Source organism: Dasypus novemcinctus, chromosome 1 (assembly GCF_030445035.2).
Source record: "Dasypus novemcinctus isolate mDasNov1 chromosome 1, mDasNov1.1.hap2, whole genome shotgun sequence".
NCBI classification, from domain to species: Eukaryota; Metazoa; Chordata; class Mammalia; order Cingulata; family Dasypodidae; genus Dasypus; species Dasypus novemcinctus.
Window position 1 is genome coordinate 37,290,851 of NC_080673.1, and position 144,179 is coordinate 37,435,029.

The 144,179-nt window shown below is 36.6% G+C and overlaps 1 protein-coding gene and 1 pseudogene across 4 annotated transcripts; both read left to right on the forward strand.

Moving 5' to 3' along the window:
* Positions 1-21,310: 21,310 nt before the first annotated feature.
* Positions 21,311-74,474, forward strand: MAP9 (microtubule associated protein 9). Of its 4 annotated transcripts, none has more exons than XM_012529160.4 (14): positions 21,311-21,540; positions 22,839-22,982; positions 23,693-23,777; positions 26,667-26,987; positions 32,408-32,637; positions 52,298-52,391; positions 54,129-54,370; positions 56,707-56,777; positions 58,238-58,406; positions 59,117-59,206; positions 61,506-61,667; positions 61,824-61,969; positions 62,147-62,279; positions 69,820-74,474. In XM_012529160.4, the coding sequence occupies exons 2-14, from the start codon at positions 22,908-22,910 to the stop codon at positions 69,940-69,942; spliced, it is 1,941 nt and encodes a 646-aa protein (XP_012384614.1). In that variant the 5' UTR covers positions 21,311-21,540; positions 22,839-22,907; the 3' UTR covers positions 69,943-74,474. The 4 variants fall into 4 exon arrangements, with proteins under 4 accessions (XP_012384614.1, XP_058135081.1, XP_058134986.1 ...); XM_058279098.1 differs by having other exon boundaries at positions 21,341-21,540; positions 32,411-32,637; XM_058279003.2 differs by having other exon boundaries at positions 21,367-21,495.
* Positions 74,475-86,942: 12,468 nt separating this feature from the next.
* On the forward strand, positions 86,943-87,615 carry LOC101415923 (NADH dehydrogenase [ubiquinone] flavoprotein 2, mitochondrial pseudogene; annotated as a pseudogene).
* Positions 87,616-144,179: the final 56,564 nt, after the last annotated feature.

The window sequence follows — 144,179 nt, forward strand, 5'->3', positions numbered from 1 at the left end:
TAGAGAAGCTCAACAGCACATTTTGAGACATAGAATGCAGGATTTGTCAAAAGTCCAGACAAGCATAGAGAAAGCAGTATCACTAAAATTCATCTACATTGGTAAGAGACAATGTAGAACCGTAGTTAAGGGAGCAGACTCTGGAGCCAGAATGCTTTTCACTAGGCTATCCGCATTGGTAAAGTATCTTCTAAAGATGGCCATAAAATACCTTCTCTTCTAGTATCTTGCCCTTGAATCTTGGCAGGCTTGTAACTTGTTTGGAACTTATGGAATGAGACAGAAGTGATAATGCATGACTTCCAGGAGAAGGTCACAAAAGGCAGCTCAGCTCCATCTTATTAGATCAGGTAGCCTAAAGCCACATGTAAAAAATTTACCACTCCAAGGCTGCATGCTCTGAGGAAACTCAGGTCACATAGAGAGAACATTTATACATGTTCCAGATGAGTCCAGTCCTAAAATGAGTCCAGGAAGAAGTTTCAAATATCATGTAGCAGATACAAGCTATCTCTGCTGAGCCCTGTCCAAATTTTTGATTCATAGAATCTATGAGCATAATTGACGGTTGTTTCTCATCACTAAGTGTTGGTGTGTCTTAATGGTAACCTGAAGAGGGAAATTAAAGAATCTCTCTGTGCTTCTAATTACTTCTTTATAAAACTGGCATATTAGCATTTACCTCCAGGAATGTGGAGAGAATTCTCATTAAAGGGTTCTCATTAAATAAAGTAAAATGACTGTTCCTGGAAAAGATGAATTGCTAACTATAAAAGAACATGAATATCCAGGAATCATATTCATGCTCAAGTAATATAATAGATATAATAGTATAAAAATTTCAGAACTATTTTCATTTAAAGTCCCTTCGATGTCCATACTTAGGGTATGAGTATAAGCCTATATTAAAGGAACAGCCGCCATAATCGTTCCTCCTGTAAGCAAGTAGTTTTGGAATAGCTGTAAAATCTTTATTGATGTTTAAATCTTTACAAACTCAGCTATCTTCCAGGAAACACGAATGGGTTTTAAACAAAAGATAATAAAATCTACTTAATTAGGCAAATTTTCTGAAAAGAACAACTATGAAACATCCAAAAATATGTATGTCATTCTTAAACTTTTTAAGAAAGCTAGAGAAAGCAATGGAAAGAAAATTAAATTGAGTGTGTGGGATTCAAACATGGGAATGCAAATTGGACATACTTGAATGACTCTAACAGGCTAATTTGATAATCCTTACATAAGTAAGTTCAAACAAACTGCAGAGCTAGAAAATGAATTCAGGCTTCACAGATGCAAACTCTCCCATCAAAAAGCACAAACATTTAAAATGGATGTTTGCAACAACTAATAGTATGCAAGTAGATAAAACATTTACTGTGTAAGTATTCAGAAGCTGTGCAATATAAGGAATTGCTTGCCAATTGAAGTTCCAGAAATCACATGCTTTGGAAGTCACTTGCTCAGGAGTCATCTCCCAGCCCTCACCTACTCTCCATCCCCCACCACCTCTTTTATTGTGTGACCTTGTTTCAGCCTGTTTCCATTCCACAAGCTGGGGGAAATGTTAAGTCTAAAGAAAAGGCCCAACTGACTCTAAACCTGGATTCCAGGATAAAGCAGTCCCAGATGCTAATCAAGGAATTCTCAGTGGCATGGTCCCTTACCCTCAAGTGGATAAATACTATGTCAAACAGTATAGATTTGTCCCTCTGCTCTGAAGTTAAGTGACCGCGCAGAGGCACCAACAACTGACCCCAACTTGAGCAGTTTGGGCCACCCTGGGAGACCAGCCATGATGGGATCTCATCCCCTGCTCTTTCGGATGCTTCGTCTGTGTAAGAAGCAAAGTGGTCATTTGCTGAAAGCTTCTGTTGTACCCCGAGCCTGTGTTCTTGTGACATGCAATGCAGCAACTTGCTCTACCATGAGTTCATGAAAGAAATGCTATTAGAAAATTTTACTACTTCTAACTTCTCCTTACTCTCTTATGGAAAGTAAGACAAAGGATTTTCAAAACTTTTACCCTATGTCACTACTTCTTACCTTGACTTGTAGTTTATTTCTTCTACGGTTGATTTTATATAAAAAGCCTCTTGGATCACACCACGTAAGACTCCTGAATTTGTAAGATAGTCAGCATTTAGTAAAATAAAGGTTTTTTTCCTTTGGTAGGAGCTATTTTGTGATAATAAACTTATGCCTATGTGGCCACGTGCAGTAGCTCCCTTCTGAAGAGATTGTTATGCTGATAGCTAGGTTTGGGACCGACGCGCTGGCCAGAACTGACTTAACCAGGCCTGAGTATCTGACCTATGAGTTGATAATCTACATGTTCATCAGCTGCCTTTTAATCAGACAGATTTAGGGGGGGAAATTTTTTACACAAAATCTGTAAGGAGACATATACAAGAATGCTATCATGTGGATATTTGTGATTGCGGGGAATTGGATATAGTTTAAATTCATCATGAGGTGAATAGATAAGTAAAATATGGGGGACACATATTATGGCCTATCATATACTCAAGAATAGGAATTGATCTACAAAATGTTGCATTGCATTAAAAAAGTAAGATAACATCCCACTTTACAACATAAGAATGTTTTTGTAAATTAAAAATACATACAAGAACATCATATATAACACAATGCCACATATTTTAAAGGACAAATTTCAAATAAATCAGGGCTCATACCTCATGGAAAAAGAAGATGAGAGTGGGTAAAGGAATTAAAATAAACCAAAACAGGGATTCAATTATTATATGTGATGGGCAGAAAATTGCGATGTGCTCACTACATACCACTAAGAAAAAAACACTAAGATAAATTATGTGAATCAGTCTACATTTTCAATTATTTTGAAATTATGAAAAATAAACATACAGACTAAATTGCAAGAAAGATTGCATTAAAACACCCAGAAGTAGTTGAGAAATTAGAACAAGGAAAAAGATTACAATATTTTATATTTTTCCACTGCTTTCTTCTTTTTAAGTCACATTTATTACATAGCTATGATACCAGCTTCTGGTGTGCTTGATTAGAACATATGCATATTTATAACTTTTCTAAATCCACCAAATTTCTTGAATATTGGCTATCTGATTTCTACTATCTCAACATTCATACATGTTAATAAAATTTATGTTATATATATAATTTCTACATATAGAATTTTATCATTTCTATTGGTCAGTTGTCCTTATATGAGATATGTTAGCAAGTGTAACTAAGTATTTTGTAGATTTACAGAATTATGAAAGGTTTTGGCTTCATAGATCACAGTAAAAAATAATTTCTTCCAGACTTGGTTTATTTTAAAATAAAAAAGAATTTTAAAATTAAATTTTTATTAATAACTATACTTAAATAAATTTAAAAGTAAAATCATAATGATATTGATTTTATTTAGCATACTGCTTTTATTAGTTTTCTTTAGAAATCATAAAAGTTTTTATTATAGCTTTCTTCAGGTCAGTCATAACCCATTCCTTGACCTGATTTCCCCTCACAAATCTTTCACTATGACTTCTCCTAACATATATTTTAAAACATAACTTCAAAAATGAGAATACTGAACTCCCTTTCGGTAACAGGTACAGCAGTGGTTCATCTCTAAAAATGATTTGCCCGTTTGCACATTATATTCAAGATCTATTTATCAATATCTATTTGATTCAACCTATAGCTCTTGAAAATTATATGCCAGGTGCTATGCTAAGACCTGGGAACACAAAGATGAGATCAATGCCTTCAACTAGTTCACAATCTACAACAGGGGTTCTTAACAAGAGGTCTGAGAGCTTGAATTGAAATCCAGAAAAACATTATTCTTGTGGGGGCGTGTGGTGTGCTTGTGATATATTTATTAAATAAGACACAGTACAGTGTGGACTTAGTAAGGGGCCCATGGTTTTCACCTGCCTACAAAGGGGTCTGTGGAACAAAAAAGGTTAAGAACCCCTGATGTAGGAGGTGAAATAACTGAGTATTTCAGTAAGGCAGTTCTCAAAAAGAGCCACTCTTTCGTAGAGATTTAGACTTAGGCAGGAAGACCCAAGGACTCCGTGCAGGACGTGAAAGGATAAACCAGATGTCATTTGCCCAGGTTTTTCAACTTGTTTAGCAGTAGTGTGGATCTATTTTGTAACATTGAAATTAAGCAGGGTCCAATATCCATCTCATCTGCTGTTGGAAAACCTATCCCCCAATATTTTCAGGGAAGCTTGCAGTGGCTGTACTTATGTTTCATCCAGTCTCCTCTATTCTTTCCAGCCTCACATAATTCTTAATTTTCACTCTCCATGTTGCTCCATAAATACAATGACACTTTCCCATGTCAGATCAGGAATACTGGGTACTACCTCAATTTTTTCATTCCATATAGTGGTGATAATGCAATATTATGAGTATAGCCAACTTTACTTATGGTTTGAAGTCTCAAAACACACAAATATCACTTCAAGTTAGACATCCTGATTTTAAAGTTTGTAAATCATTCCTTCTACTGAGATAATTTCAGCAACATTTCAATGGGCTCTCTGTCATCTTTCCCATCTTCTCCTCCCTCAACCTAAATTTGGACTCTCAAAATGTCTCACAATGTCAGAAGTGAACTTGGCCCAATGGCTAGGGCATCCACCTACCACATGGAGGTCCGCGGTTCAAATCCCGGGCCTCCTTGACCCATGTGGAGCTGGCCCATGCACAGTGGTGGTGTGCGCAAGGAGTACTGTGCCACGGTTGGGGTGTCCCCCACGTAGGGGAGCCACACATGCAAGGAGTGCTTCCCATAAGGAGAGCTGCCCAGCATGAAAGAAAGTGCAGCCTGCCCAAGAATGGTGTCGCACACATGGAGAGCTGACACAACAAGATGACGAAACAAAAAGAAACACAGATTCCTGGTGCTGCTGATAAGGATAGAAGCAGTCACAGAAGAACACACAGCGAATAACAGAGAGAGCAGACAACTGGTGGGGGGGGGGGGGGGGAAGGGGAGAGAAATAAATAAAAAATAAATCTTTAAAAAAAATGTCTGACAAAATGTATTAGGCAGGGTAATTTGGGGTTTTGCTCCTACAATAAATTAGTTTAATGAAAGAAACATCCACCCCAGAACCCCATCATGTGGGCAACAAATGCATTCAGACTTTGAAATCACAGTCATTTCTTTAGCAAACTCCAATTTTTATACACTGAATTCTATCCCACCAATTTCTGTAGGGGAAATTGGCAGTGTAGAGGCTTCTTATATATTAAAATGAATATACCACCACTCTCTCCTATTAGACTAAAAAACAAACAAATAAACAAGCTAAAATCAGGTTATTTATCTCAAACAGCATTTTCCTGTTCTTTCCTTATAGAGACATATAAACTATCTGGAGGAGGAAAGATGAACTCTGCCTAATACCAGGAAAAGTTTTACCAAGCAGACAGCAGCCCAACTGAGTCTTCAAGGATAAGTAGGACTCATTCTAAGTAAGAGTAGAAAGTTTATTCTAAGTGGAGAACAGAGGTGACATAATGGTATAAAGATTTCAATGAAAATTCTTAATGGCCTGATCAGCAGCCGTAGTACTTAATTATCCAACACACCTTCAAATGATGCTCCATATGTGTTTATTAGACATTTATTTGGTGAGAAGAAGCTGTTTTTCTACTATAGAAATGGAAAATACATTATTTGTGTTAAAATAATGAATTTTCTACAAGAGTTTTACTCAAACACCAATTACTTGGGGAATGTTAAACTAAGTTTTAAGTAATAAAATAAGTCACTTGTTAAAAGTAAATCACATTATTATTTATTGAGTTATTTATTGAGCATTTCCCCTGAAGGTTAGTTCATTTGAAGCAACTGAATGGTCAGTCCCAGCATTACAGTTTTGACAGTATTTGCTACATATAAAAACTCGACAGAAGCATTGGGCAGAGTATCTTTCATTTCATTTGAATTTAAGGACATTGTCTGCCTTGAGTACAAAAGGAGTGTTGTGTGAAAGTTGAGTTAATTCACACAGTATTTATAAATGCACTGGTATTTTAGTGCCTCTTATTGTTTGGCACTTTTTCTTATGGCCCCACTTCTTAATCAGTCAACATCACAAATATTTTGGTTTGTTATTAAGGGTAAAAGGGCAAAGAAGAGAATGAAAAGGCACACTAGGGCTAGATCAGAAAAGACCATAAAAACAAAGGGCCTTAAACTTGATGTTCTAACTTTTGGGGCAAAGAAATTTAATCACTATATTTGTGTTTTGAAACAAAACGATCCAGTATGGAGTAAATAGAGCAAGGAAAATTTGAAAGCAAAGGAACTAGTCAAAAGGTCATTTTGAGGACTTATTGGGGTACATCTATTACGTCTTTTGTTCCGATTCCCTGTATACAAACTTCATACACACTTAAAAATTAGTAAGATTAATTTCTTTCTCTAAGACCAATAAATAGCCTGCTGGTCAAATATTAAGACTGAGGACTTGTTTCTCCTTTTGTTAAAAGATTTTTAAAAAATTATTCATTAATCCACATATTGGCTGAGTCTGTAAAATATTTACAGGAAGGCTTTACTGAAGAGAAAGTGGCAACTTGTTCTTTTTTTTTTTTTTCTCAAGATTTATTTATTTCTCTCCCCTCCCCGGTTGTCTGTTCACTGTGTCTATTTGCTGCATCTTCTTTGTCCGCTTCTGTTGTTGTCAGCGGCCTGGGAATCTATGTTTCTTTTTGTTGCATCATCTTGCTTCGTCAATTCTCTGTGTGTGGTGCCATTCCTGGGCAGGCTGCACTTTCTTTCGCGCTGGGCGGCTCTCCTTACGGGGCTCACTCCTTGCATGTGGGGCTCCCCTACGCGGGGGACACCCCTGCATGGCAGGGCACTTTTGCGTGCATCAGCACTGGGCATGGGCCAGCTGCACACGGGTCAAGGAGGCCCGGGGTTTGAACCGTGGACCTTCCATGTGGTGGATGGATGCCCTAACCACTGGGCCAAGTCCGCTTCCCGGCAACTTGTTTTTAAGATTGGTATTGACTGAAAATTTAGATTTCTCCTGATACATTAAGGACTAAAGATATATTGAATATGACACTAGGTCCCGAGCTCTGAAAGGAATTTTGTAAAAACAAAAGACATTTAAAAAATATAATTGCATTTCACACTGTTCTATAGATTGTGTAATACTTTTAGAGGTCATTTTACTTGCTAATATTAATTAAAGAAGTTTGATTAGAGGTAGGAGGGGCAGAGCGGAGCTACTAGTTCAATAAGTTTGAATTATTTATGTAAGAGACCAGACTCAAGAACTAAAACACTGGAAATGAATTTCTACTGTCCCTTACTAGCTGCATAATCTTAGGCAATTTACTCAAACTTACTTTCTCATCTAAAGAACGGGAACGATAATTATAGTACTTATCCCTGGGATTGAATGAGGTAATACTTGTAAAGTCCTTTAGAGCAGTGACTTCACAAAGTAAATGATATATGTTCTGCTAAACAACATTCTAACTCTATGTAAAAATGGCATATAATGCTTGTGAACATTTATTTCAACTCATTATATATGTATATATATATCATGCTATGCAAATCTTCTCTGTAAAGCAATTGCTTATCTTTGATATTGTTTTCTTTTATTTCTTCCTCTTGCTTCTAATATTAAGATTTTATATGTTGAAAAGATCAAGAAATGCAGAAAAACTTTCTTAATATGTAATTTTTCTCTCCTTTTCCAAGTCCCATTAAAATCAAGTAAATGGATTCTTTCACAAAGGTAAAGCCATTATAAAAAATATATAGTAGGTGGGTTTTATTAGCAGGTTAAAGATTTCAATAACTTTCTGGAAGACAGAAAGTGGATGAATGCATGTTATTGGGAATCAACTAATCAGAATCTGTACAGATTCCATCTTCTCAATACTCACCCATAACCATTTCTTTGCAGCACTTTAAACAGCCCAGTTCTTTACTGTACCAGGCAATAAAGAAACAAAGATACATACACCCACAGATTATTGTAATTAAGTTGACTATACTACAAATATTTTTCATTTATTATTTCATTTTAATTAATTAAGGGAACATTTTATATGTTCACAAAAGAACAGAAAATAACAATACTATACCCCTGCTCATTAGATGTCACTTATTTATTTTCTAGGCTAAATTTATTTCTTCATGAGGATTAGCCTTCAGTTGTATTTTTGTCAAGTCTATAGTGATTTCATTTCATTTTTTACTTCCTCTGAAAATAAAATCTTTATTTCATCTTTTTTTTTTTAATATTTATTTTATTTCTCCTAACCCCCTCATTGTTCACACTTGCTCTGTTTGTCTTCCTTTTTTCTTTTGGAGGCACCAGGAACCAAACCCAGGATGTTGGATGTGGGAGGGAGGCACTTAATCACTTGAGCCACTCTGTTCCCTGCTTTTTTGTCTCATTATATTTTTCTTCTTGTGTCTATTGTTGTGTCATCATATTGCATCAGCTTGCTGCACCTGCCCATCATGCCAGCTTGCTGTTTTCTTTAGGAGGTACTGAAACCAAGTCAGGGACCTCCCTTGTGGTACACAGGAACTAAATCGCTTGAGCCACATCCACTTCCTTCATCTTTACTATTTGAATGGTATCTTAAATTAGTACAGGACTTTATAGATATTTATATTCTCACACTTTTTCTGCTGGCCCCTGTTTTCTTCCTAAGAAATACATGTCAGGTAATTATTGTTGTTTGTAAATAATACATCTTTTTTCTCTGGCTGCTTTTAATATCTTCTTTTTGCCTTTGGTGTTCTACATTAGCATGGTTAGTGCTAATGTGGAATGTTATATGGTTGATTCCGTTCATGACTGGTAGTGCTTCTGGAATCTGTGCTTTCAAGTATTTCATCAGTTTGGAAAAACCTTAGTCATGATCTTATTGGATGTTATTTTAGCCATAATCTCTTCACTTCTCTCTTTGTACAAATCTATCTCATGTAGTATGCTGGACTTCCTTAGTCCATCCTCCTTCTCTCAATCTCTTTCTAATATTTTTCATCTCTATCCATATGCTGTGTTCTGAGTAATCACAAATTATTTGCCAGATTTCTAAATCTGTCTTCTTTTATGCTAATTTGCTATATACCCACCAATTCAGTATTAAGTTCAAAGATAATATGTTTTACTTTCAGAAAATCTATTTTCTTTATACTCTTTGATTACTGTTTTTCTTAATGTACAATTCTGTTCTCATGGTTTCAATCCCTTATTTTCAATCTCATTCATCATCTTAAAAACACTTATTTTAACTTTCCTTTAGAATGCTGTTTAACATTCTCAATTTATAGTTTGAGGATTCTAATCCTGCTACTTTTTGTCTGCTGAATTACTCATGGTAAGTTATTTCTGCATTTTTCAAAAGAATTATTGATTGTGAACCCATATTTAATGTTTTCCCCATGTGTGATTCCCTTGAATCTTACAGTATAGGAGCCACGCTTAGAAACATTTGGAATTTGCGTCTTCCAGGAGATCCAGTTATATCACTAACTTAGTGTCACATTTTATGTAAGTTCCTTGGCTCTACTGAAAGATTCAGATCTGTGGCATTCAATTCCCAGGGCAGAACTTCTCATTTTAATTTGGAGCACAGAAAGAAAAAGAAAAATTTATTACTTGTATGTTTTTTAAATCATCTCTCTAAACTCATAAGCATATATATTTTTTTCTATTATATCTTTTATTGAAATATAGGATTTCAAGATACCCAGGCTTCTGAGGGAAGGGCTTTCCTCTAATTACTAGCATGGGTGCAAATTCTTGTCTACTGTCTCTTCATTGAATTAATAACTTAAATCCCTAAGATTCCACTAGCTACTTCTAGTGAAATGCTGGGGTCATTCACATTGGCTCACGGGAGCCAGCTGTTATCTCGTCAGGAAATTCACCAGCTGGATTAGTAGCTGGAAATTATTTACAATAATTTTGTTATAATTTAACCAGCATCTTAAGTGTTTGTAATAAAAAGTTTTTCAGATCTCTCTATTCTTTCTTATAAGGCTTTTCCAGTACCCAAAATTATTTCAATAATTTATTCTTTAAATATGAATGGACAATTAAGAATTACCAATATATGATGAAAACTAGAGACAAAAAAGATAGAAGCCAAGAAGTTGCAGGATATAAGAAGTGGTGTAAATAAACTACAAATTCAATTTAAAGAAAGTCTAGGTTGGCCGCCATGTAGCAGCCTAGAAAATAATCCAAATAGAAGACAAAGCTAATGAACTTTAAAAGGCATGTTTTGAAGGAAAACAAAATGCCTGTAAGCAAATGATTATATTATAAATGTAGAAAGGAATATATTTCATTCTGAAAAAAAAATGATGAAAAGCAAATCAAAATATGAGAAAGTCACGGTCCAAATATAAAGCAATTACATCATTTGAGCAATTGATAGAGAGTGAGAACAGTAAGTCTATTTGACCTTGATGAGTTAGGACCATACTCCTGCAGGTGGCTCAGGGCTCGTGATGTAGGAGCCAAGGGGAGAAAATGTAACCTTTGCACACTATTTTACTCCTTTGTGAATGCCATTCACTCAGTCATAAGTTGATAACAACATGTCTTTTCATTTTTATTTTTAGAATTTCTCCTTGTCTTTTTTTTAAAAAAAGATTTATTTATTTATTTCTCTCCCCTCTCCCCCCCTCACCCCGGTTGTTTGTTCTCTATTTGCTGTGTCTTGTTTCTTTGTCCACTTGTGTTGTCAGCAGCACAGGAATCTGCGTCTCTTTCTGTTGCGTCATCTTGCTGCGTCATCTCTCCGTGGGTGCGGCACCATTCCTGGGCAGGCTACACCTTCTTTGGCTCTGGGCGGCTCTCCTTACGGGGCGCACTCCCTGTGCGTGGGGCCCTCACACCCCTGCGCGGCACGGCACTCCTTGCCCGCATCAGCACTGCGCATGGGCCAGCTCCACACAGGTCAAGGAGGCCGGGGGTTTGAACCGCGGACCTCCCATGTGGTAGACAGATGCCCTAACCACTGGGCCAAGTCCATTTCCCTCCTTGTCTTTTAACATTTAAAATAAATATTTAGAAGCAAAAATTATTTTGTTATGGTTATAAAACAAAACATGAATTATTATTAACCTTTATAATTTAAAATTAGAGATATAGCAGGCATAAGCGGGGAGGTAGTAAGTAAGAAAGAGAAAGAGAAAGGCGTGAAGGGTATTGATAGTGTTATCAGATATGTAGAAAGAAAAAAAGATACTCAGATTTTTAAATCAAGTTAGGGAAGTTTTTGTATATTTAAAGTTATAACATTTATTTAGAATGGAGAGATTTCATGGAAGCTAGCAAATAAAATACAAGAGCTAAATTCTACTTTTCATTGCAGAGATTGTTTAAAGGAAGAAGTCAAGATACAGATGAGTAAGCACATTGTGTCAAATAATGTTGGAGTAACCTGAAGAAGAAGTAAAGGTGGCTGCATCTGAGAATTGCCTTAGAGATGAAGTGGGATGTTATGTTTCATTGTAAGCGTTTTAAAAAATGCTCATGCTTGACTCTGGTAGAAACAAAGATTTTAAAAACTTAAATAATAAATACAAATATGCAAAAAGAGATGGGATGCATAGAAATAAAATGTTTTAAATAAAATAATAAATTTACAGAAAAGGAGAAATGAATTTAAAGAATATGAAAATGCAGGATAGTAAAATAAGATATATAAACATGTTATGAACTACTCTATTGCAATAATGTAGTGAATTTAATAATCTCCTGATTAAGAAAAGAGAAAATATTACCCAGTGATTAGGAAATTAAAATACTTTAGTAAACAAAAAGAAGTTACATTTCAAATACAGTTAATAATATATAAAATCAATGACTTTTGAATAATTTGCCTAGAAAATAATTGGAAAACTTAATATTAACAAAGATCTGAAAGTAATCTGAAGATCCCACACAAATGCATTTGACACAATAATTTTCATGTAAAAGGCATGCCAAAATTTCAGGTTAAAATAATAGCATATAATTTGTCTAAAATTCTGAAGAAATGACATTTCTGTGTTTTTCAAAAAGAAAAAAATATTCCTTCAGATGTATATTTTACTTGCTTTCACTCAGAAAAAAATTCGGAATATAAAAAACAAATGTATTTTTCCAATGCATTTTGTCATGACATGGCTTTAAAAATCAACAGAACTCTGAATAAATGTGATTTCTCAATGGCTAGATAAATATACAGTGTTTTGCTTAGTTTGGGGAATACCTTAAGCATCTATACCCTAATTATAATTTAAATGTCTTTATAATTCTCTAAAGATCTCCAAATACTGTATATATCAAAGAGTTTACTCTAACTCAAAATTAGAACACAAATTGAAACAGACTAGATTCTTCATCTTGTAAATTCATCAGAGTTGTTATTGGATTAGCTATTAGGAGAGTTGGTGCCTATTTTTACCAATTTTATTAATTTTGAATCCTACTGCAAGTCACATCACCAACTCAGATCTTTCTCATTTATACAGAATAGATCAGGCTACATGCTCTCTTAATTCCCTTCTCCTACCTTAAAATGCCACTCCTTGACAAAGACAAAGGATTTGAAATACATGAGATTAAAATGACTTATCCTGTGGCTATCATTTCTAAAATCTTCACCAAAAATGCTTTAAACTCTCATTCATTATTTAAGCTTATCAATATCTAAAGAAAGATGTGTAAAAAACTATTTAGCTGCTCTAGTCATTTTAAATTAGTGGAGACAAACAATAACTACAAAATTCTTTAAGGACTACTGGTCTTAAAGATTTAGTAAAATACAAGGGAAAAAATAAAAAGGTTAATTTTTATCAGTGGACTGGATCAATAGCCTGAAATTTGACCTTCATAAATCTTTATCCTTGGCTGAGCATTATTTTCTACATTTCTGTAGAGTTGTGTCAAACCAATCCTCTAGATCTATTTAAAGAATTTCACTTCCAATAGAAATTTCTCTATCAGCTGCCTGTCCACAGTGCCTATAAATAAAACATCTAGACAACATATCATAGAAACATAATTTCTCAGGATTGGGGCTAATATGCTATAAACACAAGAGAATGAATAATCATTTCTTCTTAGAATTTTCTTTTAGAGAAATCTAAACTTTTAGAAATGTTAAATGTTTTGGAGAGAAGTTGGAACAAATAGAAGTCTCATACACTGATGGTGGGAAGTATAAGGAAAAACCTCTTTGAAAAAGACTCTGACAGTCTCTTAAAAAGATAAACATAAACTTATCATATGATTTCTTTTCTAGTCCTAGGTATTTACACAAGAGAAAAGATAAGACAAAGATGTGTAGGCAAATTTTCATACCAGCTTTATTCAAAATAATCCCAAATAGAAAACAACCCAAATAAATATTAACAGGTGAATGGCTTGAAAAAAATTGCATCCAAATGATGAAAATCAAAAGGAACAAATTACTGATACATGGAACAACATGGATGAATATAAAAATACAATGCTCTTAAAGAGCCGGATAATGTATAATTGCATTCTCAAAAGGAAAATCAAGTCTATAAGGACAAAAGCACATCAGTGGTTGCCTGGAGTCGGGGATGGAGATGGAGAACTGTAGTAGGTTGAATTATGTACCCCAGAAAAAGACATGTTCTTAATCTTAATCCATTCCTGTGGGTGGGAACCATGTGACAGAAAAGCAAGGGAACAAGGTGAGCAGCCAGGAGGGGAACACGACGCTTGGGGGGGAAAACATTGCCTTGCTGACACCTCAATTTGGACTTCTCCTGGCTTCAAAACTATGAAGTGATCCTCCCCTGCCACAGTTGCAACCCTTCTGCAATCCAAACCCTGTCCCAAAACAAAGCCAACAACAAAATAATAATATTCAATCTAAATAAATTATGTGCTTGTTACTAGAGGCATACAATAGTCTTGATTACCCCATTAAAGGGAATCAAAGAAATATTTTATGGCTGAATCAATTCCTTTGAAGCATATTATTTGAAGACAGTATCTAGAAAATAACACAGCTTTCACGACCTGCTTCTGGGAGCCTCCTGTGAACCAACCACTTCAGTGCTGCAGGTACAGCAATCCTGGATCATTGGCAGCATTTCCTGGTGATCCCTGCACCAAAAATTCTAGTTTTTTGTTATCCTCTAATTCTTTCATTAAATACCCTCTTGCTTGAAATATTTCCTGGTTGCTGCTTTTCTGACTGGACTCTAATTCACTATTTGCTACCAGAAATTATGTGGGACCCTTCAAATACAAAAAGCTTGAATTGCTTATTTGCATCATTTAGCTTTAAAGGAAACAATTAACTATAATAAACAGTGGAAAAATTGCATTATAGACATCCATTGCAAGTAGTGGTTGCCTGTTATATAAAGTGCCCCGTCAGAGGCAAGTTATTGAGAATTCAAGTGGCTGATGTACTTTTATGGTTAAATGCTGTGTTATGGTATTATGGTGAAAATGAGATCTACTGGCTTATGGCATAGGCTGGCTATTTATGAATATTCTTGGAGTGCATACAAAAATGACAAGCTGGTCATGATCAAAGAATTAGATAGCTTTGATAACTGCTATTTTTTAGAAATGACTTCAATTATCACATGCAAGTGTACTTGTTAAATTTAAGGACAATACAAAATTGAAAAATAGTATGCTAGATGACAAACTAGAACTCAAGAAATTTTCTACAGATTGAAATATTGTAATGAGATGCTCCAAACCAGAAAATGGCATTTAACATGTTAAAATATAAAATCTTACATTTAGGTTCAAAGAATCTATTGTATTGCATAACCTAGCAAAACTCTGCATGTTGGTTGATTACGAGTATAATGTGAGCCAACGGTGGAATCCATCAGCTAGAAAAATGTTAACGTAATCTCAGGCTGTGTTAGCTGTGTTCAGACATAAGAACGTGATTATATCTTTACACAGCTCAAACCACATGTAGGTTACTCTGTTCACCTTTAGATAGAACTCTTGAGGGATGAAATAAAATTGGATTGTCCAGAAAAACATAACCAACCAGGATAGAGATAAGTTTTTGAAACCCTTCTATATGAGAAATAGCAGTAAAGGAAAATGGGATGTTTGTATGGGGGTTCTAAATCTTTTCCAATATGACAGATTTGTCACATGAAAGGAGGATTAGATTTAGTCTCTGTGACCCTGAAGAATAGAAGGCCAATGGAAAAATTGGGGAAGCATATTTTGAATAAAAACAAGGTATAAATTTGCTGTAGAGTTGTCCAACAATCCAAAGTATGCATGTGCTGGTATATTTAGTCTGTCCTATCAGAAGGATTCAAACACATATTTTCATGTAGCTTAGCAGTTACATGAAAGCTTTTTAAAATATTCATTTAAAAATTATTTTCTTGTCACGTTAAATTGTTTATAACTTTCTAACATGCAGAAAAAATGGATCATTAAAATATTTATAAATGCTTTAATATGTAGTTTTTCAATTTAACTTTTGATCACACTAAGTAAAATAAAGTATCCCAAGAATATTGATTATAATCATGGTTGTATCTCTTGGTTGTAAATCCTTTGTCGCCATCTCCTGGAACTTGGATACTAATGCACACTGTGGAATTTTCTTTCCCTTTCTGGAAGAAATTTCCCAGAAGAGACAATGAAATAATTATATTCTCACATGAGCGCAATGCTACACCAAAATTAGCTTTTATCTATTGTTTTGAATAATTTGTTTTATTCTAATCAACCTTACATTTGGTGTCTGGACTTTCTCTTCTTGAGAATCCTGAAAAGCTTCCTGAAAGGAAATTCCCACTAACTTATGCTTTGCCTTTCTTGACTACTACATTTTTATTACATAATAACTAATAATATTAAAAGTATGAACGATTAAGAGATAAAATATAATGATGTGGATAAACAATAAAATGTAAATAAATGATTTTTCTTTTCTATCCTGAATCCAGATCTATCTTAAGGGAAAGTGCAAGCAGAAAGGCATCCAGCAATACCAAAAAGGTAGGTGGAAGGGGGAATTCCACAAAGAAGAAAGAATGTATAAAGAAACCTTATACAGTGTGTGCATATTCCAGGAAAGAAATCAAACACTGGATCAACTTCTTGTGTAAGAATAATGTGGTTTGGTTTATGTGAGGATACTAAAAGTAAAGATTTCTTAAAACTTCAGTAACATAATAAGGGCTATGTAATCAGCCTTGTCTATGAAATCAGCCATTTCACAAGTTAAAATAATGTTTTTTTCAAACGTACCTTTGTCTCAAGATGTTGCTCTACCTCTTTCTTTTCCTTCACCACTAAATTTTCCCAAAGAATATTAGTCTCTCTCTGTCCCATTTTATGTCCCCTCCACTCATGGAGTTAAATGCAGTTACCGGTTGAGAGCTGGTAATATTTAACAATCCACCTGGCTCTTGGGTTACCAATTTTGTGGTATAAATAATTCCACCCCAACTGATTGAAAGCTAGTCACTTGATGTCACAAAGCAGAATTGAGAACTGAGGTGAGATATGTGCAGTGGGCACTCTTGAGCAGATGCCAAGTGACTCCAGCATACCATTGTCCGACCCCCCTACAGATACCGCTCTTACCTAGGTGCATTTCTAACGCCAGTGACCTCCTAACTGACAAAGGCAAACTCTTAATTGTCATCTTCATCTCCTTGACTACTTGGCGTTATTTGTCCCTCACTTTATTCAAGAACCACTTAATTTAGTTGTCTCCCTATTTCTGACAATTGCTTCTCTTCCTGTGTTATGTACAATCCCTGCAAACCCTTGCCGATGCTTTCCAGCGTTCCATTCTCCTCCCTTCTGCAGTTATTTGTCAATAGCTCTCCCTCATTTACATTCCCATATACCTCAAACCCAGCAAGTCCAAAACCAACCATCTTTCTTACTACCTCTTGCACACACACCTTTCAGTCATGAATTTTTCAATTACATCATTTACAATTCCCATCTTTTATTTTCCATTTCCTCTGACATTGCTTTAATTGGTGTCCATATCACATGCAGTATATGGACAAATGCAATAATAGCTTCCTAGGGGATCTCTTTATTCTACCTTCTTCCAGGTTCTTTGGCTTTCAATTCACCCTTCAACTAATTGTAAAAATTATTTCTATTTACCACAGTCTAATCATGACATTTCCTAGCTTGTCCCATTTTCCCATAGGTTGAAATATTAATTCCACTGCAATTAGTTCAGGGAAATCCACTACTTAATTAGTCCATTTCCTAGGGAGCCATGCCAGCCCTAACATTAATGTTTAACACCTGAATAGGCAAAATCATCCCATCTCCCCTGCAGTGTGTAGTAGGCAGAAGAAGAAAAAAAGGCATAAGATAAAAATACATAAACACTGCTTAGTTTTTCTCAACATAAGCTCCAGAAACTTAAAGAAAAAAAGTCAGGCATATAAGAAGAAAACAGAGGAGTTGTAACAATTTTCTATTGCTGCCATAACAAATTATCACAAATTTAGAGGCCTAAAACAATGCACTTTTATCTCTTACATTTCTGAAGATCAGAAGTTTAAAATAGGTTGACAGTTTACCACTGTAGAAACTTTCTAGAGCCTGGAGGAGGAATTCTTTGTTCTTTCTTGAGAGCTTTTCACTGTGTACTTCTCCAGAGCAATGATCACAGTACATTGTCATTATGTGTCTACCCGGCAGTCCTGCTGCCACTAGTCTCTAAGATGCCCAGGCCTGAGATCTGGAGGCTCTGGGGAAGATCCACTTCCTTGTCTATTTCATCTTCTAGAGGCTGCCCAATTTCTTGCTTCATTTCCTGCATCACTCGCATCTCTTCTGTTATTACAGCTCCCCTCTGACTCTAACTGCCTGCCCCATTTTGTTCTTATATTGGGCCTACTTGTATAATCTAGGATAATCTCTCCATCACAAGATCCCTCAGGTAATCATATCTGCAAAGTCCCTTTTACATATTAGGTACCATATTCACAGGTTCCAGGAATTAGAACATGGACATCTTTGGGCACCATTATGCTGCCCACCACACTGGCTGAGCAGTGGCTCTGGGCTGAGCCTGCGTTTCCAAATCCTGGTTCTGTCACTGCAGAGCTTATTACCTTTCGACAAAAAAATTAATTTCTCTGTACCTCCTTTTCCTTACCTATGAAATGTGGCTATAAAAACCACCCAATTCATGGTGTTGTTGTAAGGACTAAATGAAATATTATGAGTAAAGTACAAAGAATTATATCAGAAACAGTAGAGTGTGCAAGATACAGATGGTAGAAAAAGTATCCACACAGATCATAGAATATTTGCAGGGTGCATTTAACTGATGACATTACAATGGTAAAGATGATGTATTCAGAATGACAAGATTTGATTTAGAATGAGGAATCATATCTCTTTTGCGACTGTACCATGGTTCATCCATCTCTATATAACAATCAAAAAAAGAATACATAATGGTAAATTTAAGTAATAATGCCCAGTTTCTCTCATTCAGAAGAAATTGATGAGCACTTGTAACTAGGGTGGATGGTCATGGTTCACTTTCCACAAGATTCTGATGCTTCCCTACTATATGTCTTATAATATTCTCATCCCATAAATAGGTACTGGGATTGATAACCGTGCTTGTTCTGCACCCCTAATCTCATTCTCTTCTGACATGGACATTCAGTACTCAATGTAAGTATAGCATTTTATCCATTGACCCCAAGAGGTATGACTTTTTGCAGTACATTTCTCAAAATGCTATGCAGGCACTTTATTTATTCAACTAAAGCTGGCTATAAGTGCAAGGTCCTTTGTCTCTTTCTAATCCTTCTCTTTACTCTAATTTGAACTACCAGCTACAGTAAAACAAACACCTTGACTGGAAAATTTTGAAGAGTTGCTGAACCCATTGTAGGATATTCATAGGATACTTCCTCTACCTAAAATATATTTGAGTCTTCTTCATCTTGTAAACTCATTAATTAACTCAAAATCACTTCCTCTGTCAGACGATCCAGAACCTCCAGGAAGAAGTCTTCCTTCTCTTGAGAGGTTCTCACTTTGTACTTATACAGAACAATGATCACAATCGCCATTATGTTTACCCAGGCAAGACCTAAGTCTGATTTGCCTTTGAATTCCCAAAATTTGTCCCAGAACATGTAATAAATATGGGCAAATTGAATGAATGAATGAAGGCAAGGTTCAGTAATGCAAAGGATATTAAACTCAAAGGATGTACTCTGCCAGGCAAATCCTTCTGAGATCAAATGTGCATTTGAAAATATAAAAAAGAAAATAGAAAGAAAATGTTATAAAAGCTACTGAAATTGTGTCTTTTAATATTTTCATTTATTTAAGTGAGAATCTGTGAGGTTCATTTGGAATTTTTCAATTTTTTTCAGTTAAAATGCTCTTTATTCATGAGTTTATTCATTCAATAATTATATGTTTAATGTGAACTACATGTTAGATAAAATCATACTATTAATTTGGGTCTTACATAATGTTACTACTAGTGTAATGCATTGAGGCTATGCGAAATATATTTCATGTAAGATTCAGCTGTATAAGATGCGAGAATAGTGGAACGATACTGTCCTTTGGTCCTGTAGGAAAATTAGTCAGTTTAGGTTAATTGTCTTTGTTTATTGGAGCTTTAGATAGTATATCCTTGATAACATCTATTAAATGTTTTCATTAAGAATGAAATAAAAATCTAGGGATTCTGTAGAAAGATGGAATCTTTTCTTAAGGATTCTTTTAATTGATATCTTTTGCAACTTTTATTACCTTAAATCATATCTAATTGAAAACTATATTAGTCAAATGGATAAGAAAAAATTAAGAGATTTTTGAATTGAATATAAATGGTTGAATATGAGCAGATTAGTATTTCACATATAAGGAAAATGTATGGAGATATCCTTCCATCATAGGCAGAAGTACCATCATAGAATCATATTTGTTGTTTAATAACTTATAAGGGTCGGAAAAAATTAACAGTAACTGGTAAAAGTGGAAAAATCTTTCTCCTACACAGAGCCTTGCTCAAATATGTTTGAAAACCTAAAAGTAAGCAAATATCAAAGTGAATTTTTTTTAAAAAAACAAGCTGAACATAAACTGACTACAATTTTTAAAAAATGCATTGCAAACATCATGAAAGCACTATTTTTTAAACTAAATTTCATATTTATTGTCACAGATATTTAGTTTTTCAATAAGTTGATTTATTAAATATCTCAGTGTGATTTCTTCATAAATAGTTGGTGAATGTATGCAAAATTAATGTTTCAGAGATTATGGGAAAAAAATACCAGCAAGAAATTTAATTACTAAGCAATGAAATCATTCAGCAAATTAAACCAAGACTATGCATCTTTTATATTGAAACTAAAATATTAGAAATCCACATTATTTTAGAGCTCTTAATGATGTTGATTTTGGTTACTTTAGAAGTACATGGTACCAATGCCTATTAATCATTTTGTTTGTTGACTGGTTTGATATTAACGAGATTATCCATTAGGTATATAAAGGGGGAAACTACATTAATAAGGACGTCAAATGAGTTTTCAAGCGTATTGATAAGGGGCGACTTCCTGCCTGGCCCTGTATGGCTAAGTTGCCTAAAAAGCCTATATAATACTTACTGAATGTAATCCCAGGCACTCTTCCAAACATTCCACCTGAGTTATAGACATTCAGAGAGTATGGGAAAAAATTCCAGCAAGAAATTTAATTACTAAGCAATGAGATCATTCAACAAATTAAACTAGGAAGATGCGTTCATTCAATCTTCACAGTAATCTTCTAAGGTGGTTATTACTGTCTCCCTGTTTCAAAAGAAGAAACAGGCATAGAGACCTTAACTTGCACGATACCACACGGGTATAAGATAGGGACACCAGGTTTCAAATGTGCAGTTTGACCCCAGAGTCTGCAAACGTCACTATTATGCTATTCATTCCCATCAACTGACAGCCTACTCGGATTCACAAAACTTTATATCCTGACTGTGGCTAAACCATGTATGCACTTTGATTCACTTAGCATCTACAGGTAAAAACCCTTATTTCACCGGTAAATGGCAAGGTTCTTGGAGAACGGGTAGGAACCGAGCCCTTCTTCTAGACAACAACAAAAGTAGTGGCGGTATCAATTGCTCCTCTCTCCCCAGACCCACGTAGGTGATGTCACTTCCTTCTTCAGGGTGGTTGCCCTAGCGACGCGTCAGGATGGTGCAGTGTTCCCAAGAGCCCCCGGGGTAAGAGAAGTCACTTCCTCCCCTAGACGCTGTTTCCTTAGCAACCACCTTCCACTTTAGTCATTTAGCCCCGCCCTCCTACTCAATCCCGCGCCGCATCTCCCACCGCTCCCGGCCTAAGGCCTAGGCTAGCAGCGCTGAAACCCTTTCGCCCAAGGCAGCAGCTGGGTCCGCAGGGCCTCGAAGCCAGCGGTTGGAGAGGCCGGGTTTGGGGTACGCGGGAGCTGGCGGGAAGAAAGGAGCGGAATCTGCGCACAGGTGTGCTTTGATCCGGCACGTGCACCTGAGCGCAGCGGGGTGGCGTGGGGCGGAATGAGGTATCGGAGCGTGCCGCCGCCGCTGCTGCTGCTGCTGCCCGCGGCAGGGTGGCGGAGGCCCCGGCTTCTCCCTTCTGAGAGCCGGATAAAAGATTCTGGGCCAGTTGCATAGTGATTTTAATGCAGCCCACCCCAGAAGCTTCCTTTTGCATTCTTAACACTTTTGCTAGAGGGAAGAGTGGCTCGAAATAAATAAAATATTTGTGGTTTGGCATTATGATTTTTGTTTTTCTGAGAATAGCGCAACACTCAAGCACTGATGTGTTTGTGTGTTGCCTTATGTTATATGTTTTACACTGACAGTTCTTTTAGTAGCCTTTTAAATAAGGCATGACTGTTTCGAAGGCATAGAGTTTAACTTTTTGAATGGAAGCAAGGTTAAAAATAAGGCGCCCTATTTCGGTTGGCAACATTTTGTTGTATTAACCTATTGCAATTACTGATTTGCTCATCCTTAAGTGCCTACAACTGCAAGCAGGAGAATTGCATCCATCATCCAAGTGGAAACTAAGCCCCTTCTCGATATAGAGGTGGAGTGGACATAACCATCCCAGGGTCCACAGAATGGAGGAATAGAGTACGGATGAGAGTGGACTTACTGATATTCTATTCTGGAACTATCGTGATTAGTAATGGAAGTAAATGTAGCATTGATGTGGAGAAAGTGGCCATGGTGGCTGCTGAGGGTAGGGAGAGGGAAGAAGAAATGTGATGTGGGGGCCTTTTCAGGACTTGGAGTTGTCCTGGGTGGTACTGCAGGGACAGTTACTGGACATTGTATGTCCTCCCATGGCCCAGTGGGTGGACTGGGGGAGAATGTAACCTATGATGTGGACCATTGACCATGTGGTGCAGCAGTGCTCAGAGATGTATTCACCAAGTGCAATGGATGTCTCATGATGATGGAGTAGGTGGTTGTTATGGGAGGAGTGGGCTGAAGGGGGTGGGGATATATGGGGACCTCATATTTTTTTCATGTAATATTAAACACAAAAAAAGAAAGAAAAAAAAAGTCGCAAAACTATTTTCGAATAAGTTCCATTTGGATTTTCTCTTTTGAAAGCAATCTTGTGAGAAATTGGATTTTTTTTACAAGAAGTTTACATTTTTAAGTGAAGAGGTGTCTCAGTGTTCAAAATTCTTTTTGTTTTTGTTGGTTGGGTTTTTTTTTAACAGCTAATATAATAATAGAAATCCTGAGGCATGCAGAAAATTCCATTTTTTATTTTAATATTTCAGCCATCTTCAGACTTGAATTATTGGAATAATATATTTTCCATTTTATAAAGAGTAAAATAAAATTACACTATGTCTGATGAAGTTTTTAGCACAACTTTGGCTTATACGAAGAGCCCAAAAGCCACCAAAAGAACTTCTTTTCAGGTAAAATATTTCAAAGCAATTTTGTTTTTAATGATTTTGCAATTTAAATACTGTTTTAGGAATGATGGACTTGAAATGGTTCTGGGAACAGTGTTACTGCAGAAACAAGAGTAAATCTTACATTCGTTTTGTGGTTTGCAAATGTTTTTGCTTCTGCATTACAAACCCTCCTGTATGGCTTTAAGACTACCAAATCAGTCTCAGTACTATGTTATTGCTAATTCAAATGTTCAATCAATGTTTAAATTGCTATTTTCATGTGAAAATAGGCTTTTCTCTGTAAACTAATATCTAAGTTTCCTCTGAGGGTTCACTGCAATTTTGAACTAACTTTGCAATATTGAGTACATTCATTTTGGTAAAATGCCAAACAACGCTCTTCAAAGGCACTAGTTTCTTCCAAAATGTCAGTGTTGAGTAAACCCTGTCCAAACTGAACCCTCCTTATTATTCTCTAGCTGTAATTATAACCTGTAATTAATGTGTTTGATAGCCTCTGTCTCCTCCCACTTAACTGTAAGCTCCGTAAGGACAGTATCTTAATCTGCCATGTTCTGACATAATGTAGGCTTTCACTGAAAGTTTGTTAGATGGATGAAACATTAAGTTTGGAGGCAGTGATTAATGAAGCATCCTTTGTTTAAAGTGTTAATTATAAATATGAGACCTCTGTGTTTGGATAGGATTGATTTTAACTTCCCTCATTTCAGGATGAACTAATAAAAGCAATTACAGCTCGCTCAGCCAGACAGAGGAGTTATGAATACTCTGATGACTTTGACAGTGATGACATTGGTATGTGAGAATATGGAAAAGTAAACCATTTTTCTTCCTTTCTCTTCCTTACATTTCGCCTGTCCAAAAAAATAATCACTTATGCTAAAATAATACTGATTTAGCCACTGGTTTTAGGTTTCCAACTTTTTAGTGAGTAGAAAGCCACTCTTATCAAGAAGTGGTATGACTGCCCTTGGTTGTTCATAAATGTGTATTTGAAAATATGAATCAACTGACAGGAAATGTACAGTGAAAGAATGGCTTATCCATGGTAAACCTCAGTGAAGACTGATCCAGCTTTGAAGTCAACCCTCTGGGGTATCCTACAAATAATTAACAACTAGGAACACAGAACTAAACTTGGTTACATATCAGAATCACCTAGGATGCTTGTTTTAAATCAGAATTATTTGGCTATAACCCAAGTGATTCTGAGATATGGGGCCAGTTCAAAAAACACTGACCTTCAAGTTGCCTATGTCTCTATCTTTATGATTTATTGATTCATTGAATAGGTAAGAATATTAAAATTAAATTTGTAGTTTTCATGTGTAAGCAGACAGTATTCTAAATGTAAAGTTCAGTATTATATTTGAATATTCAGTAAATAATTCTTAATCAGTATTGTAAAAGAAATGAGAATAACAGTTAAATGATTGCTATATGGATAAGTTAGCATTCTTTATTATCTTTCTAGTAGTAAATTCTAATAGTCTGTTGTGAGTGGAATTTAGTTTGAACATTTTTATGGAGAAGACTAATTAGAAAATTACCAGTTCTTCCATTTACAAACACTCTTCATTTTTTAATAATAAAGTTGTATGCAAATGACAGTTTCACAATCCAGAGTCTAATATAAATGCTCCATGGACTTTTTTTTTTTAATCAACTCTTAGATGACATTTTCCAGAGCAAGTGCAGCTATCGGCATACTGTAGCTACTCAATAAATGTTTTGAATAAATTAATGTAATTGAAGTATTTGTTTCATAAATGCTAATAGAAACTAAGCCAATTTACAGAGCATAAATTATATACTTGCCATGCTTCTCATGTAAAGTTCTTCTTTCTTTCTTTTTTCTTTTTTCCTGAAGATGAGGTTTAGATCTGCAGCAGGCTGCATATATTTTCAGAGAAGCCTCAGAATAAAAATATAAAATAAAATAGCTGGCAAGGAAATTTTGTTGTTTCTGTGGCATGTAACATTTTTCTAATAAAATATGTAACTTTCCCATCCCCCTCCCCCTCAACTTAACATTAACCTGGTAAGAAGGTAAAGATGAGGTATGGTCAGGTGTCCTGACAGACAGGGCCTTTTGATCATTTTGAAAGTTATCTAGATAGATACTTCTATGGAATATAAATGTATCCTCATTGCCATAGGTATGTTTTCTGGGTAGAAAAATTCCTACACCGTAGCTAACAAATATTAAACTTTGCGGTGAGCTGCCTTCTCAAATAAGGTGACAAAAAGCTCTGGAATATATAAGCCTTGGGTAATAGAAGAAAACAGGCCATTAATCCAAGCCCTGGATCTTAAGGCTTGCACTTACAAACCTTATTCCTGTAATAATGAAACTAAGCCTAAATTTAATTAGTGCCTAAGAATTGTCTCCTGAAAAACCTCCTTGTTAAATCAAATGTGGTCTTTCTCTAAGCCAGAGGTTCTTAACACATGGTCCATGAGCTTGAATTGAAAGTTTTAAAAAAATTTATTCTTGTGGGAATGTGTTGGTGCAGGTGTGATATATTTATTAAATAATATACAGTATGGTGTGGACTTATAAGGGGTCCATGTTTTTCATCTGACTGGCAGAGGGATCCGTGGAACAAAAAAGGTTAAGAACCCCTGCTTTAAGCCAAACTGCAAATAAACTCACTACCTACCCCCCAGATATGGGACATGACTCCTGGGGATGAGCCTCCTTGGCACAAAGGGACTATTACCAAGTGTTAATCGGTGATACATTTGGAGAAAGACCTTTCCCAAATAGGAGAAACATTAAATAAAATAGTGTTTCTTTAAGAGATTTCAGAGTGAGTTGGGAGGTCATTCTGGAGGTTATGCTTATGCAAGTCTCAGTCAAACTTCACAAATTGCCACAGTTAAACAAAGCCTCAAACTAAAGTGCCTCTCTGGGCCCTAAAAGCATCCAAACACCATAGGCAAGCCACACAACCTCGTGAAATCAATATTCCCACAATGGGCCTTATCTGGGAATATGTGAAAGTCTATTTCCCCAATATACCTTAGTTATATTCATTTATAAATCTCCTAATCATGATTCTTCTATTCCTTTTATCTGAACCTATAATTTTCACTTATCTGTTAAGTATATTCCTCAGAGACTTAAAGTCTTCAAATTGTTCACAGGCCAGTTCAGTCCTGAAACCCAGTAGATATGCAGGTAACTCCTATTCTGTTATTCAGGCTTGCCCTGGACAACTAACAAAATGATGATCATGGACCAGCCCCACCCTAAAAGTAAGGAGTATCTTCAGTTACAAGCAAAACAATTTCATTCCACTACCCTATAATATCTGAGTCCCTTCTCAGCCTGAAGCAGTCAGAGTAGACATCATTCCAAATCCCTCGAGATTCAGGAATGAACAAAAATGGGGGTGGGGGTGGAGTATAACCTCTGACCAAAGCAGATTTATTGTTATTGTAATTATTAACTTGTGTTAACTGAGTATCTTGTAACATTGATATTAAAAACAATTCCTTTAAGTTAAAAAAAACTAAGGTATTAGTTGTATTTTAGAGTTACATCTATTTTAGAAATAGATTTTTGTCTATTCATGTTTGTAAATTCATTTCTGTCCTTTACGGTTATCTTGCTTTTTTTGATTAATGTAACCTGAATCTTTAAAATATGCCATTGAAAACACTTTTTTTCTTTTTCAGTTTCTTTAGGTGACTTTTCTGACACTTCAATAGATGAAAATTCAGTTAAGAAAAAAATGAATGATTTTCATATATCAGATGATGAAGAAAAGAATTCTCCAAAGCTGTCTTTTTTAAAAACCAGGAAATCAAACTGTAACATTACCAAAGATGAGCCAGAATTCTCCATCAAAAATGATGAGGAAAGAGCACCTGATGGTTGTGAAGACATTGTTGTAAGTTCCTCATGTGATCCTCAAAATAAGGATCTGGAAATTGAAGAAGAGAAAATAAAAGAAAAACCTAAACTTAGAATTCTTCCAATCAAAAGCACATCTTCAGGTAATTTGTTTGATTACTATAGTTGTATCTGTTGAAAATTTATTTTAAGATAATGGGTCACAAACTCTCTATGGTACACAGTAAGTATGTAAGAAAAAAAAAGTTAGACTTGGTTTTTCAATTTTGCAGACATAAATCAAAATAGCAGAAACTTAGAGAAAATCCATAATTGCCATCTCCAGTTATTATAATCAGTCTGCATGCATTCTTGTGCCTGACAGAAGGCTAAAGCATCTTTCAATCATCTCTAACTGAAGTCCCAGAAACATCTAGATATAGGCTTGTCTAGGCCCAATGAGCGTCCTTGAAACTTCAGTGGCATACTTTCTAATTCACCTTATACTCCAAAGACTAGAGTTAATAGCCTAGTCCCACCCTTTTGCCAGAATTTGTTGTTGTTGTTTCTGCTATTATTTAAGCTTCTAAACTCTCCTTAAGAAAGGGCATCTCCATTTGGTCTTGTTTCCTAGAATAATCCACTAACGCTCAGTTTTCTAAGAGGAAGTTCCTGGTGTGGTTAATGATTACATCAGTTCTCCCCACAATTTTACCAAGCTCTAACACACTGGGGCAAAACTGGAGAGGGGCAGGCCAACTTCTCTGAGGACCCCTGGGCCACCACACAGAGACATGCACATGCAAGGTTAAGGGTTCAGGATCTTTCAGTCTTTACAGAGGAAATATTAGTTGATACTAACCTTTAGAAAAATCTCCTTGCTTTAATATCAATAAATATAGTGCTTACAAATATTTCATACTGTGCATACTGGATAATATTAAAATTAAATGCAGGAGGCAGTTAGACTGGGATGACTGCCCTTGGCCAGTCCCTGATTGACAAACCAAAGTAGCACATGGGAAGTTTAGAGAGGACGCCTTTCAATTAAGGCCCGTTGTGCTAAGAAATGGAAACTAATTCCAGCCATTCAGAAATAGACACCTTAAGAAGAGGCTTGCCATCAGAAAGAGCACAAATAAGGCAATCTAGTATAGATACCCAATCAGAATATTTCCTTGCTTGCTTCTGGGTTTGCCCCTATATAAGCTTCCCCTTCCCATTCCCTCCAAGTTCTTTGCCACTTGCCATTAGGATGCTATCCCATTTGGAAATCATGTGTTATCCAAATAAACTTTGAAAAAAAAAACATGTTTTTGTGGATTTTTTTTTAATGTGATTGGTGTTGATTCTAAAAATGTTTGCAGATTAATAAGAAAATGTGTGCATATAGCAGTTAAATATAGGTCTGAGATAGGTGACAGTGACCGTATGTAATTTAAAATTTGCGGTAGAAAATCAGCAAAGCAACAATTACTTATTTAATACCCCATTTAAAAAAAAATCTGTTGCGTTAAGTGGACTTGGCCCAATGGGTAGGGTGTCCACCTACCACAAGGGAAGTCCGTAGTTCAAACCCTGGGCCTCCTTGACCCATGTGGAGCTGGCCCATGTGCAGTGCTGATATGCACAAGGAGTGCCCTGCCACGAAGTGGTGTTCCCCGCATAGGGGAGCCCCATGTGCGAGGAGTGCGCCCCATAAGGAGAGGCAAGAATGGCACCTCACACATGGAGAGCTGACACAACAAGATGACACAACAAAAGGAAACACAGATTCCCGGTGCCACTGATAAGGATAGAAGCGGTCGCAGAAGAACACGCAGGGAATGGACACAGAGAGCAGACAACAGGGGTGGGTGTGGAGGTAGGAATAAATAAAAAAAAAAAATCTTAAAAAAAAAAAATAATAAGTAATTACATATTTTAACCACAAGGTGGCACCAGGATTCTAAATATACACGAATTTGCAATACTCCGTATTTTTAACAATCACTACCTGTTTTCTGTTTGCTATCCAGTATACCAAAACAGGTAATTTTAGACTTTTGATTATATTACAAAACATATAAAAAGTATATAGGATTTTTTTTCTCCTTACTTCCTGAGAACTTACCATTTTGGAAGTAGAATTTGGTATAAAACACATTAAAAATCATATTCCCAGGTTCTGAAGACTGGAGAATAAAATTGAGGCTGGTGGCCCTAAGATAGTACCTGACATCTAGGATTCATTAAATATTTGAAAGAATAAATTAGTATATGAATATTCATAGAAGAAGGAATATGATAAGCTGAGTGCTATCCTTGAAATTTCTAGACTTACATTTTTTTACAGTGTTTGGAACTTAATATTTTTCATGTGTTGAGATATTGATAAGTAGCAATTATTTCTTGATAAGGTGATAAAACTTGAATGTTTTCTTTGTTGCTTGTTTTATGTAAAAAGTGCAATAACTAGGCTGTCACTTTATAGAACAACTATCACATTGGTAGTGATTGTACAAAACATTTTTTATGTAGGGAATGTTGATTTTATTTTCATATTAAATGATAAGAGGCATGCGCTTTGGGATTAGGGCACAACTGTTTTATTCATAGATCTGTCACTTACTAGATAGTCTTTGACCTTGGGCACAAGACCTCTGTGTTCCCCATTTTAGTTACCTGTAAAAGGGGTAATATTTGAACCACTCCTAGGGGTTTTAGGCAGTTAAATAAGTTCATATATTTAAAGTGACTAAAACGGTCTTAAGCACTATGTAAATGTCTTTATTCTTTGTATTACATAGCATTATTCACAGGCAGATAATTTTATTTATTCACATATTTATTTATAGTACCAATCCTCCCAAACTTTACAGTTTAGTTGGGGTGCTGTATATAATTACAGTAAGAATGAAGAAAAGTGGGCATGGAAGTTTACCTGAGGGAATCAAGGAAGGCCTCTTGGAGTAGATGAAGATAATAGCAATAACTCTGTCAAATATTGGTAGTCACAGGACTCTTGATTGCAAGTGAGCCAACTCAAAAAAACTTCAGTGGAAAGGGGAATTTACGGCCTTATTGACAAGGATGTCCGAAGGCTTTGCTTTAGGTGTCCTTACATTTATTTATTTATTTTTAATTTTATTTATTTATTTCTCTCCCCCCCTCCCCACCCCTGTTGTCTGTTCTCTGTATCTATTTGCTGCATCTTCTTCTTTGTCCACTTCTGTTGTTGTCAGCGGTATGGGAATCTGTGTTTCTTTATTGCGTCATCTTGTTGTGTCTTCTCTCTGTGTGTGCGGCGCCATTCCTGGGCAGGCTGCACTTTCTTTCATGCTGGGCGACTCTCCTTATGGGGCGCACTCCTTGCGCGTGGGGCTCCCCTACGCGGGGACACCCCTGCGTGGCAGGGCACTCCTTGTGCGCATCAGCACTGGGCATGGGCCAGCTCCACACGGGTCAAGGAGGCCCGGGGTTTGAACCGGGGACCTCCCATGTGGTAGACGGATGCCCTAACCACTGGGCCAAGTCCACTGCCCAGGTGTCCTCAGGTTTAGATCAGTACATTGTGAATGTCATCTAGATTCTGGCTACTTTTCTTCTTTACTTCTGCCCTGAATCCCTTCTCTCCCCTTTCAACCCTCACACACTCACTCCACCTCTTAGCTCTGTTTTTCTCTGTTGGCCAGCCTCATTTTCTCCCAGTCCTTCACTTGACCAGAAGGAAGCCCCCAGCAGTTTCCATATTAGACCCTTCCAACTCCAAGACTTTAAAGGCACAGTCTCAAATATTCCAACTCTAAAAAAGAAAAATACTGGTGCGCTTTTCTCACCTTACCAAACACCCGCCTATGAGCCTGCTGTGAACAGGGCAGTTGTATGCTCTAGAATAAGCCGGGGGTGGGGGAGGGGCATCATGTGTCCACACTTCTCACTGGGCGTGGGGGAGATATTCATTAATCCACCAAAATCACATGGATGTTGTGGAGGAGAAACTCCCTTTAAGAAAGCAGAAATGATAAAAAAAAAAGCTTACCACAGTTATTAATATTCATTGAGCACTTGCTGTGTATCCAATACTGTGCTATGTAATTTGCATATATTTTTTTACATAAATGATATCACTGAAGTCTTCTCACCTTGAATTCTTAACATTTTACTAATGAGAAAACCAAGGGATCTAAGCTCTATCCAAGGTTACCAAGCTGCCTCAGTGTCGGAGCCAAGATCTAGCTAAGCATTACACAATAGTCTGCTTAGTTTTGTCTTTGTGGAGGAGCAGACATTCTAGGTAGAGGGATCAGCATGGGTAAGGGTGTGATAGCTGGAGGGATTGGGCTGTGACTGCAGAACAACAGTCAGCTCAGCATTTCAGGAACCAAAATCACAAAACGGGCCTGCCAGGAGACAAGGCAGTGTAGGCAGCCAGGGACAAGACCATGAAGCACTTTTGTATTGTTCGAAGACACCTTTTTATTCTGTAGGATTGGATGATGGGGAACGATTGAAGAATTTTGTGGAGGGAGTGACATGATCTGGTTTGCACTTTATAAATGTCACTGAGGCAGTACTTTAGGAAAGAGGATAAGGAGCTGACAGTGGGGATGGAGAAAGTGGGGTTAGTGAGAAATTTTAGCAGGTAGGAACAGTAGGGTTTGCTGATGTTTTGGTTCTAGGGGGAAGTGTGCGAGGAATCTAGGATGCCTCTTGGATTCAACATTTGCCAGAATTTAGAAAACAGCAAAAATTGGCAATGAAACTTTTACAGTGGTACCTATTTGCTATGGTTTTAGGAAGGTGTTAATTCGTCTTGAAGTTTTTTTTCAGAAGAGTGTGTTGACAGAACGACAGGTAACTGAATATGTATAACAGGAAAATTTAGGCAAGAGGTATGTAAGTGAAAAACTTTCATAATCATAATTGTTTTAGCACTGGAAGCATATCAGCATTAAATTCTTATTTTAAACTTAGCAGTAATGGAAAAAGTAATGGAAATTTTAGTAACTGTTAGAGAGGTCTTATGGCTTCAAGAATGATCCCTTACAAAGCATCTAATTCTGCTTTCTACCTTTGAGAGTTAGCTATTCTATTCCCTGCTTGCCCGCATCATCTTCATACTTGCAGCACCTACCTTTGTTTTGCCACTTTATTTGTTTAGAAATGTCTCCCTCAGCCTGTAAAGTCATTGGTCAGAGCCACTGCCATTGTCTTGATTACGAGCACCAGTAATGTCAGCGTAAGTACAGGGCCTGGCGTCCCGTACTCAGTAAATGTTTGATGCTGGAGGTAGAAACTGGGCAAGGGTTTTGTTTTGTTTTGAGTTATTTCTTTTAATGCCATGAGAGTTCATGAAATTGAAAAGTTAACTTCTCACAAAAATTAAGTATACTAATTATTTCCAGGACAGCAACTTTGAAAAACTGTTGATTGTGAAGTGCTCTCACTTGTGGTGCCTTACTGCATAGAGAAGAGCCATGGCTCCCAACTCTCCAGGGCAGAGAGCCAAGGCACCCGGGCACAGGAGGGGAGGAGGGCAGCACCCTGGGGCGCATCTCAAGTCATAGTCATTTTTTCTCTGCACCCCCATTTCCTTTCTCAGCAGAAAACAGCAGCAGCCTTGAAGCAGATGACCACGTTAAACCTTTACCTCGGCCAAGGACCATGTTAAAAAAGAGTAGTCACAGAAAGGAGGAAGACACTTTAGAAGATAAAGAAACCACCCTCAGTGAAGAATCAGCCTCGCATTCTCCATCTTCTTCCCTCCCAAGGCTGAATGGCAGATTATTAGAAGCTGAGAAAAGATCTTGCTCTGAAAACTTTGATTCTGAGGTTAGCAAGACTGCTGAATTTTTAAATTGTGTTCATGAGAGAATTAAGGAGGGGGAGGTGGAAGGAGGGAGGGAGAGAAAGAGAAGGGAGAAAGAGAATGAAAGAGAATGTATGTGCATATTTGTTTTACATGTTTTCTTTAGTAATAAGGAGATAATTTTAATTATTTTTATACACTATATTGCAATGAATCTGATCTATTGTCAGATGTAGCATTATTTAGGTAGACTAAACCTCTGCCAATTAAGCTGTAATACCAACTATAATATGCATTCACTTTCAGAGAAAGGAAAATAGGGGGGATATTTTGCTTGTGAATCTGTGCAATACTGTATATCTGTAATTATTAGAACTTATATTTTACTTATATATTTTTGAATTATGTAATTTATGGCTAAGGACAATATAGACGTGCTATTTTATTCATTTGCTTTTATTCACTCAAAATGTGTTTTGAATGTTGCCCTGTATTCCTAAGGAATTGTCAAAATGAGATGAAATGTGATCCTTCTGCTTCCCTTTAAGAATTTTACTGTCTATTGTTGTTAGAGAAAAATGCTTTATTTGTCCCCAGTCTACATTTCACTCTGGAGGAGTGAACTTCCACCTCACATTTCTGAAAGGAAAAGTATATGGAGAACATTCCTTCTCCATAATCTATTTGGGCACGTTGGGGAAAAGGAACTAGATGGTGCCTGGCATAGCCTCTTTCTTTTTCTCTTGTCTACAATATCATGCTGGAAGGATCAGCAACCTGGGAGAGAGTGCGAAAGGGGCGGGAGGATCTACTTTGCTCTGACTAAATGGATAAATCTCTCTAATTCCAAGCTTAAGTATTAGGAAGCACAGTTGTCTACTGATTCAAATCTTGTTCTATAATTCAGCTTTATTTGTAAAGCTGACAATTTGATATATAACTCTGTCTCTTATTTCATAATTCTTCCAAAAATCTGGAGACGAGATATTATTATCAAACACATTTTTTTTTATATTTAGTAAAATTACCTGGTTAATTGGGTACCAAACCTTAAATGGTATTTTCTAGCATTTTCATGTCTCTTGATTTAAAATAAGTATTCTTAAAATTTTTATAGTATGTCATACTGTGACACAAAATATTTTAGAGAAATATTTAACCATAATCCCACCACCAAAAAACAATTATGTCCCTCTTATACTTTCTAGGCTCTTTACTTATATTTATTTAACATATTTATCATTTTAGGGTTCAGAATATTTTGTATCATGCTTTTTCTTTGTCTTTTTGTGTTAGATCATCAAGTGTTTGCATAATGCTAGAGGGCCTTGGGACCACAGTCACTAGAATGAGTATAAAATCCATAACTTAGAATTATTATTTTATTGTTGGGTATTTTGGATATTTCTATTTTCAGCAATCTGAAATTTCCATATTCCTCATTATAAGAACCTTCCTAACTATGCTCTAAATCTTCTCAACTCTTACCTCCTCAAGGATTTCCTTTCTTTTCGTTCAACCCTCTGTCTCATTTATCTAAGATTTTTGCTTGTCACTGGTGTATTTTACTATGCCACATTTAACCATGCTCAAGCCTCTTTAACTTTGTGTAAACTCTCCTGTTACCAAGTCTCTCCCCCTCCTACCTTACATTCCTGCAGATGTCACAGCCACTTGTTGAGAGGGTGAGGTACATTTGCTTTTTCACCAAGTCCTCACTTCCCACCTTTCCTCAGTTTATCACAATCTGACTTTTCCCTTTATCACTTTACTAGCATTATCTTTGCAACAATCTCTGCTAAAATCACTGATGGTCTTCTAATTGCTAATCCAATGGGCATTTGCACTCCTTACTTTGACCATCAGTTTTGACCTTTTCTTTAGACAGTGTTATATACATTGAACACTTCCTCGTTCTCAAACTGTCCTCTTCCCTTGGATAATCCTTTTCAGCTTTCTTTGCTGCATCTCCTTCCACTTACTGGTGTTTCATCAGTGCTCAGTTTAGAGCTCTGTTCTCTTTTCACTCTGTGCACAACCAAGAAGAATTGCATTTTTCCCATTTCAGTTCATCTATATATTCAGCCCAGATCTTTCAAGCCCACGACCCTTATTGGCAATTAACTACTTCACATCAAGAGCGGGCGACCCCTGGCATGTAAAATTCAACCTGCCCAAAACTGAATGTTTTATCTTTCCCCCCAAATGTGGCCCCTTCAGTTTATCTGTTAACGATAACATCATCTCTCTGACATTACTATCTAAGGACATTTTTAAGAAAACTGAGCATCATGAAAATATTCTCCTATATTTTCTTGCAGATGTTTTGTAGTGTTAACATTTATGTTTAGGTCTTTGACCCATCACAGTTTTTTTATTTTTATTTTTTATTACAAATCAATTTTTAAGTATGGTGTAAGGTAAGAATTGAACTTTTTTTGTACCGTACAATCAGTTGTTTTTGAAAAAAACATTTTTTTAAAAGACCCTCCTTTCCTAATTGAAGTTCTTTGGTGCCTTTGTTTGAAAATCAGTTGATCCATATAAGTTTGAGTCCATTCTGCACTGTGTGCACTGATCTATATGTCTGTCTTTATAGCAGTACCTCACTGCTGTGATTATTGAAGCTTTATGGTAAGACATGAAATCCAGTAGTATAAATTTCCATGTTCTTTTTCAAGATACAGTGTTACCAGATGGCTCTGGATTCTGGGCTTCTAGGTTCTTGGCTTATGTCGCATAAAAGAATTTAAGGACATGCCATAGGGTAGGCAAGGAAATAAAGAGTTTATTAAGAAACAAGAAAACGAGAAAAGTACACAGCACAAGGCATGGATCTCGGGCCTTCTGCAGGGTGAGTTGCACTGCTAGGGCCCCAGGTCAGGCCTTTTTAAAGTCTATTTGCTGTTCTGATTTGTTGCCCCACCTGTCATTTCTCAGGGGCCAATGGTGGGGCCTTTTGAAGATACCCATTTATCCCTCTTGTTCCAAGTGAGATTGTTATGGCTGGGATCTTGCAGTGTCTTTCCAGCAGCCTTCTTCTCAGGTGGTTTCCAGGCAGGATTTCACAGCGATGTGGTCTCTTGGCCACATTGTCTGCTGGGCCAGCTGCCTTCCCCCTTTTCACTACACTAACCTGCCTCAACTTCCCCCTCAGAGGGTTTATACCCTTATTCTTAAGGTGGCTATTTCCTGCTGGTAGGGGGAGTAGGCCCTACATGACAAGGTGTTAAACCCTCTAGCTGTTCTGTTGTGGTTGAGGGAAGGTAGCACCCTGGTTGGAACTGGATAAAGTCCCTGCATGACTAATAAAGTGTTGACTCTGTAAGAAATAAACTTAATTAGAATTTTGAAGATACATGGTCCTATTAAAAGCATAAAGATGGTAGTAAGCAGACCCAGAGAGGGGCCAGCCATGATATGCTGGACCATGAAAGTGAGAAAGACCAGGTACCTTCAGAGGCTGCATCCTCCCAAAGGTGATGGGAAACTGCATTCTTATTCTTCCTTGAGTTCTTTCATGCAGTTGGTTAACTTTAGAGAGAGATTGTGGTAGACCTACTTGGTTTGGGTATAAACTGTTAACCCTAGTTCCCACAGTAGTGGTTATGCTTAGGACAGCTAGGAGAGATATGAAGAGAGGCACTGCCCTAGACATAAACTCACAAAGACAGCATAGGCAAAGCAAGACAGGCATATGGCAAGCAAAATAAAGACAGTACTTAATAGTCATTCCTTTATCTTGTAGGCATGTTCTTTAACTACTAAGAAAATGAATTAAATTTACCAGGACTTTAATATGTTCAGTATTCCTCTGCATATGGTATAGAATAGAAAAGATATCATCATTATCATCAGGCAAATAGGTATAGTACTTAATACTAATCAACGCAGAAGTTCCTCTTTGAGCAGCAGTTAATAGAGCTAAGCTCCCGGTTTGCAATACCATGCATGTTGTCTCTCCATGGGAATAGGCCATAATGCCAGTTGTGTTGGTTTAAGTTCTTTTCACAGTACTCTTGTAATCATTGCTCCACTTGGTATGTTCTTCACACAGCCAGCATGTGGCAGCACAGTTGATCCTAGAGAGAAAGACTAGGAAAGTAAGGCTCCAGTATTTTACCAACCTGATGCATAGCATCCTTCGGCACTATGAATCAGCCAGTCTGGAGGCAATGTCCATTGTACATCTGGCCGTATAGAGCCATTGCCAGCTACTGCAGTAGTATGAAACTACAACGTACTGTCTATCCGCTTACGGAGCTGTTGAAATGTGGTACATACTTTTATTGTTTTAGGAGTCTTGGTGACCAGTCTAGCCAATAACTCAAATGGAGAGGCAGCGTACTGAGTGCCTGGTTTGAATGCAGTTTGACAATATTGAAATCTTACTTTTTATACACTTTCTAAACACTTTCAGTGCAATGTATCAAACAAACTTAACTTTTATCATGATTATGTTAATAGGTATTTTATTTTAGCAGTACAGAAAAAACTAGTTTCTCAATTATTTTATGAAAACTGAAGATTCCCAATGGAATCAGGTTATTTTTCTTTACCACCACTTAAGATGCAGATTGCAGTGGCCTTTGACAGGTTTCCTGTTGTGAAGTTACTTTTTTTATTAATTTAGGTTTCTAATTAATAATGGCTTCTTGGAATTAGCCATTTAAATGTTTCAGTTTAGAAAATGCTTTTACAGGCTCTTTACAATTAACCATAACCACATAGACTGTTACTTTACCTTTAAATAAGTTTATTAAATTACAATTAACAACCAATGAAATTTATCCATTTTAAGAGAGGACAGAGCTACAGTTCCTTCTTTAACTTTATTTCATTAAACATGAGCTTACAATTTTTTATCACCTTAAAGATTTAATATATATTATTCTAATTTATTTAATTAGTACTCATTAAACCTAGAGAGATAACATCCAAGCTAAATAAAATTGAAACAATTGTTGTTTACACAAGGAGTGTTTTTCCCTTCTTTTACAGGAGGCTAAAACCTCTTCTTTAATAAAATTCTAAAACTGTGAATAATCTTAAAAGCATACTGACTGCTAGATTCTGGAATACATTATAATCATTTAATTTGTTTTAATTATAATTTAGAAAAGATATTTCCATAGCTTTCAAGGACTTTTCCTATACTTACTGAAATTTGGTAATAGGATTATTGACCATCCTTGCTTTAAGGCTGTTAAAGATTTAAATTAGAGAATTACAGGACAAACTGATGATTAATTCCCCATCCTAAAAGATATAGTTTTAATCTGCCACATGTAGCCCCTCCCTCATAGCTCTTGCAAAGAGAAGGCCCTAGGAGGTGGGCAGGTCAAAGACCTTAGGAAAAACTTTTTTACTTTCCCAATATTTTCTATATTCAGATTTCTGTATGATCTTTCCATCCTGCTTAGCCTAATTTAGGCTTCAGGAATATTTATTCACACATTTAAGTGCATATTTAATTTTTAACAATTGGAATAGAACTCTTCAGAGTTTTAATTTGTTAATTTGATTTTACCATCCCAATGTATGAAAATATAGCAAATACAAATAGAGAATTAGACACAAAAACACAACTCACTGATGTTACTTTTAACTTTGGTTCTTTTAGAAAATAAGCTTAACTGTAAAATAACATTTAAAAGATTTCTTTGTAGGCTATTTCTAATTAATTTGTACTGTGACCATGCAGTTTTGCACAAGAATTTCATTCCTTTTAATTATTGTTTTATAACCAGATTTTCCCCAATGCTTTAAAATACAATTTGCAACTTTACTTCTGAGCTTTGCTTATTTCCCATTTGACTTTGACAGACCTTGGATGAGCAATACTAATTCCCGTATATACTCACTGAGGTCACTGAAGTTCAGGGAAACAAGGTTTTTCTCTTGACTCTCTGCTTTTAGGAGCATCAGCACTCAGGTGGGAGAGGCCTCACTCCCCAGTCTTCAGAGATAACAGGACTCCAGGACTGGAAAAGTGAATGTCCTACCCCAAGGCAGGCAGCAATCTAGTCCACACCCGGAGTCACAAGAGACAGCAGGGTCACTAATACCAGTGGAAGTTCAGGAGACAGGATGGTCTCAAATTTGCCTTCCCCTGAGCCTTGGTAGGCAGAAGTTGTCATGAAATAACCATAAGCAAAGGCATACTCAGTGCAGAATTATCATCATAATAGCTGAAGTCTAAGGCAAGGTGAAGCTAGTAAGCTAGTCACAAAATAACCATAATCAAAGGTAAGTTTAATTTATAATTACCATTAGTATGGCACGTATACACAAAGATGTGGTTAGACCTGAAGTAACCATAAACAATGTTAAATTAATCTAAGATTACCATCAGAGTAGTAGGTCCTAGGTTAAATCCACCCAGTTATCGCAATTTCAGCTTTTGCTGTTTTATATCACTGTATAGTGATTTTCTTCTAAGATTTTACTTTAGAACAAACTGGGCACTTTTATTTATTAACTAAGCAGCTAAAATGATTTTATTAGTAACAACATTGCTAAGTTTTCCCTCTTTTCCAGCAGTAGAATTAATTTCATGTGATTTCTCTTATACATCAAGTTCAATTGCAAGATAGTATTGACACTTGACTCAATTTTAGGTTACCTTTCACCTATTTTCAATTTGTAATAGGCAAATCCCAAATTTGATTTACAAGTTCTTAGGCACTAGCAGACTGACAAAGTTAAAGCAAGCACAGATTAGAAGAGAGAATTTTACAGATTTAGTTTAGGGAAAGACCTGCCTTAACAATCACCTCAAGACAAAGCTTCCAGTGTCCATCCATGGCAGAAACCTCATGCAGGACCTGACAGCTGCCTAGGAAGATCCCTGGCAACTGCTAAGCATGGATGTGAGGGGTCCAGAGAAGCCCTGACCCCAATGAGACAAGAATTCGGGCTGCATCCAGTTACCCCCTGGCAGGGGCAAGGCTTTTTTGCAAGAAGGATTAGAGTGTTACAAGGGAATAGGCAGGGGGCTAGGAATAGTCAGGAACCTTTTAATCTCATTGATGGCACTTGTGGAGGTTCCTTACTCTAAGGGGAGAGTTTAGTAAATGGCCTAGCTCGGATTCCCCATTGATTCACCATTCACTCATTAGGCACAACCGAGGTTAGGAGAGGTCCAGCCTGCAAGCCAGGATTGAGTCATTGGCTCCAGTGTTAATTAAGAAATTAACAATCTTACCTGCCCTGGCTAGGGTCACCCAGGGCTATCTGGTTGGTGGTTCATGGGTGGCTTCAGACTCCTTCCATCCTCCCCTGGGGCAAGGCCCCAGCGGGCTGGGGGGGTGGTGGGGGTGAAGCAGTTTGGGGCCAGGCTGACAGGAGCCTGGGTTCGGGTAACCTCAGGTGACCATGCCTTAAATGGCTACAGTTAAAAGGTGAGCCTGCCCCAGACCCTGTGCTGGCCCCACCTTCATCTTGGTGGTGTAGTCACGACTGTTGAAAACTGAGAAGGCTGTTTCTAAAAGGGAGTTAATGGAAGTTTGGGGGCCCAGGGAAAGCCTCTGCAGCTTTCTACAGATATCCAATGCAGACTTTGGGTTTCTAGGTTCTGGCTCTGAGTCGTTTCCCTGAGCTTTTGATGAGCGGTTTGGCAGTGCTGTTTCCTCATCCACTTTAAGGAAATATGACCTTGTGGTCTCTGGCCCTCAGGTCTGTCTGTCCTCTTCTTCTCTCTTACACAGATTTAACTGCGATTCAGGGTCCCACTCTTGGCCATCCTGTGCCTACATGGTATAGCAGGAAAAGATTAGCCTCTTTCTTTTTAGACGATCAGTAGGCAGGTTGTCCTAATTAGAAAGCACCCATTATCCTAGGGGAGGATAAATGCTCTTGCCAGTCTGGGTGGCGTCCCACCACTAGACTTGGTCAAATGGATTGCTTGCCGAGCCAGAGTCCTGGAGATCGGGAGCCCTGCTCACTGTCCCCGTGTTCCAGGGATTGGGAACCTTATGTCCCCAGAACCTTTTGAGGTCTTGTGAGCCATCTGGGTTCAATTCCCAGATTGAACACCTAAGCCAGGCTGACCCTAGGAAAGGGACTGGCTAGGGACCTTTCTTTTTGCCTACTTTGCGGAGGTCTTAGGAGATGGCTACGAATGAGCTTACCTCAAAGCTACTCCCAGGGGCCAAGTTCCTCCATTTAACCCAACATTTAAAGTCCATTAAGAAGCAGAGACTGATCTGTGTCTTATAGGCAAACAGCCTTAGGGGCCCCACATGTAATGGATTAAGAGGAAACTTTAGGACCTCCTGGGGCTGAGTAAGGAACAAACTTTTCGGCACAGCCCAGGATGAGAGTCTTGGGGCTTCACTAATAAAACAAAAGAAGGAACCAGACCCGCTTTAATTAAAACACCAATCTTGGGTGGGGTCAGGGAGCACCACTTGCCTCTCTGTCTCCTAGCTTGGTTCACCAAATAGTGTTACTGGGTTCTGGGCTTAGGGTAGGCAAGGGAGTAAAGAGTTTATTAAGAAACAAGAAAACGAGAAAAGTACACAGCCCAAGGCATTGACCTCAGGCCTTCTGTAGGGTGAGTTGCACTAGTGGGACCCCAGGTCAGGCCTTTTTAAAGTCTGTTTGCTGTTCTGATTGGCCACGCCACCTGTCATTTCTCAGAGGGCCAATGGTGAGGCCTTTTGAGGATATTTGGGACTTTTCCTCTCCTTCCAAGTGAAATCCTTATGGCCAGGATCTCATGGCATCTTTCCTGCAGCCTTTTTCTCAGGAAGTTTCTGGGTAGGCTCTCACAGCCATGTATGTGGTCTGCAGGGCCAGCCTTCCCGGTTTCACTATACTAACGTGCCCCAATATTTGACTTTTCTTGGATCTTTATATAGCAGTATACATTTCACAGTCAGCTTGTTGCTTCCTCTTAAGGAAAAAGCCTACTTATTTTATGTTTTGGATTGCACTGAATTTATAGATTAATTTGTGAGTGGATACCTTAGCAATATTGAATTTCCAAACCATGAACAGAATATGGAATTACATTTATTTCAGTCTTATTTAATTTCTTTCAGGAGTGGTTTGTAGTTTGTAGTGTGGAGGTTTTATATATTTAAATTTATTATTTTTAAGAATTCTATATATTTAAGATGTAAATTGAATTATCTTTTTTATATCTCCTATGGCATTTTTTCTATCAGAGAAGGGTAGGTTTACAGACAAACCATGCAAAAAATAGACAGTTTCCATATCCATCCCCCATCAGAAACATAGTTTGCACTATTATTAACACTGTACATTAGTGTGGTATCTTTGTTATAACTAATGAGACTATTATTACACTTATACTATTGACTATAGTCCACAATTTACATTAGGACACACTGTGTTGTGTAGTCCTAAGGTTTTATTAAATTTTCATTCTAGTTAAATATATGCACACTAAAATTCTGTCTTTCAACCATAAATATATAATTCAGTGGTGTTAATTACACTCATAATGTTTTGCTACCATCACCACCATCTATTATCAAAACTTTTCCATTACTCTGGACAGAAACTGTCTACCATTATGTATTAACAGCCCATTCTCTACCCTACCCTTAACCCTGGTAACCTGTATTCTAGTCTCTGAACTATGAATTTGCTTATTCAAATTATGTTACATCAGTGAGATCATATATTTGTACTTCAGTATCTGGTTTATTTCACCTAACCAGATTTGTTCATAGTCCATCCATGTTGTTGCATGCAACAGAACTTCATTCCTTTTTATGTCTGGATAATACTCCACTGTATCCGTATACAATATTTTGTTTATCCATTCATCTGTTGATGGACACTTGGGTTGCTTATATCTTATGGAAATAGTGAATAATGCTGCTATAAACTTGAGTGTGCAAATAACTGTTCAAGTCCTTGTTTTCAGTTCCTTTAGTTATATAACCAGGTGATATAGTAATTCATTTAGATTTCTAAGAAACCACCAGACTGTTTTCTACAGCAGTTGCATGGTTTTGCATTCCCACCAACAATGAATGAGTGCTCCTATTTCTCCACATCCTTTCCAGGACTTGTTATTGTTTATTTTTTAAAAGTATTAGTCATTCTAGTGGGTGTGGAATGGTACCTCATTGTAGTTAGATTTGCATTTCCCTGATGGCTAGTGATGCTGAGCATCTTTTCATATACTTTTTAGCCATTTGTATGTCTTCTTTGGAGAAATGTCTGTTTAAGGTTTTGCCCACCTTTTTTTAAATGGGTTTTTCTTTCTGTGATTGAGTTGTAGGATTTCTTTATAAATTCAGGAAATTGAACCCTTATCAGATACGTGGTTTCCAAATATTTTCTCCCATTCTGTAGGTTGTCTTTTTTTTTTTAATGCATCTATCAGCTAGTATTTTTTTGAAGATACACAGATCACAAAAAATGTTACATTAAAAAATATAAGAGGTTCCCCCATCCCCCATCCCCTATCCCCCACCCCACCCACTCCTCACACATCAACAGCGTCTTTCATCATTGTGGCACCTTCATTGCATTTGGTGAATACATTTTGAAGCACTGCCGCACTGCATGGGTAATACTTTACATTGTAGTTTATACAACCCCCAGCCCCCAGTCCATTCAGTGGGTTATGGCAGGATATATAATGTCCAGCATCTGTCCCTGCAATATCATTTAGGACAACTCCAAGTCCTGAAAATGCCCCCATATCACAGCTCTTCTTCCCTCTCCCTGCCCTGAGCAACTATTGTGGCCACTTTCTCCACATCGATGCTACAGTTTCTTCCATTACTAGTCACAATAGTTCTACAATAGAATACCAGTACGGCCATTCTAATCCATATTATATTCCTTCATCCTGTCGACCCTGGGATGGTGATGTCCACCCCATCTCTATATCAAGAGGGGGCTTAGATCCCACGTGGTTGATGGATTAGGTTGTCTTTTTATTATTCTTTCATGGTAAAATTCTCTGATGCACAAAAGTGTTAAATTTTGATGATGTCCCACTTATCTGTTTTTTTCATTTTCACTTATGCTTTCTGTATAAAGTCTAAGAAACCATCACATAACACAAGGGCCTAGAGATGCATCCCTATATATACTCTAGGAGACTTATAGTTTTTGTTCTTATATTAACATTTTTGGTCCCTTTTAAGTTTTGTATATGGTGTAAGGTAGGGGTCCAACTTCATTCTTTTGCATATGGATATACAGTTTTCCCAGATCCATTTGCTGAAGAGACTATTCTTTTCTCATTGAATCAAATGGGTAGCTGTATTAGTCAGCCAAAGGGGTGCTGATGCAAAGTACCAGCAATCTGTTGACTTTTATCATGGGGATTTGTTTGGAAGTAAAAGCTTACAGATTCAAGGTCAAATCTAGGCATCAGCAGATATGCTTTCTTACCAAAGTCAGCTACTATTGATCCCAGTTTGTTGCCACCCACTATGAAGCAAGATGCCCACTGATCTCTGCAAGGTCTCTCCTTCCCCTCTGTGTCTCCTCTTCCTCTTGGGTCCTGTAGGTGCACCCCCTGGAGGCTTCATACTTAAGGGATCCTGTGCTGTCTCTCCTGGCATAGGGCTTATTTCTTTCTCGGCCTCCTATATCAGTCTCAGGTGGTCTGGTCTCTTCCCAATCTCACCCGTAAGCTTCAGGCAAATAAGTGGCTCATCTCTTCCTGGGGCCTCAGCTGTTTGAGACTTCTTTCTGTTACATGGCAGGATAAAGAATGACAGAGCTCTCTCTTGCTGTGTGTCTCTCTGTGTGAGTGTCTGTTTATATCAGACCTGGCAAGGGGACAGTGACTCACTGTGAGTCACTCCCACTGATATAGTCAAATCAAAAGCCCAAAGCAATCTTATCAAATAATCTAACCAAAGGCAGCTCAGCTGAATTTAATGCAATCAAAGGGTATCTCACCCAGAGGAATAGATTACTTTACAAACTTAATCTTTCTCTTTTTTGGGACTCATAAAATAATCTCAAACTGCCATAGTACCCATGTCAAAAAGCATTTGGTTATAGATGTTTATTTCTTTTTTTTTTATTTTTATTTTTTATTGACTTTGTAATAATATTACATTAAAAATACATATATATGAGGTCCCATTGAACCCTACCACCCCCACCCCACCTCTCCCCCCCCCCAGCAACACTCCTTCCCATCATCATGACACATCCATTGCATTTGGCAAGTACATCTTTGGGCACCTATGCACCTCATGGTCAATTGTCCACATCATGGCCCATACTCTCCCCCATTCCATCCAGTGGGCCCTGTGAGGATTTACAATGTCCGGTGATTGCCCCTGAAGCACCATCCAGGGCAGTTCCATGTCCCAAAGACGCCTCCACCTCTCATCTCTTCCTGCCTTTCCCCATACCCATCAGCCATCATGTCCACTTTTCTCAATCCAATGCCACCTTTTCTATGTGGACATTGGATTGGTTGTGTCCATTGCACCTCTATGTCAAGAGGAGGCTCAGATTCCACATGGATGCTGGATGCAATCCTCCCACTTTCAGTTGTAATCACTCTAGACTCCATGGTGTGGTGGTTGTCCTTCTTCAACTCCATCTTAGCTGAGTGTGGTGAGCCCAATAAGTCAGATTGTAGGTGCTGGAGTCTGTTGAGGCTCAGGACCTGGCTATCACATTGTCAGTCCAGAGATTCAAATCCCCTAAATATATCTTAAACCCCGACACTAACTGCACCTCCAGCACATTAGCATGAAAGTCTTATGAAGAGAGATCCCATCTGAGTCCAGATTCATCACACATAAACACCAGTTCCAAAGAGGGGCCATCTGACCTGGTAGTTAACCCCATCGGCCATGACCATAACTCCCATGGGTCTCTTTAGCCCTCGAAGGAACCGATTAGATGTTTATTTCTGAAGTCAATTCAATTCCATTGGTCTCTGTCTGTCCTTGTGCTAGTACTAAGACATTTTGATTACTGTTCCTTTGCAAAAAAATCAGAAATAGTAAGTAAGTCCTCCAACGTTGTTCTTCTTTATCTAGGTGGTCTTGGCTATTTGGGGGCCCATTATGCGTCCATATAAATTTGAAATTAGCTTTTCCATTTCTGCCAAGAAGCCTACTGTAAGTTTGATTGGAATTTCATCGACTATGTAAATGACTTTGGATAGAATTGATATCGTAACAATATTTAGATTTCCAATCCATAACATAGAATGTCCTTCCATTTATTTAGGTCTTATTTGATTTCTTCCAGCAATGTTTTATATGTTCTGTGTACAAGTTTTACATCCTTGGTAAAATTTATGCATAGCCATTTGATCATTTTAGTTGCCATTGTGGATGGGATTTTCCCTTGATTTCTTCTTCAAAAGGAAATCACTGCTAGTGTATGGTAAGACTTGATTTTTGTAAGTTGATTTGTAGTGGTAGGCCACTAAATGAATTTGTTTTTCAGCTCTTGTAGTACTTGTAGTGCTGTTGTGAATTTTTCAGAATTTTCTATAGGATCATTTGCATATAGGTAAATTTTCACTTCTTCCGATCCAATTTGGATACCTTTTATTTCTTTTTCTTGCCTATTTGTCGTGGCTAGCACTCCCAGTGCAATATTGAGTAACAGTGGTGACAGTGGGCATCCTTGTCTTGTGTCTGATCTTAGAGGGAAAGCATTTGGTCTTTCACCATTAAGTATTATGTTAGCTGTGGGTTTTTCAATATGTGCTTTTCTTGCAGAGGTAGTTTCCTTCTTTTCTTAGGTTTTTAAGTATTTTTATCCAGAAGGTGTGCTAGATTAGGTCAAATGTCTTTTCCATGTCTGTTGAGATGATCATGTGATTTTTCCTTTCTTCTCTTATCATGGTGGTTTATATTAATTAATTTTCTTATGTTGAGTCACATTGCATCCTTGGGATAAATCCCACATAGTGAGGATGAATAACTTTTTTTTTTTTCTGTGTTGTTGGATTCAGTTTGCTACTATTTTAAGGGTTTGGCTCTATTCATAAGAGATACTGGTCTGTCATTTGGTTTTCCTTGTGTTAGCTTTATGTCGTTTTCATATTACAGTGGTGTTGGCTTTATAGAATGGGTTACGAAGTATTCCCTCCTCTTTAATATTTGGGGAAATTTTGAGCAACTTTGGTATTGTCTTTTTATAATGTTTGATAGAATTCACCAATGATGTCATCTGATAAAGAGCTTTTATTTGTTGGAAGATTTTTTATTACACATTCGCTCTCTTTGCTTGTTTTTAGTCTGTTGAGATCTTCTATTTCTTGCTGAAGTCTGTGTAGGTAGTTTGTATGTTTCTAAGATTTGTCCATTTCATCTACGTTATCTAGTTTGTTATACTACAGTTGTTCGCAGTACCATCTTACCCTTTTCATTTTCATGGATTAGGTAGTAATGTCCCCTCTTTAATTTCTGAAGTTAGTTATTTGCATCTTCTTTCTAGGAGAAGACCTTTCTGCTATTGGTTCTAGGATTTTATTGATATTTTGAAAAAACCACCTTGGGTTTTATTGATTCTCTTTATTTTGTTGTTCTCTATTTTATCTCCATTCTAATCTTTGCAGTTCGTTTATTTCTGCTCAGTTTGGGTTTAGTTTGCTCTTCTTTTCCTAAATCTTCCAGTTGTAGAGTTAGGTCTCTGATTCAAGCTCTTTCTTCCTTTTTAATGTAAGCATTTTGAGTTATAAATTCTCCTTTCATCGCTGCCTTTGCTGAATCACATAAATTTGGCATGTTTTGTTTTTGTTTTTATTCATCTCAAGATATATACTAATTTTCCTTGTGATTTCTTCTTTGCCTTGTGCATGTTTTTTAATTTCTACATATTTGTGAATTTTCCAGTTAGCCCTCTGTTACTGATTTCTAATTTCATTCCATTGTGGCTGGAGAAGATACATTGTATGACTTCAATATTTTTCAATTTATTGAGACTTGTTTTGCAACCTAACGTGTATTTATCCTGTTGAATAGCCCATGTTTACAAATATGTATTATGTTGCTGTTAGGTCAAGTTCCCTATATATATGTGTGTTAGGCCTAGTTAGTTTACAGTATTGTCCAAGTTTTCTATTTCCTTATTGATCTTTTGTCTAGATGTTCTATCCATTATTGAAAGTGGTGTATTGAAGTCTCTTATTATGATGTATATCTATTTTTTCCCTTCATATCTTTCAGTATTTGCTTCATATATTTTAGGACTCTGCCATTAGATAAATTTGTATTTATAATTGTTAGACCTTCTTGTTGAATTGACCCCTTATCAGTACAGGCTGACCTTTGTCCCTCATAACAGTTTTTGACTTAAAGTCTATTTTATCTGATATGAGTATAGCCATCCCAGCTCTCTTTTGATTGCTGTTTGCAGGGTAGATTTTTTTCTGTATCTTCTTATTCAGCCTACTTTTGTCTTGAAATATAAGGTAAGTCTCTTGTAAATATATTATAGTTGGGGTATGTTTTTTTTATCCACTCTGCCAATCTCTCCTTTTGACCAGAACGTTTAACCCATTTACATATAGAGTTACCACTGATAATGTATGACTCAATTCTACCATTTTGCTATGTATTCTTTATAACTTATCTACCTTTTCTGTCCCTTGATTCACCCATTAATGCCTACTTACATATTTATTTGATTTTTTGAATTGTACCATTTTGAGTCCCTCCGTATTTATTTTATATAAAAGTCTCATATTTTCTTTCTGGTTACCATGAAGCTTACATTTAATATACTAAATCTATAACAATTATATTTGATTTAATACCCACTAGCTTCAATAGCATACATATGCATTGTTATTATACCCACCATTCCTTCACCTTTTTGTCATACTTGTTACAGATTATATCTTTATACATTTTATGTCCCAAAACTTAGTTTTATCATTACTTATTATGCATTTGCACTTTTCAAACTGTAAGAAATAAAAATGCATTTATATTCAAAAAATTGCAACACATTATTTCTGGTATTTAGAATTATCCATATGATTATGTTTGCCAGAGATATTTATTTCTTTAATCCATGTCAATCCATTGTTATTGCCCTTACTTTCAGTCTAAAGAACTCCCTTTAGCATTGCTTTTAGGACAGGTCTAGCAGTAATAAACTCCTTAGCTTTTGTTTATCTGGTAATGTCTTAATCTCTCCCTTATTTTCTTTTTTCTCCCCTCATTTTTGAAAGACAGTCTCACAGGCTATAAAATCTTGATTGGAAAGTATTTGCTTTCAGCACTTTAAATATTTCTTTCCAGTGCCTTCTTGCCTCCATCATTTCTAATAAAAAATCAACACTTAATTTTATACTTTCTTGGACCTAATATGTCTGTTTCTTTCCTCTTGTGTTTTTCAGAACTTTCTCTTTGTTCTTGGCATTTGAAAATTTGATTAAACTGTTTGAACAATGTCTTTTGGTTTATCCAATTTGGGGTTCCTTGGATTCTTGAATGTATACATTCATGTCTTTTGTAAATTTGGAAAGTTCTCTGCCATTATTTCTTCAAATATCCTTTCCTCTCTCTCTTCTCCTTCTGGGACTCCCATAATGCTTACATTGGTACACCTGATGGTGTCCCACAGGTCATTTAGGTTCTGTTCTTTTTTTTTTTTTTCTTTCTTTCTGCTCCCCAGCCTGGATTATTTCAATTCCCCTGACTTTTAGCTCACTAATTCTTTCTTCTTCCAGCTCCAATCAGCTGTTGATGACTTTTAGGTAATTTTAAAATTTCAGTTATTGTGGTCTCAATTTCATTATATCTGCTTAGCTCCTTTTTACAATTTCTGTCTCTGTATTGAGATTCTCATATTGTTCATTCATCGTTTCCCTGATATCCTTTAGTTCTTTCTCCATATTTTTTAAATCTACTTGTGTGTATCAAAGATCATTTTTTTGAAGTTTAATCTGGTATATTGAAAGTCTGATTTTCTTTCTTCATGTTTTCTAGATTTTTTCTTACTCCTTTGGAGGAGTCATCATATTCTGATTCTTTGTTTGTCTTGTAATCTTTTGTTGCACACACAGTTTAATAATTTTAATGTGTTAACCGTGGGATTTAGTCCCTGAGTTGTGTGTTCCTTATCAAGCTAGTACTATAGCAAAGATTTCCTTGTGTTTCAGGAGCTAACAAAAACCAATAAACAGAAAACGTCTCTCATAGTCTTTGCAAATTGGCTTAGCAGTATCTGGTGCTTTTCTTCAGTGTTTAGCCCTCTTATCATGAAGACCAATGGAGGCAAAAGTGAAATACAGAGTCCTGTCAGCCTTTTTAATATGGGCTCCTGTTCCCTTGAGTCTTCAGCAAGTTCTCCATTTATAAGAATTCAAATGCTACCTCTCTTCTATTGTAAGTGTATGTCTTAAAGCAGTTAATCCTTTGCCCTAGGCTTAATTGTTCCTTATACTGCTTTAGCTATTAGCAAGCTGCTTCTTCCTGCATGGCAAGTTCGGAGGGGCACTGGAGATGAGTTTCCTGGGTCACTTTTTCAGGCTTGCCACCCAATAGATTGGCACTACCATGCAAGCACCCTAGTATGTGCATAGGGTTTACTCTGCTTCCTCTGGAACAGGACCAGAGACCCAGCAAGGGTAAAAATGAACTTTTCCTACTATTTTTATGCCTGTGTTTTCATCAGCTTTGGTAGTTTTCTTTTAAGGAAATTGTCCGTTTCATCTGAGATGTTTAATTTAGGAACATAGACTTGTTCATGATATTTCCTTATTTTCCTTTTGATGAAAATCCTCTTCTCTTTCTGTGCCACTCATTCGTGCTCCTCATAGCCTTTGGGAGATCTCATCCATTGAAGAAGTTCCCCTACCATGCAACCCCTCATAGTAGTTTTCCAATAACTACCTTGTGTGTTACTGCCACCTAGTGGTCAAATATTTCCTTGCTCAACTCCAAATTGCTTGAAATCGCTGCATGTGGTACATGATTTTATTTCCAAATATTTGAGGTTTCTCTGGATATACTTTTGTTGTTGATTTGTAATTTAATTTTATTTTGTTCAGAGAATCTACCTTGTAAGATTTTAATTCTTTTAAAAATTGTTCAGATTTTTTAAAATGACCCAGCATAAGTTGTATCTTGTGAAAGTCACAGTTGCAAAGAATATATGTTCTGCAGGCATTGCATATAATGTTTGTACTTTGAGTTTGGTCAAAATGGTTGGCAGGGTCATTCAGATCTCCACCATCCTTACTGATTGTCTAGTTGATCTACCAATTAACAAAAGTGTTAAAAATCTCTAGTTATGTTTGTGGATTTCTCAGTATTTCACTTTAGTCCTGTCAATACTTTAAGTTTCTGTTATTAGGCCCATATACAATACTATATTCCTCCTTTTATGTATTGACCTTTTTTCTTTTCATTATGAAATGTCTCTACCTTTGGTAATACTCCTTATCTTCCTGTTTTGTCTCTTAAGGTTTTTTGATGATTAACATATGCATAGTGTATATTTTTCTATTCTTTTTTTACCTTTTTGTATCTTTTTCTTGAAGTACATCTATTGAAATAGCATATATGTTGATGCCATTTTTTATCAAGTCTGACAATTTCTGCTTTTTGATTGTTTATTCCTTTTCTTTTATAGCTCTAGTGACTTTTTAAAAAAATTATTTTTAGGAGGTGACAGGGCTTGAACCCAGGACCTTGTACATAGGAAACAGGTGCTTAACCACCAAGCTACAACTTCTTCCCTCCATTTATTTTTAATGTCAATACCAAGTAGTTTCTAGCAGCTGCTGTTTCACAATACCCTCTGAGGTCTTCCCCAAGCCGTGCATAGATGAGTTCAGGATTTGGTGAATTTTATATGCCTCTTTTCTGGGTTCATGCCCTCTGCCCCATTTTCCCAAACTTATTGGCTGTTCTACAAGTCTCAGACTATCCTCTGATCCCTCAAGCCAGTTCAGTAATGCTACAACTTTCTATCACTTTGAGCTGCACCAATTGAGGAATGCCCTTAGGCAAGAAGCTGCTGACTGGAAAATCTCCTTTCATCTTGAAGAGATTCCAGTATTCCAGCCCCTCTTCCACCTTCCTGAATGGATCCTTTGCCTTTCTTTTGACATAAAATTTTCTTTGCACTCGTAAAATATTATGGGAAAGAAAATGAAAATATATTAGTAATGCAACAAAAATAAACTTCTTACATTAGAACCTCAACTTTAGACTAGATTGGTATTTTATATAGAAATTTTAGAGACAGAAATTTCAGATGTCATTTTAATAATTTTGAGGAAAATGCTAGTACATGAAATCTTTGTACTTTTACTATCCTAAAACATTTGGATGTAGATTTCTGATTGCTTTTATAAATTTCCTTCATATGAACATCTAGTAATATTCGTTTAGAGCTAAATGGTTTACCTACTGTCCCCCTCCTTTCCTAGAAAGGAGAATTAGAGGAAAAGACAGCAAATCTTTGCCTTAAATATTTATAATAAATTTGATTTCAGAGCACAAGAGTTTTGAAAACTGCTGAAAATGTATATAAAACTAACAATAAAGTAAAAAACTAGAATACTCTTTTAGTGACCAAGACATCAAGACGTGAAAGTAAAGCATATTAGCCTCCACTAGTATTTAAGCAGCAGACTCCTAATAATGCATATTTCAGAGTTAGGAAATAGTATTAATAATGTTTTTGCCTCCAGAAAAATTGAGACTAAAACTTACATGATACTTTTTTTTTTTTAAACAGGGCCCACCATGGTTAACAAGTCTATCATCCTCACTTAAAGAATGTCTTAGAGATGCCTTTTCAACAAAATGTGGGGAAAAAGCTTCCATAAAAGGTGGTTATCTATCATTATTGTATCTTATTTTATTTGTGAACTCTGTATTGCTTAGAATCCTATTTGTTAAAGAAATGATTCTCTACATATTTACAGAAAAATGTTTGGGTTTGCCTGAGTTTTAATCCTGCCTATGCAATATATTATCCATATAATTTTTAGATACACTACTTAATTGCTCAGTGCCTCGATTTCCCCAAGTTCTAATAATTAATAATAATAATACCTACCTCATAAGGCTCTTGTGAAAATTGAGTGATATAATGGCGCAGCTGCTGGCACAAATAGAGTCATCAGTAAATGTGCACTACTATAATTTATTTGTTGATATGGTAGACTGCAAAACAGCGTAATGCTTAGGTGGACTCTCATGGTAAAACCAGTCTGGGTTTTAATCCAGGCTAATGTGAGTCAAGTAATTAACTTCTCTAACCCTGTATATTAAAATGGAGATAAGGGTAATCTACTTCCTAGGGCCATTGTGAGAATTAAATGAGTTAATACATCTAAAGTGCTTAGAACAGTACAATAGTAAGTGCATAGTAAGTGTGAGTGTGAGTTATTAACAAAGTGTCTTTCCTTAGAGCTATGGCCTGTAGCTTAATGAGACCTAAAAGGCGTAGCTGTTTCCAGGACTGCCATGTGTAACTAACATTCATTAAGTGCTTACTATGTAGCATAATTTTTGTTTTTTTACAGATGAGAAAAACTTAAGTGCAGAAATATTGAGAAATATACCCAAGGTCCGTGGTGGAGCTATAATTTTGATTCTTTGGCTTCAAAGTCCTTATTCTTTTCACTGATTGATTAATAGCTCTAAACAATCCAATAATGGTACTTTGAATTGTGAGTGCAAAGAATACTTTGAATCAGTCAAGATAAAGATTCATGAGTGCTCTTCTAGATTTGAATGTATAATTGTAGCAAAAAAGTGGTTTTAAGTCTGGCTTACCTCAGAAAGAATTTAAACAAAATGGCTATAATGAACAAAGCTGATAGTTAAGAGAAAGGCTTGGCCCTGATGGGATTGAAAGGTGATCATCCCCACAAAAAGCACAGGGTAATTTCTGTTGAACATTCTAAGGAGTGATAGAGTCAAAATAATAGAAGCAGTCCTGTAAAAACAAAACTGAATCCTCTTAAGCCAGAGCTTAAGCCTGTCTTGGAGCACTGAAAAGATAAGTAATTGGCCTGTATTTACTGCTCATTTTGGTATCAGAGGCAACACAGCATCATGTGTGGTGATAGGACTTACTAGACACTAGCTTTCTTCTCTGTGGGGTGGGCCCTTCTAAAAATGTATTAATTCTTGGTTCTTTTCTGCCTCTATACAATTCTACAACTGAACTTCTGGTAACTGTAGTAGCATAGAGGTGGTTTACCTTCTACTTACTCAGTCTGTGTTCTAGCTAAGAAACTTGGTTTATACATCAATGAGGGGTTTGGGTGTGTCTCTGTTTGGGTTTAGTTATTACATGCTATTTATTAATATGTCATTTTTTCTAATTAGTTGAATGTGTCACATGCTTTATTAGATTAGCAGTAGCCACTTTCTCTTTTGTAGATCACTTTTGAAAAAAATGTTTATCCAAGTTTAATATAGTTTTCTACATATTTTTATAATGAAAGCCAAAGTGGATTATAGACAGTCCTTATGTAAAAGAAAACAAATGAATCTATTATGTACCTTATTAATTCAGAAGGAGGTTTTTGTGCTGTTACTCTATCTCAAAATAGAGCAGAATGAAGCATTCACTGAAGAACAAAATTCTTTGACATCAAAAGAAAATGGAGAGAAATTTTTTTCATTAGACTTTTTTGCTACTGCTCTGGAGAAACCCATGCCAAGTGAAGTGACTACTGATGACCTTGAAGAAGAAAAGAAGAAAGCTGAACTGATTATAGACGATGATTTAACATCTGATCCACTGATATTGAAATCACAGAATAACTTTACCAGTGCAACTGTACCTACAAAGGTATTTATATAAAATTATACCTTTTATAAAACAGTATAAAAATTAAAGTAGACCTTTTAAGTTTTTTATGTTCCATTTTATGTACTTCTGAATTACCTGTGGAAAACTCATCCTTCAGTAGTGGTGTTATATTGTCAAATGGTTCTAATTTAATTCAGTAGAATTTTAACTTCAGGAAAACTTTAAAGTGAATGCAATGGAATCTAATGTTTTATTAAAAATTATCAGAGATAAGTCATCACAATATACTTTAAGTATCTCAGGAATACTTACCCATATGAGTGTATAGGGGTCTATATGTATCCATTTTATAAAAATGCAGCTATCTGGCAAACTTTTGAGTTTTTGAATTGTTGAAATTTATTTATTCCTTTGGATATCATTTTAAAACACTTTAACAATTTTAATGAACACCTTTAAGAAATAGTTGTCTGCATACATGCTGTTTTAAATATAGGGACAGGATCATCATTGGGAACATTAATTATTATATTATTGATGATAGTGTTTTGATAACCAGGTTTATGGTATGTAGGGTTACTTCTCCCTTTACTAAATTGTGCCAGAGAATTCTCCTTTTAACATTTGCAATATAAACAGTTTTAGTCTTCATCTCTGTTGATTTTAGTCTCATTATTAGGGTACACAGCAGCACTAGTCCAAAATTTAGTTGAGTAAGATGTTATGTTCATATAGCTTCATATTAAAGTTTATGGAGAAGGTTCATTGAGCCAGGTTCTAAGTGTGTCATCGTTACCTACTTTTCTTAGATATAGCACTACTACCAAGTTAGGGATATGTTAACACCCATATGCTCAACCTAATACCACCAGCCATCTGTCCAAGTGAAGTAAAAGAGTTTCTTTAAAAAGAAGGGTATGTTGGCATTTATAGACAGGATCTTAGAAATGTGTAATAGAGGGAAGTGGATGTGCCTCAAGCAATTGGGCTCCTGTCTACCATATAGGAGGTCCAAGGTTCAATGCCCAGGACTTCCTGGTGAAGGCAAGCTGACCCATGTGGCAAACTTGCCCACGTGGAGTGCTAGCCAGCGCAGAGTACTGCCCCGTGCAGGAGTGCTGGCCCATGTGGAGAGCTGGTCAGCAAGATGTTGGGACAAAAAGAGACACAGAGGAGAGACAATAAGAGAAGCAGCAGATCAGGGAGCTGAGGTGGCACAAGAGAATGATCACCTCTCTCCCACTCTGGAAGGTCCCAGGATTGGTTCCTGGAGCCACCTAATGAGAATACAAGGGGACACAGAAGAACACACAGCAAATGCACACAGAGAGCAGACAATGGCGGAGGGGGTGGTAGGGGGAAGGGGGAGAAATAAAAAATAAATAAATAAATCTTTAAAAAAAAGAAAAGAAATGTGTAATAGAAATAATTCTAAATTATAACAGGCAAGTTGGTATAATAAACAAGATCATAACACATATTTCCTTGACTTTATTCTTTTTTGTGTGTGATATACTCTAGTGTTTATTTTATGTTATGGCAGGTATATTTGAATTTCAAAAATTTAAAACATATAAAAAGTGGTTAGGGACTAACATTTATATCAACAATTGATAAATGTCTAATATTATTTATTATACACCAGAGTGCAATGGTAGTGCTCATGCCAATGGAACACCATGGAAGTCAGTCTAAAAATTACCACAAGGGTTTATACAAGCAACATAAACTGCTGTTTCAGTATTTCAGGATATGGTCTGCTTCTAATGCTGAGCAGTCCTTTTACATTTTTAATGTTATACACTGTTTAGTATTTAGTTTGGCAAATGTTTTAAAATAAAGAAGAAGTAGAAATGTATACTTTTTTTAGAAATGCATGTCCAGTTTTATTTTCAAGAAGGACCATAGGTACAGATCAGAACTCATCCCTATATGAAATAATTTATACACAGATGAATGCTATTATGTTATCACTACCTGAAATAATCACTAAGTACAATCTTTCAGAAATAAACAAGCAAGGGTTTTTTTTTTGTAATTCTTGCTTTCTACTGAATTACCTCTTAAGTCTAAATCTATTCTCCTTCTAACATCTCCATTGGCATTAATGCAACTCCCATCTCCCACTGTATTCACTCTGTTGTTTTATCTCCTCCTGGGTCACGTTTGTTTGCATGCTTATCGTCAACAGACCTTCTCAAAAATGTAAAATCCTTGAGAGCAGGGACTCTCTTATGTTCACTGATTTGTTCCCAGTGCCCCTGTGCTTGACAGGTCGGTGCCAGAACAATAACGGCTTACTGGCAGTCTGACCTCAAAACCTAATTGTGATAGCTTTGGGGACTAATCCATCTGTGGCTTTTTCCATTTAACAGAAAGCAATTGAAGATGGAAATATCAAGAATGAAAAATCAACTAATAATAGAGCATCTAGTGCATCTGGCAGGTAATAAAAATATTATTGTCCCTCATGTATTGATTTGCATTCTAGCAAAGCTGGCTGCAGTTTTCACTTCTGTAAAGTAAAATCCCATTTGATGTTGCTTGGTTTTCTCATAATTTCCGATTTTTTGGACTAATTGAGTAGTTGTTCCATGATAACACTCTTCAGTTGATTATATTCTTCTAAAGAAAGAATTAGTAAAAAGGTTAAGTCTATAATTAACTCTTTGTGTTAACTCCTGGGCTGTTGATGCAGCAGTAGCTTTTGTTCTCCAGGATCATCTAAAGAGGGACATTTTTCTTCTTTCCTACTGTCAGTGATTAGGGATTCTCCCATATTCTCTACTGCTCCTGAAAGAGAGCTCCTCAATTTTGTTTTCCTTTATAATATGTGAGCGGTCTAGAGCCTTTTCACTAAATTGTAGCTATGAAGTGGTAATAAAGCTGAAGTCCAACATTATACTTCTCCATTTACTGCCTTTGCCCACCGTGTGAAAAACTGTACTTAAAAGTCTTCAAGCTCTTTGAACTAAGTTTGTTTATTAAAATGATAATCTGTAGTGTAATTTATGCTTGTGATAATGGATACTTAACTCATAAATGCTAATCAAAACCTGAATCTTTTAAATTCTCATTAATGAAATAGAGCAGGGATTGTCAGACCTTTTTCTCTAAAGGGTCAGATAGTACATATTTTACGCTGCACAGAGCAAATGACCTCCAGTGTAAATATTTACCTCTTCTATTGTTACACGAAAGCAGCCAAAGACAGTACATACATGAATAGATGTGGCTGTGTTACAATAAAACTTTATTTATGAAAGTAGGCAGAGATCCAGACTTTCCCACCACCTCTTGAAATAGAGGCTACTATTCATTCCAATTTTTATTTAGAATGGTTCATGTAACAAAACAAAGCAAGAAATATTAAAAGAGTGATTAAATTCTAGTTTATTAATGTTGCTTTTCCAGGTAACTTGAGATAAGGTCCATCTATTTTTGAAAATGTTATAATTACAAATACCAGAAAAGAGCTATCATGTTAAAACAGGGTTTCTTCACCACGGGTCTGTGAGCCTGAATTGAAATTTAAAAAAAAAACCGTTATTCTTGTGGGGATGTGTTGGTGCAGGTGTGATATACTTATTAGATACTACACAGCATAGTGTGGACTCAGTAAGACGTCCATGATTTTCACCTGACTGGCAAAGGGGCCCATGGATCGAAGAAAGTTAAGAACCCCTGCGAAAGCTATATAACTTAAAGCTACATAATTTAAATTATATTGGATAGGGGTTCTTTCTAATCCAAGAAAAGATGTACACTTATAGCATTTTCTGGATGACTATAATATATTAAATTATAATGTCATTTTCCAAATGTAGGAATTGCAAATTCTAATAGTTCTCAGTTCTACTGAATGCAATTTTCATATTTGGTCTTGATTTAATTTGAATCTTTCAGATTAATGACCTCTGAATTCCTAAAGAAGTCTAGTTCTATGAGAAAAACTCATTCGACAACTACCTCTTCTCACTATTTAGGGACTTTGAAAGTCTTGGATCAAAAGCCCTCAGAAAAACAGAGCTTAGAACTGGACAGTGCAGATAATATAAGGGCAGCTGTATATCAGGTAAAGAAGAAAATATATTTTAAAAAGAAGAAGAAAGTTAACTAATAACTTATATAATTCTACCTGTTTATCAAAGAATAAAGTTAACTATCAGGAATGATGGTTTAATAGTTAATTTTATTGGAATGATTTTGTTTATACTATGTGAGAAGTCCAGAGCCATTTTACTGAAGTGTTTGCTTCCTCAATTTGCTTAAATGATTATAGCTGTTTTTTAGAAAAGAAAACAGGGCATTATAATAGCAAAAGCAAAAATGTAAAGTTTACATATATGTTTTTTTAAAATTATATATTATTCTGAATAAAGAGTTTTTCAGCTTTTCCTTTCCTGAGACTTTGTATTTGATTTGTGCTTACACAGAAAAATATTTTACTAATTTTTTTTCAGAATTCTAAAACAAAATAATAAACTTTAGAAAAAATGGTACATATGAATTTCAGAAACAAATATGTTGAAATATTTAACCATTACAGTTATTCAACCTGTGAAGTTTGTTGTTAATATTAAGAAGAGTAACATAGAGTTTTCTTCATTACTATTCATTTTTATATTAGAATATTATCAGACAAAGAAAAAGTGTACTAGTTTATTTAGAATTTATAAACTTGTTTTACTTTTTTTAAAGCTTTAATCAAATAATTCCAAAATAGAAACTCAAATTTGTTTGGAAAACTCTGTATATCATGTAATCTTTTTCTTGTTTTCATAGGAGTGGTTAGAAAAGAAAAATGTATATTTACATGAAATGCACAGAATTAAAAGGATTGAAAGTGAAAATTTAAGAATCCAAAATGAACAGGTATAATGAAATGATGAAGTGAAAAGTACTGTTTGTGTCAGTAAAATATCTCTGAATGTTTGTTTCAATGTCAACTATTTTGAAAATGTCAGAATAACATAAAAACTTGATCCCTTATTTTTATTTTTCTGGTCATTTGTAAATTTTTAGTTTGATATAAATATATTATCACTTTTGTACGTTTAAACACAGGCGCAGAATCATTTCTATTTTTCTGTATGTCGAATACCTTTGGTATTACTGATTACTTCATAATTCAGCTATTCCACACAAAATAATAGTGATTATTTTTAATATCATGACCAATCCTCCAAATTTTTTATCATTTATTTTAATGGGGCACTCCTTGAAACTGAAGAAAAATGTTTTAAAGTAGAAGAAATCAGTTTACTGTTGAGTCTGTATCCATTAGATTCAGTCCTGGATTGGATTAAATTTGAGACGAACTTGGGATGAGTTGACTTTGCTGATGCAAACTATAGCAATATGTTTAGTGTTACCCAAAATACTAAGAAGGGAAAAAGTGGGCTGACTATAAATTTGCTTTGGGCTCCCTAGGATTCATTTAAATCAATATGGATTGTTCAAGAGTACTAAACAATTTTGAATATCATCATCACTTCCATCTTGTTATCCTAGCATTCTACTTTACCAATCTGTCAACTGCTGTCTCTATCACATCTTAATAGAGCCAGTCATTTCATGTATATCCTTAGAAACTTTCTCATGTTAAATCACTTTCTGCCTAACATCTAACTTTCTAAACAACCATTTTTTCTGCTCTTGATTCATTTTTCTCTGTGCGTGGTTTAGGACTGCCAAACGAATTGAGGTAGGAGGTGAGGTGGTCTAATAAACCATGCTAATATTCTCTGCCACAAAATTATGATCTACTTCTCATCTGAGAATACAGTGTTGATCAGATGTGTATTTTTTAACTCATTTTTGGTCTTCCACATTACTATGTAGATTTGGGCAAGTTATTTCTCAATATCCTCATCTTTGAAAGGAAAATAATAGTACCTACCCTTAGGATTGTCCTTTAGGATTATATGAGTTAATATTTACAAATGTAGCACTTATATTATAAAACTGGCACATAAGCATGCAGAAGATTTTCGTTTTCTTTGTTTTTGTTGTTATTCCCAACTGCAATTATTTGGAGTTTTTTAATGTATTACTTTTGACTACCTACTTCACTCTTAAAAATTGACCTCATTTACAATTTACCCATCAGGTACCAACTTTCATTTTTTGTCTTTTCTTACTTGAATTTTATCTCTATCTCCAGGACCAACCTCTTCATGTGCCCTTGATCCTGTACCCTTTCCTGTTGATCAGAGCTGGAGTCTTGTTTCATTCTCTTCTGTACTTTTTGTCTCTTCTGTTAATTCCTGCCCTATAGCCTACAGACTTACTCATTCCACTCCTATTTTCAAAAATAAAAACCATGAAAAAACTCTCTATTTTTCTGTTCAGTACTAGAGAAAATTTAGCAGGAAACACATTTCTAAAAGAACAGCTCTGTAATAAATCCGTGCCTTATGAGGCAGCTGTAACTGGAGTGTACCTACATACCTCATGTCTTGTTTATAGCATTCGACTGCTCTGCCCAGTGCCACATACCTTCTCATTTAATCTTCACAACTCTGCTCTAAACTATGTTACCTTCATAAGGTTCTATGCCATTTAATGTTAATATTAAAAGGCAAGCATACTATGTTTTAGGATTAGATTGAAGTAAAGTAATAATATATTTGCTATCCAGTCACCTACATATTTTCCAGTTTTGTTCATATTTTAAACACTTGGGATATTTTGCTTAATGAGAAACTTAAGCTTTGATGTAGTCCAAATTCGGATTCGGACCAAAGATTTGCAACTTACTGTGTGAACTTGGCTAATTTATCTTACTCTAACTTCCTTTATAAGCCTATAACATTCCTAATGTATTTCTTTTAATGAAATGATTTTGGGAACATTTTACAGTACCTTTCAGCCTATTACAGTTTATTTTGATAACATTTGTTTGTATACTTAAAAAATATATTGATTTTCTTCTCACAAATAATGGTAGAGCAATATTTGACAGAGTTTTATAAAAGAACACTTTGAAATGTAATGAATAGTTTTATTCAGGTAACTTTTTAAATTAACTCATCTAAATCATTCTGAATAAATGATCTTCTTTGAAACATAATTTCTATATATGATGAGTGTCAAGATGAATAAAAATGTGTGCATCTATTCCTATGTATCTATATCCATCTATATTTGTTTACCTGTTTTTCCAAAATAGAAAAGAGCTTCTAAGAGAGAAGAAGCATTGGCATCATTTGAAGCCTGGAAAGCTATGAAGGAAAAGGAAGCAAAGAAAATGGCTGCCAAAAAGCGGCTCGAAGAAAAACTCAAGAAGAAAATTGAAGACGAAAATGCTGTGAAAAAAGAAGAAGCACTACAAGTATTTGTTGGCACTGAATATCTTTCTTAATAATAATTTTTAAACACTTAAAATATAAATTAGTGATTAGTCATTTTTTTTCATTTTCAGTGAATTATGTGAAATAAGTTAAGGGAAACTGTTGTCAGTAAATAAAATGACTCTGAAATTTTTCAGGCTTTTGAAAAATGGAAAGAAAAAAAGATGGAATATCTTAAAGAGAAAAATAAGAAGGAGAAAGAACATGAAAGAGCAAAGAAACAAAAGGAGGAGGAATCTATTGCTGAGAAAAAGAAAGATAACCTAACTGCAGTTAAAAAATGGTAATCCAAAATAATAAATATTTGATAGATTTTAAACTATTACTATTTCAAGCTTTTCTAGAATTTATTTACTTGAAATTTAATGTTTATCACTCTCAATATTGCCAAAGATAAGTAGGGATATCTATATCATTTATTGTCCTATAACTTTCCAGTGTTCTATACTATCCTATGTAGGAATGAAAAAAAGGAAGCTTTTTTCAAGCAAAAAGAAAAAGAGAAAATAAATGAGAAAAGAAAGGAAGAACTAAAAAGAAGTGAGGAAAAAAATAAAGATAAACAAGCTCTTGATGAATATGAAAGGTGGCTGGTAGGTATTGTTTTTTAATGCACTTGTGTTTTATATGTTAACAGTTCCCATTTATCTTTTGTACGTATCACTTATCAGATTCAATTGGTTATTGAATATTGAACTTATTATTAAGTAAGCAAATGCTAGGTGGTTATAAAAGTTGTCTGAGAGCTTTCCTGCATCTCCTCCGTCCACAACTTTTCTTCATAATTTATCACCTCATCCATAGTTTTTAATCACTCCTTCTACTAAGTTGTAAACAAATACACATACCTGCATGCATGCACATACACACACTTCCTCGCTTATTGTTTGCCTTTCTCCAATTTCCATTCTAACAATTCTTTCTTAAATCTCTGCTGTCCCTTTAAAACTGCACTGCTTGCTGTCATCCTTGACTTTTTGACCATGTTCCATCTTGTTTGTTGATCTTTCTTTTAAACTTAAAATGTTTTCTGAATGTTGGATCCTCGAGCCTCATTTTATCTCCATTCTCTCCATTAGCGTCCTCATCCCTTTCCACAGGTAAAGCAGCTATCCTCGGGTGATATTCCACATCTGTTTTTCAATCTCTGTCTTTTCTGTCCCTAATTCCAGTTCTTTTTGTCTGGTGCTTATTGACCATTTGTACCTATAAGGTACCTTGGATTTTTTTTTACATTTCCTCTTTTTCCAATTTATTCATTTCTATTAATGGTTCTAAAATAACTTGAAATGCTCAGGCTTGAAACTCTAGAGGTATAATATTCTTCCTCGCCTGCAGCCCCATATTTACTCTGATGCCCAGTCTTCTTTGGCAGTGATTCTTTTATTGAAAGTCATAGATATCAGACAAGCGTACCACTGAGGTTCTGCCAGGTGATTTTAGATAGAACTTAGATAAGACACAGTAACATTGGATTTAATGGTGAGAAATTTATTCCATTTTTTTGTGTTCTTTCAAGCTTTCTGATGACCTAAAGGAGAACATCTTATTTTGGTGTTTTTTAATGAAAAGAGCAAGTATAAGGTTTGGGAAAAACAGTATCTAGCTGGACTTTACTAACATTTTAAAAATTTCATTTATAGTTACTTTTTAATTGTGAAACAAATATTGTTTTCCATTTTAAAATATCAATATAAATATGCATTTAATAATTAGTATTTGAATAAGTAATATATTCTTAGGAACATGAATAAGTCATACATTCATATGTTTGTGTGACACATTCACTTGATTCCATAATCAAAAAATATACAATTATATATAATGAAAATTCTTCCTTCCACCCTTGTTGCCCCAACCATCTAGTTCCCTCCAATCCAAGCATGAGACCACTATATTTATTTTATGCTTAGAGAAAAAGTATGAATATTTTTCATTCTTTTTATACAAATAGTAGCACACTGTATGTATATTGTTCTTTACCTTGCCTTTTTCACATAACACTACATCTTGAAGATGTTTCCTTATCAGTATTCAGAGAGCATCCTCGTTCTTAATCACTGCACAATACTCCTTTATTTGGATGTGCCATGTTTGTTAATGTCCATCAATAAAAGATGGATTATATGAGGATTTCAGTTTTTTTGCTTTTACAAAGAAATCTTCAGTAAATAAGTTTCTCATTCATTCCGCACATGTGCAGACATACCTGTAGGATAGATTCCTAGAGGTGGAATTGCTGGGTTAAATGTATATGTATTTGTAATTTGGATAGCCATTGCTAAAATGCCTTTCCTAGGGGTTGTGTAGCTTTGCAATTGATATATGAAATGGCCTATTCCCCCATAGTCTACAAGGGCATTTGCTATGAATTTTTTTTTCAATCCATGCCATTCTACTAGTTGAAATATATTGTTCAGGGTATTTTCAATTTTGATTTCTCTGGTTAAAACTGAGATTGATCATCTTTCCATTTCTTTAAGAACCATTTGTATATTCTTTCTGTAAATTTATAATTTATAGACTTTGCCCATTTTTCTGTTGAGTTGCTGGTCTTTTAATGATTTCTTGAGGCTTTTTTAGATACCAGGGATATTAACCTGTCATTTCTGATATGTTACAAATTTTTTTCCCAATGTATTATTGGTTGCTCAATTTTGCTTACAATATTTTATACCATGATGAATTTAATTTTTATTTTTAGGTGTCAAATTTATCAATCTTTCCTTTTTGCTTCTGACTTTCAGTCATAGTCAATAAAACCATCTCCACAATTTGAAGTTAAACTAAATTCTCTCATTTTTCTTCTAATAATTTTATGATTTTAATATTTTAACATTTTAATATTTGATCCACTTAGAATTTATTCTGATGTATGGTGTGAAATGTGAGTTCACTTTATTTTTTCCAAATGCATCTTTTATAAAATAGCCCATCTTTTACCCACAGACTTGAAGAGCTGCCTTTATCCTATGATACATTTCCATATTTTTGATCAGTGTCTTGATTTTCTTTCCCATTGTTCAAGCTCAATGTATATATTTCAGTACCATACTGTTTAATTATTAGGATTTTTTAATGTTTTCATCTCAGAGTTGAGTTTTTCTCCCTTCATATATCTTATTTCAAAGCATTTGGTTATTTCTTGTTTATTTATTTCTACACCTAAATTGTAGAATCAACAGTAGTTAGAGAGACCTGTGGAACCCTAAGTGGGTTAAATATGGGGGAAGAAGATGGAACATGTAAGAATAAACTTAAGAAATGTACAAGATCAGTGTGAAGAATATTTTGAGCACTACTGAAAGTCACAAATGAAAACTTGAGGAAATGGAACAAAACTACTTTTGGATATAAACACCCAATCTTATAATGATATTATAAAGATGTCAATTCTCCATGAATTACTCTTCAAATTTAATGCAGTCCTAATAAAAATGCCAACAGGTTTTATTATTGTTACTTATGCATTGACTTTAGCACTGTGATTACTAATTTTACACAGAGAATTTTGACAGAAGATGTCAAAATTGGTTCAGTGATTTTTGAATGAGAAAGATAGTATTTCATAATCATACTCTTAAAGAATGCTCTGTTTTGAAAAAATAGAAAGTGTTCTTATATTAAATAGATATATATGAAATTGCTAATATCACAGAGTAATTATATTTAAATGTTTGAGTTTTCAGTTTTATTTTTATACTTTCTTAAAAATGGAATAAAATGTCCTTAATGACTAAGTCACAGTTAGTTATTTTTTTTTTATTTTAGCTTAATATTTAGCCTCATTCTCAATCCCATCAGTCCTTTGGAGAACAAAACTCCATTAGTCAAAGATTTAAGATGCTTCAATATGTAAAATTCCTTCTAAAAATGTAATGATGCCTATAAAAACATAAATATGCAAAAATGTTACAGATCTACTCCCCAACCTACCAATTTCTTATTACAATTTGTTAGCAAATAGAATGGTAAAATGATTCTATATGGTGGTATAGTGACTTCAATTTTTATGTAAAGTAACACCTCAAAATTTTAATATACAAACTAGAGTGGGTAGTGAGACTTTGATGGATAATTGTTTTAGGGGAAATTCATAGCCTAAGATCAAGGGAGATCCTCTTCTTTGTACCAGTTCTTTTAATAAGAAAATGAGCAAAAAGTTCAATTTCCTATCAATACCAGTTAGAAGGACTTCTGAACGATATTCTTTTAACATTTATCAAGATAATATTAATTCATGTTAATTCATATTAATGTTAACAATTAATTGCCTTTTTCTTGTCCTGACTGTTCAGTACCCTGCTGGTAATATCCAACTTTTGGAATTGTTTTAGGTTTCCATTTCTCACGTTAAGTGGAATGGACAAAAATAGTTGTCCACATAATACTATGTCTGTGGACATAGCCTGGCCACTACTTGTCCCCTCTCTGGCTGGATGGGCTGCCTCTATCCCTCTCTCAAATGTAAAATGATTGACAGTGATCCAGTTACAACTTTTATAGTTTAGACTTCTGGAAGGGTGCTCCTTTTATATTCTAACAGTAACAGTAAGCACACAAAAATTCTCATTACATGGAACAAGATATTAAGACTGAAAAAAAATTCATACCTCTCTTCAATTCTTTTGTAATATGTGGATAATTCTGTGAAAATGGGAACCTTACATTTCCATATTCTTGTGACAGTTTTCAAATCCTTATGTGTACTGTTGAAAGAAGCATGGGCATACAGTAATTTACTGAAAAGCTCCCCACCACACATTTATTCAAACTGCAGAGGCAGGGTTTCCCAAGGGTTCCCTGATAACGCTAGTTTTTTGAAGAATATGTGGAAACTACCAAACTTAATACTGTTAGCAAAGGCTTAAAGAAATGGAATTACAATCCAATTTGAGGATGGAAAAATCAAGTACTGTTAACCTTTCAGCTATTCCTGAATTAATATTGAGGTTTCATTTAAATCCTTAGCCATTCCTTTGAAGGGAAAAATGTAGAGGGGTACGGAATGGTTCTAAAATTCATCTGGTATAATTAAAATGTGAGCATATGAAAGAAAATATTTCAGAGACAGAAACTATTCCTGTCAAGTAAAATATAAACTTACTGTTCCACTCCCCTATGAATCAGCATTCTTTCATGGATTATTCCCCTCATGTTCCAAATTTCCCTGCAGCTGTGGTCCCTCGTTGCTCTTCTTAAAACTGATCTTTTGGAAAGTTTTGTCCACACTTCTTTAGCTCCCCATATCCTTTACATCTTTAACTCATTATAGTCTTATCTCTGTTCTTATCACTACACTAGAACTACACCTTTTAAGTTATGATTTTGCCTGTACATTAACCAATCTAAGATACGCTTTTTGCCCCTATTTTTCTGCACCTCTCAATACTCTGCATAGTTGCCCCGCCTCCTTCTTGCAACTGTTTCTTCCCTTGTCTGCCATTCTCTAGTGTTCTTCTCATCTTAGGCTTCTTTCTCAGTGTCACTTGTTGACTTCCTCTCTTTTTTCTAAGCTCTATATGATAACATGGTCTGTAAAGCCCCATGTGATCATACTCATCTACTTCGTTATACTCATCTGATACTGCTGGCTATCTTTTGTTTCCTCCTGCATCCCAATTTTTTTCCCTACTTGAGAGAACTCACACATGCTGTTCTCTCTGTTGAAATCCTTTCCCCTCTGCACATCACAAATGGCTTCTTTCATCCATCATGTTGCCCTTTAAAGCAGGGGTTCTTTACCTTTTTTTGTTCTACAGACCTCTTTGCCAGCCCAGTGAAAACCGTGGACCCCTTCTCAGAAGGCAGTGGCAGGTAGTTTTATGACACTCACATTGGCATGTCTTTAGATTAAATATTTCAATTCAAGTTCACAGACCCCCTGAAATCTTTCCATAGACCCCTTGGGGTTTCATGAACCACTGGTTAAGAGCTTTAAAGTGACTTTCCCTGAACCCACTATCCTTTTAAGTACTCCTTTTTATTCCTAATCATAACAGATTGTCTATGTCTTTCATAGATATTCACATAATATGGAATTATATGTTATTTATTTACTTGTTTATTATCTGTCCCTTTTGCAAGTTTCCTGGGGGCAGGGACTCTATCTGTGTATTTGGATTTTCTTATCCTGTATAGCTAGCACCTCATATAGTGCTTGACCCTGAATAGGTAGGAATTCAGTGCTTAAAAATGGAATGAATACACATAAATTGAAGCAGTGTAGCAAGGTAGAATAATAGACCCAAAGGATACAATAGATCACATCTAAGGGTGTGGTATAAGAAAAAGAAAGTAACAGGTTAGCAGAGGCAAGGAAATAACTATAGGATTATTTTTGTGGCATTTGGACATAAAATTGCTCTAGAATATTATATTACAGCAATAGGAACTTTTTTTTCCTAAGATTTATTTATTTATTTCTCTCCCCTTCCCCCGCCCCCCCAGTTGTCTGCTCTCTGTGTCCATTCACTGTGTGTTCTTCTGTGACCGCTTCTATCCTTATCAGTGGCACCGGGAATCTGTGTTTCTTTTTGTTGTGTTATCTTGTTGTGTCAGCTCTCCATGTGTGTGGTGCCATTCTTGGCACCTTACGGGGTGCACTCCTTGCGCATGGGGCTCCCCTATGCCAGGGACACCCCTGCGTGGCAGGGCACTCCTTGTGTGCATCAGCACTGCGCATGGCCAGCTCCACATGGGTCAAGGAGGCCCGGGGTTTGAACTGCGGACCTCCCATGTGGTAGGCGGACACCCTATCCATTGAGCCAAGTCCACTTCCCAGCAATAGGAACTTTAAAGAGTTAACACATTAAAAATAAAAAAGCCAAACCTTAGAAGAACCAAAGAAAATGAACTTAATTCATCAAATCTCATGGGAATGGACTTGCTTTTCTAAACTTAGAAGTGCAAAGAGATATCAAAGGAAAAGGTGAACAGGTATCTAATTTAAAGGTATTAGTACATCAGAATAAGTTAGAGTAGTTGCCAGTTGGAGTGTAATTTCCTACAACCACTTTGGACTAAACTGATATTATTCATAGAAACTTTAGGCTCATAAGCACAAGTAAATACAAGTAAACACATTCCTGTTTTTAAGTGGGAGAAAATGAAAACATAAATATCTTCAAAAGAATACAGCTGAATAAATGGTGGTACATTCCTATAGTGGAATTTTATAATCATATGAGCTGTAGCTACAGCTCCATGTAGATGGTAAGAAACATTATGGTGACCAGCAGGAAAAGGAAATTGCAAAAGAATTTATAGCATGATACCTTTAGTTATAAATTCAACAACCTGCAAAGCAAGTTATTTTTTTGGTCAGGGATGAATACATGTGTAATAAATGCGTAAAGAGATGCACTACAATTTCAATTTCAGAGTAAGATGATCTCAGTGAGTTGAGGATGGAGAATATGATGAGGGAGAGGATACAGGGAGCTTCAGAAGTATTACTCATGTTTTATTTCATAAGGCAGATAGTGGGTACACAGGCTTGGATTATATGGCTGAAATATTTCTTCGTACATTTTTTGTAAAAGCCGAGGACTAAAGGATTTGCTGCAAAGATAATATTTACTATGTGAAAAGATACAAATTGCTAAAATTTAAAAGTGATGATACATATGCCATTAGATGGCCAAGTACTTGAACAGAAAATTCACTAAAGGGATGAAGAAATATTTGAAAATATGCTCAAGCTCAATAATAAGCAAACATGAGGCCCAATTTTCATCTATTTATTATTTTAAAATGTTGAAATATCTCATGCTGCCATAGAGTATTCAAACTTTATAGACAGTGAATTTACTTCTGAGAATCTGTTCTCAAATTTATCACAAACTTCTAACCATTATTAACTTTATAAATGGAATTGTGGATCATTTTCCCCTATTTTATAAAATTGTTTTTTTTAGTATTATCACTTAATATATTTAAAATGTTACCATAATATCTATTGATAACATACTTATAAATTAATAATATTCATTAGCTGGTATTCTTTTATAATCAATTAAACTAGGAAATGATAAATATCTAATCATTTTGTTTTGTCATTCAGCAAGCCACTTGATTTGAAAATAATATTCATATGTGTATATTAATTATATTTTTCTATTTTATTTTTAGGAAAAGAAAGAGAGGCAGGAAAGAATTGAACGAAAACAAAAGAAGCATCATCCCTTTCTTGAAAATGACCCACTTCCTCCATGGAACCCTTCAAGCAGAACTGTGTTCTCAAAAGTGTTTTGATAATTCTAATTCTTATATTATTTAGTTTTTATTTATCAAAGCCGCTGTTATCCAGGGGTTTTAAACTATTCATTTAATTATTTATAGTTAGAACAATTCATTTTAATTAAATGCCAGACACTTCTGCTGACAATGAAAAAGATCCTTTGGAATATAATCAGTAAAAGCACTTTTTGAGCTGTAGATAAGCAAACTGCCTCATGAAAATCTAATAATCAGATTGTGCTTAGCATTAAAATGCATAACCCTTAATAATGCTCTGATAATTCTTGTAGGCCTGTGATCCATGGTCACTTTCATTAAGTGATGCATGCTGTTTAATCCCACAAATTTTAAATATGTTTAATCCCAAGAATAAAAAGGAAACTCTAGGCCCATTAATCATAAAAATAAGTTAACTTGTAGATGATTGTACATTTAGATTCAGGTTTAAGATGAATGGTTCCTGGGGAGTATACATGTATTATTTCTTCAAAAACTGATCTTTAGCTCAAATCAGTTGCATTTGTAATTTACAAATTAGAATTTTGGTCAATTGAGGCAGCAGTTCAATAGAATTGTAATCATAGAAGCATTTTATTTAATAATTTTGCTTTATGTTTAAAAATGAGTATACTTTATCTGTTCCAGGTTTATGTGACTATCATAAGTACTTTATAATGAGCCCACCTCTGAAATGTGTCTTTCTAAATTCTCATTTTGTTTCTTTATCATTTCAGTGAAACCAAAAGATATCCGTTTCATAGTCGGGTTATACATTTGTTATGGAAATAGCTCAAGAGTTCAATGTAACTATCACTATTGTTATTTCCAGACTAAAACCAGAAAGGTAATTAAGGCAATTATTGTTCTTTTAACTAACCTAGAGTCTTACAGCTTATTTTTAGAAGAAAGTTTTATGGAAAGGTAAATTTGTAGAACATACGCAAAGAACTTTTATTTATTTATCTGATCTTTGTATGTCCTTGTATTGATTGGTCTCATACTTGATCTGGTCAGCTAGTTTAATAAGCCTGACCAATGCTAAACTCTCTGAGTGGAAATGCTGCTTTAGTCAATAATGCAATGCAGAGATGCTGGATGAGAACACTCACTATTCATTACATACCTGTTAAGTCCCCTCTGCTGGATCTTTCCAAATGCTGTGTCTCATATTTACAATAACCACTCAGGGTAGGTGTTCTTGGCTTCATTTTACAGATAAAAATACAGAGGGTCAGAGAAATCAAATGACTTGCCAGAGTTATCTAGCATGTGACTTGAATTGGGCTTAGAACCCTGACTAAGTATGTCTGACTGAAGCTGCCTACCTCCAGAATCCACATGCTCTTTTGCTCTTTTTTACTCTCCCGGAGAAGTTCCAAATTCTTTTTCACTCTCTTAGAGAAGTTCCAAATTCTGTCAAGACTGCTCTGTTATATCAACTTTACAAACATATCACAACTCCCAGATGCTAAAATCATGCATTGTTATCCAGAGATAGTCTTTCCCTGAGGAAATAGCCATTTGTTTCTTAGAAATGATGGGCCTGATTAAGTTTCTAAGATGAAATAAGAATTCATGTGATATGAGGAGTTACTCAAGCATCTTGTATCTAGCATGAGAGTATTAGGAAACTCAGCAGGCATATTACTTGGACTCTGAGATAATCATTCATGAGGTTTAATACAATGAGGATTACCTTCTTACTGCAGTGCATGTAAAAGATAAGATGTCATGGATCACTTGGTAAATCAGTGCCATAGATAAAATAAAAGACATTTCCTAAATGAAACTAAAAACTTTTTTTTATTCTGCCAGACCTCAGAGAATACTTCTGAAATTGAAATGATTACCAGTAATATGTATTATCAGCATGGGATTTGTGATCTCTCTTATTGAACCATGCATCCCCCATAGTACCAAACACAGTGCCTTCTAGAATAGATAAACTGTTCTACCAAATTAGCTATTCAGAGCTAAAGTCAATTTTCAAATCCAGGAAAGTAAAAGGAAACATAGACATAAACACATAGCAAAACCATTTTTGGATGAGAGATTATAACATGTGTCATATATTTCATATTATTTCCTTAAACTTTCTCATGATTTTCTTCTCCATTATCATGTTCAGTGGCTCTGCCTTCTTGGCCAGTGTAGTAGGCTTCACCACTCTAAAGAAAACAGAGGTACCCAGTATTAGGGGCCTCCTAAAAGAACACTTGCTTTTTTCCGTAGGATGAAATGGGAAATTGAAGTGTTTGCAAAGACTCAGTCATTTCCATCAAATGTGGATGGGGATTTTTGTCTCACTATAATAAATAATAGATTATTTCACATTAACGGCAGCTTGTTCTGAAAATTATCTAGTTCATTGAAATCACCTCCTGTAGCAGAAATAAAATTGAGTTTTGGGTGAAAATAAAGTTCTATTGTTGTTCTGAGAGCCAAAGGGGATAATCAAGCCTGATAATGTTTTGAATATATATTAAAAGGGTATGATTTCCCCATATTTCCTCAAATATCAAATATCAATATAGGAATTTGTGCCTTAATTTTCACTAATTTGTAATATGAGGGAATGTTTACTTCAAATTAAGACACTAAAAGCTTAAAAGTTTTCAGGTTAAATTTTCAGTCTTGCAAATTATTCTGATTACTTTAAGAATGCTGAATTACAAAGCGAAGAAAATAAGAATTTATATGAATATTTTAAAACTTTACTGAAAACAACAGTTTACTTGGAAAGCATGATTGCAGGTAAATTTGAGTATTAATACTAAAAATAATAAACTATTTTACAGAATTTAAGTTCCATAATTTAAAAATTGTAATGTTATGTAAATAAGATATTTTGGCATATTAGATCAGAAGGAAGTTAACATTTTCTTAATGAAAGACAATAAGAACTATTCCTGGCATAACAGTAATCCAATGGTTTGTATGTGCATCACACTTTGAGAATGTTACTCCATTTATTTTGTGTGTGTGTATGAATTTTTAAAAATTAATTGAAGCATATCACTCATACACAAACATAAGCAGTAAGTGTATAGTAATTATTTTGAACTTACAAAAGAAACATATATAACATCATACAGGACTCTCATACCTCACCCTACCACCAAAACTTTGCATTGTTAAACATTTTTAACTAATGATTAAAGAGCATTGTCAAAATATTACACTAACCAAAGTATTTTTCCCCCAACCCACTCTATTATTGTCTTCATATCATTTATATTTGAACATACATAAACAATAAGTGTATAGTAAAAGTTGTGAACTTACAAAGCAAACATGCATAACACCATCCAGGGATCCCATACATCAACCCTCCATCAACACTTTGCATTGTTGTGAGACATTTGTTACAAATTATGAAAGAATATTGTCAAAATCTTACTACTAATTATAGTCCTTATCTTACATTTGGTGTATTTTTCCCCCAACCTCTACCCTATTATTATTTTTTAAATATATTTTTATGACAGAAGTTGTAAACTTATAAAACAATCATGCACATGTGCAGAATTCCCAAACAACACCCCTCCATCAACACACCACAATGTGGAACATTTGTTACAAATAAGATAATATCATCTGTTGTTACCACATCCATAGTGTACATTTACTCCATTTATTTTTTAAAGGTTTTGAAACTGATGTTTTTCACTGTTGCCAAAGCAGCACCTGATAATAAATTAGGTGTCCACAACAGTAAATTCTTTAGAGTGATGGAGCTATAGATTCAAAAGGGGGTTTAATGATTATCTAGTCCAAACTCTTTCTAAGTTAATGATTTCCAAAGACTGATTTGCCCAAGCTCACACAGCTAAGTATAAGAAAGCTAGAATCGGAACTCAGGTATCATGTTTACCAATTGTACACTGCCCATCATGCTATACTTTCCATCATCTGATAAACTTTTCACAGTAACTGTTAGTGTGGTCATTATTAATATAGGAGATTTTTGTCCTTTTCGTCTTCCACTTCTTTCTCCGTAACAATCCAACAGATCACAGCCACTTGGGTGCTTATCCTATCTTTAAACTGTAGGGAAATACAGACGTTCTTAAATTGAGAGTCATGGGAAAGAATCATAGTAGAAAAACGGAATTTCACGAAATGAGGGATATGACGTATTTGTCAAAATAGTTCACAGAATAAACTAGTACAGAAAACTTAGATTTCCTGATTTAATCTTTGCTCTAATTTCAATGGTGGAAGATTAAAGAAACCCATAGTTTCTTTCTAGGCAAAGAGACTATCAACTTTCCTGTTTCTTAGTTACATTGGTTAATAGAATAATAAATGCTATGTTACTGCTAAACTGGAGATTTCTCTGAGTTCCTTTCATTTAAATATTTTACTTGATTCTATTATTTTGAAATGTGTATTTTATATGTAAAATATAATGTTCACATAGGACAAAATTCTTGGTATTGAATTTAGGATGTTTTAAGAACTATTTAATGAGATGTACTTCTGCTTTTTTTGTATCATGTTTTCATGTAATGCTTAATTTATTAAAGTTAACCATTCAAGATTTATTTTCGTGGGTGATATTAGTTTTTGACTGCCAAAATTTTATTTCACAGTTTTAGCAAATGCTGTCATGTAAATTTTATTTGTGGGTTAAAGAGAAAAGCTATTTTGATATATCACTAGAAATGACTGCAAAGTTGGATATACAACGCATTTCTATTTAAAAAACAACTTCATAAATTATAATGGTAACATAATTATATGCTTAGTAAACAATGAGAAAATGCAAATAAGTAAAAGTCACCTTTGCTGTCGTCACCCAAAGACATTCATATGGTTACTTTTTCTGTTTTTAGTTTTCACTGCATTTTCTCCTGTAAGTGAAATTAAGTTTAGAATGCAAAAGGAAGAAATGTGCTTCTATCTCTTAAATTTAACTTTAGAATGAAGGAAAAAGAGATAGTTCTCTCTTGGTCACTCTCCCTCTGTGTGTATGTGTTTTTTTGTTTAATACATATACCTAACTTCCTACATACATGCATATGTACATTTTTATTCTTTTATACAAAAAGTAAATCAAACTATATATTTGGTAACCAGATTTTTCTACTTAGCAATATATAATGGTCATGTTACCACACTAATATATCTTTCTAATAATATTTGCTATTGCAACCACAATTTATTTTCTTATACATGTTTACTATGGTAAATAATGATTCAGTTAATATCCTTGTAGTGATGTCTCTGTACATGTTCTTCATTAGTGCAATTCCCAAAGTGGAATTGTTGGGTTACGTAGTATACTCCCTGTAAAGCCTTTTGACAGATATTTTTTTTCAAGTTGCCAATTTAATGTTGAAAATTAGTATCTCATTGTTTACTGAGAAATGGACTGTAAGTAAAGTAGCATTTTTTTTTTTCAGGTTTATATCCAATTAGTATTTCTGCCTCGGTTACTTAAATTGATATGCATTTTAAATGCAGCAGAGATTAGGTTACTTAAAGCAATCGTTTCTGAATTCTTTCTGAATCAGTGCCATTTAAAATTTTGAATGTTTTGAATCCCTGGTATTATAAATCTCAAAAATACAGCACTAAACAAGAAACACACATTTTTTTTCATAAAGCATATTTATTATGGTGAGAATTATCTTTATTTTAGTATTTTTGTATACATGGTTTGCTTATAGTCACACATGCACGTATACACACACAAGAAAATACAGCACATGTATTCTAGTACATTTAAAGAGCTAAATATATAAAGTATAGACTTTGGAATGACATTATATCCAGTCTGTTTTATTTGATGTCTATTTACCTTATTTTGTTGAAAGATCAGTAATCGGTAAAAATTTATTATATTTCATTATGTGTAGATATACAAAGAATTTATAAAACATTTCATTTTTAAGACACTTAAAAATCTAGTTGAAATGTGGCATGGATTATGAAAGCAAGACCACACCCACACACCCAGGTACAATTAGATTAATTTAATTTTATAAATTTACAAATAAATTAGATCCATTTGGCCAAGAATTAACCTCTAATTAATGTTCTCACCCCAATAAAATCTTATTAGGAATGTGGTAATGACCCAGACTAAGGGTAGGTAATTTACCATTCCAAAAATCTATCATTCCTTTTAAGGACTCTTAAGAGTGCTGGGTTCTTGAACCAAATTTAGCATCAGAAAAGTATGTCTGGGAGGAGAAAATAGAATCATTGATTTTTTAGTGATCCTAGAAAATTTTACCTGCTTCAGATTTCCCAGGCCATGAAAGACCAGTTCACACAGTCTACCCCCAAACACTGCTTTAATATTTATTCAGCATTATTTTATTAATGAATATAGTTCAAGGACTAAAATGGCAAATTCGTTTCCCAAGATATATATTTCAATTAAAAATAATGATACAGGTGACATTTGCAAAATACAAGATGAATGACAAAAAGATTCAGAACATTGAGGAAAGAGTGCTAAACAAATAAGTGGTACTGAAGGCTTTATTCAGCAGAATATTAAGTTTTTAAAGTTCAGAATTCATTAAGTGAAGAAGGAAAGCAGGGGACATTCCAACAGGTATAAGTGTGAGCAAAGGTGTGTAGAATGTATATTGATGGACATAATTAGTTTATTTGGGCAGGAATAGAGAAAAGAGTTGTAGAGAAGATTGTACGTAAAGTCGAACAACCAGATTTGGATTCTTTATAAACCATTACTAGAAGATGTATTGCAGATTACTTACATTTCTGTACTGCTGTTACTGAAATATTTGCATATTTTTTCAATCACTACTCTGGTTTTGAATCACCACAGAGAATGCACATTCCAAATTCATTAATATCGAAAAGATGTTAGTAAGCAAATATGAGAATAAAGTATATTGAATACCTAACTTCATCTGTAAGATTGTTAATGTTGGATAGACACATGTTTCCATCAAAACAATCCATAAATTGTTACCATGCCAGTGACAGAAGTCAATTTAACTCCTTATATATTAACTTTATGAAATTAAAATCACTACTGGAATTAACAGAAGCTATAATAGAAATATTTGGGATTTTCAGTAACCATATGTTTTGCTTTGCTAAAAGCTGCCAAAAGCAATATACCAAAAATGGGTTGGCATTTACAGTGGAGATATATTAGGTTGCAAGCTTACAGTTCTGAGGCCATAGAAAGTATCTAAAGAAAGGCATCATCAGGTGAAGATTTCTCCCAAATACCAGCACATGTAGGTACGTATCTGCTGATCTCTCCCTTCTCTTCCAAGTTTCATTGCTTCAACTTCTGGTTTCTTCTCTCTCCGGATCCATTGACTACACCTTGCTCTCACGGCTTTCTCTTTCTGCTCCTGTGGCTTTTTCTCTGTGCTTCTGTGGGTTTCTCTGTCTCTCTCTGTATTCATCCCATTTATAAGGATTCCAGTAAAAGGATTGAGACCCACCCTGGGGTCTACTGGGTGACTGAAATAACCTAATCAAAAGCTGGAACCACCTACCATAAGTTTACACTCACAGGGATGAGGATTAAGGACATGATTTTCTGGGGCCCATGAAGTCTCAAACTGCCACATTCCCTCAGACTCCAGAATCCTGAACAAGCAAGTTGACAGTAAGCAAGAGAGAACTCTATCTCTTTCTCCTTCAAGCTAGTTTACTTTCAGATTGCAGTGTATTTCTTCCTTTTGCATTCTCTGCTTAATTTCAGTTGCAGGGGGAAATGCAGTAGGAACTAAAAACAAAAAAAAGTAACTGTGTTAATTATGATTGTCTTTGGGTGATGAAAACAGGGGTGACATTTGCTTATTTATGTTTTCTAATTTTTAATAAGTCTATAAATATGATACCCTCTGGACCCCAAAAACGTGTACCTTCCATATGCAAATACATTCATTCCATCTCAATATCTCAAAGCCTCAAATCCTTTCAGTAACAACATGAAGTACAAAGTCTCATCAAAATGGTTCCTAGTCATGGTCTGTCCTGGGGCAAAATTCTCCTCAGGCTTTGGACCTGTGGAATTTAGCAAAAGTTACCGGCTTCCAATGTCCAAAGGAGGGACAGAAATATGATAAGCATTCCCATTTCCATAGGGAGAAATTGGAAGGAAAACAAGGGTCATGGGTTCCAAACTGTTCCAGAACCCTGCAGGGCATACTACATTTGATTTCAAAGTCTGAGAGTCATCTGCAGAACCGTGGTTGCTTGTCCTCAGGGCCTGACGCAGTGGCAGCCCTACCTTTTCCAAGGGCTTGTCCTGTGGCCATGTTCTCAGCTCCACCCTCACCAAGCATTGGCGTGGTGGCTGAACTCTACGTCCCACCCTCCAAGAACACTGGGGTGATGGCCAGACTCCCCAGTTTCTGGGCACAGACTCAACCCCCATAGAACAGTGGGTGTGGTGGTCAGATTCACCCCAATTCCCTGGGAATAAGGCTTCTTTCTGAAACCTGAAGTGGCAGCCTTCTTTCTTAACAATGGGGCAAAAGACCCACTTTCTCCAAGTACTGGGACCTTCTCACCTTTTCCACACACACGAGTGGACTCATTTTGTTGGTAGGAGATGTTTTCAGTCCAGACCTCAGCTTCCATATTTATGCCTTTAAAGTCATTTTTCCTTCAGTCTGTCCCTTTTCTGTCCATTTTAATCCATGCTGGCAGTAGTTCCATTCATAGAGATCTCGTAAAAAAATGTGGGTTTAACATGCCACGCACAGGAATCCCAGCTACAAGACAATAGGTCTTTCCACAGACCCTTCCTCGATAACTGCATTTCCAACCCTGACTTGCAGTGAAATGACTGACCGGTTCCATGTTCAGTTAAACCTTCACATGAGCACTATTCTCTGGAGATTCACTTTCTGGAAGCTCAGAATCTTCTGAATCATCAATTTCTGGGTTTCTTGTACTGAGGAGTTCAGTTCTCAGCTATACTCTTCCTCTCACATTTCACTATAATCTGCAAGGAAAAACCAGGGCACACTTCCTACATCTAATTTGGAAATCTCCTCAGACAAATATCCAAGTTCATCACTTTCAAATGTGCCTTCCATCTGACGTCAGGAGTTAATTTTGCCAAGTTCTCTGCCACTTTAAAACAAGGGTCACCTTTCTTCCAGTTTCAATGACACATTCATCATTTCTGTCTAAGGCTTCATCAGACGTACCTTTAGCCTCCGTATTTCAACCAACAATCTCTTCAAAGCAATCTAGGACTTTTCTATCAAGTGCCAGATAATTCTTCCCATTTCTCCTCATTAACCAATTTAAAAAGCCTTTTTTAGCACTTTTGGTATTTGCAATTGCAGCATCCCACTTTCCTGGTACCATAATATGTTTTAGTTTGCTAAAGGCTGCTAAAAGCAAAATACCAGAAATGGGTTAGCTTTTACAATAGGGATTTATTAGGTTTCAAACTTACAGTTCTGCAGCCATGAAGGGTCCAAATAAAGACATCATCATGTGATGTGTTCTCCCCAAAGACCAGCACCTAGAGGCATCTGCTGGCTTCTCCCTTCTCTTCCAGGTTTCATTGCCTCAGCTTTCGGTTTTCTTTCTCCTGAGTGCCCTTGATTTCAGCACCTTACTCTCATGGCTTTCTTTTGCTGCTTCTGAGGCTTTTTCTCTTTGTTTCTGTGGGTTTCTCTCTGTGTCTCTCTGTATTCATCCCATTTACAAAGGATTCCAGTAAGAGGATAGGTGATGCCCTACTTAAGCAACCTAATCAAAAGACAGTCCCACCTAGAGTAGGTTTATGCACACAGGAAGGGATTAGCCCCAAAGGCGTTCTTTTCTCTGGTCCATAAAAGCTTCAAACTACCACACGAATCAAATAAAGTCCAGAGAAAATAATTTATTTATGGTGTCTTCTGGTGAGAAAAAAAATTAGTATTATATTTACTACTGGGTATTAATTTTCAGGAGAAGGATTGGCAAATTGAATAATCCAGGCAAATAAGCCTAGACAAACTAAGATGGGAGGAGGCCAATAAAACATTTTATATAAACAGAAGTTGAAGTAACTGGAAAAGTTTTTCTTAGAGGAAAGTAAAGGATAAAGAAAGAAATTTTAACAAAATCTAAGGAGCTCTGTGGACAAAAGTAAAACTTGTTTCGGATTGCTCTATATGGGTTGAATATTTGCAGTGACAACTTTGATCCTGTTAAGTAGCCCTTCTAAAAAATTAGATGCCCCAATATTTTGTGATTTTTTTAAAGTCGTAAGCTTATTGTCATTAGAAATATTTACCTTAAAGTAAGTGGATAACTATAATGTATATACTATTCATCTTTTACCCAGCACACTTCTACTCACCTGGGAGCTCACCTGGTTGGACTGAGTAGATCCTATAAGAAAAACAAGGGAAGTTGATTTCCTCAATGCAGTTCTATACTCTGCTTTGAGAAAAGTCCACTGCTTCTATGCCTGCTGCCTTTCTCTAATGGAGGCTTTCCGGAAGGAAATATTCCCTTCTCTGTAACCAGGATATGACTTCCTTTTTTCCCTTGGTAAACAAGGCCAAATCACCCTTCTGGCTAAGTTGCTAAATCTTCTTGTCCACACCAAAGAATAGGAACAGGCATACTTGAGTAGAATTAACAGGAGGAGGGAACTCAGAGTGATCAGTTAAAGGAGATATTATCCAGTGAGATAGGGTTAATTTATAAAAACTGGAGAGAATTTAAATTACTTTATTATGAATTCACAATGTTCAAGACGATATTGAAAAGGAACAATTTGAGAACAAAAAAGGTTATTTGAAATAAAAAATGCATAAAAGTGTACACATAATAAATGTAAGCTTACATCTCCAATCTTATGATGTGATTTCAGTTAGGCCCATCTGCTCTCTGCTCCTTTGTTCTTACTTTCTTGCCTTCCTGTGCATTAATGAAGCATATTACTTTCCATTTTTTTACCTTGATTAGCTTGTTAGTTTTGTACTCTTTTAATATTAGCCTTTTAGTTTTTGCCCAGAATATCACAACATGCATCCTTAATTCATTCCAGTAAACTTTATATTAGTAATTTTACCACTTCTTGGACAATGCAAAAACCTTATAAGAATTTAACTTTATTTATCTCCTTCCTAGTCTTTCAGCACCCCCTTATCTTACAGTTTATTTCTACATATGTTATAAACTCCAACAATTACCTATTATTGTTGTTATTTTAAAGTCAGCATTTATCTATAGAACTCACTTATTTCTCATTTATCCAAGGATTTTTATATCTTTTGGCATTTCAATGCTTCCATCTGGGATTCTTACTTAAGAATGAAGGACTTTTGTACTTTTTGTATTACAGGCCTGCTGGCAATAAAATCTTGCTGTTTCTATTTGCTTGATTTTGGATTTATTTTTTAAAGACCTCTTATTTAAATGTAGTGTTCTCATTTGACAATTCTATGCTTTCAGCACATTAAAGATTGCATTCTGCTGTATTCTAGTTTGCATTGTTTTTGGTATAAAAGTTAGCATCAGTGTCTTTGGTGCTCCTTTTCTGGGTGATAAAATTTTTTCCTTATCTTTGGTTATTAATAGTTTAAGAAGTGCTTAAGTGCAATTTTCTTTTATTTTTTCTTCTTGGGATTCTCTTAGCTTCTTTTTTAAATGTTTTTTATTTATTTTTAAAAGATACTTAGATTACATAAAATGTTATATAAAAAAATATAAGGGATTCCCATATGCCCCACTCCCCAAACCTCCCACCCTTCTCCACAATAACAACTTCTTTCATTAGTGTGGTACATTCATTGCAATTAATAAACACATTTTGGAGCATAGCCACTAAGTATGGATTGTAGTCTACATTGTAGTTTACACTCTCTCCCACTCAGTTCTGTAGGTTATGGCTGTACATATAATGACCCATATCTGCCATTGCAATGTCACTCGGGACAATTCCAAGTCCTGATACTGCCCCTGCATTACTCCTCTTTGTCCCTCTCCCTGACTTCAGCACTTCCAATGGCCATAGGTTAGGACTTGTCACCACTTCCTTCAAAATCTAAACTCTCTCTTTTCAGTAAGTAGGATATGGCTTTCTGCTAGTACTTTCTTCCCACATGCTACACATTGGGAGACTCTCAGAGAAAAAGCAAGGACGAATGTGTAGATGATGGACTATAGTTAATAGTACAAGAATGAGAATGTTAAGGAATTATAACAAATATATAATACTAATACAAAGTGTTAATCAAAGGGTGGTTTGGCAGAAAAAAAATATACCTTAATGTAAATAATGGATACTAAATAAAACTACTTCCATAATCTTTCATCAATTGTAACAAAGGTAATTACTGTTAATAAAATAGTACAATTATTTTAAAAGTGCTATCATCTTTTGTAAAAAATGTCCCACACCAATGTTTGGTGTTTATAGTGGGGTGGTGTATGGGAATCCTATATTTTATGAATGATTGTTTTTAAACACACAACTTCTCTAATAAAAAAAAGAAAAAAGGAAAGAAGAAATAAGAAAATAACACTGACAGTCTGGAAATATGACCTTTGCTTTCCTTTCCTTGGGTAAGCTGATGATTATCTAGGAGTGAGCAAAGGCCAGTCAGAATATTCTGCCTTTGGGCAGCTGCATGGGTCATCAGAGAAAAGTATTTCAGTTATTTATGGGATCTTCAGAAAGCCTTGAGAGTCTAACCAGTAAGTATCCGTGATGGACTATGGTTGCAGCGTCGCTGTCAGGGTCTTCGTTAGCACTTAGGTCAGTCCGGCCACGTCTGCACCATTTGCCTTAACAGATTGCCTCACGAAACATGTTGTGGGGCGTAATCATGTACATATCATTCTACACATAAAAACATATATCCATAGCATAAATACTGACAACTGGACTTGTTGGATTAAAAGATGTCTACCCTTTTAACTTGAGAGAAATTGCCGTACTCGCCTCCACAGAGGTTGCTGCAGCTACGCAGAAGCGGCAGCCCACCCTTGTCTACACCATGTGTTATCAAACATGTTCTCTTCACCTTTAAATCGCATTTAGTTTCTGTTCTTTCCATATACAATTACTTTATTTAAAATGCATAGGAATATTTTTCACTCTTACCAAGAAACATGACTGCTCCTATTTTTCATAAAGCATGGAGCCATCTACTCCAGATTTCCCATTTTAGCAGGCCAAAGGAAAAGAAACATTTCTCTTTCTTCCTAACTCTACTCTAAGAAAAATACTTTCAAGTGTGATGGTAAATGCAACTGACCATGATATCAGTATTGAAAAGCAAAAAGGAGGGGTGACATAATGACAAAGTTGGCAAGGAGAGCCTAGTTTTTCCTCAGCAAAAGCCAGTGGTTGCCTTGACAGAATCCATATTTTAAATATTGACAACTAGTTCATAAACAAACAAACGAACAAACCAGACTCTTAGAGTTAACTCTGTAATACCCAAATAAAACACTGCAAGTCAGCCCACAGGCATCCTGGTTATGGTCTCTACTCCAGAAATTCCAAACGGGTGTGCCTTGTGCATCAAAGCACCTGATGTAGCAAGGTGGCTACAGGTAAGTCCCTCTTTGTCAGAGCAATCAGGAGATGCCAAGGCAGAACCCCCATTGACTCAAAGTCACCTCCAGCTGCAAGCTGCTGCTTATGGACCCCTAGGTGGCTGGCACAAAGACATATAGTTTTAATGGCCTGCCACTTTGGACCTGCACAATGAGGAACATCTGGAAATCATTGTTTTGCTTCAGCCATAAAGATCCTCAGCCATCTGGAATCTACTTCATAGAGGCCTCATAGGCCACTTCCCATAATGGGCAGGGATCCACGGGCTGCTGGACGTGTTCACTTCTAAGATGTCTGAGAAGCACAACTGCAGTGAGAAGTCCATGTAGCCGCCTTTGGAAGATGGGTGGTACCTGGAACCTAGGAGGAGTCTCCTGGAAGGTATAGTTCTCTGACATGCTCCCTTTCATTGCTTATATAAGTTCGTTGTCTACAAGCTCAAGTTGGTTGCAGGGTGACTGCTCTAACCATGCATACACCATCTAGCAAGCCAGATTAAATTGATATATTACATTTGACATGAAAATATTGAATATGATTTGAAGTCCATTTGCTTTTTCACAAGAAATTTCAACATAATAATTGTTAGTAGAAGAAAAGAAAATTGTTTGGTTCTTCAAGTATAATTACAGTTGTAAGGTTTTTATGGCACAAAATATGCTTTAAAAATTTTTCATGATCTGTTTATGCCAGCAAAATGTCTTGTGTGCAAGGATGATCAGGAACTTGACAAGATTATCATTAAAAGCCTTGATCAAGATTGCATATGGATATCTCAAATATAAAACCTGATATGGAAAAAGAGGGCACAAATGTAAATGGAAGCTTCTTATTTTAAATTCTAAAATACTTTGGCTTGAAATTTCATATAAACTTATTATGTATTCTCTAATAATTTGTATTTTAAATTTTACATAAGAAAATGCAATTAAATTTGTTAACCAAGTCTGATATAGAGATACTTAAACACTCAGTCATCAACAATACCATTGTTTTCCCTGATACCATATGAAAAGTCTCCAGAAGTCTAGTTCTATCCTTCTCCACATCAGCGGATACCTCATGTCTCAGATATATGTAAGCAAATGAAATTCAAAAATATCTGTTCAGATCAACTTATTTTATCCACATTAGCCATCTAGACACAGAGGTGGATGGCAAATTTTCAATGATGCCTTTTGTTAAAAGAAGCCAGAAAAAATGTTTACTCTTCCTGAGTAGAAGACAAGTTTAATAAAATAATCCTAAGAGAAAAAATAATATTGCTGTAAAATAGGAGTCTGATATTAATGATTCTATACTGTATGGAAGCTCAGCAAATGAATTGGATGTGCCAAGGGCTAATCTATAATAAGTACCAAGCATCCATGAGTGGACTAAGCAAAGTTCCTGCCCTCATGTTGCTTATATTCTAGTTGGGGTGCAGAGACACTAAACATATAAACAAGTACATATATAACAAAATATCCATCAGTCATAAGTGCAATAACCTCTGTTTTAGTTTGCCAAAGACTGCCAATGCAAAATACTAGAAATGGGCTGGCTTTTATAATGGGAATTGATTAAGGTAAGAGTTTACAGTTCCAAGATTGTGAAAATGTCCAAATCAAGGCATTATCAGAGATGCTACCTCAACAAAGGCTAGCTGCTGGCAATCCTGGACTCCTGCCATGTGTGAGGCAAAATAGCAGTGGGTCTCTGCCTTCTCCTCCAGGCTCACTTTCTCTCTGACTCAGCTGTGGGCAAGCAGGCATATGGCTCATCTCTTCCTTCTCCTCCTTGCTTCAGCTTTGGGCTGCTGATTCCAGCCCTGGCCTCTCTCTCAGCCTCTTGGGGTGTCTCTGTCTTTCTGTGACTGTAGGCAAGTCCTCTCTCACATGGCAGGGTAGAATGGCAGTTCTCTTTCTCTTTAAGTCTCTGCATGTTTCTTCCATTTAAAATAGGCTCCAGCAAGAGGTCTGGATCCTGTTATAAAGGGTCAAGCCTCACTGAAGCACTCCAATCAAAGGCCCCTAATTGAATTCAATCCAATTGAAGGTTCCAACAATCTAATCAAAAGGGCCCTTAACTGAATCTAACCAAAAGGTCCCACCACATACAATTGGTTTACAGAAATAGGAATGGGTTCACTTTAATAACAGGATTTTCTGGGGTCCATTGAAGACTCAAACCAGGATATTTCACCCTCGACCCCCAAAATTCATGTTCTTTCCATGTACAAAGTACATTCATTCCATCACAATATGTCAAAAGCCTTAAATCATTTCAGTAACAATATTAAGTACAAAACCTCATAAAAACCAGTGATAAGCATGCAGTCTGTCTTGGGACAAAAACCCCTCTGGCTGTAGCACTGTGAAACTTAAAAAACAAGTTATCTAAAATAAATAAATAAAAACAAAACAAAAAACAAAACAACAACAAAAAAACAAGTTATCTGCGTCTAATACCCAAAGAAATGACAGTCATGGAATAAACATTTCCATCACCATAAGAAGAAATTGGAAGGAAAACACAGTTCCTGTATCCCTAACAGTTCCAATAACCTACAGGGCATGCTCCATTAGATTTCAAAGTCTGCACGTCATCTATAGAAGAAACTTCCTTCTCCTTGGGGCTTCACGGAGCAGGAGTCCCAGCCCTTCCAAAGGCTTGCTCAGTGGCCATCTTCTTGCCTCATCAAGCATCTGGGTGGTGCCCAAGCTCTAGGCCTCATCCTCCAAGAACACTGGGGTGACGGCCATACTCTCTCCAGTCTCTGGGGCCCCCTCAGAACAGTGGGGTGGTGACTTAACTCTCCCTAAACCCCAGGACTGTGCAGCACCCTCTCTGAAGCCTGGGGGGGTAACACTCTCTTTGACCAAGGTGACAGAAATCCGGCCATCTTCAATACACATGGGTGGGATCCCTCTCTTGGCCTGAGAAGATGCTTTTGGTCTAGACCTAAGGTTCCTGGTCTGCCCTCGAAGTAATTTTTCCTTTAATCTCTCCCTTTTCTGTCCCTTTTCTGTAGTAGTTCTGTTCATACAGATCTCATGAAAAACTTGTTGGTTTACATGCCGTTCACAGGTGTCAAAGCCATCAGACAGCAAAACTTTCCACAAATGCTTCCTGGATAACTGCATTTCCAACCCAGACTTGCAAGGAAATTACTCACTGATTCTATTTTCAGTTAAGTTCTCCCTCGGGACCTATTCTCTGAGGATTCATTTTCCAGAAGCTCAGAATTTCCCAAATAATCAATTTCTCATTTCTTTGTGCCTAAGAGTTGGATTCTCAGTTTGTTCCTTTTCTCTCCCATTTTGCTATGAGCTACAAGGAGAAGGCAGGCTTCATTTTCCACATTTAGTTTGGAAATTTCAGCTAAGTATCCAAGCCCTTCACTTTCAAATTCTGCCTTTCATCTAACATCGAGAGTCAATTTTGCGCCTCTCTCCAGTGCTCCAGGCCCAGGTGAGGGGCTCCACCAGCCAGTAGGATAAGACATACAAGGAATTGGCATAAGACAGCTATGCTAAATGGAGCCAGAGGAAGCTTATTTGTGGACAGAGATACTCCTGAGGATAACCCAGTTACTCCATTTGATTCACGCCAGAAACCTATGAGGATAGAGGCAATTGTAAAAATTATCTGAATAGGCATAAAGCAGCAGCTGCGCTTCCAGTTCTGGATTAAGTCCGAAGACAGAATGAATGGTTGCCAGTTTCTGCTTTAAGAAAAGTTGCTGAACTTTTACAAGTACCGCCAATGCGAGTGAAGTAGCGACTTTTTATGCCATATATATAATTGAAAACCAGTTGGAAAGTATCACTGAGTCTGTACTACTATACCTTGCATGCTTCAAGATTCTGACAGCATACTAGATGCCATTCAGAAAAAGCTTGGAATAAAAGTTGAGGAGACTACACCTGACGAACTCTTCATTCTTATAGCAGTGGAATGTTTAGGGGCCAGTAAAAATGCAACGATGGTTCAAATAAATGACAACTGCTATGACGATCTGACTCCAAAGGCTATTGAAGAAACTATTGATGAGCTCGAGGCTGGCAAAATTCCAAAACCTAGGCCAAGGAATGGACACTTCTTGTGAGTCAGCTGGAGGTCTTACCTCTTTGACTGAACACACAGGACCTGGATTTGGTGTGCAAGCTGGCCTTTAATTTATATTACGCTGTATTTATTTATATCATTTGAGAAATAAAATTCGAATCTCTCACCTAAAAAAAAAGAGCAAATTTTTTCAAGTTCTCTGCCACTTTAAAGCAAGGATTACCTTCCTTCTAGTTTGCATCATGTCTGTCTAAGCCTTCATCAAAAGTAACTTTAGCGTCCATATTTTTACCAACAGTTTCTTCAAAGCAATCTAGGCATTTTCTAACAAGCATCCCACAGTTTCTCCAGAATCTGCCCCCTTATCCATTTATAAAACCATTCCAATGTTTTAGGCATTTGTATTGCAGCAGCACCCCACTCTCCTGGTACCAATTTCCTGGGGAACTTATTGAGAACCTTAATTGGCATTCCTGGCTTGCAGCCTGCTGTACAGAATTTGGACTTATGCACCTCCATGGTCTCATGAAACAAATTCATAAAATCTTATAATATTTACTATCTCCTATTAGTTCTGTTTCCCTAGAGAATGCTAATACCACCTCTAAGCAAGGTAAGGGGATAGAGAGACATAGCTGCCATGTAAAGTTCTAAGGGAAAATCTATCTAAAGAGTGGGATTCTGAGCAAAGACTTGAAAGAAGTGAGTTGCAATTCCTACTCTCTGGTTTGTTGGACTTACCCAGGTCAGCTAACAGGGAGGTGAAGATGGTTAACCACCACAACAGGGAACCAAGAGTACCTACAACTGCAAGCAGGAGAATTGCATCCATCAACCATGTGGGATCTAAGCCCCATCTTGATATAGAGGTGGAGTGGACATCACCAAACCAGGGTCCACAGAATGGAGGAATAAAATATGAACTAAGTGAACTTACTAGTATTCTACTATAGAACTATTGTGATTAGTAATGGAAGAAACTGTAGCATTGATCTGGAGAAAGTGGCCACAGTAGTTGCTCAGGGCAGGGAGAGGGAAGAAGAGATGAGATGTGGGGGCATTTTCAGGACTTGGAGTTGTCCTAAATGATATTGCAGGGACAAATGCTGGACATTATATATCCTGCCATAATCCACTGAATGTATTGAGAGAAAATGTAAACTACAGTGTAAACTATAATCCATGTGGTGCAGCAGTGCTCCAAAATGTATTCACCAAATGCAATGAATGTGCCACGATGATGGAAGAGGTTGTTGATTTGGGAGGAGTGGGGGGGGGTGTTGCGGGGTATGGGGGAACCTCTTGTATTTTTTAATGTAACATTTTTTGTGATCTATGTATCTTTTTAAAAAAAGACAATTTAATAAAGAAAAAAATTAAATAACTAAAAGGAGTGAGTGGACAAACCACGTGAGTACATGGGGAAATAGCACTTGGACCTCTAAAACCTCATGGGACATGATGCAGAGTTTGGCTTATTCTAAGTAACCATGGTATAAGATTGGAGACTTGAGAACAGAGGCCTCACAAGATATTATGATTTAGAAGGATTCCTTTGACTATTTGGTGAAAAATAGACTCAGGGCAAGGTAAAAAGCTGGGAAGCCAGTTAGAGAGCTCCTGCAGCTATTCAGGAGAAAGATGACAGTGCTGGAATGAGGTACAAAGTCATCAAATTCCAGATGTGTTATGGGGAGAATTTGCAGGATTTCTTAATGGGTGGGATGAGGTTATGGAAAAAATAGAAGAGTGGGTGGGCTGCACTTTTTTCACACAGGGCGGCTCTCCTTGTAGGGGCACTCCTTGCATGTGGGGCACCCCTACATGGGGGCGCCCTGCGTGTCACGGCACTCCTTGCATGCCGCAGCACTGCACATCGGCCAGCTCACCACACTGGTCAGGAGGCCCTGGGCATTGAACCCAGGACCCTCCATATGGTAGATGGACACTCTATCAGTTGAGCCATGTCCGCTTTGCAGAGCAAATGATAGATTCTAAACCACCTACTTAATGCTATGAAGGAAACTGTCTTTCAAACTAGATCTCATTTTTAATTTTAGTATGAAGGCTACACATCGTGTCCACTGGTAACTGGCTACAGCTGCGTGATTCTTGCCGAGTGACTACAACGCTCAACCGCTGGAAACCTTCCCCTTTGACCAGAGCAAAGAGCGACTCTCCATGTACCTCACGAAGGCTGACATGATGCCTTTCCTGTATTGGAATGTGATGCTAAGGGGTTACTGGGCAGCACCAGCCTGTCTGTGCAAGTTGTTCCACCTGGGTCTGAGTTAAGGACAGCTCTGGATGGCTTCTGGACCAAAATCACAGTCATTGATTGACCAAGAACATCATGAAAGACTTGGAACTGAATCCTGTAAAGAATTTACTCCTGGATGATGGTGACCAAATGCTTCCTTTATCAGAATCTCGAAACAGTCACCATGTGGGCGTCCCTGGTTGAGCTCCAGTCTTTGGAAATAGTCAAATGAAGGTAGAGCCTACTATTTTCTAACTAAAAGTTTGTTGTTGATTGAGGAAGAAAATAAAAAAGAGAGAAATAGAAGAGTCCAGAGTGATGGAGTGAATGGTGGTATCACTTATCTCTGGGAAATCAGTTTTATGAGAGAAACCCAAACATTTTTTTTTCTGGAATATTATGTAGCTACTTTGGATGTTCAAATAAAAGGTGAGTAGCTCCAGAAATGTAAATCATAAGTCATTAGCATACAGATAGTCATGGGATTAGATGAGATCGCCTGGAGAGTTGAATACATATAGCTGAAGAGGAAAAGAGGTGGATTCCCTGAACAGCAATGGAATAAAGTGTTTCAAGAAGGGGAATGACCAACAACCCAATGTTTCTAAGAGATCAAGTAATTGGAGATTGATGGTTGATCTATTTGGTATTGTGGAAGTAAGTCAGTAGTAACCTAAGAGAATGATTTCAGCAGAACAACAGGAATAAAGACCCAATTATAGTGTTCACAAGTAAAAGAGGGAAAAGAGGAAATTGGGTTATACATACAGACCGTTCTATAGAGATGCTTTGCTATAACCAGGAACATAGAGATGGGGAGTGGGAAGGTGGGAACGGCATAGCTGAAGTGGATGTAGGGTTATTTGTTTGTTCTTAAGATGGGAGAATCTATAACTTGATTGCACGCTAATTATTTAACAAAATGAAACAGAATTATGCCTTCTGTATGTTTACAGGCAATACATAACTTACCATTACAAAAATCAATTAATTTAGTCTAATGATCTATGCTGTTCTATCAGTAATGTTAGTATTTTTCACTTTAGCTTACACAATCTAATAAAGAAAATATCTTAAATAATAAAGTTAATGTCTGTCAGGTCATTACACATTCCTATTCTTGCTCAAAAAGTAATAAATTATTTTGTTACCCAGCCATAAAACCTGATCAAAATGAATGCTTGTTTTAAATATTTGTGGAAAATAATGCATAGCTTTTTATGTAATTTTCTAAGTAACGAATATGTTCATGTGGAAACTCATTTTAATAATCATAATTCACTATATATTAACATGTAATCACCAAAAATATACTACATAAATATACCCTCACAATGATTTATTCTGAAGGAAACACTTTTAAGGAAAATAAGTAAATATATATATATAATGTGAATATATAAGCAGCACACCAAAATTTTCAATAGAAAAAAAAGTCAGCTTCCCAATAAATGATAATTATTAACATCCATGAGTCATGATAGAGCAAATGAAATCTGCTAAACATACAATATGTAGAAGCAGCTTTCACAAGTTTTTTTAAATTTTTAATTTAATTTTTTTTCTTATTTTATTTTACTTTTATAGTCTTTGTCATGTTGTTTTTCACATGTTTTCACTGGGCAGACTTATATGTTTTATATGTAAGTTATACAGGAAAGTTGCTTAATTAGAAACTCCAGATAAGATAAATCAGAAAGCAAGTCTGTATTTTTGTTGCCATTACACACTCAAAATAAATTGAAAAGATTATTACTTGATTAATTAACAATTAATTAAAGTTAAAATTAAATTAATTAAATGTAAAAATCAGAATGAATAAACCAGAATATGGGAGGTTTTGAGGCTTTAAACCTGAAAATCTTTATATGGCACACTCCCTTTCTTTCCCCATTACTTTTAAAACATGTAAAAGAAATCCATGGGAGGATGTCATAGGTTGGAACTGGAAGGGCAGCACACATTCCTTCTACCTATTCTGGCAACAGGCACTCAGTATCTGGCAAACACCTTACTTCAAGGGAGGTTAGGACACATAAGACAGGTGGAACTAGGAAAAAAAGGAAACAGACTTGTCAGTGAGTTAAAAAAAATTTTTTTTTCTATTGATGAATAATTTACAAAGAGTAAAATGCTCAGATTTAAAAAATAACATCCAATCAGTTTGAGAAATGCATACATTCCTGACACACAGAGCATTTCCACCATTTCAGAAAATTCCCTTCTTTCCTTTCCTAGTCAATACCATCTTCAAAGCAATCAGTGATCGGATTTCTACCATTATGGCTAGTTTTGAACATTCTAGATTTATGTGTTTTTTCATTACTTGTGTCTTTGAGTCCACATAAACTTTGACATTCATCTATGTCGTTACATGTATCATCAGTTTGTTTTTCCTTTTCGTTGGTGAGTAGAATATTAACACTATTTAGTATTCTGTCATATTAATATACAGCACTTTGGTTATCCATTCTTCTAATTGATGAACATACAACTATTCCAGTTTTGGGTGAGTTTGAATAAGGCTGAAATAAACATTCTTGTTCAAGGATTTCTCTTGAATAATTATCTGTGAGTGGAATTGCAGGTCACAGGTTAAATGTGTATTTAACTATTTAAGAAACTGCAAAAATTTTACAAATGTTTGTGCCATTTTACACTATACCAGCAATGCACAAGAATTCTGGTTGCTGTGTATCCTCTCCAACATTTGGTGTTTTCAGTATTTTTCATTTAAGTTATTTCAGTGGGTATACAGTTGAATCTCATTGTTGTTTTCATTTGCATTTTTTTCTGATTACTAACAATGTGGAACACTTTTTTCATGTGTTTATGGTCTCTTTGTATATTTTCTCTTGTGAAAGGACATTAACCATATTTTAATTGTATTATTTATGTTTTCATTATTGAATTATGCATTGCTGAACATTATACAAAGTTGTTTATATAAATGTCAACTTAAAACTGTATGAAAAAATATTAATTGCCATGTGTCAATCACTTAAAAATAGTTCAACTATATTATCAGCCTGTATTTAATCATGTGTATTTCATAACTGATGTATTTCCAGCAAGAGAGCCTTAAGAAATCATTTTTACATTCACAGTGTACCCCAAAGTAAATATAGATGAGCTTAGCTTCTGTCATAAATAATTCTATTTACAGCAATTTTCTAATTCTTTGAATATTAACTTGCCACTTCATAGATACTATTGCCTGCTGCTGCCAAGTATAGAATATTGCTAAGATGTTTTATTTTCTTTTACTTATTTTTTACTTTAATAAAAAAGATATTTAGATACATAAATATTACATAAAATATAGGTAGCTAAGATGTTTTAATAATATTGTTTACACAAGGTCAAGAAACAATCAGGATAAATAGGACAGGTGATGCAGCATCACTTTATATTTAAAGATTTGTTTCTTTGCTTTGTGGTACATAATCCTAAATTGGTTTTGTATTTCTGCCAGAGAAAGCTACTATTTTACTGTGTAGGGTTATTTAATAACTTACCTCAGTATCACAAATAAATTATCCAGAAAGGATGTTACTCAATTTAGCAAGGCAAGTAAAGCTAGTATAAACAGGGTGCAGTAGATTTTCCAAGGGTTTTTTTTTGTATAATTATTGTTCTTACTGGGTTTTTGTGGGTTTTTTTTTCAACCATTGTTGTTAAATAAAAGCCACTTCTCAAGTGTGGAGTTGTTCCACAAATTCTAACAAAGTGTGTAAATACATAAATGGGTGTTCAAAATTGCTGTGAAGTGTTTTATGAAATATATCAGTCCATGAAAACAAACACAACTTGACAAAAATTTACAAATATTATAGAAGAAAATAAGTACTAGTTTGTATGTATAGGTAGGTGTTTCTAAATAAATTAGCCTTGGAAGTAATTCAAAATTAGTCTCAATTCTTTAATGGAGTGGTTGGAGGAGAGTTGAGGTGTCAATAGGAAAAAAAATAGAATAAGTAGGATATGTTTATGATAATGAGATTTTTAGTGTTTTTATCCATTCATTATCATTATGTCTTATTCAAGGAAGAATTTAAATGGGCTAAGGACCACAGATTCATCTGCCCCTTCCAAAACGAAATGAGTTTTAAAATGTCAATAAGAAAAGTAGATATCCTTTTGTCTAAGAAGAAAATTTCTTAAATTGTTTCAAATTGGTTTTTTACCACCCAGCAAATAAGGTGTAAATATATGATCCACTCACTATTTTCATTGTTGTTTTATTGCCAGTGTCTCTTTTTATCCCTTATCAGAAGAATAAATCTTTTATCACCACCTCAGAAATTTCCCCTTCCCTTCCAATTTGTACTATTCCAATTGGTACAACATTGTAATTATTTTAAACATTTATGTTCTGTTGTATAACAATAAGCACAGTTTGTTTTATAGGTAACTGAATTCAGAGTTAAACACCAGTGCTGTTACCACAGATTCCCCATTCATTATTTGGTTTTGTCAATTCTATCTTCTGCATCATTCTACAAAAATTGATGACAACTTGGTTGTTTTAGTTTGCTAAGGGCTGCCAATTCGATATACTAGAAATGGATTGGCTTTTATGATGGAAATTTATTATAAGCTGACAGTTCTAAGTCTGAAAAAAAAATGTCCAAATCAAGGCATCAGATGAAATGCTCTCCCTGAATGTCAGCTACCACGGTGCTGGACTCCTGCCATGTGTCAGAGGACACTGGCAAATCTGCAGGTCCCTGCCTTTCCCTCCGGGCTGTGTTGCCTTCAGCTTTTGGCTGTTCTGCCTGTGGTTTTCTCTCTCAGCTTCTGGGAAACTGTCTTTGCAGCTTTTTATTCCTCTGATTATATAAAGGACTCTAGTAAGAGGATTAAGACCTACCCTGGTCATGAAATCTAATCAAAGAACTTTATCTGAAGTAATTTAATAAAAAAAAAAACTACAGTAAGTTTTCATACACAGGAATGATTAGCTCTAAGGACATGATTTTCTGAGTTCCATGAAAGCTTCAAATTGCCATGTTGATGGACCAATATGGTAGGATGAGATAATCCAGGATACCATTTCCCCATAGTATCTTCACTCAACTAGAAAAAAACTGGCAAAACCATTTTACTAAAAATTCTGGAAAAGTTAAGGGTTGCAGTCACATGGCAAGCATGAACTCAAGAAAATGCAGCTTTAAAAACAGTAGGTGGGGAAACGGACTTTGGCCCAGTGGTTAGAGCGTCCGTCTACCACATGGGAGGTCCGCGGTTCAAACCCCGGGCCTCCTTGACCAGTGTGGAGCTGGCCATGCGCAGTGCTGATGCGCGCAAGGATGGGCCGTGCCACGCAAGGGTGTCCCCCGTGTGAGGGAGCCCCACGTGCAAGGAGTGCGCCCGTGAGTAAAAGCCGCCCAGCATGAAAAGAAAGAGCAGCCTGCCCAGGAATGGCGCCGCCCACACTTCCCGTGCCGCTGACGACAACAGAAGCGGACAAAGAAACAAGACGCAGCAAAGAGACACCAAGAACAGACAACCGGGGGAGGGGGGGAATTAAATAAATAAATAAATCTTTAAAAAAATAAAATAAAATAAAAACAGTAGGTGAGTTCATGATGACCTTTCTTGCTCTTCCCCTACCCCTCATGGTGTGATATGGAAACATCCTGCTCTTATGTTGTTGGTTCCTCAAACAGTTCTGGAGGGAAGAGAGTAACCACTATGCTCATACTGGAGTGCCTCTTTGTTGGTGATAATCTATGGGGTGGCAGATGGAAAGACTGAGCCAAGAAATATGTGAAAAAATATATACAAAGAAAATGAGAAGTGATTCAAACTAGCTTAATACCATAACTCAAGCAAATATAAAAGTATGCACTAATAGAAGAATTGAGGGACAAAAACAATGACAGACATATAAAGACCAAATAGAAATATGATAGAACAAATCCAGGCATTTTCAGTAGTTACTTTAAATGTAAATGGGCTAAACTCTCCAGTCAAAAGTCAGGGATTGACAGAAGGGATAAAAAAGCATAGTTCAATTTTATGTTGTTTACAAGAAAAAAGTAGAAAGTTAAAGTTGTAAAAAGTTTAGCATGCAAGTAGTAAAAAAAGAGAGCTGAAGTAACTATATTAATAGATATAAATAGACTTTAAGTCAAATACTATTAAAAGGAACAAAGAATGTCACTATATACTAATAGAAGGATCAATTCCACAATAAGATATAACCATTATAAATACACGTGAACCCAATGACAGACTCTAAAAGACATGAAGAAAATATTGGACAGATTTGAAGTGATAAACAGATGGCTCTACATTAATAGTAGGAAACTTCATTATTCCACTTTCAATAATGGATAGAACACCCAGACAAAAGATCAATGTGGAATAGTAGATTTGAATGACTATAACCAACTAAACCTAACAGACAAATAAGGAACATTTCACCCAACAGAAGCAGATTACAAAATCTTCTTTACTATATATTTTTCATTCTCAAGGCTAGACAATGTTAGGTGACAAAACAAGTCTCAATAAATATTGAAAAACAATGAAATCATAAAATGTCTTTTCTCCTACCTAATGGAATTAAGCTAAACTCAATAACAAAAAGTGAAGTAGATATTAACAAATACATGGAAATTAAAAAACATACTCTTAAACAACCAATAGGTCAAACAAGAAATCACAATGGAAGTTAGGGAATATCTTGAGGTGAATGAAAATGAAAACACACCATATAAAAACTTATGGAATGCAACAAAGGCAATGCTAAGAGATAAATTTATACTCTAAATGCTTACATTTAAAAAGAATAAAAATCTCAAATTAGATGCCTAACCTTAACACTGGAGGATCTAGAGAAAGAAGAACAAATTAAACAAAAAGAGACAGAAGGAGTGAAACTAAAATGATTAGAGCAGACATTAATGGAAGAGAGATAAAAAACAGAGGGAATCTTAGAAAGCAAAATATGGTTGTTTGAAAAGAGCAATATCGTCAATAAACCTTCAGCTTTTTCATTTGAATTTAAATTTTATTTTTATTAGAGAAGTTGTGGGTTTACAGAAAAATCATTTATGCAGAAAATAGAGTTCCTATATGCCCTTCCCCCAACCTCACACACCATTTTCCTGTTAACACTTTGTATTAGCCTAGTACCTTTGTTATAGTTGATGAAACAATATTATTATAATTATACTATTAACTATATCCTATAGTTTATCTTAGGGTTTTTGAATTTAAAGATTTATTTTCCTTTTCCCTTCTCTTTAAGTACGTAAGGCAGGATGACAGGGAATCTTAATGTTCATCATTTACCTGGAACTTTAAGATAACACAGGATGTGACCAGGCAACCTAACTAGTTAAGATTCTATCACCTTTGTTGTCCCATACTCCTATGCCCATACTCAGGAGAAATATTAAGGGATCCTGGAAACGATGTTCAGACTTTAAAGCATGTATATTAGCATCATAATATTAAAAATGAGCAATGCCTCCTCACAAAGCTCTGGGGAAGTGCTGCAGGAAGACAGAGAATACACCCTGCTATAAGAGAGAGAGCTAAAGGAAATGGGACATTTGGACCCAGGATGAGTTTTTAGCATAGGGTTTCAGAGTGAAGCCTGTGTTAGAACAACACAAGTGAATTTCCCTTGCAGTACCTGGAGGCATTTCCATTAACAAGGCTCTTAAAGAAAAAGGATAACTTTTGTATGCCTGAAAAAGCTATTAAATCATTTGCCTTCAGTAAGATAGTGTGTACTGCAGCAGTTTGCACACTCTTCCTTTGGGGATGTAGTTCATATCAACAATGAAGTGGTCTTGTTATTGAGGCCATCCCAGGTCTGCTGGGAGATCTGTGACGGCCCATAGTATGACTTCATATTAGTTTTCTATTTCTACTATAACAAATTGCCACAAACTTTGCAGCTTAAAACATAACAAATTCATTATCTTCCCATTCTGAAGATCGAAAGTCTAATACATGTCTTACGGGGCTAAAGTCAAGGTGTCAGTGGACTGCATTCTTTTCTGGAAGCTCTAGGAGATAATTTGTTTCCTACTCATTTAGGTTATTGAAAGAAATTAGCTCTCTGTGATTTTAAGATCATGGTTCTGTCTTCTTGCTTGCTACAATGTGAGGGTGGTTGTCAGCTCTAGAAGCCCACTTTACTCATGTCCCACTTCTTCTATCTTCAAAGGTAACCACGGAAGGGTAGTCTGTCTAACATCTAATCTCTCTGATTTACTTTTCTACCTCCCTCTTTTGATTTTAAGAGCTCAGGTGATTAGATTGAGCCTGGTGGGAAAATCCAGGATAATCTATTTTAAAGGCAGTTGATTAACAGTCTTAATTTTGTATGCAACTTTAATTTTCCTTTGGCATTTAACCTAACATATTCACAGGTTCTGGGGATCAGGCCATGGGAGTCTTGGGGGTTGGCATCATTCTGCTCTACCACAGCCTTCCTTCACTTGAAAATAAAGGGGAAGATCTCATGAACAGGTCATTTGTATCAAGGATCACACTGAGGGCAAGAAAGTACAGTAGCCTGTAGGCCAGGAGTAAGATCAGAATTGGGAGAGAATGCACACAGTGTGAGGGTCTGTGATGGCATCACAGCCTTTCCTTAATCTCACCATGCTCCTCAGCTCCAGACCTTCACACAGTGTGCTCCTCCTCATTGGGAGCTCCTTTTCATCATTTACCTACCTACCTCCTTCTTATCCATTATGGACCTGCTTAGAGGTTACTTCCTCCAGGAAGCTCCCCTGCACATGAGCAACTGTACTTCTATGTCATACTGAGCTATCCCTCCACCTCCATAACCAATGCGTAATATGTTGAATAACTTTTCTGAATCCCCCAATACTCTGTAAATACAAAGAAAACATGGAAATCTTTCCTAATTTTTTTTTCTTGTTCTTAGCACAGTGTTCAGCTCTTAGTGTATGCTTAATACATATCTTTTGAATAAGAGACTCCCTAAATGGAATCAATCATATAAGCACCCTGGGCTTATATAGTTGATTATTGCATTAAAATGAGTTGTCCCTGACCTCTAACCAGAGAAAGAAGGTTACAGATTATTTTTCAGGAGGAGCCAAGCATTGATAAAAGGTAGGAGTGATTTTGCAGTCTCATCATATCTGGGTGAGGGTTTGAGCCAAATAACATTCCTATTGTAACCAGAGCTTTAGTTTTCCCCTATAATTAGAAATTTGGAAAAACTAATTACATGTGCCCTCAGAGATATACACGTGGAGTCTCGAGTTTGTACTTAAACCTAGACTCTGACCTTTGCTGGGCTTTTGGGCCATGAAAACAAGTCATATAATCTTCATGAAGCACCAATTGTCTCACAGGGTATGTAAACGTAAGTTAAAAACTAAAAAAAATGCTCCATGTATGATATTACTGGTCTAAATAATGAATGAGGGCTTTAAGCATTGTTAACATTGGGTAGACCAAGGAGTAAATACATTATCTGAATAGAGTGATCCCTCTCAAGTTATCTGTATATTTACATGGTACCTGTTATTGTGGTTTTTGGATACCAGGACAGACACAGTCTGCTCTAGTTAATTAATTACCCAGGAGGTGGAGGAAAGCCATCCTTTTTCATCCCATCTATACTAGAATCAGTGAGTTCTTTCACTTTTCAGATGCGCTCTATTAAAACCTGAGAGTGGGGAGAGAACAGTGACTCTAGAAACTGATCTTTCATTACCTACTGAAGACTGTGATACCTGCATGCAGCCAGATGAGAAGGTAACCTTTCACCACACATGCCTTCCCCTAGAAGAACCTTCTCTCATATCCTTCAGTCTCTCCCCAGGATCACAGGCACAGAGTGTCTGCATAAGCAACTATCAAATCAGGTCACAAGCCATCCCTTTTGGAGAAAGCAAAATGTTTTAAATCTATAAAAAACAGAGTCAGAGTCATCACTAATTAGGTTTTACTCAGACTGTTATGACTAAAACTGTCACTCAGGAACTATTCATTGTCATCTTTAATTCTAGATTACGTTGCCCTTTTTCACCACCTAGTCAACTCTTTTTCAAGTTTTGTTGTTAATTAAGCAATACTTAGGCAATTTGTTAAGCAAGCAGATTCAGGGGCCACCCAGAGAAACTTACCATTTCTGAGATGTGACACAGGAATTTGTATTTCTATCAAGCATGCTTGAGAGATTCTTAAGTAATTCTTAAGTTTGGAAATAATTGTACTATGGAGTCTTTTATGGGCCATACATCCTATAAGATTGTGGGGCACTGAATGGTCCCACAGGCCACCTTTTCAAATGTACAGTTCTAGCACCTATCTTTAAATATTTCTTGGGCTAGGAAGGTTCATACTTTCCCCTCTGACCTGGGGCCATGACAGAGAACCCCATGGCAGTGTTACAAAAAGGGTACTGTGATATTATGAGATTATGTTTGTGAATCCCCAAAAGAGAAAGTTTATGCTTGTGAATGAATCTATTCCTCTGGATGTGATCCCCTTTGATTGCATTAGATTCAGCTGAGATGTCTTTGATTAAATTACCTGTTAAGATTAGGGCTCTGATCTGACCACATCAGTAAGTGACTAAGGTTGAGTTCCCGTCCCCTTGGCAGGGCTGATATGAATGGACACTCACTCAAGAGAACACATGGAAGAGGAGAGAACTTGATCATTTTGATCCTGCCATGTGATAGAAGGGAAAAGGCTCAAGAAACTAAAACCCAGGGGAAAGATGGACCATTTGCCTGAAAGCTTACAGTTGACTTTGGGAAAAGAGCCAGGACTGATGTAGAAAGCCCAGAAAGAAATGAGTCCTATGCCAAGAAAGAGAGGAAGCCCTGAGGACAAGCCTTATGCCAGCCTGTAGCAGAGACAGTGGAAGCCCAGAGGGGAAGGCTGAATTCTTGCAGAGATCAGTGACCATCTTGCTTCAACATGTGGCAAGCAACCTTGAGTTGGATTCTTTAGAACCTTGTAATTGTAAGCTTTTACCCCAAATAAATACCGTTTATAAAAGCCAACAGAGTTCTGGTACTTTGCATCAGCACCTTTTTTGCAGACTAATAAAGATACCATAAATATCTCTTCTGTCTCTCCTCTCTTCTGAACAAGGACAAGCCAGCAACAACAAGGACTCACAGTCCCAGGGGGCTCATGGTAGCAGTAAGACGGTCACCACTAGCTATACAGCACCCAGGGCCCCATATCCATGGTGCACCTTGGGCGAACCTGTGTCCATCCAAGTGCTTGGGGTTTCACCATTCAAACCCCACTCCTCTATAGGAGTAGTCTAGATTTCTTCAGAAGTGCTGTGATTCCCAAGCCAAGGGTCAGACTAGCTATGGTATATGGACATGAATGAGAAGAGAGATGAACTGTGAAATAAGATATAAGGAAAATTTGCTTTTGCATTTCAAATTATATTCCTTAATCAGTAACCCTCTTTAGTTAGTAATAAAAACAAGGTAAAATAGTTACTACCCTGCAAAGTAATTGGAATTTGCCCCATGGTACATTCTGTTTTCTGCAAAAATTTTTTTATGTCCAAAGAGAACTAGATTGATTGAGTTTATAAAGCCACCAAAAGAAATAATAAGCTAGTAAAATTGTTCTTCTTAATGTTGACATAAAAATGAATAATTGATAACATTTAGTCTTTTCCCTAATGATCTATTCCTAAAAGGAATATTTGAATATAAAACTCTATAATAATTATTGGACCCCATGAGAAACTCTACATTAAACTAGAATATTATTTCTTGTAGGTTTCATTTTCATGTCATTATAGACGCCTACAAGTTCCTTGAAAAAATAAAAGCCATAGAATTTGGTTTTACTCTCCTATTCCAGGAATAAACTTGCTTGGTAGTAGCACGTAATAGTGGGAACAAAAATTGCAAACTACACAGGCTTTGGATTCAGAATGACCTGGGTTTAAATCTCTGCACTCCTGCTTAATAGCTATGTGAATTGAATGAGAAGCTCTAAGCCTCAGTTTTCTTATCTGTAAAATGTAGAGGCTTTGTAGTCTTTCTGTGAGAAACGAGAACATAAAAATAATAGGTCTGTTACAATGGTTTAGAGGTGCCCTGCTGGAGATTAAATTGTCTGGTTTCTTTTCCTGCTTTAGCTAGAGAGAGGGCTGCTGGAATTCTCCTTGATTGCCTGAAGGAGAAAATCACTTCTGAGGTGCTGAGGTGGTCTCCCTGTTCTTTGGATATTATAAGAATAGTGCCACTGCCAAAGAAGAAGGTATATGCATACTTTGTGTATAGACTTACTAGACAAATATGTCAATTTGAAGAGTGGGAGAGGGAAGGAAGAGGAAGCTAAAGTTGCCAAGAATGGTTCCCATCAGGAAAATAAGATAGCCAAATTATGCAGAAGACAATTGTCATCAGGTCTTCGGGTTTGATAGCTAGAAAGTTTGGGATGGGGGAAGATTGTCGGAGTAGTCAATAGTAGATTATTAGCAGATTTGAATTATGGTCCTGAAACTAATTGTGCACATTTGGGAATGATGGCTAGAAAAACTCTGGGGTCAGGAGGTAGTCTGGAAGAATTAGTCTGGCAGCCTATTTTCCAGAAAAGACCAAATTAGTTGTTTCATTTCTGTCATTAGAAGCTGTTTCTCCCTGATTCCAAGAAATTGCTCCATAAATAAAAACTGGGGGTTAAGGCCTTTATTCTACATGTGAACTGGAACAGAATGATGTAAATCAAGTAAAATAGTCTCTTTCCTATCCTAATATTGTTTATCCTTTTATCCTGCTTTGTGTAAGTCTTAAATATGTGACATATGCTTAGTTTCATCTCTCTTCACAAGAATGTAAATTCCATGAAGACACCAATTTGGTCTGTTTTGATCACTGCTGAATCTCCAGCATCAAGACATCTTTAGTGGATTGAATTATGTACCACCAAATGGCATGTTCTTAATCTTATTCTGTGTTCCTGTGGGTGTAGACTCCTTTATAAATAGGACCCTTTGAAGATGCCCTATCAGGTAAGGTGTGAACTCATTTGTGAATAAGATCTTTTAACATCTAGCTAGATGTGGCCAAACTAAAAGAGGGCTGGCCTTAATGTGTACGATGGGAGGCCTTATTAAGAAAGGAAATTCAGATACAAGAGCCTGAAGCTGGAAGCCTGTGGAAACCAGAAGAGGAGACACAAGGAGAGAGAAATCATCACGGAGAGGCAGGGATACAAGCCAAGGAACCCCAAGGATTGTAGCATGCTACTGACTTCGGGGAGAAAGCATGGTCTTGTCAATACCTTGATCCTGGATTTTCACTCCCAAAACCATAAGGTGATAATTCCTATTGTTAAGCCAACCAATGTATGATATTTGTCATAGCAACCTGGAAAATTAAGACAGGACCCAATCACTATCTCTTGGATCAATGAATCATGTCTCCAGGGTCAATTCTAACATGTTTTGTATCTGGACTTTACCAGCTATATGAAAATGAGCAAGTTGTTAGTCTCTCTAATTTCTAATTTTCAATTCACCTCAGTAAAATGGGGAAAATAAAAGTTTCCTATTATAACAGATTTGTTGCAAAAATTGTATTTTTTTATGTAAAGCCTTAGCAATGTAAGAAGCCTTTTGTACCAGTTATTTTATAATCTAATAAATTCAGAGTGTAATATTTAGGCATTTTAAAAATTCATGTTTTTGAAAAATTAGAAGGGAGATTAGAGAAAGTCCAATAAAAAGAAACAGAAAAATAAAAATGTTTCTACAACAGGGACTAGGTTTCAGATAAAAATCCAAAGAGAATATGTGATACAAAAGGTTCAGTTGAATTCTACAAATTTATTAGGTCTGTTTTGTAGCTAGAGTGGGATAATTTGCCTAAATGCAAATTACTTCCAGGTGTTAGATCTGTAGCTCATTTTAGGTGCATCTACATTCCCAGAAAGATGGGATCCATAGGTTGTACCTTCTAGGCCACACAGTAATGTTTATATAGGGTCATCTATTTGGGAAGCAAAATAGTGAGTGTTTTAGTTTCCTAGGTTGCTCAAACAATGGGAATTTATTTGTTCACAGTTTTGAGGCCAGGCACAAATCCAAATCAATGAATCATCAAAGCAAAGATTTCTTCCAGAAGATCAGCAGCTGGCAATCCTTGGCTCTTCTGCCACATGGCAAGACACATGGTAACCTGTTTGTCTCTCCCTTCTCTTCTGGCTGTTGGGTTTCATTGACTTCAACTTCTAGCTTTTGTGGCTTTCTTTCTCTCTCTCTTCATTCCATTTATAAAGGACTCCAGTAATAGCATTGCATTAGTCAGTCAAATGGGTGTTGAGGAAAAGTACCAGAAATCTGTTGGCTTTTATAAAGTTTATTTATTTAGGGTAAAAGCTTACAGTCACAAGGCCCTAAAGAGTCCAACTCAAGGTACCATAAGAGGTACTTTCTCACCAAAGTCTGTTGCCATATGTTGAAGTAAGATGGTGGGTGATGTCTGCAAGTGTTCAGTCTTCCTCTTTCCTCTTAAGGCTCCATAGTCCCAGCTTTTTCTGATCTCAGCTGTAGGTTGGCATAGGGTTCATCTCTCATCCTCTAGGCTCATTTATTTCCTGATTCTGCTGCTCTGCTCTCTTCTCAATGTCTGCTGTAAACTATCAGGCTCATCTCTTTTCCCAGGGCCATAGGAACCTCTGTGTTATCGTCTCTGTGGATCTACTTCTCTTGTCTGCTTAAGTGTGAGAGTCTATTTTATCAGTCCACCAAGGGGCAGGACTCAACTCATCAAGCCCTAATGACATGGTTAAATTAAAGCCCTAATCTTAACATAATTTACTCAAAGACATCTCAGCTGAATCTAATAAAATCAAATGATATCATGCCTAGAGGAACAGACCAGTTTACAAATGTAATCTCTCTTTTTGGAATTCATAAATAATCTCAAACATTAAGATCCATTTTTTAAAAAAAGATTTATTATTTATTTATCTCCCCCCACCCCCCACCCTGGTTGTCTGTTCTCTGTGTCTATTTGCTGCGTCTTCTTTGTTCGCTTCTGTTGTTGTCAGTGGCAAGGGAATTTGTGTGTTTTTTTTTGTTGAGTCATCTTGTTGTGTCAGCTCTCCGTGTGTGCAGCACCATTCCTGGGCATGCTGCACTTTGTTTCGCACTGGGCAGCTCTCCTTACGGGGGGCACTCCTTGTGCGTGGGGCTCCTACATGGCAGGTGCTCCTTGCGCGCATCAGCACTGCGCATGAGCCAGCTCCACACGGGTCAAGGAGGCCTGGGGTTTGAACCGCGGACCTCCCATGTGGTAGACGGATGCCCTAACCACTGGGCCAAGTCCGCTGCCTTAAGATCCATTTTGAATGAGATGAGTAACACCTTAACTGAAATAACCTCATCAAAATGTTCTATTTACAATGGGTCCACACCAAGAGGAATGGATTAAATTTAAGAACATGTTTTTCTAGGGTAAATACAGCTTCAAATCACCACACTCTACCCTCTGGACCCCAAAAAGTTATGTTCTTTCCATATGGAAATTTCATTTATTCCATCACAATATCCCAACAACCTTAGGCCATTTTGATGAGATGTTTTACTAACAATGCATAGTACAAGGTCCCCTTTAACTTAGTTCTGGGTATGATCTGTCTTGGGGCACAGTTCCCCTTCTGTCTGGACCTGTGAAACTTAGAAACCAAGTTATCTGCTTCCACTATACAATGGAGAGACAAGCATAGGATAAATATTCCATTTCAGAGGAGAGAAATTGAAAGGTAAACAGGGGACCTGGATCCCAAGCAATTCTGAAACCCAGCAGCGCATTCCATTAAATTTCACGGTCTGAGAGTCATCTATGGATCAATGTTTTGTCCTCCAGGCCTGACGAAGTGGCAGCCCCTTCCCTTCCAAGCACTTCTGCAGTAGCCATGCTCTCCTTGAACTCTGGGGAGAAGGCTCCACCTTCTTCAAGCACTGGGGTAGTGATCAGATTCTCTGCAATCCCCGGGGCATAGGTCCCACTGTCTGAAAACATTGGAGTGGCAGCCTTCTTCCTGAAGAGCAGTATGGAAATCATGCCCTCTCTAAGTGCTGGGACAGACTCACCCTTTTCACACACACGGGTGCGCCTGCTCTCCTGGCCCAAGAAGATGTCTTTGATACAGCCCTCAGCTTCCTCAGTTCCACTCTTGAAGTGATTTTACCATCAATCTGTGCTTTTTCTTTCCCTTTTATTCCACAGTGATGGTGGTTCCGCTTGTACAGATCTTGCAAAGTTCGTTGGTTTTGCATGTAGTCCGTAGAGGTGCAAGCCATCAAACAAAATACTTTCTGGATAATTGCATCTCTAATCCTGACTTGCACTGAATTGGCTGATTGGTTCCATGTTCAATTAAAACCTCACATGGAGCACTATTTTCTGGGACTTGCTTTCTGAAAACTCAGAGGTTTTCAAATAAATCATTTCTAGTTTTTTTGTGCCCAGTATTTCAGTTCACAGCTTGTCTCTTTCATCTTCTGTTTTACTGTATGCTGCAAGGAGAAACCAAGCCACACTACCCACATTTAGCTTGGACATCTCAGCTAAATATCCAAGTTTATCACTCTCAAATTCTGCCTTCCATCCCACATCAGAACTCAATTTTTCCAGGTTGTCTGCCACTTTAAAATAAGGATCACCTTTCTTCCAGTTTCCAATAACATGTACATTATTTCTGTCTAAAGCCTAAACAGAAGTATCTTTAGTGTCCATTTTTCTCCCAAGTCTCTGCGAAACAATCCAAGCTTTTTCTGTCAAGCACCTCAAAATTCTTCCAGCCTCTAGCTACTACCCAGTTTAAAAGCTGTATCCCCACTCTTAGTATTTGCAACAGCAGCACTCTACTCTCCTGAGAAATAAAATCTGTTCTAGTTTCCTAGGTTGCACAAAGCAGATCCCATAATATGGGTGGGCTTAAACAATGGGAATTTATTAGCTTACCGTTTGAGGCCAGGTAAATGCCCAAATGAAGTCATCATCAACACAATGCTTTCTTCCTGAAGTTTGGCTGCTGGCAATCCTTGGCTCCTCCATCACATGCAAAGTACTGTGTGTGACCTATATTGAATGAGCTAGGTTACACTTTAACTGAAGTAGCCTCACCAAAAGAAAGGTCTTATTGGGGATTATGGGAAGTTGGCAATGGACTATCAGACAGAGCTCAATGCTCTCATGAAAACAATGGAAGAAGAGCCAAAAGCTGTCCGAGGGACCTGCTTTGCAGGGTGTGGGGTCATATGAGGAAGTGCAACACAACTCCCAGAGAGACAAAGAAGCCAAAACAACAAGCGTAAGTTACCAAGACCCAAGGCACCTGGGAAGGACTCTCCTCCTCTAGCCCCAAGATATTAAGCTGGGGCAAAACCCCTGGGTTGCTACAACCAACTGAAAGGGAAACAGGAATCTTCTTTCCTGTCAGTTGTTTTAAGGGAAAAGAGAGGGAAGGTAAGGGTGATTTTCTTCAGTGAAATTCAGCCGGTAGAGTCTGATTTGAATCTCTGATCTGGAGATGCAACATAGGACCACAGGAAAGTCCAGACTGAAACACCTCTGTGACAAGCACCATCTGTTGGCTAGTCTGGAAATTGCAAAAGCTTTTCTCCAGCTCTCAGCAGTCAAGAAAATCTGTGCCCACTAGTGAGTCTCTGCCCTGATTTTGAAATCTTAAGCCAGCAAGTTTAAAGACTTAGAATAAATTGAACCAAATATCAAAGAAGAACTGTGAAAAAAAAAACAACAATAGTCAAGAGAGAAGAATTGGCCATCAGAGTAATTCCATCAATATATTCAGATGCCTTGACATTGGCAAAAATGACTAGCCATAGTACAAAACAGTAAAAGATGACCCAGCCAAAAGAAAAAAACCTAATATCCTGAAGAGATTCAGGATTTAAGACAATTAATAAGTGATAATTACACAACTCTCCTAAATCACTTCAAAGAATTTAAAGAAAATATGACTAAAGAAATAAAGGCTATTAAGAAGATACTGGGAAAGCATAAAAGATAAGAAAAGAAGAGAAAAGACAAGTTACAGACCTTATGGGAATAAAAGACACTATGGATGAAATTAAAAATACTTTAGAGGCACAGGAGAGCACATTTGAATTTAGCTTGAAGACAGAATTAGTGATTTTGAAGACAGAACATATGAACTGGAAAGGACAGGAGAACAGAAAGAGAAGAGAAAGGAAGAAATGGGATAGAAATTCAGGGAATTGAATGATAATGCAAAATGCACAAATATTTGCATTATCGGTGTCCCAGAAGGAGAAGAGAATGGAAAGAGGCAGAAAGAATATTTGTGGAAATAATGGATAAAAACTTCCCAACCCTTATGAGTATCAATATCCAAGAAGAAAATGCACCCCAAACAGGATAAATCTGAATAGACTTACCCTAAGGAATGTACTATTCAGAATGACAAATATCAGAGATAAAGAGAGGATTCTGAAAGGAGCAAGAGAAAAGCAAAGCATCACATACAAGGAAAACTTGATAAGATTAAGTGCTGACCTCTCATCAGAAACCACGGAGGTGCAAAGAAAGTGGTATGATGTATTTAAGGTACTGAAAGAGAAAAACTGCCATCCAAGAATTCTGTATCCAGCAAAAATAAGAATGAGTCTTTCAACAATGAGGGAGAATTCAATGTCTTCAAAGATAAACAAAAACTAATAGACTATGTTACCAAAAGACCAGATTTACAAGAGATACTAAAGGGGGTACTGCAGCCTGAAAAACAAGGGTGAGGGATTTGGAGATGAATTTACAATTAAAGATTATTAGGACAGGTAAAGTAAAGAATAAGAAGACAGAAAATAGAACAATATGACAACAGAGAGTCAAAGGACAAAATGAATGAAGTAAGTAATGCCTTTACAGTAATAACATTGAATGTTAATGGCTTGAACTCTCCAATCAAAAGACATAGACTGATAGAATGGATAAAAAGATATGAGCTGTGTATATGTTATTTACAAGAGACCCACCTTAGACATAAGGGCACAACCAGGTTAAAAGTGAATGACTGGGAAAAGGTATTCCATGCCAACAGTAACCAAAAAAGAGCTGGGGTATTGATATTAATATTAGATAAAATAAATTTCAAATGCAAAGCTGTTATAAGGGATGAAGAAGATGATTACATATTAATACAAGGGCAATTCACCACCAGAAATGACTGTATTAAATATTTACACACTTCACATGAATGCCCCAAGATACATGAGGCACACACTGGCAAAACTCAAGGGAGAAATAGATGTCTCTACAATTATAGTTGGAGACTTCAATACACCACTCTCAGCGTTGGAAAGAGCATCTGGACAGAGGATAAAGAAAGAAACAGAGTTTGAGTAATGTGATAAATGAACTAGACCTAACAGACATCTATAAATTATTGCACCCAAAAACACCAGTTTTGGGACCATCAACTGATGAATGCATAAACAAATTGTGGAGTACACACATGATGGACTACTATGCAGCAGTAAGAAGAAGTGAAATTGTGAAGCATATGACAATGTATATGAACCTGGATGACATTATGCTGAGTGAAATAAGCCAGACACAAAAGAACAAATACTGCATGCTTACCATATTATAAACTAAATATATTGTGTAAACTCATGGAGTTAAGAACTAGACTATACATCACTAGAAAACAGGAAGGTAGAAAATGGAAATCTGAGGGTTACTGTGCAGAATTATTTAAAAAGTTGTTTGTAAATCTTTTGAAATGAATAGAAATGGTGAAAGCATATCATATTGTTGGAACTAGCTGTACTGTTGTATGGGTAGTACAGTGGTTGGAAAGGAAAGTCTATTACTGGAAGGAAACTAAAAGCCATAACATGGAAATGTGTAAGACAGTAAAACCTCATGTAAAACATGAATATGGGTAATACTACATATATAAGACTGATTTTACAAAATATAAATACAAATATACTAGAGAGAAAGGAAAAAATAGCAGCTATGTACAACAGATGAGGCATAGAGAGGTTGAGAGTGATGAGTTTCGTTTTGTTTTATTTTGTTTATTATTATTATAGCAATAATGAAAGAGCTCTGGGAGTGATCATATTGATGAATATACAAACATGCAATTACATTGAATATCATTGATTGTACTCTTTGGGTGGATTTATGCTTTATTATTATGTATCAATAAAATAGAAAAATAATGCTTAAGAAAAGAAAACTATGAATGTACAAAATAAATTAGAGAGATGGAAATGAAGTAGCAGCTATGTATTTCAGGAGAAGCTTAGAGAGATTGAGAGGTGAATATTAAGGGTTACAGTTGTTTGTTTTTTTGTTTATTATTACTATTAATATTGGAATAATGGAAATACTGTAATGGTGATTGAATTGATGAATGCACAACTATGTGATTAAACCAAATATCATTGACTTTACACATTGGATAGATTGTAATGCTTTATTAACAAGTATCAATAAATCTGATTAAAATTTAAAATAAAAAAGGCCTTACAATGCATTTATACCCATAAGAATGGATTAAATTTAAGAACATGTTTTATGGAGGTACATATACCTTCAAACCACCATAATGACCACAGTGCTAGATAGCTACATGAAAGAGAAAAGTAAGGTTTAAAAACATGTTTGGATATTAAAATACTGTGCTGTACCCAGTTACAATGTTTAATGGTATTAAAGAGAAAAATCTTTTTATCAGTAAAATGTGCAACTGAGAAACCAGTTTTAGCTCATTCTTACTCTGGAATCTTTCCCCCACTGAAAGAAGGAAGATAAAAAGCCACCTTTTCTGCTCTTGAAGCATGATAAAGAAGTCACACAAGGTGTTGTCCAGAAAGATTCAGACCACTTTTTAGAGAAAGAGGGAGAACAGGAGTCACTTTGCACAGTAGAAGTAAGGCCTCCCTCAACAGCCAGCAGGGTGTATGGAGGAGGAGGGGACACTTGGAAGGACCAAAACCTATCTATGATGTAATTCACGTAGGTGACAGGAAAGGACAAGCATCTTTAAAATGAAGGACCTCAGTCAGTGGAATGTACACTCTAAATAGGATTGGAGGGCAAGAAATGCTTGGGGGACAAGTTTTCAGTCAAAAGTCTGGAACTAAAGCTAGACATAGGTCCATGAAATGAACAAAACTGACAATCACAATAAAAAGGAGGAGCATGGGCAGATGCTTATGATTGGAGATTGGTTAAACAATACATTAGGCAGAGCAGGTGGTGCTAAAATAGAGAAAATAAGAGAATTAATAAAAATGATCTCATCTTCATTAAATAGACACACTCGCACATCATATACATCTGCATGAGCATTTATGTGAGTATTGAATGAGATTTTACATGCAGTTTTCAGAACTACCAATTCTTCAGTTAAAAAAGCCTGAAAAATGTGCCATAAATTTTTAGAAATTAATTACTTTTATTTGGTACCATAAATAGCATTGAGCTTTTGAACATTCTTAGTGGAAATTCTTAATGGAAATATAGAACTCATGTAGTTATATAAAAGTTCCACTTTATGTTTTATCTCAAATTCTTCACCTTATGCACAATAACACTCCTATCTCTAGTTTGAAGAAAATGTTTCTCTTCACTTTCATTTATTCAACAAATATTTATTGAGTGCATATGATGTACCAGGCATTTGTCTGAGGTGCTTGAGTTACATCAGAAACAAAAAAGACAAAAGTCCCTGCCCTCATGAAGCTTATATTCTAACACAATTGCAACACAAAACAAAACAAAAAAGTAAAGAAAAAGAAAATAAAAACTTCTGTGGGCTTAACCACTAGGTAAGCAACCCTCTTTTTTTTTTTTAAGATTTATTTTTATTTATTTCTCGCCCCTCCCCCCTCCCTGTCTGCTCTCTGTGTCCATTTGCTGTGTGTTCTTCTGTGACCGCTTCTATCCTTATCAGCAGCACCGGGAATCTGTGTTTCTTTTTGCTGCGTCATCTTGTTGTGTCAGCTCTCCGCGTGGGCGGCGCCATTCCTGGGCAGGCTGCACTTTCTTTCGAGCTGGGCGGCTCTCCTTACGGGGCGCACTCCTTGCGCGTGGGGCTCCCCTACACGGAGGGACACCCCTGCGTGGCAGGGCACTCCTTGCGTGCATCAGCACTGCACATGGGCCAGCTCCACACGGGTCAAGGAGGTCCCGGGTTTGAACCACAGACCTCCCATGTGGTAGACAGACGCCCTATCCGTTGGGCCAAGTCCACTTCCCAGGCAACCCTCTTAAAGACCCAGTGTACTGATGGGAAGATCCCAAATATGTACTCATTTCTGTAAACTTAATAAAGACACACCAAGAGTTTAGTGGCTTAACATAAAATGAATAGTAATCTTGCTCACACAAGTGCCTAATGGAAGAATTTCTGTCAGTAGTAGTTTTATTCCAAGAAGTGGTTAAGCAGCCTAGGCTTGTTTTTATTTGTGACTGCACTGTTCCCTCATGTCTCAAAGTCTTTACTATTCAGCAGATGTAAGAAAAGAAAGTGATAAAACAATCTTCTTCTTAAAGAACTAACACACATTTCTTCTGCTCATGTTCTTTTAGTAGTAACTACTCACATGGCCCTCCCTAAAGGCAAGGGATAGGAGGCTGACTATGCAGTCACTGGCTAGGCAGCTGCTTCTGGGTGATAGCTCTATAACATGGAAGGGAAAGCACAAAGTTTTACAGTTAGCAGTCTCTACTACAGGTGCAATTGTACACTTAGACTACAGACTAAGGTTTTAAGACCATACACATCCATGCGTAACAAACAGGACTCATATTAAACAAAACACATGGGATTATTGTTGCCATGCGCGAATATCCCAACATTCAGCCTCACTTAAGAATACCTCACAAATTTTTAAAAATGAATATATATATATATAAAAAATCAAAAAAAAAAAAGAATACCTCACACTACCTTATCGACAACATTCCATGTTACGCTCTCTGTAGTGATCTAGGAGTTATTATTTATCATGTCATAAGAAATATCTACCAATAGGATTTCCTTCTTTAACAGACAGAAAACTGAATAGTTGGATTGAAATATTTTTGTAGACGACCCTCTAACTTTCTTGTTGTAATAAAAACAAGTAGATTTTGAGAGGATTGCAGGAAGGTCTGGGAAGCAGTAGAGAGCTCCAGGAATCAGTTCTGCCACCAAAATTCTATTGGGCTGGCAAGAACTATCTGAATCAACTATTTGGAACTCTGTATTCTAGTGGAACACTGTGCAGCCTTCAAAGGAGATCTGGAGGAAAGGTCAATAAATTACAGAAAATATGGATGAATTTCAGCTTCTCAGCAGTTGCTATCATCCCCATCCTCTGGCCTCATGGCAGGCAGCAGTGGGGAATGTGGCTCCAGCTCCTGGTGCAGCTTGCTGGTGCCAGGATGTCATATAAAGATACCTGCAAACTCTGATTGTGTGTGAGCTTATCATTGATCATTGCTCTGGATCAGCTACTTTAGATTGTTGGGGGCTGACTCTGAGAGTGGCCATTACTTCGATCCACCCCTGCAAAGGCAACAGAGGAAACTTAAAAAGAAAACATTTGCTCAAAACCATGAAAAACAGTTAAAAGACTGCAGTAATTGAGTGGGTACTGAATCAAGAAAACTCAGCTTTAAAAGCCATCGGAGAATTCCTTGAAACCCTTTCTATTCCCTCCCTCATTCCCCAACATAGGATAGTGCCAGTCTGTTTTCCAGTATAGGTCCCTTGCTCTGATCCAGAGGAAGCAGAGTAACACCTATGAGCAAACTAGGTTGCTTATATGTCAGTGTCAATAACGCAGGTGAAAGTTTGAAAGACTGAATGAAGAAACCTGTACCAGCTTCACTCTCCCAAAATGTGTCCAGAAGGTAGACTTGCAGCTTACGTACAGTTAAAGCAGTGTAAGGAGCAATTAAGTTGAAGTGGCTTGGGGCAGAAAACTACCTGCATTAGGTCACAAAATAGAATATCCAGGAGCAAAAGGAAGTCTATGTCTAAGGGAGTAGAAGGGGGAGTTAGAACTCTTGTAAACTGTAAATGAGGTAATTCCTGGGGCCACTAGCAAACAAAAGTCCAGGAAAAGAGGCAGGAGCCTTGGTTCCAGTAGGCTCAGACAAGATGGAAAGCACCTACACTTCACATTCACTTCAGGAATCTTCTTAATAGGAGAGCTAAGCTCTGAAGGAAATGGCCAGTCAAAGCACAGCCAGACTGTGAAAGGTACTTCTGCTTTGGTTTGTTCATTTTTTTTAGTTCTTGGCACTCAAAGAAATCTCTCATATCACCATCTGGATACAAACTTAAGGAACAGAAAGCTCAGGGACTAAATCCCAGACTTAACACTTTAAAATATTAAAATATACACTGTGCAACAAAGACTACAAAGATAAACAAAGAAAAAGGAAATGATGGCCCAGACAAAAGGACAAGATAAAAATCAAGAAATCAATAACCAAGAGGACCAGCCTTTGGAAATACTGGACAAAGACTCAAAAAAATCAACCTCCATATATTCAAAGAGAAAAAGGAAAACATAGAGAAAAAACTAAAGGAAATGAGGAAAACAACAAAAGAGCAATATGAGAATCTCAATAAGGAGATAGTATTTTTAAAAGGAATCAAAGAGAATTACTGGAGGTGCAAACCAAAATAATGAAATGAAAAATTCCCTAAAGGGATCTGCAGAGAAGATTCATAAGTAGAGCACCCCATGGCCTGGAGTCAGTTTCCCATCCTCCACTGGGGTAAAAAAGCCACCTCAGGAAGTATTCTGCAGCTGGAATTGAAAGCACCACTTCCCAAAACCAGGGGAAGAAGAGATAGTTGGGCACCGACTTCAGCTACTGATTAGTAAATTCAGTGGGATAAAGTATAATCCTAAGAATAACTAAAGTTTGAACCCGTCCAAGTCAGAATGAGGCCAGTAGCTGCCATTTTAGCTCCACCTAGAGCATGAGAGGAAGCAGGGCAGACTGAAAATCACAGTGCTGGCAGGGACTGTCTCCTTTCCATCCAGATAAGACTGCAGCTCTAGCCTAAATTCCAGCCGCACATCTGGCAGGGTGGAAGTAGGGGAACAGGGGCACGTGCACCAGCCTCACTGTGTATGCCAGTGATCATCCTGCTCTGGCAGTGCAAGCCACCTCAGGAGCTATTCTGTGGCTGGAAGTGGAAGCTCCATTTCCCAAAAATGGGGGAGAAAGTGATGGTTGGCCACCAATTTCACCTACTGATTAGTAAATTTGGCTGGCAAAAGTATACCCCTAAGAACAGCTAAAATCTGAACCTGTCCAAGTCTGAAAGAGGCTTGCAGCTGGCATTTTAACTCTGCCCCCAACATGAGGGGAAGCAGGGCTGACTGAAATACACAGTGACAGTAAGGACCAGTTTCTTTCACACAGATAAACCTGTAGCCCTAGCCTAGACTTCAGATGGAGGGAGGAAGCTAGTGAGCCATGCACCAACCTTCCTGGGTAACTGCAGTACATTTAGCTGCCACATAGTGAATAGTGAGAAGTCTACCAGGGCAACTGTGGTTATTTTGGACCTGCCCGGCATAGATTGTTGTCCATACCTGCAGATCCAACCCAGGCAGGGGAGAAAGAGACATGAAGCTTCATCAATTTCTCTGGGCAACTAAACAGCTCTAGCTCTGTTCCTACCCATGACAAAAGAGAAAGTTAGGAGAAATTTCATTGATCCCTGCGGCAATGAGGACAGCTTGAGTCTCCGGAGTTTATAGCACCAACTAAATCCCTGGCTCCTACTACACAAACAGCAAGGGAGGAAGGGCAAAATAGCCCTAACCGAAAGAGAGAAATTACACCCAGAATAAATATATCTAGTAAGCCAGATGCCAAGACACGAACAAAAAATTACAATCCACACCAAGAATCAGGAAGATATGTCCCAGTTAAAGGAAGAAGATCAGCCTCCAGATGACATAAAGGAGTTGAGACAACTAATCATAGATGTTCAAACAAATCTTCATAATAAATTAAATGAGATGGCTATAGAAATTATGGATATTACGAAGACACTGGATAAGCACAAAGAAGAACTTGAAAGCAAACGTAGAAAAATATCAGATCTTATGGGAATTAAAGGTGCAATAAATGAAATAAAAAATACACTTGAATCATGTAAGAGCAGATTTGAGAGGGCAGAAGAAAGGATTGGTGAGCTTGAAGAAATGACCTCTGACAGCAAACATACAAAAGAACAGATGAAGAACAGAATGGAAAAAATTGAACAAGTTCTCAGGGAACCAAATGACAGCAAAAGACAGACAAATATACATATCATGGGTGTCCCAGAAGGAGAAAAGAAGGGAAAAGGGACAGCAAGAATACTTGAACAAATAAGATAGAAATTTTCCCAACCTTATTGAAGTACTTAGAGATTCATGTCCAAGAAGCACAGTGTACTTCATCTGAATAAATCCAAATAGACCAAATCCGAGACATCTACTAATCAGAATGTCAAATGCCAAAGACAAAGAGAATTTGGAGATCAGCAAGAGAAAACAATGCGTAACATATAAGGGGTACCCAATGAGATTAAGTGCTGATTTCTCATAAGAAACCATGGAGGCAAGAAGACAGTGGTTTGATATATTTAAGATATTGCAACAGAAAAACTTCCAGCCAAGAATCTTATATATGGTAAGATTTTCTTTCAAAAATGAGGGCAAGTTTAAAATATTCACAGAGAAACAGAAACTGAGAGAGTTTGTAACCAAGAGACCAGCTTTCTAGGAAATACTAAAGAGTGGACCATGGTTGATGGTAACAGTTTGATGATATTATCTCATTTTCTGTAACAAATGTTCCACCACAGTGTGGTGTGTTGATAGGGGGATGTTATATGGGAATTCTGCACATTTGGATGGTTGTTTTGTAAGTTAACAACTTCCGTCATAAAAATATATTTTTAAAGAAATTCCCTAGAGGGTTTCAACACCACATCAGAGGAAGAATCAGTGATTTTGATAAGACAATTAAAATGATCCAGGCTGAGGAGTGGAAAGAAAAGAAGAATAAAAAAAGTAAACAGAACCTAAGAGAACTATGAGACACCATCAACTGTGCCAATATATGCGTTACTGGAAGCAAAGAATAAAGGGAAAGATGGAATATTCAAAGGAATAATGTTAGAAAACATCACAAATTTAAGAAAAGACAGGAATATGAAAATTCAAGAAGCCCAATGAACCTCAAACAGAACACAAGGAATACATGCCCAGACACATAGCAATAAAACTGTTGAATACCTGTTAACTATAATCCCTGCTTAGTGGCAATGCTCCAAATGTGTTTGCACAGAATTGCAATGAATGTACCACATTAATGAAAGAAGTTGTTAATGTGGGGAAGGGTAGGAGGTGTCGAGAGAGTGGCATGTGGGAATCCTTTGTATATTTTTGTGTAACATTTTGTGTAATTTAAGTATCTTTAAAAAAATAAAAATTATATCTAAAAAAACTGTTGAATGCAAGGACAAGGAAAGAGCTTGAAAAACAGGAAGGGAAAATCAGTAAGCTATGCACATAGGAACCCCCATAAGATTAAGGGCTGATTTCTCAACAGAAACCATGGAAGCAAGAAGGCAGTGGTTCAAAATATCTAAAATTATGAAAGAAAAGTATTGGCAACTAAGAATTTTATATTCAGCAAGGCTTCCTTTCAAAAATAAAGGAGAGATTAAGACATTCCGAATTAACAAAAGTTGAGGGAGTTTGTCACCACTAGACCTATCTTACAAGAAATTTGAAAAGCAGTTTTGAAAGGAAAGGACACTAGACAGTGGATTTAAATAGCAAAAAGAAATAAAGAATGCTGGTAAATATAGCCATATGGATAATTACAAATGCTAGTACTATTTTATTTTATATTTTAGTATGTAACCCCACTTCTTACTTCTTACAAGGCACTAAAATGCAAAGCATAAAAGGTAGTGAGAAATCTAAGGTTCTCACTTGTTATTTTGTAAAGGTATGAAAAAAGGTGGAGGATGGATATGTTACTAAAGTTAATTTGGTATCAAATAAAATATGATTGTTGTGAATTTAAGATGTTAAATTTTAACCCTGTAGTAACCACAAAGAAGATATAGGAAAAATATATTCAGAAAGAAATGAGAAGGCACTCAACATGGTAAAATACCAGAAGTCAAATGAATATGAAAGTAGGCTTTAACAGAATAATTGAGGGTCAAAAATGTATAAGATTCACAAAAACAAAATAGCAAATGACAGAAGAAAGTTTTAATTTTCTGTATGTACTTTAAATGTAGGTATTAAAGTCTACAGTAAAAAGGCAGAGATTGGCAGAATGAATAAAAATGCACGACTCCACTATTTGCTGTTTTCAAGAGATTCACCTTATCAAAGGCATAAGTAGATCGACAGGGAAAGGATGCAAAAATATACCATGCAAAGAGTAATCAAAAGAGAGCTGGAGTAGCTATACTAATACAAGATAAAATAAACTTTAAGTAAAAAACCATTGCAGGGAAACATATGTGGCTCAAGTGATAAGGACTCTGCCTATCTTATGGGAGGACCCAGGTTCTATTCCTGGAGCCTCCTGGTGAAAAAGAAGAAGAGAAATCATGCCTGCATGGTGAATCAGTGTTCACATGGTGAGCTGAGTGCTCATGCGGTGAGCCAAGTGCCCAGGCGGTGAGCCAAGTGCCTACACGGTGACTGGAGTGCCCATGTGGGTGCCCCTGTGGCAAGCTGAGTGCCCGTGTGGTGAAATGAGTGCCGCGTGTTGAGCCAGTGCCCACATGGTGAGCCAAGCACCCATGCAGCAGACCAAGTGCCTGCACAGTGAACCAGTGCCCATGCAAATGAATCACACAGCAAGATGATAACACAACAAAAGAGAGACAAAGGGGAGAATCAAGGTGAAGCACAGCAGAGACCAGGAACTTAGGTGGTATAATTGACAGAAAACTTTCTTCACATCAGAGGTCCCCAGGATCAAATCCTGGTGAATCCTAGAGGAGAAAGATGAGAAGAGAAGAAAAAAAAAAAGAGAAATAGATACAGAAGATCACAGAGCAAATGGACACAGACAGAAAAGGAGGGGGAGGGGAAGAAAAATAAAAAGAAAAAACATTGCAAGGGTCAAAAAAGGTATAGATAAGTAGATAGATAGATAGATAGATAGATAGATAGATAGATAGTCAATTCTGCAAGAGGTCACAGCATTTATAAATATACATGCATCTATTGGAAGAGCCCCAAAAATGTAAGAAGCAAATATTGACAGATTTGAAGGCAGAAATAGAGGCTTCTACATTAATAGTTGGAGGCTTCAATATGCCACTTTCAATAATGGATAAAACATCTACACAGAAGAACAATAATGAAATAGAAGACTTGAACAATACTCAAAACCAACTGGGTCCAAGAGACATAAAGGGAACAATTCAACCACCAGTGGCAGAATCCATATTTTTCTCTATTAAATATGGATTATTCCTCAGGATAGACCATACATTAGATCACAAAACATCTCAATAAATTATGAAATATTTATTTATTTATTGATTTTTATTGATTTTGTAAAAATATTACATTAAAACAATATGAGGTCCCATTCAACCCTACCACCCCCACCCCACCACTCCCCCCCCCCAACAACCAACAACCCTCACTCCCATCATCATGACTCATCCATTGCACCTGGTAAGTACATCTCTGGGCATCTCTGCACCCCATGGTCAATGGTCTAAATCATGGCCCATACTCTCCCACATTCCATCCAGTGGGCCCTGGGAGGATTTACAATGTCCGGTGATTGCCCCTGAAGCACCATCCAGGGCAACTCTAAGTCCCAAAGGCACCTCCACCTCTCATCTCTTCCTGCCATTCCCCATACCCATCAGCCACCATGTCCACTTTTCCCACTCCAATGCCTTGGAGTGGGAAATTATGAAATATTTAAATGATACATGTTTATTCTCCCACCACTATGGAATGAAGCTAGAGGGAAAAATGGAAAACTCACAAATAAGTGAAAATTAAACAACACACTCTTAGACAACCAATGGGTCAAGGAGAAATCACAAGGGAAATTAGGATATATCTTGAGGCAAATTAAAATGAAAACAAAACAAACCAAAACTTAACAGATGTGGCAATGGCAATGCTGAGAGGGAAATTTGTAGCTCTAAATAAAGAAGAAAGATCTCAAATCAGAGACCTAGCCTCATAACTGGAAGACCTAGGAAAAGAAGAGTGAACTTAATCCAAATAGAGAAGAACAATGGAAAAAGCAAAGATTAGAGTAGAGATAAATGAAATTGAGAATAAAAATAAAGGTCAATGGAGAGAATCAATAAAAATAAAGGTTTTTTTCTTGGAAAGATCAATAAATCAACAAACCTTTAGCTAAACTGACAAATGAAAAAATAGAAAGGATAAAAAAGCTTAAATCAGAAATGAAAGGGGGCATTACTATGACTCCCACAGAAGTAAAATGATTATAAGAGCTTTTTATGAACAACTATATGCCAACAAATTAAAAAACCTAGGTGACATGGACAAATTCCTAAGAATACCCAAGCTACTGACTCAAGAAGAAATAGATTTCCACAGAAAAATAACTAGTAAACAAATTGAATCAGTAATAAAAAACCTCCCAGCAAAGAAAAACTGCAAACCAGACATCTTCATAGTGAATTTTATGAAACATTCCAAGAAGAAATAACACCAATACTGCTCAAACTTCCAAAAAAAAAAAAAAATGGAAAAGGAGAGAACATTCACTAACTTACATCAAATACAGGTAAAGACAACACAAGAAAAGAAAATTACAGACCAAAATCCATTGTGCATATACATGCAGAAATTCTCAACATGATACTAACAAATTTAATCCAACAGCATATTAAAAGAACTGTACACTAAGGTCAAGTGGGTCTTACCCTAAGTATACCAGGGTGGTTCAACATGAGAAAATCAATTAATATTATGTACCCATTAAGAGAAGAAATGAGAAAAAAACATGGTCAACTCAACTAATGCAGGATAAGCATTTAACAGAATTAGCAGCCCTTATTGTTCAAAGAACCCCCTAGAAAACTAGAAAGAAGGAAATGTCCTTAATACAGTAGTCTATATAAAAATCCCACCACTTACATGTACTCAGTTTTGAAAAACTGGAAACTTTCCATCTAAGAGCAGTAATAAGAATGTAGCAGTTTTGTATTATTTATGAATTCCAAAAATAGATATTGGATTATGTTTGTAAATTGGTCTGTTCTTCTGCGTATATTAGATAGTATTGGATTCAGAGGTTTCACTCTTACTTGATTAAATTGTGATTAAGACTTTGATTGGACCACGTCAGTAGGACGTTGAGTCCCTGCCCCCTTGGTGGGTGGAGACTCACAGAGAGAGCAGAAAAGGGAGCTTGGAGTTTTAATGCTGGAGCCCTGGGAAGTAAATACACAGAGAAGTAGATACATGAGGGAAAAGAGAAGGCTCTATTAGACATGGCACAGGTCCCAGGAAGAGAGAGGAGCTGTTCACCTGACAGTTTACAGCCGGCCTTGTGGAAAGAGCAGAATAGCTGAGCCCAGAGTAAAGAGCCCCAGGAGAGAGACAAGACTCAGTCTTCAACTGAGATTGGAAGAAGCTGGGCCCACAGAGCCTTGTGAGGAAAAGGAGGACTGAACCCTCACAGACATTGCCCACCGTCTTGCGACAGAACGTGGCCACAGACTCTGGGTGAGAAACTACCTCTTATGGTACCTTGAGTTGTACTGTTTATGGCCTTGGGACTGTAAGCTTCTACCCCAAATAAGTGCCCTTTATAAAACCAACTGATTTCTGGTATTTTTCATCAGCACCCCTTTGGGTTACTAATGCACAAGGCAGGGATGTCCATTGTTAACATTATTATTAAACCTTGTCCTGGAAGAGGTAGCTACAGCAGTTTGACCAGAGAAAGAATAAAAGTCATCCGAATTGGAAAGGAAGAATTGAAACTTCTCCTATTTGCAGATGGCATGAGCCTACATATAGAAAATCCTGAAAAATCTACAACAAAGCTACTAAAAATAATCAACAAATTCAGCCAAGTGGAAATGTTTTGGTAATGGATGATGATGATGGTAGTGCAACACTGTGAACTTAATAGGCAGCATTGAATTATATATTTGAATGTGGTTAAAAGGGGGAAATTTTTGGTTGTACATTATGTTGTCAGAATAAAAATTTTTAAAAACTCAGGACGTACAACACAAACACTGAACCCAAGTACCCTAATGTAAAATGGTGTATCTTTAGTAGAACAATTATAAATGATATTCTTTCATAAGTTATAACAAATACACCACACTAAGGCAAGTTGTTATTTTCTATATTTTCTGCATTATTTTTCTGTAAAATTACAACTTCTCTAATACTGTAAAACAAAACAAAACAAAATAGCAACAAAAGTAAATTTCAAGGTCAAACAAAAGGGGAGAGAGATCATTTTCCAAACCATTGGATATGCATTTCTATATAAATAGACACCTGCATGTGAGAGCATATTTATCCCCATTTAACGTTCAATTGCATGTGTTAGTGTGCACGAGCAGGAGCGTGCGCGCACGCACACACACAAACCCTTGCCAATACAGTTGCCACAAGGAACCCCTCTATATTTTACCATTTTTAAGGGTAGAGTCCTTCCCTTAAGATACTCCCTGGGTTAAAGTGGTCACACAGACTAGTCATATTACCTAGGTTTGAATTCCATTTCTGTGATAATAAGGGTTACTCTGGGAAAATCATTAAAACCATTATTCTATGTATAAATAATGAGTATAACGATGCAGCATAGCTCATAGAGTTATTTTGAAGAATAAATGATGCAATTCATGTAAAATTAAAGCATTCGGCAGTGCATAAGTTTGTGCTCAATGATAGTTGTTCTTATTGCTAGTATTGTTATTGTTATTTTTGTTGTATTGCATTGTTGCTGTTTTTATTATTATACCTTAAATTCATTATCTTTAAAGACACAACAATACTATTTTTCAGATAAATTAAAATGATGTGGTACTCTGGGCTAGATATTAATAGGTTAAAAATCCAATGTTGAAATGTATCTCATATAGAGATAAGGTGAGAACTGTCTCTTATGTCACTGTAGCATGGAGGCTAACAGGAAAACTCTAAGTAGTTTGATGGTAGTAATTGGAAATGGTAAGAAATAATACCTATGATGGCTGATTCCTATTAAATAGAAAAGAAAAGAGAACTCTACAAATAAGTCATGGATGTATCACTAAACTCATGTGAATATTTAATTATCCTTGGAGAAAGACTGAGAAGTACTCTTTAAAGTGATCTACAATTCACATTAATCATTGATGAGACAATATGTACGCTGTAAAAACTTTCTATACTCCCATGACATATTTTGCAGTTCTATGACTTTTTAATCCATAAAACAGAATTTAAAACTAATCAGAAGAGAATTTTTGTAACACATATTTACTATAATCCACCATCCATTCCCACACTCGTACTCATTTATTCTGCCTTATTGAGTTTAAAAGTCTGCATTCCCACTGTTATAGAGAGGAAACATCTGACATCAACCTGACATCAACTGGCCAATCCCCCAAGTCATGCTCTGACAGAATCTTATTCTCTTTCATAGCACCTACTTGGGGTCATCACTGCATCACTGTAGCAATTCTTCCCTCTCTCTCTTTCTATTGTCAATATAATCCTCTCTAATGAATCATTTTTATTGTTATAATTGTGGCATTATTTTTCTCACCTGTAATAAATAAACAAAAATTTTAAGAAAACTCTTTTCCCCACTTCTCCATCTACCTAATGACACTTTGTTCAATTTTATATGAAACTCCTTACAAAGATTACTAACCTTATTTTCTCCAAGTCCCTCCTCCTCCTCTCTTTAACTCACTCCAGTCCAGGTTTGCTCTCATCACTCTTTAAAATTATGTCAAAATCACCAATGACCTCCAAGTTGCTAAATGCTGTGATTAATTCTCAGTTTGTAATTTATTTGATCAACGTTTGACAGAGATGATCATTCACTTCTCCCAGAAACCCTGGTTTCCAGGAATGTACTTTCTTGGGTTTCCTCCTGACGCTTAGACAGGCCTTCTCAGTCTCTTTGGCAGTTCTCTTCTCCTCAACCACTGACTAAGACAGTGTTTCAGAACTCAGTCTTTAGTCTTCTCTTCTTTAATCACATTCTTTACCCAGTAATCAGTCTTATAAATATTCTGTATTTTAAAGACCTCTGTATTATATTTTCATCTCAGTAATCCCTCCTGAAACCTAGATACATATATTCACTATCCAACTGCCTACTGGATAATCCAATGCCCATCTCAGATTTTACCATACCTCCTACTGAACTTCCAGATCCTCCAATATCCTACCCAATCTTCTTCATCTACATTAATGACAACTCCTTTTGCCATAGGTTCATTGACTCGTTTGATATCATCCTTAACTTTTCTATTTCTCTTTCACTCCACATCCAATTGAAAGAAAATCCAATCTACAAAATATATACAATGATCCCACCACTTGTTACTACTGCCACTGCTAGGGCAAGCCATCATCATCTCTCATCTGTATTATTACAGTTCTCCCTAATTCTACCCTTGCAGCATTACAGTCTATTCTTAACAGAAGCAGGCAGGATGATTCTTTTAAAACATGTCAGCACATGGCACTTAATCTAGCACAAACCTCCAATGGTTTTGCATTTTTCTCAGCATAAGAGTCAAAGCACTGAACAATCTAAGTAATCCCCTACTCTTCTCTTTGCTTACAATTTCCACTTGTCTTTCTCCCACCCACTCTGTCCCAGCCACACCAGTCTCCCTGATGTTCTGTGAATATGATAGCCACACTCCCTACTCACGACTTAGAAAATTGTGATTTGAACACTTAATTATGTACACACTCTTAAAAATCTTAGAGTTAAATTTTTATCTACTTTATATGAGAACAACTAATGATTTACATTTATTAAAACACTATTTTTATTATTAGAAAAATAATTTCCTCAAACTATTATGTTGACTTTAAAGAAAACCCTAGTGACCGACTTAGATAAATTAGATGAATTTAAATAGAAAAATTTAGAAGTATTTAATTATTAAAGAATTCACTGAATTCACAAATCTGCTTCCAAACACTGAATTCTCCAGATAAGAGACTATTTTCCTTCCATTGGTTGAACAAAGATTTTATGAGTACTTCTTTGTGCCAGGTCCTGTTCTGGTACTAAGCAGGTAAATCCTGTAGCCCAGGAACCAGTACAATGTCAGGCATACATGGTCAGTGCCCAGGGGAAAAAATTGGCAGCCATGTAACTAGCACTCAACCAGACTAATGTCATGTGTGAAAAGAAATGGGAACTTTATTTCATATCAAGAGCTTTATATCTATTAAGTCATTAGACCCCTTGGCAACCTTATGTGGAAGGTATTATTTCTATTTTGCAAAAAAGAAAACCAGGGTCAAGGGAATTTCCTAATAGAGTCAAACGATTGAATGAGAAGCAAATTTAGGAATGTAATCCAAATTAGCAGATTTCTAAGACCATGAATTTGATACTAGGATCTGTTGCTTCTCTAGAAAGCAGTTATTAAAACTCCCTCATTTTATAGATGAGGAAAAAACCTCCACAGACATTACATGAGTTGCACAAATCTTCAATAGCCCACTTGCCAGACAAATATAGTTCATAACACCTTTAAATCAAGACTGAGAAGATATAAAGGCTAAAATGCAGTTATGTCAAAATGGCAATAATTGTTACAGAAAATTGATGGAGAGATGGGATAGACTGAAATAGAAGTGAGTCTTCATGCAGGACATGGGAATTGAGATGGGTCTCAAAGAACGTACTAAAGAGATGAAAAGGGATTGCAGGCAGTCTAGAGGAGGTTCAGCAGTAAGGATGCGCATCACCATTCAAGGGGCAATTAGGAAATAAGGCCGGGTGATATTAAGGTGTGAGTTAGAGAGTGGCATGAAATAAGGTTACAAGTAACATGGGAATAAGTGCTGAAGAACCATGGGTGCCTAAGTGAAATGTTTGTATCTGAATTATAGGGTAAAATTCAAGACCTAATTAGGCTAACGGATTAATATCAAATTTGATAAGCACAAATTTAAGTTCCAAAGTTGAAGTATAGAACTGCATGAAGATATTAACACTTGATAGGAAGGAATATCCATTTTTACATGCATGTATATGTACATATCCATAGACTATCTCTCTAAGGGTACACAAATATCTAGAAACAGTGCGACCTTGGGGAAAAAGATGCAAGTGACTGGGGAACAGATGAAGGAGAGACTTCATTTTCATCTTTTTTGTCCTCTTGTACCTCTCGATTTTCTACCATGTTCTTACATGAACAATTGGAAAGTAAGCAATTATTTGAAAAGGATCAACACATGAACAAAATCAGAGAAGTTTGAAAGGACAGGATATATCTGAGGGGACGTTTGGCGGGGCTGAGTAAGTCCTAGAAGGGTGGTGGGATATGTAGAAAGATGTCAGAAGCCTGGCAAATGGTCTTGTACTAGTCTAAGCCTTTGTTTGTGATGATGTCTCTGGAAAGCAGCAAGACCAGCACATAGCAATGTTTTATATTTTAATTAATGAAAAATAAAGGTTGACACTGCAATTCATGGAATTGCTCCTGTGTAATGGTGAGTGATACTGACTTTTGGACAGTGCCTCTCTGCACTTAATATCCTGTCATGTAAAATGAGGGGGATAGGCCAAAATAATCTTTAAGGACACTTCTTACTCTTATATTTTATGATTTTTGATTCACAATTTTCATTCTATTGGCTGAGTACAAAAGCACTAATTCTTTCAGGTCACTGAAGCAATGATTAAGAATCAATCCTCTTTTCTCAGAAGATGTTATACTCAAAGCTAAAACTTTTCATGGAAAATCTTAAGTACCTATTTCCTTATAATATCTTTGGAAGATAGCAAACTTTTAATGACAACTTGCTATGAAGATAATGATATGAGGCTTTATAGGGTAGATGTATTTTATTTGGGTTCTAAATAACTCATAAATAGGTAGAGTTACTGTGGACAGTTACTAAATAGAGAAAATGCAATTTCCAGTCTGAACTCCATATATATAGGACTAAGTTTCTTGTGGCTGCAACATCCACACTCTTTTCACCAAACTTTCACCTTTCCAAACATAAACCATGTATTTCCCCACTCCTGATGAAAAAGAAAAGTCATACAAATTGTAACATACTTACTTCCTTTTATTTGTTAGATTGAATATCTCTACAGTCCCTTTTTTTCCTTTCTCTCCTTGGACTGTAGCATCTGTCTATAATGTAAATTCCAGTAGTATTGTATATCCACAAAGATAAATGTGTTATTTAATGACTGTTCTCTTTTTGTGTTTTTCTCAAAAGGCATGATGTTTCTGGGATCTATTCTTACACCCTCATTATCTAACTGCTTGATATTAGACAAATCACTTAGCCTTTTCTCATTCTTAATTTTCTCATATCTAAAAAGAAGATAAATGAAGTGCACATCTGTGTAGGGATTTTGCAATGGTAGAACTTAATCTAAACCACACCAATCTACTACAAAGAGGACTACCATTGGCAGAGACCACCCAGGTATGAAGATGTAGATCACATGAATAAGTAAAGGGCAATGATGACCTCCTAAACTTAGCAACTATGATGGACTGGAGAAGTGAATAGAAAACTTTATAAACAATAAATGAAAAAAGAGTTAACTTTTAAAGTAATATATATTTTATAGAAATACACTTCTATCCATTGCGATTAGTGTAGCATGCCTCTGTTCTTAACAGTAAGGAACTTACATGCTCCAGTGCTTTAAGCAAACTATTTCAGCCAGGATAGAACTCTCAACAGAGTCCTTCATTCACAGATTAGGATTATCTGAGATACAGCAGCACTTCACAGTGATCTGGATCCATGCTTGCTCTACCCAGAGAAAGAGCTCTCCTACAATGAAATGCTAGACACTGGAACAGAAGGAGTAATCATCCTTCAAACATACTTCATCCAGGACTGGTGCTAGGAGGTGGTCAGGATTCTGGACCTCCTAGCACAACTCAGTATCTTGTTTCAGAACCAAATGATGAAAATGAAAGAGAAGAATAAGGAGAAATGCACCCGAGGAGATTGGGCCAGGATTTCTAATGGTTCTTTATGGATTTTGGAAAAGCTGACCCAACAGTTGCCTGAATATGCATTAGTGAACCCAGTCAAGAGCACCTGAATCTGGCACAAATCAGATGATGCATAGATTCTTTAGAAATGGTAAATGATGTTAAGTGATTAAACTTTGGGGTGGTTTGTTACAAAGCAATAACTAATGTTAGAATTCTACCTGTTCAAAGGCTATTCCTTCCCTCACCCTTACTTGTTGGCTGAGCCTACCTATCCTATACTTGCTTTCTTAGCTCTACTTGCAACTAAGGCATATTACACAGTGCAGGTCATTGGGGCTTGAATGGAAGGCTTCTGGGAACTCACCAGAGGTGTCTCCCTTCCTCAATGCTTTGAACTTTTTCTGTGAGTATATGAGGCTTGTTGCTGCTATAACCATTAATAACCATGGGGATATAAATAGTACCAATCTTGTAAGAATTTGTGACTATTAAATATATATATTAAATATGTATAAGTAGTTAGGAAAGTACCTTGAATACACTAATGCTACTTAAGTCTTATTTAATATAAAAGTTGAATGTATATAAAATAAATATTCTTATGGTATAACTTCATTATGTAAAAAGTAATGATACCTGGTTGGAAAACTCAGTAGGTTGTGGCCACTACTATTATTATTGACAGAAATGTAAGTTTCACAGAACTGTGAAATTTATATACACACACAAATATATATATATATATATATGCACATACATCCCATTTTATATTATATGCACATATACCTCCTAATTAATAAAACTTAATTCTTTTAAATAGTTAAATTTCACAGTTAATAAACATTCATGAAGGTATTTGCTTCCACTGCCCCAAGTTTTACCGTAACAGATAAAGTACCTACACATGATATGATTTTCCTTGTTTCTGATCATTATTTACAGTTGTTTTTCATTTTCTTTTAAAACCAAGGATACTTCACTTTTGATGCAATTTGACTTATATTTTATCATTTTTAATTTCAGCATTGTTAATATGAATGAATAAAATTACTAAATTACTAAAGTGATTAGAATGGCAGACAGAAGTGGAAACAATACTGCACTAGCAACCAGGAGACCTGGGTGTTTTACTTTGCTCTCCCACTCCATAATAGCACAGCCTTGATGAACTCTCTGAGATTTTGGTCCTCAATTCATAGGAGATTGACTAGATTATTTCTTTTATTTTCCAAATTCTACTCAATTTATTCATTTTAAAAAAAATATTACATTAAAAAAATATGAGGTCCCCATTCACTCCCACCGCCCCCACCCCACCACTCCCCCCACAGTAACACTCTCCCCCATCATCATGACACATCCAATGCATCTGGTGAGTACATCTCTGAGCATCGCTGCATCCCATGTCCTGTGGTCCACACCATAGCCCACACTGTCCCACGTTCCATCCAGTGGGCTATGGGAGGACATACAATGTCCGGCAGTTGTCCCTGGAACACCACCCAGGACAACTCCAAGTCCCGAAAATGCCTCCACATCTCATCTCTTCCTCCCATTCCCTGCACCCAGCAGCCACCATGGCCACTTTTTCCACACCAAAGCCACATTTTCTCGATTATTAACCACAATAGTTCATGAATAGGATATTATTAAGTCCACTCCAATCCTTACTATATTCCTCTTTCCTGTGGACCTTGGCTTGGTTGTGTCCATTCCACATCTATGTCAAGAGAGGGTTTAGATTCCACATGGATACTGGATGCAATCCTCCTGCTTTCAGTTGTAGGCACTCTAGGCTCCATGGTGTGGTGGTTGACATTCTTCAACTCCATGTTAGATGAGTGGGGTAAGTCCAATAAATCAGAGTGTAGGAGCTGAAGTCTGTTGAGGCTCAGGGCCTGGCTATCATATTGTCAGTCCAGAGATTCAAATCCCCTAGATATATCTTAAACCCCAGCACCAACTACAATTCCAGTAAAGTAGCATGAAAGGCTTGTGAAAAGAGATCACATCTGAGTCCAGCTCCATCACACAGAAACACCAGCTCCAAAGAAGGGCCAACTGGCATGGCAGTGAACCCTATCTGCCATGACCATAGAACCTGTGGGTCTCTTTAGCCCTCAAAAGGACCAATACCTGGGGTATATGAATTTAAAATAACTGTTTGAAAACCCTTTGTAACATGTCAATCCTTAATTGTTTTTGTAGATCTGCTTTCACTAACTCTTGTAGAAAACTGAGAACAATGTTTATTTAGTCCCTAGCATTGATAACTCTTGGTTGGAATTGAGCACCTAAGAAAAAGTTCAAGCTCAACCAGTACAGCTCATTGCATTCCCAGACATCTTTATTTGTTCCCAGAGGGACAGATTTAGGGCTTGCAGGGAAAACACCCATAAAATGTCATTTTAGCTGAACATTTTGCATAAATTAGTTACTCTTTTCTGAAAACACCACATGATCGCATTAACATTCTAATGGAGAGTTTATTGCAGGGAATAAAAATGGTCCATCTAAGATATGGCTTTATGGTTTTGTTTGCCATTACATAAATGAGTATCATTAAAATTGTCAAAACTTTCATAGGGTAATTGTTCTCTAAATTTATGTCATGCTTTAGTACATTTTATGTAATATGTGAAAATTTGCTTACATTCATTGTGTAATGCATACATTTTAGTCCATCAATGTGCATATTTCTATTCTCTTCTGTTTTAGGAAAAAAGTTAACAAATCTTTTCAACTATTATACATGTAAAGTATCTACATGGACTGCAGACATAATTTAGTGAGCCTATTTCTGCTCTTCATTTTAATATTTAGCATGAAAGATCTTGTATTTGCCAATCCACAGCTAGATTTCCCATCCTCATTTCTTTGATAATCTAACATCAATTTTTAAATATATTTGGCAGCCACATACTTTTTAGGCCCCTTTCCAATACCCGAAGTGGAGTGTAGGTTGATCTAATTTAATCAAGGCAATTCTCTTGTACTTGCCAATGATTGGTTTAGGCACATAGACCCCATCTAGTGTAATATAAAGGGAAATGTGGTAGAGTTTTCTAGAACAATGTTCCTCTTCTTGCTATTGGATATTGTTGCATGAAGTCTTAATGCTTGGAGTACCTGCAGCCATCTTGAGACCATGAGGGAAAAGCCAGGAATATCCCAAGATTTTGAACTAGAGCTCTAACTCTGTTGAGTTAATGATTTAACTCAGACTATCACCTCCAGACATTCTGCTATATGAAATAACATGTATTCTTATTGCTTAAAGCACTTTATTAAGCTTTGTGGTAATTTTTAACTAAAGGCATCCATAAAATTTCCATTCTCTCCCAGCACAGTCCTCAAAGAGTCAGGGGCTATGAAAAACTGTCAGTACAGATTCTGTATTCCCAAGAGCTGGGCCTGACAGTGTATCCACCAAATATCAACGCTTGAGTGTATCAGTATTTCACAGTAGTCATGATAAACAAAATGGAAGAATTTTATTTTATTTAACAAAGGAAAACAGGAAATATGCATAAAACAGGATATAAATATGCTTATCACCTTGTCTTAGATAAACAAATCTAAATACTCTTCAGATTCTTCAGCTATTTGTATTACAGAAAATTCTATAACTTAAACCACTTCCTTTGAAATATTTTATCTCTGTTCTTTAAAACCTCTTCTGATATACTAAATGGATACTAATATTAATGTTGCAGAATCTTGGAATTTTCCTAGAAGTTGTATATAATGCTTTTGTTCATTTCTCATTGACCAGAATTTAGTCACATTGCCACTTGTTGTAAGGAAAACTAGGAAATGACATATTTATTGTGAGTTTTAAATTCCCAGCAAAAAAGAAAGAATTTTATTACCAAGAAAGAGTAAGTTAACAGATACTGGGGACCTCTAGACATTTTGTCATATAGCCTTAAATTGGGCAGTTTTGTCTATTTAATACTTCTTTCAGCTCATTAAAAAATTAAATTGTAACTCATATAGGTTGAATTGTGTTCTTGGTCTTGGTACACATTTTGGTAGGTGTGGACCCATTGTAAATATCTCTTCAGCATGTTACTTCAACTAAGGTATGACCCAACAAGGTGTAAGATTTCATCAGGATTACTAGAGTCCTTTATAAGCAGGGTGAAAGTCAGACAAAAAAAGAAGACATGGGGGGCACCAGAAACAGGAAGTCAACAGAACTCAGAAGAGAAAGGAGAAGATGCTGCTGAGTGCATTGCCGTATGACAGAAATCAAAGACCAAGGATCCCCGTCAGTCATCCCCAGGATATTCCAGTCTTCTGGGAGAAAGCATCACCTTGTTGACAGCTCAATTTGAACTTCTCCGAAGCCTCAGGACCATAAACCAACAAATTTCTGTTGTTTAAGTCAACCTACTGTATGGTAATTTTTTTAACAGCTGGCAAAAATTACTTAACAAAAGACTATAAAGCTTTAGTCTTTCCCTTAATATTGAACTTTCTGATTGCACTCAGTCAATTGTTGACATATTTAGAAAAGGAATTCATGTCTTTTCACATTTTTTAAGGCCAGCATTATGTCTAACACATGGTAGGCATTTAATAATCACTTTTTGAATGGATATATGAGTACATAAATAATTACTAGCATTGATTTTTTTTGTGAATAGAATCGAATATCTGTGCAAATTGTATGAACACAATACTTTCCCATGCATTTCCAACATTTTAGTACTATTTTATATGATTACTGTAGTACTGCCAAGTATTTCCATTTTTTTTAGTTTTACTTAAAAATAGATATTTTTCTTCCACTTTTGCGTTTTCAAACTCAGTTTTATACCTAATTGTGATTGGAGAGTATAGAAATGCTAACTACAAATAATATCCTTAATACCAATTTTATTTGGGGTTTCTATTGGTAGGAGGATTAAAAAAATCTCTTTATCAAAATATTGTTTTGAAAACAGTTCTTAATATTTTAGCACAAATAATATTATCTATAATATGTTTTATTTTGCTTCTGTTCTCACAGGCATAAAATAATTTTATTCCCATTAGTTCTACACATAGTGATAGTTTTGGCTTTCTGTGTTTATTTTTATTTTGTCCCTTGAATGTTGATATTTTCTATAAAATTTTGTGCAATTAAAATCAGCCAGATTGCTTTAAATTTTATATGTTTTTTTTTTTTAATATTAGAAACCTTTATTTAAATGTTGCTTTTGGAATCTCTAAAACTACATTTACCACTAACTCTTGGGGATTGAATATTGTCTCCCACCAAGACATGCTCAGATCAGTCTGCGTTCCTGTGGGTATGAACCCATCTGTAAGTAGGAGCTTTGCAGATGTTTTATTGTTAAGGTATGACCAATCTGAATTAGGGAGGCCTTAATTCTTATGACTGGAGGCCTTATAATGAGAGGAAATTCAGACCTATTCACTCAGAAGAAGTAGAATCCAGAAACCAGAAAAAGTCAGGAAAGAAAGAGATCACCATTGACGGAGAACTGCCGTCACCGGAATGCTACCAACTCTGGGGGAGATCATGCCCTTGTAGACATCTTGATGTTGGACTTTAGCCTTCAAAACTGAAAGACAATAAATTCCTGTTGTTTGTGCCAACCCATGGTGTGGTATTTGTCCTAACAACCCTGTAAACTAAGACATTAACCTAATGCAACTGGCAGATTTTAATAAAATAATATCTTAGATTCGTGAACTTGTATTCTATTCTATGCATCTTTATTTTACTCAACCGTAAAGATGGAGGGAGTAATAATACCTGCCCTGTAAATAGCTCAAGGTAAATTATTTATTTAGAATATTCGTCATAAAACACTGGTAGATTATTTTCCTTCTCATTCTCTTTATTACAGTCTGTTGTCCATGTTAATTGTTCAGTGATTACTAAATGAATTAACATATTTGGATATTAAATCATAGACCCTTAGGAGTCTCTATGAAGAGGGACCATATTTCAAATATCTTTTGTGTTCTATGCAGGGCCTACCCTAGGGCTGGGCATTGTGATAAGTATTAGTTTGAGTCACCTCCTTGAATTACAATTACATTATATTAGGTTCATTCATTCAGAAATGTTTTTCAAGGATTAATTATGTGCTATATATCTTTTCCCATTATAAAGAAAAATATACTAAAAGGAAATGGACCTGGATCTTGTTCTCACATGAACAAATGGGAACCTATATATATTTTTAAGAATATCCAACTATTTTGATACGAAAATTATACTTTCTTATAATCGTTATTCACCAATCTTAAAAATTTTTATATTACTTATGAAGAGATACAAAAATCTACAATTTAGAATTAGAAGTTATACATTAGAAACATGTGCAAACTGTAACAGACCTATTGAGAAAAAGTCAAATATACTTAGTAGCACAGAACCAAGTCAAACAAATGCCTCCAATAAATCAACCTTTGAGTGTATAAAGAACTGTTTTAAGTGAAGAAAAAATAACTTGTGTGTATTTTCATCATTATCTCCACAAATATTTCACAGTATAAATAGCATAGTTAAATGCCAATAGGAAATATGGAGAATCTTCTCTGACTTCACAGCATAATAACTAATGGAGTGAAGAGGTGCTAATGAGATGTGCATTAGAGTGCCTTTTAGGTTTTATAATAAATGTGAGCACTGAAAAATAATAGTGCCTCATAAAGGAAATGAAAAAATTAATGTGCTTGAAATACACTCATCAATATTCATTTTAGGCTTTGTTTCCATCTACAAAATGCAACTACATGAAAAGCACATAATTCTCAAATTCATTGTGTGCTATTGTATGTGGCTCCCTCAAAGGACTGACTTAAATGAGAGACCATCAGGAAATGCCAAGGAATTCACCTTATTGCATCAGTTCCATGACGGAGAAGGATTGGGCAAGAAACAGATTTTATCCAAAGTTTTGTGATTGAAAATCCAATCAATAATTTACCAGCAAGTCGATTACTATGTATGATAACTGGGGTCAATGCTATTACTTCTTGCAGCACACTAATTGATTTATTTTTATTCTGGATTCATTTGGATTGTAAATGCCACAGTCCTTTCTCAACATCTGGTGGTGGAATCTTTACTTCTTTTCAGTTTTCCATCAGTTGAAGTACAGAGTACAGGGTGAAATCCAGACCCATCCTGTGGGTGGCTCTCTCTCCTGAACAAAACAGGTTTTGTTGGCCTAAATTATTGGCTATTTCTTCACTCCTGGTTTTGCACATTTGGCTTTATAACAAATTGTTTACAGAACACAGCAGGCCACTCAGTTCTACCCACCGCTAAATTGCAGACACATTCGGGAATGCTCAGTGGGCAAGTAGTTTGGGCTCTTCAGAGGACTTTTCATGAAAGTTTGAGGACAACTGAGAGGAGGAATCAGGCACATAAGTTTTGCCTCGCAGCAATTCCCTAGTATCAGAGAGGAAATGTGGTTTGGAAAAATCTGTAGCTCAGACATGATTTTCTTTTTTTTTTCCTTCTCGCCTTTATGAATTCTGTTAAAGGGAAGCAAGGGCTGCATGGCAAGGATAAGCTAAAAGAAATGTTTATTCATAAAGTCTTTGTGAGATATTGGGAGTAGGAGAGGCATTTTCTAGGGTAAAGTGTAAAAATGGCAGGAAAGAATTAACCCGTTTTAACCTATGGGTGTGAGCCCTGAGAGAAACTGATGAAGTACAATATCAGGCCTATTAAGAACAGGAAACACAATCTCCAGCAGTAGCTCCAGTGCCATCCTCCAGAGGCCACACCTTTGGATAACACTCCAAGCCCCCAGAAGATAACACTGCAGCAAAGCATATCTCTGCGGGCCCTGCAGAGCTCAGCTGACAGTGGAGATTGAGAGGACCTGTTTGTGGGACCATGGTGAAACACCTTCTGGAACCAAGAATTGAATTTTAATTGGATTGCATTATTTTCCACAAAATCCATCTGGAGTTTGTTTTATATAATATTTTATCTTTCCCTGATATAAGTTGCGGCGGCTTGCTCGGTCAGTAGAGGTGGGGTCTGGCTGCGGACGAGGGGTCGGTCCAGCTCTGGACGAGAGGTCGGTCCCGCTTGGGACGAGGGGTCGGTCCCACCTGGGACGAGGGGTCGGTCCGGCAGCAGACGAGGGATCGGTCTCACAAGGGGTTGCGCGGTTCGGCTGACGGGGTCGCCCGGCGAAGCCAGCGACGAAGGGGTCGCCCAGAGAAGCAGGCGACGAACTGGGGACAAGGGAGGCCAGGCCCTTGTCGGGGGCTCTCAGGACTGGAGGGTGCACGGCAGAAGAACTACCGCGGAGACAAGGTAAACACGCAAGTCCACTTTACTGAGGGAGAGGCAACAGTTTTATAGGGGCTGGGGAAGGCTGATTGGTCGAAGCCACGCCCTGTTCTGATTGGTTGCCGGCGAAAGGTCAGTGGGCGGTACTGGACGGGGGAGGGGTGGTGATTAGGGATTGGCTGTCGCTATTGCTGGGGGAAGGGGCAGGGTTTAGTGATTGGTGGCTGCTGTTGCTGGGGTGGAGGGCAGACTGGAGTTTTCCGCCCACGCCTGGCTGTTGCTGCTGTCGGGGGGGAGGGAAAAGGGCAGACTGGATTTTTCCGCCCACGCCTGGCTGTTGCTGCTGTCGGGGGAGGGGAAAAGGGCAGACTGGAATTTTCCGCCCTGCGCCTGCGCAGGGAGAAAGAAGAAGAAGGGTGCCGCCCCACAGGCATCGTGTGGCACCATCCAGGAGGAGGGGCGGCCGCGGAAGCATGGCTGCCGAGAAGGGGAGACCCGAGGGCACTCTGCGCCCATGCCGAGCTTCCTTCGGGGGTGGCGGTGGGCCCGACCAACCACCCTATTATGGGGGCAGCGGAATTAGGCCTACCGCGGCCGCTCCCCCGCCAGGCCAGCAAACCACACTTCAGCCCGAGGGGTGACCGCAATAAGTGAACTTATATCACTTATATCAGGGAACTACAAGTGCCCATCTTTATTAAGGACTAAGCACCCCATGAAAAGCAGCTGGCTAAACTCTGTGGTAAAGTGTACAGGAAGTTTAATTGATTTAGCAGAAATCTATCTCTCATGAGACAGCATGCACCAAAATGATTTAACAGAAAGAAAAAAAGTCCAATTCAATAATTTGGAATAATAACCAGGATCTATCTAACTAAATTACCTTGGGTTTAAAATATTACAATACAATACCGTATTTTCAAATCACCATTTCCCCCCAAGTCAAATTACATATTGAGGTATTATCCCATGCATTCTAGTTTAGCACACCCATATGTTACTATCTTCACTGCCTTATTTGATAGAAAATTGGAACTATGTATTCTTGTTATTTCCAGAGAACTTGAGTCAATTGTCAAGACCTAAAATATAACAGTAGTATGTTTGGAAACCTCAAGCCATTTTAAGCTGAGACACAGAAAAATGACTCAAATTGCAGACAGACATTTGGTGGAAAGAAGGGAATGGAAATGCCCAGGTAATTTTGCTCTTTATTATGGGCATATGGTCTGCTTATAAATCCAAGTTAATCTGTTGCCTATCATCTTGCTTACTCCACTCCAAACCTAGCGGCTTTCCTGATGTTTCTCCAATGCCCCAAGCACTTTCCTTCACAGGGGTCTTTGCAAATGTTTCTACCACCTGGAATTCTCCTTCTTCATGGCTCACCTCTGCAGTTCACTGAGATGCGACCTTCTCAGACAGGCCTTCCCCATCACCTTATCTAAATCGGTAACCCCATCTTCATAGTACCTATTCCCCTGAATTTATAATACAGGTTCACAATTTCTTATCTAAATATTTGAGTACAATTTTGGTAAAAAAAAAATACATATTTTTTGGATTTATATATATAATATGATGTATTTACTCTACATTATGTAACACCCAACACCCTTGTCAGGGTATGTGTCTCATAAATAAATTTATTAATATTAATTTCAAGTGGGATAAGTTAAGGCTATAAATAGATTCATGTCAGCTCAAGACAGATTTTGCCATCAAATTAATTGTAAGAAACATCTTTGGTAGAGATTTTGGGATTTCAGAGTTGTCAGTAGGAATATTGGATAATATTTGTTTGCTTGTTCATTGTGGCCTCTCCCACAAAATGATAGCTCCATTAGGTCATGGACATGGCCTGTAGATATTCAATAAATATTTGATGACTAAATGAATAAAAGTACTTTCCACCCAATAACTCCTTTAGATCATAATGAATATATGCTACCTTAGGCTTTCAAATATCTCTTAAATGGATGTGAGAGTTGTTGGTCTGAGTGGTTCTGGAATCTGAGCCATTAGAGGTAGTTCCTAATAATAGATAAAATTATTAATTTGGGGGTCAAGCTGAACTCATTTCTGAACATGACATTGGTCCTATCACATCCTGTGGGAAGATGAAATAGGTTCAGTTTCTTCACCTTTAAAAAGGTAATAACTAATGCATTATGGATAAATGAGAACACCAAAGAGATAGGAAGCAATAGAGAAAGATTCACAGAGCTATCAGGATTCTCAGTCTTTTTCTAAGTGAGAGAAGAAGTCTGTTAAACACTGCCCTCCTAAATGTTAAATGCTTTGTTACTTCCTTTTTGTCCCTACTCAAAAAATACCTCCCCCAAAAATCTTGTTTGTTATAGATTATAAGATAATATCATCAGACTATGGCCAGGTCCATAGCATACATTTGGCACACATTTTCCATTATCCCCCATAATCAACACAGAATATCTTTGGCATAGAATCAAGAATAGTACATTATTACTGTTAACCATGGTCCATAGGTCACTCCAACTGTATTTTTCCCATGCTTCTCCACATTACCAGAACCTTCAATAGTGATGTACCTTTGGTCTAGCTCACAAAGGACATTCACATCTGTATCACAAACTGCAATTCTCATCCACCTGGGTCTACTGTGCTTTTCAGTCCCTAGATTACTCTCTAGCATTCTGCCAATTGGCATTTACATCCCTAGACTACCTTTCCAACGACATCCCCATTTATAAACCAGTTGTTACTCACTATAATGTGTTACTGTCAACTCTGTACATTTCTGCACTTTTACATTAGGCTAATTAAAACTTCTACATACATTAAACATCAGAAGTCCATCAAAGTCCTCGTTTTCTCTCATTTTAGTTTCCACCATCTACCCCCAGTCTTGAAGATATTTTCCTATATTTTCTTCTAGAAGATTTTTGGTTCTTGCTTTTATATTTAGGTTTTTGATTCATTTTGAGTTAACTTTTGTATAAGATGTGAGAAAGGAGTCCTCTTTCCTTCTTTTGGCTATGGATATCCAGTTCTCTCAGCATCATTTGTCGAATGGACTGCTTTGCCTGAGCTGGATGGGTTTAACAGGTTAGTCAAAAATCACTTGACCATACTTGTGAGGGTCTGTTTCTGAAGCATCAGTTTGTTTCCCTTGGTATAGGTGTCTGTCTTTATGCCAGTGCAATGCTGTTTTTAGCACTGTAGCTAGATAATATGATTTAAAGTCTGGAAATGAGAGCCCTCCAACTTTGCTTTTCCTTTTAAAGATGGGTCTGTCTTTTCAGGATGCCTTAACCTTCCAAATAATTTAGGTAATCATGTTTTCCATTTATTTAAAAAGTGCTGGTGGAATTTTTTATCGGGATTGTATTGAATCTGTATATCAGTTTGAGTAGAATTGAAATCTTAATGATATTTAGTCTTCCAAACCATGAACATGGAATATTCTTCCAATTATTTAGGCCTTTTAAAATTTCTTTTAATAAGGAGTATTACTTTTCTGAACACAAGTGCTTTATAGCATTGGTTACATTTATTCCTGAATATTTGGGTTTTATCTGTCATATTTTATTTTAACCACTCTTTTGACACTTTTAAAGTTACTTTTATTGATATAACCTTCATTTTCAGACTCTCTTCCAGGCCCCTCTCTCCTGTCTTTTATTTTCAGGATGTAGCACAACATGTATTATTTCCTACAGAGCTGGTCTCTTGCTTAGAAATTCTCTGTTTCTGTTTATCTGTGAATATTCTAATCTCACCCTCATTTCTGAAAGACAATCTTACTGGATATAAAATTCTTGGCTTGAAGTTTTTCTCTTGCAGTATCTTAAATATATTAAACCACTGTCTTCTTGCCTCCATGGTTTCTGGTGAGAAATCAGCACTTAATTTTATTGGATATCCCTTACATGCTATGCATTGCTTTTCTCTTGCTGCTCTCAGAATTATCTCTGTGTCTTTGGCATTTGATATTCTGATTAGTAGATGTCTCAGAGTTGGTCTCCTCAGATTTATTTGGATGGGAGTACATTTGTGCTTCTTGGACATTGATATCTATGTCCTTCAATAGGGTTGGGAAAATTTCTACCATTATTTGTTCAAATATTCCTTTTGCCCCCTTTCCTTTCTCTTCTCCTTTTGGGACACATATGACACAATTTTTCCCATTCTTTTCTTCATCTGTTCCTTTGTTCACTTTCAGAAGCTGATTCTTCAAGCTCACCAATCCTTTCTTCTGCCTTTTCAAATCTATTATATGATTCCAGTGTATTTTTAGCTTCATTTATTGTGCCTTTCATTTACATCAGATTTGCTATTTTTCTATGCATGCTTTCAAATTCTTCTTTGTGCTCATCCAATGTTTTATTAATATCCTTAATGTTTTTAGCCATCTCATTGAATTTATTAAGGAGATTTGTTTGAACATCTATGATTAGTTGTCTCAACTCTTTTATGTCATCTGGAGGCTTATCTTGTTCATTTAATGGGGCCTTATCTTCCTGTTTCTTGGTGTAAATTTAATTTTTTGTTTGTGTCTTGGTATGTGGTACTAGAATATCTATTCTGGGTGTAGTTTTTCTCTTTAGTTTAGGGCTTTCTGCCCTTTCTCCCTTACTGGTTGTGTAGTAGGAACCAAGCAAGGAGCCTTTCTCTCTTGCTGCTATAAGCTGTGAACACTCAAGCTGCCCTCATTGCCTCAGGGACCAATAAAGCTTCTCCCAATTTTCTCCTTTGCCAAGGGTAGAGACAGAGACACAGCTGTGTGTAATAACCCAAGTTGTATAGGCGTAGACTGCAGTTGCCCAGAGAGACTGATGCAGCATCATGCCCCTTTTTTCCCTGCCTGGGGCAGTGATGGAGCTGCAGTTATGGGCAGCAATCTGTGCAGTATGGGTCCAAGATGACCGCAGTTGCCCTAGCAGACTTCCAGTTATTCAGTCTGTGCCAATCAAAGGTACCTGCAGTTACCTGGATGGGCTGGTGCAGGACCTGCCAACCTCTTCCCTGTCAGAGGTGGGGCTGATGCCTAGGCTAGGGCTGCCAGCCAATCTGGTTGAAAAAAACTGGTCCCTATCATCACTGTGATTTTCAATCAGCCTGACTGCCCCTATGCTGGGGGCAGGGTCAAAGTAGCTACCTGCTCTTGTCAACTTGAATGGGTTCAAACTTCAGCTGTTCTTAGAGTTATACTTCAGCCAGCTGAGTTTACTAATCAATAGCTCAAGTCAGTGACCAACCATCTCTTCCTCCCCTATTTTTTGGGAAAGAAAATACCTGCACCAGCCTGCATTTTCCTGAATAGGCTGGTGCAGGTCCCCCAGCTTCCTCCCTGCTAGACGTGGGGTTGGGACTTAGGCTAGAAATGCAATCTGATCTGAATGGAAAGAAGCCGGTCCCTATCAGCACTGTGATTTTCTGTTTGCTCACAAACAGAAACACAAACACAGAGTTAAAAAAGTGACTACTGGCCTCTTTCTGACTTGGACAGGTTCAAGTCAGCCCACCAAATTCAATTTTAGCCCACCAAATTTACTGATCAGCTGAATTTGGTGCCAAATTGTCTCTTCCTTCCCCACTTTTGTAAAGTGGAGCTTCTAATTCTAGTCACTTAATAGCTCCTGAGGTGGTTTTTGCCTCCTATGGAGGATGGGCACCAGACTCCACAGTGTGGAGTGCTCTACTTAAGAATCCTTTCTGCAGATGGGTGGTCTCCTGCTTCCATTCTTTCAAGGATGTTGTAGGATGCTCTTCTGTCTCCTGGAGCCCCCAAATATGTGCTTTAGATAGTTCTGAGGATTACTAACTGCCTTGTAGCAGGAGTTCCTTACTCTGCCCCCATCTAGCTGGTTGTCTCCATCCTTTCCATTTTGAAAATAGAAAATATATCACTTGTGGAGAAAATATAGAAATTCTGCATTCTTTGGAATTTTTAAAAATTGTGTAGGCCACTAACTTGACAGGGCTGACTGATTTTGGACAAAAGCACAAAAGCAATTCAAAGAAGAAAGGGCGGTCTTTACAAAAAATGTGTCTGGAGCAACTGGACTTCCATAGGCAAAAATATGAAGTTAAACCCAAACCACACATCTTAAAAAATATTTACCCAAAAGACACCATGGAGGTCTACCGTATCTCTGGTTATGCTCCTGAAGTGGATGGAGGTTATATGCATTTTTGGACTCCTGCAGCAGAAGGTGATGGCTTGATATGTCCAGATTTACAATGGGCATTGCCTCCAGACTGGCTCTGTTTCATAGTGCCACAGGGCACTATGAACCAGGCCACTGAAATACTGGAGCCTTAACTTCCTCACTTCTCTCTAGAGTCAACAGTGCTGTAACCTAGCATGCTGGCTGTGTTAAGGGCATGCCAAGTACAGCAACAATTACCAGTGTATTGTGAGTAGAACTTAAACAAACATAACTGGCATTATGGCTTGCTCCCATGGAGAGATAACATGTATGGTATTGCAAACCTGGAGCTTAGATCTATTATTGTGGCTCAAAGAGGAACTTGTGCATTGATTAGTATTAAAGTACTGTACCTGTATGCCTGATGATTATGATGGTATCTTTTCTATTCTAGATCATATTTAAAGGGATAGTGAACATGTTAAAAGTCCTGGTTAAACCTAAATCATTTTCTAAGTAGTTAATGAACATGACTATAAGACAAAAGAATGGCTCTCTTAAGTATTGTCTTTACTTTGCTTGCCATATGCCTGTCTTGCTATTGCTTATACTGTCTTTGTGAGTTTATGTCTAGGGAAGTGCCTCTCCATACCCCTCCTAGCTGTCCTAAGCATAACCACTGCTGTGGGAACTGGGGTTGGCAGTTTATACCCAAACTCTAACAGATCCACCACAATCTTTCCCTAGAATCAACCAACAGCATAAAAGAGCTAAAGGAAAAATGATGTTTTCCATCAACTTTGATAGAATGCGGCCTCTGAAAGCACCTGGCCTGTTCTCACTCTCATCATCCAGTATGTCATGGCTGACTCCCTTTTTGGGCCAACCTACTACTACCTCTTTTATCCTTTTAATAGAACTATGTATCTTCAAAATTCTAATTTTTAAGTTTTTTTTTTCCTACAGAAAAAGTCATATGGGTGTTACAACCAGGGTTCTGGACTCATCTTCCCTCACTCTCAATAGAACAGTTGAGAGGTTTATGCCCTATCACGCAAGGACTACTGCCCTAACCAGCAGGAAGTAACTAGAGAAGAATGACTATTGCCCCACAGCACCACCTGAATAAGGGCCTAAACTCTCTGAGGGGAGAGTCGAGGCAGGTTAGTACAGGGAAATGAGGAGAAGAGGAGCCACAACATGGTTGACAGACAACAGGACTGACAGAAAACATGGTCATGAGACCCTGCTGAGACCTTGACCTTGAGGTCCCAAGTGGAATTCTTTCTGGGGTTGAGGGTAGGCCCTGGATATTCCAAACAAGCCTCACCATTGGCCCCCACCATTGGTGGGGTAATCAATAACAGCTGAGGACCCTCCCCCTAACATTAGGGAGGGGAGGAATAATTAATAACATAAAAGGTGACCACACAAGTCAAAACCTGCTCTCTCTGCCTAGAGAAGTCCACATCCAATCTCAGTGTGTGTTTCCATCCTTTGTTCCCATTTCTCAGCAATCTCTATTCTTTTCTCCTATTTCCCAAGAAATTCTTTTAACTGGTCTTTCAAAAAAATAAAAAAGACACTGTGGAATTAAAGGAAAAACCTATACATTTATAGAAAAAAAAATAGGAGAAAATAGTGGGGTTCTAGTGTTGAGTGAAAACTCTTGGACCTGACACCAAAAACACCATCTATAAAAGAAAAAAAGTAACAAATTGGACCTCTTCCAAATTAAGAAAACAAAACAAAAAATAAAATAGG

Excerpts from the sequence above, each read along its gene's own strand:
- MAP9 (XM_012529160.4), top strand. The coding sequence starts at position 22,908 with ATGTCTGATGAAGTTTTTAGCACAACTTTGGCTTATACGAAGAGCCCA. Across the intron at positions 22,983-23,692 it reads CCAAAAGAACTTCTTTTCAG|GATGAACTAATAAAAGCAAT; the intron begins GTAAAATATTTC and ends CCCTCATTTCAG. Across the intron at positions 56,778-58,237 it reads GCATCTAGTGCATCTGGCAG|ATTAATGACCTCTGAATTCC; the intron begins GTAATAAAAATA and ends TGAATCTTTCAG.